This window comes from Coenobita brevimanus, chromosome 100 (genome assembly GCF_032717465.1).
Source record: "Coenobita brevimanus isolate Jiangsu-jjx chromosome 100, ASM3271746v2, whole genome shotgun sequence".
Lineage (NCBI taxonomy): Eukaryota > Metazoa > Arthropoda > Malacostraca > Decapoda > Coenobitidae > Coenobita > Coenobita brevimanus.
In genome coordinates, this window is record NC_137053.1 from 5125847 (window position 1) to 5270025 (window position 144179).

General features: G+C 42.4%; 1 protein-coding gene across 3 annotated transcripts; it reads left to right on the forward strand.

Annotated features, from left to right (window-relative positions):
• The first annotated feature begins 6037 nt into the window (after window positions 1-6037).
• Window positions 6038-113186, forward strand: LOC145414705 (CKLF-like MARVEL transmembrane domain-containing protein 4). Of its 3 annotated transcripts, XM_080284231.1 has the most exons (5): window positions 6038-6276; window positions 89116-89283; window positions 100054-100176; window positions 101195-101296; window positions 108139-113186. In XM_080284231.1, the coding sequence occupies exons 1-5, from the start codon at window positions 6127-6129 to the stop codon at window positions 108256-108258; spliced, it is 663 nt and encodes a 220-aa protein (XP_080140357.1). In that variant the 5' UTR covers window positions 6038-6126; the 3' UTR covers window positions 108259-113186. The 3 variants fall into 3 exon arrangements, with proteins under 3 accessions (XP_080140357.1, XP_080140355.1, XP_080140356.1); XM_080284229.1 differs by lacking the exon at window positions 101195-101296; XM_080284230.1 differs by lacking the exon at window positions 100054-100176.
• Window positions 113187-144179: the final 30993 nt, after the last annotated feature.

Genomic DNA, 144179 nt, shown 5'->3' on the forward strand with positions numbered 1-144179 from the left:
AGAGAGAGAGAGAGAGAGAGAGAGAGAGAGAGAGCGCTGTGCAGAGGTTTACATGGCCATTATGATCGTATGAAAAAAAAAAAAAATGGGAGCAGCATGGAGAAGCCCAGTATTTACTGCCGTTTAATGCACTACATGTGTGTGAAGGATTGGTGGCTGGTGATGACTCTCAACGCTGGCCATGTCCTCTTCACCAAGTAAGCTTCCATCCATGACTGGACTGTCACACGAACTTTGGAGTGGAGTGACAAACGGTAGTACACATTAACTTTGGCTACAGTGGAATCAAGGTTGGTATTACTGTGCTTTTTCATTAATTCATTACAGGTACCAAACACGTACAGCCTTTTCACATTTGCTATTGAAATGAGTCTTTCACATGTTACTTGTTATTTTTCCTGGTTTACCACAGCTACTGGGCCTTTTTATAAACTTACCTCTGAAGGCTGTAAATTAGAATTTAAATGAATATATATATATATATATATATATATATATATATATATATATATATATATATATATATATATATATATATATATATATATATATATATATATATATATATTTTGTGGTTCGGTGGGTGGTCGCGACCGTCATTCACTCACTTGATGTAGTGCTGTCGACCACATTCATCTTTATCACTGTTTTTCTGTGTCTGCCCTCCTCTCTTCCTGTTTCTCCCATGTTCCCTGTCACTTTTTATTACTTCCCTTTCCTTTTCAGGTGGCTTTACACTGACAAGCCTACTTGTTTCTTGTAAGCCAGGAAACCATTTACAGTGCTGGGTGGTAATCATATAACCAACCCACACGGGTTCCCTACATGTCAACAAGTGGGTTGGAGGAGGGTTAATGCCCCTCTCTATAAAACCACTGACTCAAAAGGCCACCCCTTACGAGATTATGGCGTCTGGGTATAGATACATAGATTTAAATAGCTTTGGAGATTTCCTTAACGATTTATTCTGAACAGTGTACCCAAAATACCCTCTTGCATGTTGCAGATGCAACATGTCAGTGTTACAAAATGGGAGAAATGGAGTTCCCCCGAGCTAAGCCCTATATTGGACTATATAGCCCCGCTAGGGTTACAGGAGCGAGCTACCACTCCCGGCACGGCAGCCCGGGCGAGGCTCGAACTCGCAATCCCCCCATTACGAGTCCAGCGCGCTACCACTGTGCTACCGCGCCCCCCACATGTCAGTGTTAAGCGAAATAAATAACACAGGAAAAAATGTAAAGACAGCACAGCGTATTCAAAATTAATTAGTATGACATTCTATGATGCCTCTTCTGCCAGTCAGAATTTGCCCAACTGCGGTAGGGATAGCGAAATTAATATGTACAGGTGTCCAACAACACGCAAAATAATCCACTTAAGATGAGATTTTACGATGCCTATAATGCCAACAAGATTATTGGTTTTATGACTGCAGTATGGAAAGTGAAATAATGATAATAATAAAAATAATAATAAAAAAAAAAAAGCGGAGGAGGCTGTAAGAAAAGAGTACTCAGAGTTCAAGACTGAACAAGGAATCACCGAAAAACAAAACAATGGCTGCTGAATATGAACTAGAGTGACGTAAATGGAGAAAAATGGAGTGGGATCTACTGGAGCAAATGGGGAGCGATAATTTGTGTAACAGGGACGAAGAGTGTTTGGTTGGAAATGCCGAAACTGTTTGTGGTGACGGGACGGAATCTGACGGACTGGTGGGATGTGGATGTTATGGATGCTGAAAGAGGAGGAGGAGGAGGAGAAATGGCTGGGATGAATAGAAAAAAATTCTGATGAATGAGAAAAAGAAAAATAAACAAGAGGGGAGACAATATGCAATATTCACTAAGAATGTTAAATTGTGCGTGGAGCTGCAAAGGTGTCGATTAAAAGTTTGCATGACGAGAAATTTGGTGGTATATACCGGCTGAAAGAGCAGCGGAAGAAATAAAGCTGCGACCTGGTGGATACAAAAAGGAATTCTGAAAAATACAAGTGATAAATTGTTTGAATGTCAGAGAAGAAATATTGATATGGCTGAGTAAAAAAAATACAAAGAATTGATAAAAGCGATTTGTTTTGAATAAGTCAGAATATAGAAATAAGAAAAAGAGGTAAAAGGGTGAAGCTAGATGAAAATGTAAGTTACTCTCAAAACAGGAAAATATTTTGGAAAGAGGCATAATAATGTAAGAAGTGCGGAAAAAAGTTTGAAAATATTAAAGATGTGGGTGGGAGATGCTGTCAAACGGAAGAACGAGTAAATGCTACTACTACTATTACTACTACTACTACTACTACTATTGCTAGGAAAGACGAGAGTAGAACAGTGGTATTCATAATTGTTTACAAGAAGAAATGTGATTACTGAGAATGCGACACTTGCTGAAGGGAAGAATATTGTGAAGAGACTGAAGAAATGAAGACAGGAAATACTAATGAGGTATATACTGTACTGAGCTGACAACATGTAGCGGGGAGACTAATTTTAATATTTATGGGAAATGTACCAGGAGGCCTAAATGAGTGCTGTAACAGTAGTGAGAAAGAAGACTGTGACTCTGCCCTTGTACAATCAACCCAAGAAGTATCGGCCCTCTTACCGCACGTATTCTGAAACATGGACGAAGCATGGTTATATATGGGTCACCCTGTGATTATAAGTGCACTTACTATCCTTGGCAATCACTGTGATTCAAACTGCATAAAACTTCACATACTGAGTGATAATTTTTTGAGGCACCGGGTTAACAGATTCATGAGTGTCTGCAGAACTCGTTCATTTTCACATCGATGGAATCCCAGGGACATGATGTTTTTTTTTTTTTTTTTTTTTTTTTTTCAGACTGCAAAAGTAAAGGCAATCCAAGTCGGTACAGCAATTACACGAGAAATTTACTGAGTGTTGTAGGAAAGCTGTATGGGAGAATAAAAATACAGAAGGTGAGGAAGAGATGATAATGTCTGGTGAATGACAAGATGGACAGTTTTTAAAGCAGTAGCGCACGTGTGAGTCAGATTTTGGAGAATGCATACGGGAACTCTAAAGCATATACTGTATAACATTCAGGGATCCGGAATAACGCGTGTAACTGGGTGAATGCAGTGGTTTTCGGTGTCACAAATGTAACTGTGGTCGGTAAACTGTTGAATGTTAGAGTTTTTATCATGGTAGTGAAGCCTGTGTAGGAGAGGATGGAAGTTTGAGTGCTTTAGTATCAGTATTGGAACGAGACGAGGGTGTGTGATGTTCCCGTGATTGAACATGGATGGGTGGGTCTAAGAGAGAGGCCCTGAGAAGAGTTACAGAACAGCCAGTGAAGCTGGCGATGAAGAGTGATGGAAGGAGAGTCTCATTTGTGCTGACTGCTGAAAGATAATGCACTGAATTCTCTCATTGGACGGAAAACAGGATATACTCTATGTAAACCAGCTCAGAGATTTGTGAACGGCCTGTGACTGGTGAAATTAATTAAAGTTGCCACATTCTTAAAGGAGTCTGGCCGCACTATGGGGTGGTACTGTACTACTATCTGCAACCAGGTTGTATTAGGAAGAATTCTGCCACCGTATTCCTTGCGTGTCGTAAAAGGCGACTAAACGGGGCGGGGTGAGGGGACTAGGGACCCCCTCCTCTGTTTTTTAGTTCCTACAATGAGACAGGGATTATTATTATTATCATCATCATTATCACTGACGAGTTACTCCCAAGTTCAAATGGTGGTAAAGTCACCTCGCATTACTTGAAACTGAGAGACATCTTTTATACTAATTCTTTAATGGTGCTTTGTTAGCAATGTGATTATGCTACACAAATAAATCAATATACTCGCAAATGATCCTTCTGAAAGATGAGTGGCCCTGTACAGTCGCACAGATCACACAGATGGACCCGACTCCGGACACAGGTACTTGTTTAGTTAATTTACACGTAGCGCGACGGTTCGGTGCTGGAAGGACACCTTCACGTGGTAGCACCGACATAAGTGGGGATATCTGTTGCCCAGTTATATAAAAGTCCTTCATCTCCCCCCCCCCCAACTCCCGCCACCTATCTCCCGAGAGAAGATGGTGAACTACCGGAGGACAGCATCAGCCTGGAGTCCATCGGGTTCACGTTTTAGATGAACCTGGGGCTACAGCTACGACTACAACATGTTCTTTCAGCATTCACAGTTAGTTCAGGCCAATGTAATCACAGAATACATGGTAGAAGAAGCACTCAACAGGTACGTGACAGACGTTAACCTTCTCAACTGGAGGGGTCAGAAGCAGCATTCATTAACCCCCTTCAGATTTCGAGGTCCTCCTTAAGTTCAATAACATCGTCCGGTAGGGCTCTGAGTTGAATGAAAAATACATCACGGTAAAACGGTTACGGAGGCCAAAGCAGACCTGGGCTTCTGTGCAGGGGGTTATCTACGCCACTTCATCATTCACACCATGCCGTAAGCTATCCCACAGTTATACTTTCCAACTCAGTTATATGTTTCACCGGTAGCGAGTATAACCTCTGTATATAAACTGTTGCTATTGATGGACACAAGGTGATGAGGGTGCATTCCTGAACAAGAAGGCAATCATGTCAGCTTTATCTGTAATTCGGAAACGGAAAGAGACTGAGGCATTAATTTCTGGGTTGTCTATAGGGGCGCTTATCCTTCATATTTACTTACCCTTCGATGCTTGTAATATATGGTCTTATACCAAAATCATCACCAAACAATGCCTTGGTATACGTCATGATATCAAAAGCATCTGCAGATTTTTTCCTTTGTCTCTATCTCTTATTTATCTATTTATTTATTTATCCATTTATTTACTTTTAAGCACTGACATTGTATTCACTGAAGTCAATAGGTCCATATCAGTCTCCTGAAATTTAGTAGAAAGAGGTAGGGTAAGGCCAAATCATAGAATACACAATTTAAATAAAAAAAAGTAATAGGTAGAAAATAGTGAGGGTAATAGATAGCCATGTCGCTTTGCCAACTGAAGGTGAGTCTGTGAGTGCCACGCAACTCTTTTATTCTGCATACACGACACACTGGCGGCCAGCATATTATTATCATGGAACAACATGTCACGACGATTTGTCCACCTATGGAAAAAAGGTCACAAACGCATGCGATTTCTGACCGTAGGCTGGACGCACATGCTTTTCAAACAATAAGGCAACGCCCACCTGATGAAAACAATAGGGCTCGCCCATCTGAGCCATTTAAGAAATGCATACATCCTCAGTGGTTCTTATCGAAGGAAATGAGTACCGGTAGGCTTTATGTACACACACACACACACACACACACATTATATATATATATATATATATATATATATATATATATATATATATCCATCTATCTATCTATCAATATATATATATATATATATATATATATATATATATATATATATATATATATATATATATATATATATATATATATATATATATACAGCTAGTCGGCATCGCGTTTAAAATGCATTTGGTTAGTCATTACCGGCTAATATGCAGTTTGCGGACTCGCGGCGTTACATGGGACATGAACACTTCTCTGATGATCTGTACCAAAACAAATTTACCTGATGTCCTCTAAGAAACTGACAGAGTAACACTGCTGAGAAGGTAGGATGTTTGAAAAGTTATACAGCACAACTCGGCGAGCTGTTTCCCTTATCCCCTAAATCCCGTCACTCGGGGGGTTTTGTTATCTAATCCTACCACCAGCTTTATCACTAGTTTTCCCTTCAACCACGTTGCAGATTTGTGTAGAACATCAAATGCAAGCAAGAAACGTGATTCTTTTTAGCACCGGAGGTGGGCAGGGTGTATGACGATGGCGAGGGACGAAGGTGAGCGGAGGGGATTGGTCACGCTCGGAGGGAGGAGGGGAGGTAGAAGGAGGGGAAGAAGTGTCAGAGTAAGCAGAGGAGGGAAGGAGGTATAAGGAGGGGAGGGAGTGTCAGAGTAAGCAGGGGCCGCTGGGCTGGTCCGAATCCAACCTCGCTATCAGTGCGTTACGAGCTAGTGCGGGAGGTGGATGTGCGCGTGTCTGTGCGTGACGCCCATTGAGTTTTACCGACTCTAGGAGGAGACAAGCGCAAACCCTAAACCGAGACATGATGGCCGAGACTCACACCAAGTCAGAAGTGTCCACGACGACCGTCACCACCACCCCGACCTATGCCGCCCCTCAGAAGTCCTCAGGAATAAGTCTTTGCCTGCAGTACTTCAAGACAGGTCCTGGCATCGTAAAGCTGGTGGAACTGGTGAGTGTGCGACGCCTTTGTTCATTATTGTAGTGCACTCCAGTTATCGATAAAGACGCCATGATGTAAATTCAACTGCTTTATCCCCCACAGTGGCGACTTCAACGCTTGTGACATTCCCGTGGGAGATTTTCTGAAATTCCGAGAGACGCGAATGTGGGAGAACGAAGGTGTGAGATCGTATTCAATGTCGCACAGTAGGCTTCGTAGCACCTTTTACTTAGCGATTTGTTCTGCATCTTACATCACGTGTCCTCTTGTGTGCACTTGCAAAGTATGTCGATATATATATATATATATATATATATATATATATATATATATATATATATATATAACGATATTAAAAGCACAGAGGTGACTGTTCAGGTATAATATTCAATATAAATCGCTGAGGAAGGGGTGCTAAGAAAACTCCTGTGTGACTTTCGTTCGTTTAAAGATTTCCTGCACATACAGTGTAGGCCGGGCCATACATTAGCCCGGTCATTGGGGTATGGTCTGGTTAATAAATAGTAAGGGGGGAGGACAGGACACATGTCCTGTCTCCTGGCTGGCTTTGTGATGTGTGTGTCCTGTGTGACGACATATCAGGGTTGTATTCCAAGTGACTGAAGAGTTCGTAACACTTTATTTTTAACGATTTATTTTCCGCATTACACTTCAGTATTCTCTTGTAGGCTTAAAGTATGATTTTAATGGTGTGAAGGTGTGAGGGAGATACGGGGCCGCATTGGAAGTGGCTTTGGATATTTCACTTTTTCCACAGCGATTTATTTTGCTCATTACACCTCAAATATCCTCTTGTACAGTATGTCATGGATGCAAGCTGTGTCGATATTAAAACGATGTAAACAACACACTAGAGAATATGGTGTAATGCACAGACTCAAGTGCTAAGAAAAAAGTATTTGACGCCTGTGCCCCTTGCAATACGGCTCACATTACGGCACTAGAAATGGTGAGATTCAGGGGAGTCTTGTGAAAAAAAAATAATAATGGCAGTACTCGTCTTGAATCTGATGACGTACTTTTTTTTTTTTTTTGGACAGTTCCAAATGACGCTAAACGCCACTCTTAATTAATAGGTTAAGATGCGTCTATCAAAGATCTCCAGCCAGAACAATTTCCTCCTAAGCTGAATAAAAGAGTCCAATAGTAAATAAAATGCACTGTACGTCGGCATAATATTTTTTCTTATTTATGCAGGGAAGAAAGAACCAAAGGATTGAAGCCCGCAAGATTGTTCCCTCCAAGAAAAAATATAAAAACATGATAATGGGGAGCCAAGTCAAGATCCATTCATTCCGAGATGCCTGGACACACTGCGTTTAAAAACACTGGAGGTCATAGGCGGTAGGAAATACAGACAGAGGAAGCCAGTTCCAGAGTTGACCTGTTACACACATGAAGGAGTGAGAGTATCGGGGGGAATGGTTAAAAGAAACTGATGAAAATCTAAATTGCCTGCTGAGTGGCGTGATTTTTCTTTTTTTTTAATTCTTTTTTTTTTTCCTTTTTTTTTTTTTTTTTTTTTTTTGCTATATACTGCAGAACCCCATGGCATGTGAAATAAACAGTCAGTGGTAAAGTGTAGTACGACTTGTTTGAGACTGGTAGATATGCTTTCTCTCTCTCTCTCTCTCTCCTTTGGGTGAGGAACTTAACTCCTAGACTACGATGATGCTTTATTTGTTTATCTATTTATTTTTTTAATTTAGCACGTTCTCGCTAATGCCATATTATTTCATTCTGGTTAGGAGACCCGCCTCGTAGTGAAGGTGCTGATGGCGGCTATAATCTAATCCCTCCAGTTTGAATATCGTCTCCTGAGCTGAATAAAATCGTCTGAAGTTAAAGCTAATTAACTATGTACAAAAGTGAGATGCGGGACCATGAGAGCGACAACATAGAGCGACGCTAAAGTCTATGACAGTGAAGCACCCTGCCTCCGAAAAATCTAAGTGTGTGACTGACCTACTGGGCAACTCCAAGAGATTACTGAAGCCGCTGACTGAGGTGGATGATTGGGTGAAGATGGGTAGGATAATTTCTGCCCTCCCAGATGATCGTTTTTACATTATACACAGCAAAAAATCTCTTAATCTAACCGATCCTACGTTAACCAAATTTATTCTAACAGACTAATGTAACCCAGCCTATCTCTCCCTATCCTGTCCTACCTTACCCTACCCTAGCCTAGCCTTGTCTAACCTCCCCTAACCCTATCCATACTTGACAAACCTAATCTAACTTAACATGCTAACCTAACCTAGTCCTAGACCTTCCTAGGAAAGTAAAAAGTGTTCAGATCGAATGTAGTAATGTTAAGGGACGGGGTGGAGCGGTAACCTATAGGAGAGTGGTGGAGGAAGGGCTGCTTGTTGGCGGGGGACAGGACGAAGTGGAGACAATTTGTTTGTGGCCACCCCATCCGGGATTAAGAAGTCTGGATACAGATATATAGACACATAGATTGACAGATACATAGATAGACAGAAAGGTAAGTTAGATGCAGATAGCCTATTGAGACAGACACATGGATAGATAGAGGTGTAAACAGACAGACATGCAGACAGCCAGACAGACAGACAAACAGACAGCCAGATCGACAGAGACAGGTAGACAGACAGACAAACAGAAATATATACGGAATGATTGACAGCCTGACACAGACAGGAAAAATAAATAGATAAAGCTAAACAGACAGACGGATAGACACACAGACAGACAGACAAACAAGCAGACAATCCACCCCTGGTCCTAAGTAGGTAGGAAAGGTCAGGTAGGGTAGTGGTGGCGGGGCAGGTGCGGTAAAGTGAGTTGGCTCCACTGAGGGCTCGCAAACCGGCTTGGGGTTATTTTCGGCTGGTGTCTATGCTCCTTGCGTGCCCCCCCACCCCTCCCTCCTTCTCTTTCTCGCTACTGTTTCCACTATTTTGAAAGTTGTGATGATGGTGTAGTGGTGGTGAAGGTGATGATGATGATGATGGTGAATGTGATGATGATGATGATGATGATGATGATGATGGTGGTGGTGGTGGTGGTGGTGGTGGTGGTGGTGGTGGTGGTGGTGGTGGTGATGATGATGATGATGATGATGATGATGATGATGGTGGTGGTGGTGGTGCTGGTGGTGGTGGTGGTGATGATGATGATGATTATGATGATGATGATGTTCTCCTACTCGCTACTATTTCCCCCATTATGTACACTTGTGATAATGATGATGATGAAGTGTTAACTCAAGAATAAATGAGCCGTATTCTAACTGGCTTTTAAGATACCGTAACATCTTTTCCTTAGCGATTTATTCTGCTCAGTACACCAACAGGGCCGTATTCTAAGTGGGTTGGTCGAAATGTAGCAGGATAACCATTGGCAACGCTGACTGAGCCGTACCCGCAACACACGAGAAATCGGCCGGCGGAGTGGACAAGATTATACTGTAAAATATGAATCACCCTGTTAATTTATTTATTTTTACGCCTACAGGGACCGAATTCGCAAACTCTGGTCCAGCTGCCCCCCCCCCTTCCCTCTCTCTTTCTTTCTTTCTCTCTCTCTCTCTCTCTCTCTCTCTCTCTCTCTCTCAGGAAGAACAAGGAATAAATAGATAATGAGATTTCGCTTGTCCTGATGCACTTCCTGTAAAAATAAATCCGAAAGCTTGCAGAAGAACAATAAACAGAAAAACATGCAGAAACTTGCCACGTGAACTGGCAAATAATGACAATAATACCAATGAATGTGACAAGTATGACGATATTACTAGTGAAAGTGACGAGGACGACGATAAAACTAGTGAAAAGCGATGAGAATGACAATAGTGAAAAGGATGAGAATGACAATATTAGTGAAAAGGGATGAGAATGACGATAAGTGAAAAGGGATGAAAATGGCGATAATACTAGTGAAAAGCGATGAGAATAATGATAATATTAGTGAAAAGCGATGAGAACGAGGAAGCTATTGGTGAAAAGCGATAAGAATAACGATAAACTAGTGGAAAGCGATGAGGACGACGATATTACTAATGAAAGGCGACGACAATGACGATAGTACCGGTAAAAACATCGATAATACTGTGAATGAGAACGATAAAACGAGTGAAAACGACATTACTCCTGAAAGGGACGATGATACTTGTGAAGACGACGATAGCCGTGATATGGACAATAATACCAGTGAAAACAAGGCCAAAACTCGTGAAAAGGACAATAATACAAGTGCATTTGACGACAATACGAATGGAATGGACGATAATACCAAAGAAGACGACGATATTGCAAGAGAAAACGAAGATAGTACCAGTGAAAACGACAATAATACCAACGAAAACGACCATAATACCAGCGAAAACGACGATAATACCAGTGAAATCGATAATACCAGTGAAAAACGACGATAATACCTGTGAAAACGATGGTGGTGACAATGACCGTGAATAAAACAATACTATTAATTACGACAGTAATGAAGATAATGCTAGTGAAAACGACGATAATAACAGGACCAGTGAAGATAACAATAACGACAGAAACTGATTAATGATAATACCACTGAAAACGACCATAATCCCAGTGAACAGGAAGACACTACTTGATAAAAAAAACGCTGATGACGATAGTATCAACAGAAACGAACGACCATAGCGATGACACCAGCGAAGGCGACAACAACGGCGATGATACCAACAACAACGACCATAATACCAACGAAAATGACGCATGCAAAAAAGAAAAAAAAACGTAAAAAAAAAAATTAGAAGAGACAAACTCATCATACGTAAAAATACTAAAAATAAATGATTAATAAATGTAAAAATAAAGAACAAATTCCGTTTCTAAAAATAAATAAAATAACCCCGCGCGTCGGAAACCGAGTTCAGGAGCGCTCCCACTTCCCGCCATCAACCTAATCTAACCCAAAGTGGCTTAAAGTGTCGTCCATCTGGTGCGTTGTCGTCGTCTTCAAGGTCTCAGAAGAGAGAGAGAGAGAGAGAGAGAGAGAGAGAGAGAGAGAGAGAGAGAGAGACTTCCTAACGAAGAAAATCATCCTGTATGGTCCCATTAAAAAGAAATAATTGTCATTCTAGTGAAGGAGTTAAACTAGTAATTCAGTATGATTAATCAAGAATATATTTATGACCATCGACGGCAACGGTCATTAATCCCTTTACTGTTGGAATATGTTGTCAAAAAAGTAGTTTGGTGTTAGCCTTAATATACCACCAGTAAAGTGCGCTCTGCGAGCGCGTGACGTGCAAGCGAGCGCCATGTCATCAGAGTTTCCCTCTGATATTTCTTCATGATGGTAGCTGAACAATGAAAAAAATACTGGAACGAAAGACATTCTTACACACACACACACACACTTGAAAAACTCGAGATTCCAGGGGGTTCCTATACCTTTATGGGTGAATTTCTAGTTGATAACAAAATTTACTGGATGATTGTATCGCATGCAGAAATAATTTCAGCTCTACATCACATTGGAGTAAAGTTATTAGCTTTTAATTAGCGTGACGGTCAGGTCGGGCAGGACCGGGTCGCGCAGCTCATTGCCAAACTTAACTGAGAAAAAATATAGCTTGCTCGCTTCGCTCGCTCACTCGTAACAATTCGTACGTGTAGCTTAAGGAGAAAATGAGCAGAGTATTTAAAGCTTTTGACTGCTATACTCTTTTCACTTTAACTTGGCCTAAAAACTGCCATCTCTCCATCTTGAATGCCGAGCCACAACAAGAGGTTCAAACTAAACTATGATGCTAGTCACAAAGATGTGTTACTGAAAAAATGTAGGGCCGTAATGCTGTCTTTTCCTGCCACTGAGCTATGTGTAATACGCTGCAAAAGTACGAAAGTCTGGGCGAAGTTAAGATGAAAGAACTATGGCAAGTCTCTCAGCTGAAGAAAGTCTCGTATTATCTTGAACGCTCCAGTACACCAACCACGGCGAAAGGGTTAGGGCAGATGACAAAGGGTTGGGATTTGAAGAGGGGAGGTTTTGTGGCCCCCACCTCCCTGCCCGTATGGTTAAGGTGTGTTGGTCTGAATTGTGCTATAGTCGGTTGGTTTTCATCTGAAGGAACTGGGTCACTGTCACACCTTTGACTACTATGTCGAAGTTGCATGAAATTACTTGCACTTTTGATATGAGGTGGAAATTAAACTCTTTGGCTACTCTACTCTTTTTATTTTAACTCTGCCGAATACTGACACTTTACCATGTTAAATACTGAGCTATGATAACAGATTAACCTTAGAATATAATGCGAGTCAAGAACAAGTGCTATGAAAAGGATGTAGAACCAAAGGACTGTTTTATTCTGCCAATGAGCTTCGTAAAATATGCGGTAGGAGGACGAAACTCTGTGCCAAATTAATGTGGAAGAACTATAGTCAAATCGGCCCTACAGTCTAACTACACTTTGCCATTAATAGAATGAAACGGGTCAGGGATGTCTGTCAGAATAAAGGAAACGCGCTATATGAGCAAATAACTAAATGAATGAATAAATAAAAATAAACAGAATAAATAAATACATAAAATAAATCCAGTCCTGTTTCATGTTTCTCATTCCAAGGACTAGTAAAATCAGTTTCGAAAATCTGCAGTAATTGACACTACCGATGTTTATTTCTCCTCAGGTTAGTGTCATTCGTGTTGTCTGCTCTAGATTCACCCAGCCAGACCGATTTTCAAAGCCCATGGAGAGACAAGCAGAAGAAAGGACATGAATTTTGTTGGCGACTGTACAACGTGGCACTTTGTAGGGTTGAAGGTCGTGGAGTCTTAGTATTATTATTATTTGTTTTTTCTTTGTTATTTTTGTGCATTATTAATTTTTTTGTTGGCCAAGTGGTGGTCTGTAGCGTTTAGCCCATTGTAGCAATTGAGGTGCTTGTTGCTGCTTACATGTGACCGTCCTTCCTTCCTTCCTTCCTCCTCCTCCTCTTGCTCCTCCTCCTCCTCGTCATCATCATCATCATCATCCCATTTCCACTGTGATACAACGGAGTCCACTTTTTTGCCAGTTTTCAATTTATTTATTAGATTGTGGCAGTCATCATCACCATACCATAATCATCATCGTCACTACCACCACCACGACCATCATCATCATCATCATCATCACTACCACCACGAACGTCATCGTCAACATCACTACCACCACCACTAACATCATCATCACTACCACCACCACTAACAGCATCATCATCACTACCACCACCACTAACAGCATCATCACCATCATCATCACTACTACCACAACTAACACCATCATCATCATCATCATCATCACTGACACTTAAATAGGGTGGAATGGACTAACACGCACAAGAAACTACAAAATTGGAGTGTTATCAGCGAAAAAGGCCCACACATCCATTCACTCCAATTAACCCCTTCATTCTGGGTGCGTGTTTTACTGGCTTATTCGTTGATATCTCCCAGCGTGTGTGTGTGTCTGTGTGTAAGATTTTGGGAGAGTTCTTGTGATGATGGAGAAAACAGGCAAAAACTAATCCTTCCAATGTGAAAACAAAAAAAAATCTCATGCGAGTAACATCGCCTGGTCGTAGGGAAAAAAACATGTTCTGGGACTGATGGGATGAAACCTTGGAAAGTGTTTGTACGGCCAATATTTTTAGATGTTAATGTTTAAGATGAGAGGCTAAATTTTGGATATTGAAGCGACATTATCTTTGGTGGCTACGTTTAAATAGTTCTCAGGCTTTATGCTTAATTTTCAGCTGGAGGAGAATACTAGAGTTGTCCCTACAATGAAATGGCTCCTGGACTATTTTTACTCTAGCTTGGCCCAGATTTTCGTCCTTTTGCAGCTCATTTCGCGTAGCTCAGGGGCAGAAAAAGACAATGCTACGACTCTGCTTTCCATAGCACTTCTTCGTGACTAGCATTATAATCTAGTGTCATTCTATTCTTACAAATCAGCATTCAAGATGGAGAGATGGGAATTTTTGGCCAAGTCTGAGTAAAAGGAATATAGCGAGAGTATTTATGTTTTTAGGTTCGGCTGAATCAAATCGGAAAAAGAGTTGTGCAGATCATTAAAGGGGTTAATGATGACAGTTTTATTTTGCAAAGCTCCTATGACTCAGAGGTGTAAAAAAAGAAAAAAAAAAACTCTGGCTTAGGTTGGAATATAATACTAGTCGTCCCATCCATGAAAGGGTTAATCTGAATCTTATTATTAAACATGTACTTTATATTCTTTCTTGCCATTAAAAGAAAGGCCCCCAATATTCTCTCTCTCTCTCTCTCTCTCTCTCTCAATGAAACAACATCGAACTGTAGATCCAAAGCAACGAACCAGTGTACTTTGAATATATTATTGTGTCTACTTGTTATCCCTTTATCTATCAGGCGTATTTATCTGCTCAGTGAGAACTTCCACCGATTGACTGAATAAACCTGTACAGTCGGCATCAAAATTTCTGACACTTTCGCTGCTTCTCTCGCTACTAACCTAGAAAATCAGCGCAGTGGATGAAATTAATCTGAGTGCAAATGAATTCCTCAGTGTCGACTGCTGCAGATTCACGACACAGATTAAAGTGCATGGATAGAAAAGCGGGACACGCAACAGGGCTTTTGACAGCGACTGTGTGTTTATTCTCTGGAAGTACAGGTATTTATTATTATTATTATTATTATTTACGATGATAATGATGATGATGATGATGCTGACAATGATGACGACGATGGTGATGACGACGATGATGAGGTTACCGACATTATTATTATCATTATTATTATTATTATTATTATTATTATTATCATCATCATCATCATCATTATTATCATCATCATCATTATTATTATTATTATTATTATTATTATTACGCAGCCATTTCCCTCGGCTATTTGGTGGTCTTCCTTATAACAACCAATCCAATTTCACTCGTTCAAGGTGGAGCGGTCCAAGGTTAGGCTACAGTAGTTCAGTATACTGAAGTGTGACACACTTTCTTCGCACAACACAGGCGAAACACTTCCACTCAACTCTGGGATGGGACGCGTGCTGGGCGGTGACTGCAACTGCGACATTCTAACCACAGTTCTTATTTATATTTCCGGTTATACCTCCCTGTTACCGGTATATCTGTAGACCAGACTGCTGGCCGAGGAGTCAGCTGGGATCCCGACCGCACCCGGGGCGCCGCTGACACTGCACTCACATGAGAGGCGCGCATCTGATTCTAAAATTGATAAGTAATGTTTGTAACATAAACTCATTTGATGAAGCAGCTCTAAATGTGAAAAGTTTAACTTCCATTCGGTACAACGCCACTGGCCATAACATGCCTCATATTTATAAACTAAATAAGTAAATAAATAATAGAATACATAAATAAATATATATATATATATATATATATATATATATATATATATATATATATATATTCCAAATAATGTACCTTTCTTTATATATTGCGCTGTATTAATTTTATTTATGAAAACAAAAATAAATATAAAAATAAATATACTGTATAAAATATACGGTACCGATATAAATATATTACCGTATATACTGTATATACATATATATAATGTATTTATATCGATACATATTTTATTTATATATTTTTCATATTCATATAAATGGTCGTCTCCTGAAATAAAATTAAATGTCACTGAAAGAATCCTGTAGCCAAACATTCGTCTGTCTGTCTGACACACACACACACACACACACACACACACACACACACACACACACTTCCTTGCTGTGTTTAGTCCTCTTCCCTCCCCTCCATGAAAAAAAGTAAAATGAGGGTAAGTGAAGTAAGTATGTGGTGGGGTGTGGTGAGGTGTGGGGTGGTAGGCGAGTGTTGGCAACTCTACTGGCTGCTTCTACACACACACACACACACACACCCTGCCTTAACCAGCAGCACCGGGCCCTCCCTCCTCACGTTACATACCTACTCGCTTCCCACACCATGTTCACTCTTTCACACCGTAGCCTATACTTTCCTGTACATATAATTTTCACTCTTTCACACAGTATGCTCTCCTGTACCTATCATTTTCACTATTTTACACCGTATGTTTTTATCTACGTGTAATTTACACACATTTCAGGCACCTGTATGCTATCCTATACAATTTTCATTATTACTCGCATTCTGTCTTCCTGTATTTTGCTGTTTTTTTAATATTGCAAAATTTAATATTTTTGAACGAAAATTTTCTCTTTGCGATCGATTTAACCCGCTCAGTCCTCTTCAGACGATTTTATTCAGCACAGGAGAGATATTTCGAACTGGAGGGGTTAACCATAGCCCTCCTTCAGTACGACAGGCCTCTCTCAGGTCAAATAAAATCGTCTGAAAATAGGAAGAATCAAAAGGAAAAATATTTCCCCGGGGTCAGCGGGTTAAGGTCCATCTCTCTTCCCTGTGGTCGCCCGTTTTGCTGAATACGACACTGAAAATGCGCGGGAAGGGAGTGTGCGGACGTGATGAAGTGTAGCGTCATTGGTGATGCTGATCCAATGTTTATAGCGGGCTTTAATGTTTCTTTGTTTTAATTTCCCCCCATTTCAAGGATAGTTTATTTTTTTCCCCATCTGGGTTGCTGATCCCGTGTTTATGGCACCTTTTATTTTTTTTTCTTTAATTTTGCCGTATTTCAAGGCTATTTTTTCCTCACCTGTGTTGCTGACCCATTGCTTATGGCGCGCATTAACATGTTTTTTATAAAATGTTTAAATTTTGTCCCATTTCGAGGCTATTTTTTATTTTTATTTTTTTATTTTGCCCCATTTCAAGGCTAGTATATTTTGTACACGTCAGTTCTGTTACAGGAGCCCCGGATTTAGGGGAGAGACGACTTGTGTTTTCTGTTATTCTTTTTCATCTCCAGATGATTTAATTTTTCAGCTAAGGATAGATTTTTATGAACTGCAGATTTTAGATAATGTCATAGAAATCCCTGCACTATTACGGATCCTTCTTAAGTTGAACATAATCGTCCGAAAATTAAAATATGCAAGAAGAAAATCGACGTAAGTGACTGAAGTTAACAGTGATGACTTGGGATTCTGACGGTGAAGGCGAAGGCAGATTTTCAATAACAAGGATATTTGTGTTCTCTCTCTCTCTCTCTCTCTCTGTATTGTGAGTCAGGGATATATAGGGTACCAAGTGTAACCTCCACCCCCCCTCCTCCTGGATACGTCACAGGTGTTGCCAAACGAAATGTCACCAGCTTGGGATTGTTTGCTTTAGATTTTTTCACCTGAGGGAACTGAGCCAATCCAACAACTCGAACACCAAGTCCAATATTCTCGTCGAGTAAGGAGGCTCCCTGACACCTCTTCCTTAGCGATTTATTTTTGGATATGGTTGGCTAATATCGTTTTGTAAATTATTTTATGCTGAGTATGGTAACGTTTGAAGGATATATGTTACACAGGACAGTAAGATGTAATAAGAAAAGCAAATCACTTAGGAAAAGGTGTTAGGGAGCTTCCTTCACTGACAGGAACAAGGGCGCAAGTCTTGATTGCATGTAATTTGAGATGCACCTTGGTTATGAGGCAGCAATGAATCGTTGGTTACCAGTTAAATTGACCCATCTGTTTGACTACACTTGGCCGTCAACCAAAGGGAGTTAGAGATCTTTTTGTTAGGTTAAAACAAACGTGCTGTCAAATACTGCAATATTATTTTAACGTCTATTCCTGTACCTTCGCGTCCTCATACTTTAAAGATAGGGGGAGTAGGTTGGCTGGGTCTGCGTGGTGGCGGTGTGGGATGCGGGCAGAGAATTGTCAGTCACTTGTTATTTCGTCTTCTGGCGACCTTCCTTGCTGACTTTCCTTCGTGTGGCTTGAATCAGCAACTCAGGCGGTTCTCCGGCCAGAAAATCATGGTTGTTTTACTGATGCTGGCTTGGAAGGTTATCTCCCAGTGGTCTTCAAGAATTTAAATACATAATCAGTTTGTAATTTTCAGATCTTGTTACCGATTTGGCGGTGGGGAAAAGATAAACAAGAGAATCAGGTTGGAGTCAGCATAAATCGATTTCTTTGTGTCCTAAACTTATCCATTATAGAAAACAGCCATTGCGATGTTTCTCTCTCCTTCATGAGATAATATTTTGGCAACATATAATGATAGTAGATAGTTCTCCCCTCACTTTATCCTCATCTGTATGTATATCTATATCTATCTATCAGTCTGTATGTGTGTGTGTGTGTGTGTGTGTGTGTGTGTGTGTGTGTGTGTGTGTGTGTGTGAAACAAATAAACTCGTCAGCTGTCACAAAATGAGTGTAGGTCGTACAGAAATAGCTTAAAACTCCTATTACATGCAGAAATCGGAGTAACTTGCAATTCTTTTTTTTTTCTGGCTAGTCGTATTTCATTCCCAATACTGCCAATCACTGCAATCGTGGCACCAATGAAGGCTATGTGGGAGCATGGGGGAGCATTGACAAGAGGCTGAGAGAGAGAGAGAGAGAGAGAGAGAGAGAGAGAGAGAGAGAGAGAGATGCTATACTCAATGCCATCCTTGCACCTGTCATACCTGCCTTGTATCAGTATAATATGCACAATAAATCGTCAAGTAAAAGGTGGTACGAAGCCTCCAATGTCAGCCAGAACACGACGCGGAACCAAAGGATGTTTCATACTTTCTCTCGGTGAAATTCTGAGTACATTATTTTTTTACTCCGCCGTTTTCTTTGACCCTCTGACTGCTAGGATTTCACTTGACGATACACGATAATTTATATTAATTCTAAATTCAGGGTCGTTTGTAAATAGCACTCCACTAGAAACTTAGCTGGAGGTATCTTAATGTGTTGCGGGGACGACTTAGTTTATTGGTTATGTGTGGCAATGGGAGTAGGAAAGGAATAAATGATTCACGGTAGACACTAATAATACTGGCTGAGCCGTTCCCGCAACACAAACAAATAGCCTGACGCAGTGGAAGAGGCGCGTTATATATGGACTACCCTGCATAGTTCCAAGGTGCATCAGAAGTAGAAGAAGACTGACGCGAGGTAGTTTTGAAGCCACTGACCAATGGGATTTTTCTCTGTTAACAAAGGAGTACAAAGGAAAGCAAACAACAGCACAACTGACCCTTCCTAGACTCTCTGCTGTAAGGTCGATTATAACTGGCGTAACTATTCTGTGAGTTAAAGACAATGACATAAAAGCAGGAAGGCTCCTCCCACCCTCCCTCCACCAAACTGCCCAGAATCACCAGGGAGAGGCTAGGACAGAGAAGTAGGAAGGCTATCTCCCACCCACCCCCGCCCACCAAACCCTTCGGAATCACGACGAGTTAGCCTTAAAAAAAAAAGAAAAAAAAAAGAAGGGGGAGGGGGAGCGCGAATCACAGAGAAAGGGTTGGGTTTACCTACTTCTTCGGGGGCCGCCTCACTCATTCTCTATCCTGAGGGCGCGAGAAAAACTTGCACCGCATGCAAAGACAGATAAGAGTGTGTGTGTCTTTATCAAGGATCTTATTCAAACTGCAGGATTAATAGATCTTCATAAGAGCTGACTGTTATCAAAAATCGCTTTGTTTTTCGCATATTTTCGCTTTATTATCCATTATATTCTGGTGGTGTTGTGTATGGCGGCTGCATGAACGAAACATCAGTGCAAACACGTTATTTTTTATGCAGCCTAAGCTCAAAAAGGTTCGCAAATGTGGATTCATGGCCAGATTCAGAGAGTTACGGCCTATTTCCTCTCATAGGTCAGATTTTTCGACTGGATGAAGAATAAGAGACGTGGAAAGTTTCTGTTTTCTCATTTCCTTGTCTTTTCAGAAATTACACTGATATTTTTCTCTCTCGTAAGTGAAATTCGTTTTTGCAGAAAGAGATTCAAAGATGCTACCGTACAGTCTCCTTGTCCTTTCGGTGGCATTGATTAAACCAGGTGGCTCAACTATCTGGTTATACAAGTCCCTCAACTACTTCCCTCCTACTAAAAGGAGGATGGTGGACTGCAGAAGCGGAATTTTAATCCTGTAGTCCACTGGGCTCACATTTCCAATGATCCTAGGGCTACAGCAGCAGCAGCAACAACAACTATAAAACAATAACAACAATACAAACAACTACTACTACTCCTAATGCCGCTACTCTACTACAACTACTACTTGTCTCCACTTTTCTGTCGAAATGTATTAATACAAGTGTTATCCGGTATTACCGTATATCTTTCATGCATGGAACTGGTCAACTCTGGAACCCCTACTCGGTCTGCCTTTCCCACTGCTTATGACTTCCAATCTTATAAATGTAATGTGGCCAAGCATCTCGAAATGAACGGAGCTTCAGTTTGGTTTCATGATCATTTTGTCTTGTCTCGCGTTGATTACCGCAATGAGTTATCGACTGGACTTCCAAATACTCGTAGTCTATTAACGAAGGGCAGTATGGCCTATCTTTGCCCCCTCCCCCCCTCCCAAGAACCCCCACTACCTCATTTATAACTGAGCTGCAATGACTGTCAGAAAAACCTAGAATTTAAACTAGTCTATGTCTTGTGACTTTCAAGGTTCTTTTACCTATGTTTGGTGAATCGAAGTATCTTGCTGAATTGTTAAAACTTCCGTCTGCATCCTTTGCACCTCAATGAACCGGGACTCGTTCATCAGCCATCTTTCTCTGATCGGTTGTTTTCCTGGGTGGCTCCAAGGTTATATAACACACTGCCGGTATCCATGAAGCAGTTGACTTATGCTGAATATCAAAACTTCCCTCTTTTCATGAAGCTACGATCTTGACCGGTGCTGTGATGGATGATTAAACGGTTTAGATTGCTGTCAGTTCTGCATGTGAAACTTGTATAGTAAATGAATAATGTCACAGTTCTTGTAAATATAAAGGTGCAAAAGCGGCGCTTTAGAAAAGCTAAAGACCAGATGATGATGATGATGATGATGATGATAATGATTTTCAGCGGCTGTGGTAGGTGGGGGCGCCCACCATCCACTCATCAGTTGTAGTGCTGCCTTCGGTTGACTCCACACTAAGTGACAAGCCAAATGGTTTCCTGTGAACAAGGAAACCATTTAATACCTGGGTGATAATCTTAAAACCAAATGACTCCTGGTGGTTTAGTCGGTTTAGGGGCTACATTTAGGCTGAGCCTGTAAGGATTTATTATCAGGGGATGGAAGTTTACTGCTCGCATTATGCCACCAAGGGATGGGTGAGGCTGGTCACCTTCGCCTTAAATACCGGAGTTCAGTAACCTTGCCCCGGGCTTCTACATTGTTGATGGGGCAAGCAAGGACTGGATGACGGTAGGATAGATTTTCTCCGCAAGACACATGTATTTGTGGGATATCTCTTTTTGCTCATTTTATTTGGCAGAAACAAGTTTTGCTGGGTCAAAGCATAGGATTTCTTCTTTTCTGCATAAAAAAAGAAGACTCTCAGCCCAGGACGGAAGAAAGTTGTGCCAGTGAAGGAGGGAGAGTGCGAGGAATGTAGGACGACGTGTAGAAAGTCGGTGTTGTGTGTGTGTGTGTGTGTGTGTGTGTGTGTGTGTGTGTGTGTGTGTGTGTGTGTGTGTGTGTGTGTGTGTGTGTGTGTGTGTGTGTGTGTGTGTGAGAGAGAGAGAGAGAGAGAGAAGGGGGGGGGGAGCAGGAGGGGCACGGGCAGGGTTCATAACGAGATGTGACCATTTTGGGGGGTACTTTATCTCGTCTCTAGGTCAGGTGGTTTTCTTACAGCTGGTTGTTCAGTTGCGCCTCTTCTTTTTATGACCGTTCTCTCTAACCCCCGTACTTCTCTTTTCTTCCTGTCTTTATTTGCCTACTCTCCTCACCTCTCTCACTCTTCTCAACCATCGACACTACCTACCTTCTACTCTCCCACTCTCCCTGGGCATCGTCATTACTCCCTCTTGTCCCTCCCACTCTTCTTGGATATCATCACTACCTCTTCTCTGCTCTCCCACTCTTCTTGCATATCGTCATTACTTTCCTAACACCTCTCCTGCCCCCTCTTCTCATGCCTTCATTCGCTTATTTATTGTTTTCACCATTCCACTGCATATCTCTCTCTCTCTCTCTCTCTCTCTCTCTCTCTCTCTCTCTCTCTCCCTTATCTTCTCTGTCCAACTCCTGTTTATCCTCACTTTCTTCCTCCCCTCTCCTTTCTACCACTCTCTTCGTATTCCTCACTACCTCTTCTCTTTCTCCACCCACTCTCCCTAACTCAACTGCTACTTTTTTCTCCCACCTACTGCAACTACTTTATACCGCAACTACTTTTATCTGTCATGCCTCTTCTCTTATTCCTGTCTTCTCTTCTTTTCTCTTCTCTTTTCTCCTCTTCTCTCCTCTCTTCTCTTTTCTTCTCTCTTCTCTTCCACGCCACAATCTTCGTACCGACACATACTTGCTTTACCTCCCACACTCTCTCTCTACCTCTTTCCTCGCTCCCCCCACTCTTCCTTATGCCACGAACCAGTTTAATCCCGCTCCTTACTTCATATTCCACAAACTAATTTATTCTCACTTCTTACTTCACCTTTCACTAATGCTTTGATCTCACTTACTTTATTCCCATCATGCACTGTGTTTCTGTCCCCACAACCCGTATCGTCATTACAGCTACCAGCATGAACCCCCAAGACCAGCTCCTTTGGCCACTGTCTTCACAACTACTCTTAACACGTCCTCAACCAGCATAACCACCACATCACAACTACCACCACCACCACCACCAGTAATTCTTGCAGTCACCACCACCACCACCACCAGTAATTCTTGCAGTCACCACCACCACCACCAGTAATTCTTGCAGTCACCACCATCACCACCACCACCACCACCACCACCACCACCACCATCACTGCCACAGTCATCTCTACAATAACTACTACGATACATCACATCACAACTAGAAAGTACTCAAGAGAACACATATCTCCCCCAACGCCTTTCCTACCAGACCAAATCTTGTACGTCTCACATAGTCTGCGGTCTAAGTTCGCCCTGTTACACAATCTCAGATAGCGCATACCTCCGACAACGTCAATAATATTCATGGTTCATACTTCCATCCGGATCTGGGTGCACCTCAAAATCTAATCAACTCGTTCTTGATCTACTGCCCGCTTATTCACCAGATTTTACTGACGGCCGATAAAAACTTTTTGAGATATCTTGTACGCAAACAGACAAACAGATACGGGTGAATACATAACCTCCGTCCACCTTCGTTGGAGGAGGTAACCAGTATCCAGTAACAGTTACCACTCAATATTGTGTTCTAGTCACCGACGAATTCTGTCCAAACTACTACCATCACCAGTACAACAACACCTTCACATTCCCATAACTGTCACTCCATCACAACCTATACACTAACACTACCGGTACTGTCCTCAACACCCCCCACTACCACCACCACTATAAGGAACCACCACCACTACCACCACCACCACCATCACCATCACTACAACAACAACTACTACTACTACTGTTAGTACTACTACTGCTGCTACTACTACTACTACCACCACCATCACCACCACCTCTGTAACAACTAGGACAACCACTAGCGGATGCGGAGGGAGTAAGGGGCATGCTAGCAAATACAATGGCTAGTTAGAAATTCAAGGGACGTAGCTCTTCACAGGGTCTCGAGATTGGCATTCCAGCTCTGTCCGTCCCCCCACCCTCTCTCCGCTCTCTCGCATGAGCTGGGGACTGATTAGGGATAGATATATAGACAAATGGGTGTGTATGGATATAAAGACTGACAGACAGATAGACAAACACATTTATCTATCTACCTATACATATAGATATATATGATGGAGAGACGAAAATAGACAGATATATCGACAAATAAATGGAGGAAGAACAGATATACAGACAGACAGGTGGAAGAACACAGATAGATAAATAAACAGACAGACAGGTAAACAGACATGGCAGACATATAGCTACACACAGACAGACTGACAGACAGATTAACAGATAGGTACCTAGCTTGATAAACAGATAAACAGAGAGACAAAGTTTGACGAACACAGACATCTAGATATATGTTTTACAAGAACGACGTTAAACTAACAAAAAGAAATTATGGATGGAAAATAAGCAGACAAACAGATAAGCAGACAAGCAGACAGAATATAAACGCAGTAGACAGACTCACACAAGGAGACACTGGAGATAATCTGAATTTTAGGAATAAACGAGACAGAACGCTAAGCAGTATAAGGGTCTTAACTTTCTGAGAGAGAGAGAGAGAGAGAGAGAGAGAGAGAGAGAGAGAGAGAGAGAGAGAGAGAGAAGCGTTATTAAATATTGCTGTATTTACTTACTCTGAGCAGTTATGTGTCTTTTGTATTAATATATTTTGCGTTTGTATTCTTTGTGGATGTGGCAAACGGCACGGCAAATATAAAACAAAAGCCCTCGCGTGTTGCAAATAAAAGGGAATCCTCTGTATCAAGAGTACGTCCATTTTAAACACACGGATATTTTCGTCCTTTTGCATCTCATTTCTCGTGGCTCAGCGGCAGAGTAAGACAATACCATGGCTCAAATATTCTTTCCACTGAACTTAATCATGACTAGCAACAAATTCCAGGATTAGCGTCTTATTAGAGCTCAATATTCAAGGTGGGCAGAGGGATGTTTTCGCCAAGTTAAAGTGATGAGAGTATAGGATGAAATTCCACATTTTCGAAATTTTCCTCCAAAGCAAAAGAATCAGTCTACTTTCATCAATATCCGCGTTCCTAGTAAACTAAAGTATCCGTCCATTTCCTTTCCTAGTAAACAAAAGTATCCGTCCATTTTCTTTCCTAGTAAACAAAAGTATCCGTCCATTTTCTTTCCTAGTAAACAAAAGTATCCTTCCATTTTCTTTGCTACTAAACAAAAGTATCCGTCCATTTTCTTTCCTAGTAAACAAAAGTATCCGTCCATTTTCTTTGCTACTAAACAAAAGTATCCGTCCATTTTCTTTCCTAGGAAACAAAAGTATCCGTCCATTTTCTTTCCTAGTAAACAAAAGTATCCTTCCATTTTCTTTGCTACTAAACAAAAGTATCCGTCCATTTTCTTTGCTAGTTAACAAAAGTATCCGTCCATTTTCTTTGCTAGTAAACAAAAGTATCCGTCCATTTTCTTTCCTAGTACACAAATGTATCCATTTTCTTTTCTAGTAAATAAAAGTATCCGTCCATTTTCTTTTCTGGTAAATAAAAGTATCCGTCCATTTTCACCAATGTTACTGGTCACTGGTCTTTTGAAATGTCTGCCTGCATTCCTTCCCCATTAGGACCGTCCCTCAATACCCGCCTAGCAACGCACTTTCACTCCTTCTCTATCCACCTCTCTAAAGTAAGAGTTTATCGGTATTCTCAGTCCTTCATGGATGCAATTGGACAACTCTGGACCTGTCTTCCTTAGTATGCATTTCCCTCTACCTACGACCTCCAGCCTCTTACACGTAATGTGTCCACGAAGCTTGAAATGAATAGTTGATCTTGCTCTCCTTTGTTCAGTTTTCTCTGGAATGGATATCTTTTTGCCTGGGTCCAGCCTTTGCATCTTTCTTTTTACACAGAAAAAATGGTTCGAGATACATATGAGTCACTGTTCTTCGTGCTGAATATACGACTCTTGTGACTCTTGACTCCTGGCAGAACCGCATTATTATGGAAGGACGCTGCCACTGACTCAAAGGTTTAAATAAGCACTCTATACCCAGCACTGACCGAATGAGGCTAGCCAAACCTGATTTCGTGTTCGTACAAAATGGCAGATATTTGAGTCCAAAGCATCGTCGACTTAGGAAACTATGGATCTCAAACGGAAGAAAGTTTGGCCTTTTTTTTTTTTTTTTTTTTTTTGGCACATGCATCCGAGGGCGTATATGTCGCTAGTAGCCTATTTGTATTTTTTTTTCAGTTTACTATGCACACACACACACACACACACACACACACACACACACACACACACACACAGACTAAATGGAAAAATAACATACATCACTTGAATACACAAAAGTGGAGAATTGCCTTAATCCTTACCAGTAGCAAAAGACTGGCGTACACAGAGGGTCATTTAAGGGTCGCCGCTTTCCAGTCCCTTCCGGTGATTGTCGATTGTGTGTGCATCCCCACCCGGAACTGCAGCTGCCAGGACGCATGCTACGATCTGATTCTGAAATAGTAAGAAAATTAACTCACTGATTCTGAAATTGTGAGAAAATTAACTCACTGATTCTGAAATAGTAAGAAAATTAACTCACCGATTCTGAAATAGTAACAATATTAACTCACAGATTCTGAAATAGTAACAATATTAACTCACAGATTCTGAAATAGTAACAATATTAACTCACTGATTCTGAAATAGTGAGAAAATTAACTCACTGATTCTGAAATAGTGAGAAAATTAACTCACTGATGCTGAAATATGAAAATTAACTTACTGATTCTGAAATATTGAGAAAATTAACTCACTGAATTACTGTGCGTTTATATTGTCGGTATTATTGTATAGCCAGACGCCTTAATCTCGTAAGGGGTGGCCACAAATAAATCGTCTCCATGCCGCCCTGTCCTCTACCATTTGGTTGCCCTCCCTCCAACTCACACACCCTTCTCTCACGTATCTCTCCACTGCAATCCCCCGTTTCATGCTTGGTCGGTATCCCTCTCCCTCTCCCCTCTCCACCTTACTCCTATATACTCTTCTAGTCAGTCTCTCATTCCTAGTATTTATCAATCAGGCAATGACTCCTGGGCCATCGTGTGACAGATATAAGGTTCCTCCCAGTGCCCCGGTCTGTCTTCTTAGAGACATTTTTAGAACCTAGAGCCATGAACTCTCAACATCTCGAGTCAACCTTTGCTGAAATATATTACCTCGTACAGCTTTATTCTTACATTTAAACCCGCACAACTAATAAACACTCCACAGCTAAACTATACTGAATATGTACAGTAGGTGGAACTAACGACAAAACGAATCCTGATAGGCAACCAAACTAACGTGAATATATCAGTGAAAATTACAACATAAACGTAAAAATGATTCCTGATAATAATTAACTGCTCTGGAGACTTGTAAATAACAGAAACTGAGTGAGATCCTTTATAAACACGGCCCCTGTCAACTCCTGTAGCATTGTGAGGCCGCCATGACTGATACGCAGATTTGCCCTCGGTCATTCACCAGGGATCAGGAAAGAGTATGTTTTGCATCCCAGTGACAGGCCCGTGTTAATTTCTGAGAAGTCATCGTCGTATGGTAAAGGGTAATTCCTGCAATTCGAGGGGTATCTAACAAGCTGAAGAAATTGTACAGCATATACAGTTAATGATCATACTGAAGACGTTTGATAGTAAGTGCCAAAAAACCTCTTTGCCCTTCCATAGCGTACTCTGTTATTGTTTTCAGAAATTGTTTTTGCTGTGGTAATCGCGAGTGGTTTACTTTTCACCCGGTCCGGAATCATGTACCAGTAGTACGTTTTGAAAATAATGTTTTGAAGGAATTCCAGCGTTTTTATTGTTTATTTATTTATTAAGTCTACAGTCTATCCTTCCCTCAGGTCTATACTTCATTGCTTTTCCTTGCTTTTTTTTAAATTTCATATTTAGCTATTACTCCGTTCACTTCTCTTCGTTAATTCTTCCTCCTGCTTAGTCTTATTTTTTTTTATTTATATGACAACTATTGGTAAGTGCTTTTTCTTTATTCTTTTTTATTCTTTCTCCTCCTCAGTAGCTTTAGAAGTTATCTGCCTCGTCTTCCTTTTCTCCTCGTTTCTCTTCACCATCCTCCTTCTCTTACTGTTTTTTTTCCCCTCTTCTTCGTTTCCTTCCTCTCTCTTCTTTCTTTTTCTCCTATTCCTCTCCCCCCCTCCTCCTCCTTCTCCTCCTCCTCCTCCTCATCATCATCATCTTATTCTTCCTATGCCTCCTCCGTCTTGTTTCTTTCAGTTCAAATGAATTCAGTCCTCTTCTTCCTCCTCTTCAATATTCCAACTTTCATCTCTGCCTTTCCCACTTCCTCCTCTTCCTCCTTCCCAACTTCCCTCTTCTCTCAGCTCCTTCTCTACTTCCCTCTCCTCCTCTCCTCCTTCCCCACTTCCCTCTCGTCATCCTCTCAGCTCCTCCTCCCACTCATCTTCGTCTCTCCCACTCAAGGATAGCAACAGGGTGAGGCGTATATTTTATCCACCTAATGCTTTTATTTCTCTCTCTTTTTTCGCTTTATCTTTTTTTTTTTTTTTTTTCCGTGGGATGAGCGAGGGAATGAATAAAACTTGGGGTGTTTGACTATACCATTTTCTTTCGGGTTGTTTTTATTGTTAGCATGTTTTATTATTATTTTTATTACTATTATTATTATTATTACAGGTATTATTAACATTGTTGTTGTTGCTGTTGTTGTCATTGTTGTTGTCATCGTTGTTGTTGTTCATCTTCATCATCATCATCAACTTCCTAATCATACTCAGGCAAGAAGAACCATGAAATCTGACTTTGTAACGGAGTAGCTTAGTCACTGTTAGAAAGCAATTAGAACTAACAACCCCCACTACAAGATGGTGAGCTGGGGGGGGGGGATGATAGGTGGCGGGCAGCAGCAACCTTGAACTCCTGGATGTCCCTTGGCAATATTAAGTTCATTTCTCTCTCTCTCTCTCTCTCTCTCTCTCTCTCTCTCTCTCTCAACAAAGTACTGCATTTACTTTCAACAACACTACAGTATGCATATCTTGACTACAAATCCCTCCTATTTTTATCATAAGCAGCACCGTAACATCAAATTTCATGTCCTAAATTATTGCTTTCCCCTTTCCCGCCCTCTACGGTGATTCACAGTAACGGAAACTATTGTAACAGTAATTATGTGTTTTTCTAAAGGCCTGATGAAGTTCCATTTTGAAGGAAATACTCGAGCAATATTTCGGTAACATATATATTCGTTCCATCTATAATTTTAGTCAGGAGAGTTGTCGGGGAAAAAAGAAAGAAAGAAAGGAAATAATATCGTTCTGTAATTTTAAGGAAAGTAGCACATTTCTACACACACACACACACACACACACACACACACACACAAAGACGGGAGATTGCGACCCAAACTCAATCCCGTAAAAAGACAATTAGGCTCCGAAATAATTGCCAGACTACTAGTATGTAGGACAGTATTTCAGATGTCTTGGGTACAGTGTGTTTATTTTCACTTGGCAAAAATCTGGAACCCCTAACCGATATCCAGGAGTCAGTCTAATTGGAGGGTAAATTTAACTATATTCATTTTACTCTAACTTTGTCTAAAACTGCCATCTCTCCATCTTGACTGCTGAGTGGTAACTGTAAATTAGCACTGGAATATGGTACTAGTCACGAAAAAGTGCTGTGGAAAGATGTAGAGCCGCAGCATTGTCTTATTTTCTGAGCTACATGATAGAAGCCCGGTTGGTGATAAAGAACTATGGTAACCAAGGAGACTCATTCCTACCCTGTAACTGAGACTTAACCGAATTTCACGCAACTACAACTCAGCATTCGAGTTGTGAGAATGGTCCAGTTCCATCAAATGAAAACAAACCAGTTATAACTTTTTTTTTTTCCCGATGATAAACAGCCCTCCCACTGCCGACCTTCCTGGCCCATCTCACTGGCTGGACATCCTCATCCCAGGAGTGAGCAAAAACCGCTACCTGATCGTAAGGTGTGTTCTAGCTGACACCTCTTCCATACCATTTAATTTATTTTTCATTTTACACGTTTTGCCATGCTGTTTAACTGGGAAAACAGTCCATGTCAGAAATATGCAAAGAACATAAAATGGGAATATCAGAATGTAACACGCATACCAAATCGCAAAGGAAAAGGCGCTACGGAAACTACTGTGCCACCTGGAATTTGGATCCCTCTCCAAAGAAGACTCCCGCGATGCAATGACAAGGATACGCCGAACTAACATGATATAAGAATTAACGGCATATATAATAATACTGAATGATTCCCCGTACAGAATAGCTCCTTGTACGCCAGTCATTTGGATTTCGTGTTCCATTTTTTCTGCTATCTCCGACTGACTTTAATCTCTCTCTCTCTCTCTCTCTCTCTCTCTCTCTCTCTCTCTCTCCCCATATAACAGCGTCGTATATTGTTCAGATGGTAGAATCATATCCACATGCGGGAAAAGTGTTTATTGGAAAGATCAGCTGTTTCGGCCCGACTTTCACTCTTTTCAAGCACACAATATTGCCTCTACTCATACTGCCCAAGGTGTAAAGAGGCTACAGCTTTTGAATTAGTATGATTTTATTACGGAGGGATGCTGGCAAAAAGGCAGAGAAAATACGCCGCAAGACACAGACGCATACTAAACCCAGCTCTCACACTGAGGAGAGCTCTTTTATTTATTTTTGCTTATACCTGATGCTTTTATGTACCCAAGAAACGTTTCCCAATGGTAAAGGGGTTAATAAAGGCTATCTCAAACACCGCCAGTTCGAAATATCTAGCTTGGGATGAATAAAGTCGTCCTGAGGTATCGAGAAAAATGAAAATAACGCAAAATTAACAACAGAAACAACACAACTAACATGTTAATACTGTACTGATTTTTACTATTACTAGGATATTAATAATACGAGGACAGCGACGTACTTCATAAAAACATGTCATTTGCGTGAAGGGGTTAAAATGTGGGCTGGTGTGGAGGCGTGGGGTGCCGGCAGTGTCTAAGACTGGCCCGGCTTGGCACTGTTTGGGTGGACAGTGCCGGGGGGGAGGGGGTTACAGTACCGTCTAAAAGTGGCCCTCCCAACCCACCACGCTGTAGCATCACCGCCATAGTGGACGGGCTTGTGTTGTCCCCTCTGTGTTGCTCTGTATCATGGCAGGAGATGGTGATTAGCAGTCATATTAAAAAAAATCTAAACCCAAGTTATGTAAAGGCCCGTCCACGCTCACACTGGGCACCTGTAGCGTTAAAATATGGTAATGGAAAATCTACTGAAAATGAAATGGCAGACGTGAGGTAGTGAAGCCCCATCCCTGCTGCTGATCCACTGTTTATCTCGAGTTTGGTCTGCTTGGTCACCATGTTTCGAGGCTAATGAGTTATGTGCTGACACTACGGACGCCCACTCAGGACACGCTCCTTCAGTCAGGCTTGCTGTTCAATACCCATTTCAACATTTCCGTTCCTCGTATATGAAAAATCTTCTTACTTTCCTGTCTATAAATACTTTGGGCTCTTACAAATAGCGAATGGTAATATTAAAAAAATGTCTCGTCGGTCATGATACAGAAAAAAAATAAAAATAAACATAATAAAAGAAATGGCTTCCAATGAATGCTCACTCGATGCAAATAAACTTACGGACAAACTGAAGCAAGCGTTAAAAAATAGCGCATAATGAATGGCAAGTTATTTGTGTGTGTGTGTGTGTGTGTGTGTGTGTGTGTGTGTGTGTGTGTGTGTGTGTGTTAAAATATCTTTGCACGTGTTAACGTATTTTGGTGTTTGTCTCGCTCCTTCCCTCTCTCTCTCTCTCTCTCTCTCTCTCCCACTCTACAAGCCAGCGAAACAGAAACACACACACTTCGGTACCGGTGCATTTTCTTTACTTCATTCTTGCTTTCCCCGGACGATTTTATTAGGATATACTTTTCGCACTGGGGGATTTACACGCAGACTCCATTAATCCTTCCATCACGACAAATCTTCCCTAAGTTCAAGAGAATCGTCCGGAGATAGAAAAAATAAGTTACAAAATGACGCCATCCTATTTAGCATTTTCGATGACATGATTTTTTTACCTTTTTTGTATTTAGTTATTATCGCTAGAGGTGTTAGAGAGGGACGCCTTCATGTGGTGGCACAGATATAACCCAGTATCTCCTCTGCCCTGTTATGCAAACGTCCTTCAGCTCCCTCCCTATCCCCTGAAATGTGGATGGTGGACTGCAGAATGAGGGCAGCTTCACTCTGCACTCTAGCGGGCAGACGTTTAAGCTAAGCCCGGGGTTGCAGCTACTACTACTACCGCCAGACGATTTTACTCAATTTAGGAGAGATTTTTTGAACTGGGGGATGAAGATAAAGATTTCATTGACCATTTCAGTACTAGGTGACTTTCTTAACACGAATGATTCAGTACTAGGTGACTTTCTTAACACGAATGATTCAGTACTAGGTGACTTTCTTAACACGAATGATGTAGTCCTATAATAGTCCCGGCAGGAAAAACATACACAAAGATTTTATAATAGTTTGGTGTTGCTACATCTTCACCGAAATACAGTCTAGTTCAGTTGTCGTGAAGGTGGGAGGGAGGAACTATGGAGAGAGAGAGAGAGAGAGAGAGAGAGAGAGAGAGAGAGAGAGAGAGAGAGAGAGAGAGAGAGAATGAAGTGGGGTAACGGCGGAGAGAAAGGTAGGCGAGAAGTAAGAAAAGGACGGAAGGAGGGAGATGGAAATAGAGTGGAAGGATGAAAGAATAAAGGGTGGAAGAGAGGGGAAGGGGGAAAGAGGAAGAAGGGTAGAGGAGACAAGGGATAGGGGAGAGAAGTGGATGATGTGAGAATATGGGGGAAGGAAATGGGGATTAGGTGAGGAGAGGGAAAAGGAGAAAATGGGACACTGGAAGGAGAGAGGAGGGGTGACAGAATGAGGCAGGAGGAAAGAGGGATGGAGGAAGGAGGAGGGAAGAAGAGGGATGGGAAGAGAGGAAGAAAAAGAACAGAGGATGACCTGCGATAAGGGGAGGAGAGAGAGGGAGGAAGGATAGTAGTGGGAGGGGGAGGGGAGGAGTGGGGAGAGGGAGGGGGGGGGAGTGGAAAGGGAGGCGAGGAGGGCGTCACCTTGCGAATAGCGTCCCTCCCCCCCTCCCTCTCCTCCTCCTTCCCCTTTATCTCCCCCCTCCTCCCCCTTCCATCCGTTACCCAAGCCTCCCTCCCCAACTCCCCACACCCCCTCTCCACACGAACCGACGCCCCTGCACCTGTCCTACATCACGGTCACTCAGTACACACACACACACACACACACACACACACACACACACACACACACACACACACACATCTCTCTGTAAAGGCAAATAAAGAAAGATTTAAATGGCACTCACACTGTCCATTTAAAATCCCTCTCAAGAAATCAGTTTAGGAGGCTCCCAGCACTTCTTTGTGACTAGTATACTTCTACATATGGGTACGTAATTTTTCCTTGTATATTTATCTTTGTAATCTGTATTCGTATTAACCCTGTAATGGTCGCCTCTTTATCATCTTATCCCAGCTAACGCCAGACGATTTTATTCAGCTGGGAGTCGGTCAAAGGGGCCTGAGAATGAGAGGGACGATGGATCATTAATTTCTATTGTACTATAAGTAGCGTAGGAGCCCATGGTTAGGTTCTTCAGTCTGGACATTTCCTGTAAGAGTGATCAGTCCCCATCCCCTGAGTAGCATTCAGTGAGCAATAAACCCCTCCAAATCTAAATACTAATGGACTACATCCGACTGCAGTGCCTGAGCCTACTAGACCACCAGGCGTACTTGTCCTGACTACATAGGAATACGCAAATCCGGAAATGTGTCTCAGGCAGATGTGTTTTGAGAAGCTGAAATGTCTTGGAGGACGGAAATTCTCTCTCTCTCTCTCTCTCTCTCTCTCTCTCTCTCTCTCTCTCTCTCTCTCTCTCTCTCTCTCTCTCTCTCTCTCTCTCTCTCTCTGTTTCTGTAAATCTCGTGTGACTTCATGCAGGTCAGACCATGGCGAGGCAAGGGGCAGGAGCTAAGTCATGCGCGGGAGGGAAGAGGTGAGAAGGGGTAAGGACAAGCGTGGGGAGGAAGGAGGGGGGGGAATCAAGAGTGAAGGAAGAGAGAAGGAGTGAGAGTTAACCCAGACCACACACCTAACACTTTCCCTCCCCACTTGTTCTCCCCCCTCCAACCCATTCTCCCTTACTACTGAACTCAAGATTAACCCTTTCAGTTCTGTGACGTATCTCCAAATTTATTCTTGCTATCTCCAGACAATTTTATTCATCCTGGGAGAGCCTTGTCGAATCGGAGGGGTTAGATACAACCTTCATTCGTACCTTCAATATGAGAAATTTCCCCGAAGCAAAAAAAAAAAAATAAATAAATAAAAGGAAAAAGTCTGGAGGTGCGTAGAAGACAACCAAATACAAAACATTACGCCATCGGAATGAAATGATTAGGACGGGGGGAGAGGGACGAGAGAAATGAAGGTTGGGGGGGGGTGAAAGGGTTAGGGAGGGAGGGAGGAGTTGAGAGAGGAAGGACGTGAAGTAGAGGAATAGGGGGAAAATGGGGGAGTGAGGATGGGATGGATGGATGGGGTATTGGGAGTGGGGGAGAGGATGAACTGGATATATCGGGATAGGACGGAGAGATGTGGAGCAATGGAAGGGATGGAGAGGTGAGGGATGGGAAGAGGAGTTAGAAGAGGAAGGAGAAATAAGAGAGGAATTGAGAAAGAGGTGGAGAGGAAATAGTTTGTGTGTGTGTGTGTGTGTGTGTGTGTGTGTGTGTGTGTGTGTGTGTGTGTGTGTGTGTGTGTGTGTGTGTGTGTGGAGGTGAAAGTGAGATGGGAAGGGGAGGGCAGGACAGAATCAGAGAAGGGAAAGGTGAAGGTTGCATTAAATTAGCGTTGGATGGGGGACAGGGAAGAGTGAAGGAGTTGGGGAGGGAGAGAAGGAGGAGGGAGGGAAAGGTGAAGGAGGAGGGAGGGAAATGTGGAGGAGGGGGGGGAGGATGGGTGAGGGAGATGGAAAGCTGAGGAAAGGGTGGAGATGGGAGGCAGAAAAGAAGGAAAGAATACGCCACACAGATGTATTCCGTGTGTGTGTGTGTGTGTGTGTGTGTGTGTGTGTGTGTGTGTGTGTGTGTGTGTGTGTGTGTGTGTGTGTGTGTGTGTGTGTGTGTCTGTGTGTGTCTGTGTGTAGATCCTTAACCAAATCTTTTCTCCTAACACACACACACACACACACACACACACACACACACACACACACACACACACACACACACGCACACACACACACAAAGAATGAATACAAGGGTGGGTGAGTGACAGAGAGAACTGGAGGGAGGAAAAAGAAAGAAGGGATGGTGCATGGGTGTTTCTCCCCTGCGCGTTACGTGATCCTCCGGGCCGCGTAGGATGGGCAGGTGGCGTTGATAGCGTGGCGGGTCAGGGGGTGGGTTAGGTGTGGGTGTGGCGTGGGTAAGGTGTGGGTAGGTGGTGTGGGGTGGGGCAGCCTTCAGCATAACACACATTGCCACACACTACGCTACACCACAATACAGTACACTACACTACACAATACTACACTGCACTACAATACACACCTGCTCTCAACACTACACAAGGCAGCACCACACAACATCACACACCTGCCAACACACCTGGGCAAACGAGTAATGTATTTTGTCACACCCATGCTTTATATTCAGGAATCAAAACATGGCGTAGAACCAAGGACACATATTGATCAACCACACACACACACACACACACACACACACACACACGAACGTTACTCAAATGCTTACATCTGTCCGCACACAATATACATACAATATACCCGTACGCACATCAACATCCACACGAACGCAACGCGAACACCATTTGCACACATAACTCTCTCTCTTTCTCTCTCTCTCTCTCTCTCTCTCTCTCTCTCTCTCTCTCCAACACTAATATTGATACGCTTGAATTGGCAACAGAGAGCAATGTTTACCTCTCACAAAGCCAAGAATAGCTCCCAGTATCCACATTCCTCCACCGATTACGCAGACACACGGCACATACACGATACATTATGAAACACGTTGAGTGGTTGCCGCAACTTTAAGTACGAAAGAAGGAAACACGCCAGGTAAACAATAACAAAATTCGATGCTAATCCTGTCACTTCGCAATACATCATCATCATTATCATCATCATCACCCCCATCCACTACCACCACTAACTATTTTTGACTAAGATGGGGGAAGTGCTTCATAATAAACTTGAGCTGCAGTCAACGAGTTAATTTCCATACAAGATTAAGTTTGAACTCATTCGGGTGTTCTTAAATTCGTGGTTGAGGAAGTTACTTATGCTTTTAATCAATGGGCGATATTAATGGCGAGTATAATAGAAAATACATCTTAATATCCCCAAACCAAACCATATAAAATACATACTATTGTTTATTCACTTTAGCTTGGCGGGAAATTTTGGTTTTTGTAGTTCATTACCCGTACCTCACTGCCAGATTTAAGACAATACTACGGCACTACATAATTTCTCTAGCTCTTCTTCGTGACTAGCACCATATTCAAGTGTTCATCTCTCGTTATACTTCACCATTCAGGAAGGAGTATAGAAAACAGACAGCATTTTATCACACATTTTCATCTCTCCGTCGTTTCCTTAAAAATTTAAAAGGGCCTGCAATTGGATTTCTCCCCTTATTCTCGTCCTCCAACTCATCTCTACTTTTTTTTTTTTTTTTAATCTAGTTCTGTCCCCTCCTCATCATCTCTAATTCATTTTTTAACACTTACATCTACGTCTGTACCCACCCATTCTCATTATGATGCAGTTTTCCACATCGGGACCGAATTTGTTTAGCTCCGATCAAGTTTGAGACGGGACTACTAACATGTTAAATAGGATGGCGTCTGTTTTTGTACTGTTGCTGCTGGATGATATTTGATTTTGGAGAGCCCCCTTGTCGAAAAGAGGTTAATGAAGGTTATATCAATCCCCTCCAGTTCAAGAAATATATCCTGAGGTGAATATAATCGCGCAGAGATAAAGTGAAAAAGAAATTGTTATACCATCAGTTTGAAGGAGTATTCCCGTTTTCTTTTCCATCTTATAAGGGTTATATTTCGTAGCATATTTTCATTTATTTTCGATGTCCTAATTAGCCTTGGTAGTTTTCGCTGTAACACACACACACACACACACACACACACACACACACAGGCAGTACAATGAAGACACAAAATCGCAGCATTTCACACCTGCTCGTTACAATAATTATTCTCTCTCTCTCTCTCTCTCTCTCTCTCTCTCTCTCTCTCTCTCTCTCTCTCTCTCTCTCACTCACACACACACACACACACACAATTCACCTGCCCACATCGCACCTTCACAAATATAAAACACACCTGTTCACACACACACACACACACACACACTAAAGTACCTACGCCCAGATTCTCGCCCACATTACTGTACTCAATTTTGTACTCCTGTCCTTGCGTACTTTCCTTCCTGAGCACGCCCGCACCCATAGTACAGTAATTTTTGTACTCCTAACGTACTCTCTCTCTCTCTCTCTCTCTCTCTCTCTCCCTTTGTGTGTGTGTGTGTGTGTGTGTGTGTGTGTGTGTGTGTGTGTGTGTGTGTGAGTACTTTCTCCCACTTGCACACCCACGCTCCGCCACTTTCTCTCCTCTGTACATCCTTATTAAGAGTAGCTACCTTGGCTGCAAACCTGCCTAGCCCACCCTACCCTACTTTCTCAAACATGTACAACAACACGCAAACGACAACTCTCTCCAATTTGCACACACACACACACACACACACACACACACACACACACACACACACACACACACACACACACACACACACACACCTTTTTTTGGTACTCTCCTTTCTACACCCACACACACCTACAGACCTAACATATACCCACATCATGACTCCTACACCCACTCCCACACCAGCAGGCTTTCTCCTACACCCACACTTACAGCCACACCTCCAGTCCTATCCCAGCACAATTACTCATACACACACACCCACATCAGCAGACTCTTACACCCACACATACTCTCACCTACAACCCTATCCCAGTACACTTACACCTACACCTAAACCCACACTACTAGGCTTTCTCTTACACCCACACCCACACTTGGCATATCTGGGATCGTATTAATTGGGCATATTAACCAATTTCCAAAATTAAACAACATAGTAGTTAACGGTTCCAGAAAGTTTTGTTTTTCGTATCTTTTCATTATTAACTGTAGTCAGGTTGTAAAGTGCATGGTGGCTATATAAAGAAATCAATATACAAACAAGCAATCTTACACATCACTTAAGTACAAGGAATATGAGTTTACAAGGACGGTATAGGAAGCTATGTAAGTGAAGCAAACGGATGAATATGGACTTATAGAGAAACACACTTATAAAGACTAAAAACTCTAGGAAATTTGAAAAGTGTCTGGCAGCTATATAAGTGAAGCTATAAGTGTAAACAGGGAATCTTGTAAACAAATGAAGCTTCAGAAGGTTTATGAATACGGAACTTGAGCGCGGGGCGTGAATCAACACTCGCTCGCCCACATTCTGCCTATATCCCACGCCCTCTGACACATAGTACAACGCCCACGAGGACATTGCCTAGCAGTAGTGGGTTATCTCTCTCTCTCTCTCTCTCTCTCTCTCTCTCTCTCTCTCAGTTATAGATAGATAGAGATATATTATACAGACAGATATACAGATATATATACAGTAGGTGGATAAATACAGATAGAAAGATAGGCAGAGAGAGAGAGAGAGAGAGAGAGAGAGAGAGACACACACACACACACACACACACAGCGCACCTAACTTCATTCACCTTGTACGGTACCTTAACCTTTCTCTCTCTCTCTCTCTCTCTCTCTCTCTCTCTATCGCCTTATCTTTTTAATGACACTGATTTGCCAACATGAAGCTGATGGAAGTCTTAAGTATACGAGTATATGCTGTGTATGTAAATATGTATCAGTATATATGTGGTATTTGTACATTATGTGTACTGATATGTATGCATTTATGTTTGTGTATGTATGTATGCATGTACGTATTTTTGTATGTACTGTATGTATGTATGTATGTATGTATGGGTCAGCTGGCAGTTTAATGTCTCGAATGAAAAAATAAAGGCATATAACGTGTGTGTGTGTGAGAGAGAGAGAGAGAGAGAGAGAGAGAGAGAGAGAGAGAGAGAGAGAGAGAGAGAGGTGCAAGGCAGATATAAATGGGAAACAGCCAAATGCAGACACTGAAACAAGAAGCGAGTTGAGCGGCACAGATAGGGTCAGAGATTAAACACAGGATATGAGAGAGAGAGAGAGAGAGAGAGAGAGAGAGAGAGAGAGAGAGAGAGAGAGAGAGAGAGAGAGAGAGAGAGATTGCATAAGTGGTTGTGGTGGTGGTGTCGCGGGGTGGAGTGGCCAAGGGTTCTCATCTTTTGCTCCCTTAAGTGGTGCTATGCCTCTCTTTCACCCCCCCTCCCCTCCCCCCCCGTCCATCTTCCTCCTCTCTTCACCTCGTTTCTTCCACCTCCCCTTCACTCTCTCTCTCTCCTCGCCTTCTCTCTTTCTCCCTCTCTCTCGTCAACACCCCGCTTCTTCCTACTCACCCTTCTTTCTTTCCCCCATCTCTCTTCCCCCCATCTCTCTTCCTGTTTCCCCCCCTCTCCCTTCCTCTCTCCCCTCTTCCCCCACACTTCCTCTCCCTTCTTAACTCTATCCCTGTCCCCTCTTTCTCCCCTCCCTTTTCCTTTCTCCCCCTTTTCCCCTGCCCCTGTCTTTCCCCTTCCCCCACTCTTCCTCTCCTTCTTTTCTCTCTCTCCCCTCTGCTCCTTCACCCTCCCTCTAGCTCCCCACCCCCCTCTCCATCTCTCCCCTCTTCCCTCAAGTTCCCCACTCTCCCCGCTCTCCATCCCTCCCCTCTCCCCTCCTCCTCTTTCCCCATACCTCCTCCCTGTGCCTCTCTCCGCCTCCTTCTCCCTCTCCCTTCCCCCTTATGTTTATACTCGTGATCTGTCATACTGCAACACCTTCGTCTGTTTTAACCTCTTCTGGCTGAGGACGTGTTTGTAAAGCTCTCCAGACGATTTTATTCAGCCTTAGGAAAGAGCTTTTGTAGTGATAGGGTATTTAATGAAGGTTTTATATATTTCTTATGGTTTTTAAAGTCTCTAGATGGATTTAATCGAGTGAGTTTTCCACCTCGTCGTGTGTTGCAAAGCTTACTGGTCAGGTGCAAAGCTTATTAGTCTGGTGCAAAGCTTATTAGTCGGGTGCAAAGCTTATTAGTCAGTTGCGAAGCTTATTAGCCACGTACTGGGTTGAATTAGGTGAGTCCTCTACCTCGCCTAGCGCTGCAGAGCTTGTAAGTCAGGTGCGTGGTTAGGTTGCAAAACTTTTTAGTCACGTATTGCTTGGTTAACTGAAATCTCTGAATCGTAAGCTGGAAAAGCTTGATTGATTCTCTACCTCGTCGTGCGTTGCTAAGCTTAATAGTCAGGTACTGGATAAGGTTAAGTGAGTTCTCTACCTAGTTATGTGTTGCAAAGCTTATTTTAGGGGTACTTTTTTTTTTTTTAACTTGGCCTAAAATCAGCATTTTCCAATGTAGTATACTGAGTAATGGCAAGAGACTAACAATAAATATGGTGCTTGTCACGATGAAGTGCTATAGAAAGGGTGTAGAACCACAGCATTATTTATTTTTTCACTAAGCTACGTACAAAATGCAACAGAAGGACGAAAATCTAAGCCAGGTCATCGTGAACGAACTGTAGTCAGGTAGTGGGGTAGGTTTAGGTAAGTTTCTACCTCGTCGTGTGTGGCAAAGCTTATTATTCAGATCCTTGATAAGCTTAAGTGAACAGAGAGATGATGCCAAGCTTAGGCACATCCATAAGCTACATTTTACGCTTTCTCTCGGATTATGCTTTATTTTAGTGCATTTTTTTTTTTTTTTGCTACTTCCAGACGGTTATATTAAGATTACGAAAATCCTCTCTTGCTGGAGGAGTTCATGAAGGCTGCACGTAACCCACCCATCCGAAAAGTTTCTCCTGAGTAAAATCGTCCGTCAGTGGCAAGTAGAAAACACGTCATCGCAGTGAAGGGATGTTACAAGCTCCATACGAAGTCGACTATTAAGGAAGATCATGTGCTTTCTGTACTCTTCCCAGATAAAACCACTTCAACACGAGGACGTCTTTTATAGGAGTTCGTCCGCTATTTCACGGCGTCTGCTTCACACTTAGGGCATGTCTTGCATTATCCTCCTCGTGTTTTGTCTCTGCTGATGCCAAAACAAAGTGGACTAGTAGCAGAGAAGAGATTTTATACGGAAAATGAACATAGGATGAAAAAACAAATTAAATAATGAAAGTTTTGTCTACATCTCAGCTTTTTCGATCGACAAGCCTTTCTTTAAATAAATAAAATGGTCTCGAGGTGGCAGGAATGTCTAGAAGAAAAACAAAACAAGAAAGGTAATGTGAAGGGGTTAAGTTCAAAGATCACCTGAGGGTCAAAGGTGAAGAACAACGAGACTGCTTGATAGTCCACATTATGAAGTGCTGTGAAATCTTGTGTACTGTAGTGTAGTGTGTAGTGTAGTGTAGTGTAGTGTACGGTAGTGCAGTGTAGTGTGGTGTCGAGCAATGTAGTGTTGTGTAGTGTAGTGTAGAGACGTGTCCTGCAGTGTAGTGTAGTGAAGTGAAGTGTTGTGAAGTGTAATGCAACAGACTGTCGTTTGGTGCAGTGTGATGTAATGTAGTGTAGTGTAGTGAGTTTCCTGAGAGTGCTAAGTGTCGTAGTGTAGTGTTGTGTAGTGCAGTGCAGTGAAATGCAATAGTGTAGTGTAGTGTAGTGTAGTGTAGTGTAGTGTAGTGTACTGTAACCAAGCTTATATTAAATCTGAAAATGTGTATTAAACAGCTACCATGTCAAAAACGCGACAAAACTGTTAATCAGACATGGTGAATCCTTTGATGCTGACAGGAACAGGCTTCCCCCTCGAAAGCTTATGAGGGTGTGAGTAAGTGGAGACGTGGGTGGGTGGATGAGTATGTTCTGGTGGATAGGTGGGTGGATGAAGGTGAGGTGAGTGTGTGTGGAGGTGATGGGTAAGTGAGTGGGTGAAGCTAGAGGACGAGCGAAAACAGACAGTAGGTGGGTTGGTGGATAGGTGGGTGTGTGGATGGCTAGGTGGATGAGTCACTGGGAGGACGCGGGTTGGTGAAAATGGTGGATAGAAGGATGAGTCAGCGGAGGAGGTGGATAGGTGGGTGGGTGGATAGAGGGATGTGGGTAGGTGGGTGAAGGGGTGTGGGTGTGTGGGTGTCGGTTTTATTGTGGTAGAAAGACGCGTGAGTCACCCTCCTTCACGTGCCAGCTCCCCTTGTGTGGGGGCCTCTGCATTATTTAGCCAAGGAAAAAAAAATAAGAAAAGGAAAAAAGAGTTACCCCTGTCATGAATGGGTAGAAGATGAATGCGAGGCGTACAGTTTGGGGCAAAAGTTTGTATCTTTCACTACATCTGCTTCACATTTAGGGCATGTCTGTCACTTTCCTCCCTGACGCATCGTATAATAATAATAATAATAATAATAATAATAATAATAATAATATTAATAATAATAATAATAGTAGTAGTAGTAGTACTAGTAGTAGTAATAATAATAATAATAATAATAATAATAATAATAGTAGTAGTAGTAGTAGTAGCAGTAGTAGTGATCATAATAATAATAAAAATAATAATAATAATAATAATAATAATCCAAGGAGAGAAACTTTCCAAGCCTCTCTCAACTTAGAAATGATGGCCGGAAGAAGAAAGTGAGACGCAGAAGCGGTGAAATATTAGGTAGTCTTTTTTTCCTCGACTGTACCTGAATATCGAGTGAGTCAGGAGGGTGAGTCAGCGTGAGAAAAGTCGGGGTAGAGTTGAAGAGGGTGTGTGTGTGTGTGTGTGTGTGTGTGGAGAATGGGAGGTTGCTTAATTTGTCATATACTCTCTCCTCTTTAACTTGGCCTAAAATTGAATGTTGAGTTGTACCGAGATGAACAACTGAATGTGTTTTAATGAATAAGGAATGCTAGGGAAAATAATGTAGAGATGTAGTAGTCTTATTCTGCCACTGAACTACGTGAAACAAGCTGCGAAAAGACGAAAATCTCCGCCAAGTTGAAGTGAGCGGAGTATAGAATGATGCTGGTGGGTAGCGTGAATTTGAACAGCGCGCCTGGTGGTCAAGTGGTTAGCATGTCCCACTCGGAGTGACGGATTTCCACAAGTTCGATTCCCATGTGACTGTAGGCTAAATCGATCGCGTTATGCCATCAAGGGAAGTAGGTTGGTCATCCACCCTTAACTGTACTAAAAGGCCTTGTCTCGGGCCTCTTATACCTCGAAGAGGGTAATATGGGCGTTCTTTCTTTCTTTATTTATTTTTACTTTCTACACGAGAGTAGGAAGGACAGGAGAGTGGAAGAGTTAAAGGAGAGTGGATGGTGTCAAGTGGAGGAGTTGAAGGAGAGTGGATGTTGTCAAGTGGAGGAGTTAAAGGAGAGTGGATGGTGTCAAGTGGTGGAGTTAAAGGAGCGTGGATGGTGTCAAGTGGAGGAGTTAAAGGAGCGTGGATGGTGTCAAGTGGAGGAGTTAAAGGAGCGTGGATGTTGTCACTGGTATTTGTCTGTGTTTAGTCATCGCTTGGTTGCTTAATCTGGCCAAGAAATATACACCACCTTCATGAGTGGGACGGAGTTGTCGTCACTCATATTTACGAGTATTTGTAGTGTTCTTGTTTTTTCGCATAACATACCTAATGAATATGACTTCTTCCTTTTGATATGAATTAGAAGAGAAAATATATGTCTTAAGATTAATCCCTATCGACTGTGTGTGTCATTAGGGCAAACTGCATTTCTGCTGTCTCTTCGTCTTACCACACCCTATCCTTAAATGGGATAAAAGGTCATGATGATGATGATGATTATGATGATGATAATGATGATGATAAATGCGGCCCGCAGGACTCGTTTTACAACCACGGTATAGCCTAATCAGCCTGCAGTCCACTAGGTTCACATTCATATGAGCCTAGGGTTGCAACTGTAACCTCAGTACTAACTAAAGGGGCACTCAGTGGAGCGCATCTCTCCAACAAGGGCAAAGTAATTTCCAAACCACTCTTCATAATGGGTTAGGTTTTCTCATCACTGACTAGGGTTTCGCAAAAAGCGTTTTCCGGATCCAGAATCTGTAATACCATCCGGATCAGTCTCAAAAGTTAACTGACTGTTCCCTGGGATATGGGCTATCTACCCACCAAATTTGGTCCAAATCTTTCTGTTACTTTTTGAGTAATCCTGCTAACAGACAAACAAACTAACAAACATCGGTCCCAAAAATTAAGGGATTGTTCCCTGGGACATGGGTTATCTACCCACCAAATTTGGTCCAAATCAACAAACAAACAGCAATGAAAACATACTCGCCTTGTCGGAGAGAATAGCATTCTTCCGAAAGCTGAATAAAACTGTCTCAGGTGGTAGAATGAACAGAAAGAAAAACACTTCGTGTGACTGACAGGGAAAAGGTACACTCCACATAAAGTCAAAAACCACATTCTAGTTGTTGATTACAGTTTGATTACGTGGTGTACACAACGTAATGGTGCTGGAGAGGGTCTCCTAAACATGGTGGCACCGATGCAACTGGGCGGCTCCACTGCTAGGTCGTACACACGTTCCCCAACTCCCTCCCTGTCCCCCAAAGAAGGGTGGTGAACTGCAAGATGAGGGCGACTTCAGCCAGTGGTCCACCGGGTCCACGTTTCAAATGAACTATGGGCTACAACAACAAACAACAACGAGAATAACAAAACAACAACAACAGCTGCCACTGGCGTTACTGCTGCTGCTCCAATACGCCACGATGTTAGGTCTTACATTAATGAGTGCATATTTGTGGGTGTAAACAGGACATACCACGCATAGGACACAAAGGGCACTGTTGTTTCCAGTGTGTGTGTGTGTGTGTGTGTGTGTGTGTGTGTGTGTGTGTGTGTGTGTGTGTGTGTGTGTGTGTGTGTGTGTGTGACGTGCACAGGGTACTGGCATGTTTCTCTTCCATGTGTATGTGAAACAGGACATGCATGAACGCACCACTGTGGACGTGATTCTGCATGAGCGTGAGGCTTATGTGCGTCTGTGTGCGTAAGGGCTGCAGTGCGTACATGTGCTGCGTGTACATATAAGGCAGGCAGTGTGTGAGTCAGCCAGCATCCCAAGCCACACTTCCTGCCTTATCAAGTTCATATTCTCGTCGCATTAGGCATCCAGCACATCTTCCTTGAGATATATTTTTCTGTAGCTGGTTCGTGTTCACCTGAGGGAACTGGTCCACTCCACAGTTTTTATACTATATCATGGATGCGTAAAAACTGATGAGAGTTAGAAAATGAGTCTCGTTTGTTGTTAGTTAAGTCGACCTTTCAGTCTGACTACACCTGGCCATCAACTGAGCTGAAAGGGGTTAGGGATCTTTGTCAAATTAAACAGACTCTGTACACATCTATACCCACCTATTCTACTGTGTTTTATATACGTTTATTTCTAATTTCGAAACAGATTGGAAAACGAGCTTACAGGGGAATACAACTGTGTGGTGAAATATACTGATAAGGAAGAGGTGCGTGGGGACTCCTGAAGGCGTGAAAATATGGGACGCAGGACTTGTGAGTGAGGTGGTGGTTACGCCCTCGTCCACTTGCCTCACCTCACACACGTCATCACAAACACGTCATCACAAGCATTTCATCACTCCCACGTCATTACACACACGTCATCGTCACATACATGTCATCATCACTCACATGTCATCATTACCCACGTCATCGTCATATACACGTCATCACACACACACACACACACACACACACACACACACACACACACACACACACACACACACACACACACGTCACCCTCACGCTGTTCCATGGATTTATGAATGCATGCTGTTCTGGTGCAGATAATGCTGAGATATTAGGAGAGAAGGTGACGCAGGGAAACATAATATAATGACTTTTTTTTTCCCCTTATTCCTGACCAGTTTTGCTGATGGGCTTTTTCAGAGGAATGAATGCTCGTTGAATAATCTGTCTTTATATACAGTACTGAGATGTAATATACTAGGATAGATTATATACTGAGATTATACTCACTGAGATCTGCGAGTTATACAGAAGGTGAAGAAAATCGTGTGGAGATAACTATAGCAAAGTTGGGATATACAGATTTACAGTGATGATCCAGAGTATCCAGCACGTTAGAATTAGACGTTCACTGTAAATCTATATATGAAGGTCACTGTAAATATATAAAGTAAGGTTAGCATGACAGTTCAAACCCACCCTTTGTACTAGCTCATGTGCAGTGTATTCGGCATCAGTCGCCCCGTCGGCCTCTCCTGATTTTCTCTCCATGGAATCAGAAGCGAAAGACTTTATTCAGCCACGGATCAGCGTTACAAGTGCCGAGTATTGCAGATTCACCAGACTGATTTTTAAAAGTCCATGGCGAGGTATACAGGAATGGTGACGAGTTTGATGGGGACTATTTATTCCCGCATTATCGTCGGCTAAGAAGGCTCCCTACAACCTCTCCTTTGATTTAAGCCGCGTTTTTGTCGTCCAAGCTGACGGACTGGATTCGAAGCCATCTTCGGTGAAACCAAGCTGCTCCGTTTTTGTCGGCCAAAGTCATACGAAGCCGGCCCAAGCATTTGTCATCGAAACCATGACCGTCTTCGTATCTCACCCAAGCGTGGTCGGGAACAGTCTTGGTGTAGCTTGGGGGGAGTGAGATTGGCCAGCAAGGACACGTAAATGATAAATATAATGAAATTAGCACTATGTACATAAAATTAGGGTGCAGGCGGCTAATATTAAAGACATATAGAGCCAGTTCAGCACAAATAACGGCTACATGTAAGTTGCATATTCGTCAGAAGATCTTCTTCGGCGAACCCCTCTGTTTACTTTGCGATTGGCACAAGTAATTTTTCGGTTCTATGTATCCTGGACTGTTTCTGCGGACAGAAACCAAGCGCCCCAAGACGCGCTTCGAATCCCAAGCTCCAGCTTGGACGACAAAAACACGGCTTTGTTTTCCAAACTGCCCATTAATATCCTCATTTCTGCTTCTTATGCCTTTTTATTATCGACATAAATTGCACGAAAAAAACACACAAGAAAAAATCGGTAAAAAAATGTTAATGAGCTTTCTAATCGCCCGAGAATAGAGTCCTTAGTCCCGTATTCCTCCTCAACACCTTTTCCTAGCAATTTATTTTGTTTATTACACATTCCTGTCCTCTTCTGTATTACATAAATCCTTCCCATATCGCCATACTCTGCACAAATAACGTACAAAAGGATACTAACCACCCATATCCAAAAAAATAAATCGGTAAGGAAGAGGTGTTAGGGTGTTTCCTTCACTGACGAGAATAGGAGTCCAGTTTCTGATCCTGCATACCCCTTCATTCACGGTACCCACACCCGGATTTCTGCTATTACAGTTTAACTCCTTGATTTCGGTAACTTACTTTTAAAATTCATTCTTGCTCACACCAGACGATTTTATTCAGCTTAAGATGGGGGGGATAAAGCGCTGGACGATGGATGGATAGATAGATTGACGAACACTTATGAACACAGTATGCAAAATGATAGTTGTGAAAAGACTCGAATGCCACTGAAAATGAGGCGTTAAGTTATGCCTGAGGATGATGATGTAAGTAATTCAGAAGTTTGTGTGTGTGTGTGTGTGTGTGTGTGTGTGTGTGTGTGTGTGTGTGTGTGTGTGTGTGTGTGTGTGTGTGTGTGTGTGTGTGTGTGTGTGTGTGTGTGTGTGTGTGTGTGTGTGCGTGTGAACAAATGGAACAAGATTCAACAGTCAGCTTTCATTCCAAACGTTCATCATTAAGGAAATCTTCGGACGAATAAAAACAGCGATAAACACAGAGACGCATCCGAACTGCATCTTCAATAAATTTTGGGAGATAGGCTGTTCTTTCTCATGACATCCCCCTTCCTCAATTAAGTCCCTGCATATTATCCTTATTTACATTATCAAATAGTGTATACGCCTCAGGTAATTACAATCCTGTCTAAGAAGTGCACTAGAATTATTAAGGAACAAACCAGGAATATAGGAGAGTATTTTTGCAGGGTTTGAGTTATGATAGACGTGTTTGGCAATTGATAGATAGATAGATGGATAGATAGATAAATAAATAGACTTCTGCGCGTTAGTGTTATGATAAAAGGAAAATCAAGGTAGCACGTAACAGCATCAGGCTGAGCGGAAGTTGTGTTATCGAGGTAGGGAAGGAGGAAGGAAGTGAGGGGAGGCGGAAACACACACACACACACACACACACACACATCACATTTCACACTTTTTGGCACTTGGCACGAAATCGAGAAATCCAGAGTTCGAACCTTGCTCCGGTCGTGTTTACCTTGGCCATTTCGTACCAAGAACAGAAAAAAGGGGACTTGGAGTGTACATTAGACGGTTGAGTGTCATAGTGTAGGGGATGATTTGGAGTAAGAAGAGATTTGGACTCAGAAAAGGCTTTAATCTCTCCCTTAATGGGTCTCGTGCAGTCGATAGGTGCTAGTTACGCCACCTTCTTAATTGGCTTATAATTACGTGTGACCAGGTGTGTCTCCACCCACGTTTTCTATGTCACAGTCGTTTTTCTTTATTTAGGTTTCACTGTTTTATTTTGTGGTCTCTGAAGTTTCCAGCTAATAGTTTGATGACCAGTTTCCTCTTCTACAAATATTTACTCACTATATTTATTCTTTCTCTCTCTCTCTCTCTCTCTCTCTCTCTCTCTCTCTCTCTCTCTCTCTCCATCATTTTACGCTTTCCGAATTTTGGATCTTCAATTTATTTTTTTATTCACATTCGTTCACTATTTTTTCTGTTTAAGTTCTCTCTCTCTCTCTCTCTCTCTCTCTCTCTCTCTGCGGTGGGAGGAAGTGGAGAAGAGGGGGAGCCAGTCACTTCGGGGAATTGCTGATACGCACGCTCTTCATATTTCACACTTCTTCACTCTTATTCACTCTTAATTTCCTCTTTTATGCTTTGTAAATTTTTCGATGTTCAGGTCTGTCTTTTAACTTTTATTCTCTCTCTCTCTCTCTCTCTCTCTCTCTCTCTCTCTCTCTCTCTTTATGTTATATCTTTTACTTACAAGGCTACTTTTCTCTGCTTCTCTAGTTCTTTTCTCTATTCTCTGTATCTCTATCTTCTGCTTCTCTCTTATTTTACTTATTTTCCCCTACGTCTTCCACTGCATGTTTTTTTTATTTTTTATTTTTTTCTGGGTCCTGTTTTATCGTCAGCTTCCACACACTTCCTCCCCAAGTTTTTCATTCACGGATATTTTTACACCTGGGCTTGCGATAGAGTGGGGTAATGTTTCGTGTGTGTGTGTGTGTGTGTGTGTGTGTGTGTGTGTGTGTGTGTGTGTGTGTGTGTGTGAACAAAATAATTCGATTCTGATCCGAGTTTAAAGGAACAATAAATTATGGTTAGCGTCATATGCCAAGGTCAAATGAAACAGCTTTGATCCGGTTTATGCCAAACTTGGTGGAGGGGTTGAAGGCAAGGCAAGGCTAAAATGATCAGACTGAATACAAACGGTTGAGTGTTAGGGTCACAGGGTAAAGTAAAATATTCGGCACGTAGACCAACTGTAGGGCGCGGGTACGGCACTCTCTGAATCATATTGCGTTGAATATTGCTTCTTATCATTTATTTTATCTTTCCCTTCTAAAGATACTGATCCTCCATAAGCTACATTTACTACTCTACTTCCTGCATCCAACTTTATATCCCCTAACTTCTTCACTGAGGCGCCTGGTGGTCTAGTGGTTAAGACGCCCCAGTCAGGCCTCGCGCAGGTTTGATCCCTAAGAGGTGACTGCAGGTTTTTCGAATACGTGATGCCGTCCTGGGAGTAGTCTGATCATCTACCCTTAAATGTACTGGACTACTGCAGCCTAGCCTCGGGCCCCTACACCTGGATGGGGGTAAAACTGAGGTGGCTGTTACTATTTTAATTATTAAATGACTCAAAACACACGGGCACAAATAACGTGTTTGTGGTGACATTCGTGGACACTGTTTGTTCTCCCTAAACGACCAAGTAAGATCTAGCCTTCAGTATCTTTATTTATCTTGTAATCAGCGAAATATTGAACGCGAATTCTGAAGATGTTATATACTGTACAACATGTAGTAAGATATCAAAGTCGTTATCTGCCCTCCTTTCACTGTTTCTGAGATTTTATAAAATTTGGTGATGGGGTCTGATCCTCCAAAAAATCATGGTTGGAAAACCGTATATATTGGAAAACCTTATCGGTAACGAATGGAACTCACACTGGAAGTTTCATTCAAATTTATCAAACAGTCAAGGAAGAATTAAAACACACACACACACACACACACACACACACACACACACACACACACACACACACACACACACACACACACACACACGGACAAGCTGAATCTCGCGCAACGGCATAGGGCGAGAAAAATTACATCATCCTATTCTGCAGGATTTATAACATACAGAGGGTGGAGGAAATATACAAAATAAATAGCCAAGGAAGAGGTGCTGCGGAGCTTCCCATATCATATAAAATTCAGCCCTTAATCTCTTCCTTCCCACTTCCCTCCAGTCCTCCTCCTCCTCCCTGCTTTGCCTCCTATAGCTCCTTCCTACTCGCTCCTCCTCCTCCTCCTCCCTGTTTTGCCTCCTATAGCTCCTCCCTACCCGCTCCTCGCCGCGCCCTGCCTCCCTCCCACGTCCTCGCGGGGCTGTGGCTTTATAAGGGCCTCTGCGTCAAGGTCACCAGCTGTAGTCAGGCCCTGCTTCGATGCTCATTCATACTGTTTCCTTAGCTTTTTATATGTTTGAGTTTCTTTTACATCTCTCTCTCTCTCTCTCTAACTTTTACATCTGCTCCTCTCTCATTTCGTCCTCTTCTCTCTACCCATCTTTCCTCTTTGCAACTTCTTTCGCTTTCTTTACATCTTCTCTTCCCTCCTTCTCTTCTCGCATCTTCTCTCCCTCTCTTCCTAGCTTATTTTCCCCTTTCTCCTTTCTCCATTTTTATTCCCCCTCATCTCTCACCTATCTCTCTTCACATTTTCTCCTCTCTCATCGCATCCTCCCCACACCTCTTCACATCTCTCTCTCTCTCCACATCCTCTACCCCCTCTCTTCATTTCCTTTGCTTTACTTCTTTCACACTTTATTTTCCTCACCTGATCAACCTAGTAACCGAAAGCGAAGGGGTTATGTGTTCTCCTTTGTCTGTCTGTCTGTCTGTCTATCTATCTATCTATCTATCTGTCTGTCTGTCTATCTGTCTGTCTGTCTGCCCACTGCCTTAAAAAAATAAATGAGATTACTTTAAGAAAAATGTGTTGGGATTTTCCAGCTGGCCCAAGAATGAAATTATCTACAGTAGTATTATTGAATGTACCGGTAAGCCAGAGAGAGAGAGAGAGAGAGAGAGAGAGAGAGAGAGAGAGAGAGAGCCGTAGTTACAATAAATATGGAAGTATGATGTGCTCAGGATGTATACACTCTATTGAATGCCCTTACAAATGTCCTTAATACACCTTATATGTACCTTATTAACTATACTACCGGCAGCAAAAGTCATGGCACTTCTGCTCTCTCTCTCTCTCTCTCTCTCTCTCTCTCTCTCTCTCTCTCTCTCTCTCTCTCTCTCTCTCGTTTCTGACTGCATAAGCCTTCCCATGACAAGCCTTACACAGGAAAACTTACAAATCAGGGAATATCTTGCAGACGCACTGACTCTAAAAGCTGGTTCTTCTATTACGCAGCACTAATCTTATGCACTGCCAATTTCCTTTAACGTAGCCTAAAAGTGCCATCTCCCTCTTTACTCTAACTTGGCGTAAAATTGCCATGTATCACTTTAATTTGATCTAAAGTTGCCATATCTTATTTCACTTTACCTTGGCCTAAAATTACCATTTATCTTTTTACTCTAACTTAGCCTAAAATTGCCATCCATCTTTTTATTTCACCGAAGTCTAAAGTTGTCATCTCTTCAGCTTCTGCGCTGTAACAATACAGTAGACTGACACCAGAATATGATACGTGTCACGAAGAAGTGCTATGGAAGGGATGTAGAGCCATAAAGTTGTCTTATTCTGCCAAAGCGCCACGTGAAATAAGCCGCAAAAATACGAGATCATAGACTGTGACCTCAGGGATAAGGGACTGAATAGGGAGGCTGCCAGAGATCGAGCTGCGTGGAGAACTGCCATTAAGTGACCAAGGCTGACGCACGCAGTTATGTTGCAGGCTTTATAAATAATGTGATACGATATGATATGATACGATATGATACAATACGATACAAAACGATACGATACGATACAAAAGGACAAAAATCTGGGTCAAGTTAAAAAGACTACAGAACTTAACCTGCTTTCCTGCCTCAGTATCAATTATGAAAGTGCTGGGGGAAAAAATGAGCAGCAGCATTAATTCATAACTTAAAATATTAGAGCAACTGTGTCTGTCAAAATCAACGAAACCATAATCATCATCATGTCCTCCAATTCTCCCTATTCCTCCTCCTAGTCTTCATCATCATCATCACTATTTCCTCCTCCTCCTTCTCCCCCTCTTTATCATCTAAGTTATCATCATTTACTTCTCCTCCTCCTCCTCCTCCTCTTCATCATCATCATCATCATTATCACCATCCTTCTCCTCCTCCTCTTCCTCCTCCAGAGTTTCCATTATTATTGGATGAGATGGAGGGATGGGGTGGAGAGGAATATGAGAGTAGGGGGAATGAGCTGGAGAGATGACAACCTGAAGGCGGAGGACAAGGTGACAAGGAGATGATTTATATGTGGGCACCCCTTCCGGGATTAAGGCGTCTGACTACAGAGAGACAGATAAATAAACAAACAGACAGACAGAAATATGATGCAATGTCAAAAAGCGTCTCCAAAAACTGCTTAGAATGTAGGGCGGTGGGCTGACGTCAGAGGAGTGTGTTTTTATTTGCACTGTTTTCTTACCAAACAAGTTCAGGCCCACACTCCTGTCTTGAATACTTTGCATAGGTGTGTGTGTGTGTGTGTGTGTGTGTGTGTGTGTGTGTGTGTGTGTGTGTGTGTGTGTGTGTGTGTGTATTTTATGTCTGCGCGTTAACCTCATACTTCAAATGTCTGCCTCAACGCTGCTTTTATATTCACTCCCATGAATAAAAAGTGTAAATGTATAATCCACCCAGCATGAGTGTAGGGGCCCGGGGCTAGGCTGTGCAGTTAGGATAGTTTTAGGAAGGAGACGAGGAACTTTCGCCTGATCCAACTCGCCTTAGGACTATTGGAGCGGCTAAACCCACTAAGCCACTGGGAATTCCCCCCCTGATCCAACTCTACCTAGGATTTAAACTCAGGTACCCATTTGTTAGTTATATGGCTACCACCCAGCGTAGTAAATGGTTTCTGGAAGAGGAGGAAATCATTTAACTTGCCATTCAGTGTAGAGTTACTTGAAGGTGGCACTACATCGATGCAATTCTAGTTAAAAGAACGAAAACCTGGTCACTTATATTAACTTTATATCGATTAAGGTAAAGTACTGGCATTTGTGTGTACGGATATGTTGTGTCAGATACGAAGGTACACACACACACACACACACACACACACACACACACACACACACACACGCAACAGTGACACCCACGCACCCACACTCAACATGGCGACCCACACTGGGAGACTTTCCTCGCCAGGGGCCAATATATTAGAGAGAGAGAGAGAGAGAGAGAGAGAGAGAGAGAGAGAGAGAGAGAGAGAGAGAGAGTGGGTGGGTGGGGGGAGGAGGAGAGAAGAGTAATAGCTAAAAGACGAGGAAGGGAAAGCAAAGAGTTGGAGAGGAAGCAAAGAGGGGAAGGAGGAATAAGGAGGGGAGAGAGGTAAGGGGATAGGTGTGGGGGAAGAGAAGGGGGTAAGGGGAAGACAGGGGAAGGGGAAGCAAAGATGGGGAGAGAGAGGGGAAGAAGGGGAGAGTGGAGGTAGAAGTGTGGGGAGAGCGGATGTGGAAGCAGAGGTAGTAAGGGACAGGGAGAGAGGGAAGGGGGAAAGTGTGGTGAGAGGGAAGAGACGGGAGGGGGAAGTGAGGGGAGGGGGAAGAGAAGGGAGGGGGAAGAGAGGGGAGGGGGAAGAGAGGGGAGAGGAGAGGGGAAGGGAGCAAAGAGAGGCAGTATAATTTTATCAGCTCTCCTTTTCACCTTGGTAAATTTTTTCGTCTCTAATGTCTTTCCTTATTTGAGAGAGAGAGAGAGAGAGAGAGAGAGACACACACACACACACACACACACACACACACACACACACACACACACACACACACACAGATTCACAGCACACACTACACAAACCAAACTGTCGCAATAAACACACAAGGACATGTACATTCAAAACATAACCAAATCCGTCGACGTTATAGGTAAATAGGTAAAACGTTATAGTCTCAAGATATAGAATGACATGATAGAAGTAGAGACAGAGAATGATGGAGCAGGCAAGTGTGAGATAGAACTGCAGATAGATAGAACGACAGACATACTGTAGAATGATGAGGCAGGCAAGTGTGAGAAACAGGAAATGAGCATGGGGAAGGAAGAGCAACACCTCACTGCAGAAGGTAAAGTAGGTCGTGGTGATGGGTGGGTGGGGAAGACAGGAGGGGAATGGGAAGGGTGGGGAAGGAAAGAAGGAAGGAAGGAAGGAAGGAAGGCAGGAAAGAAGGAGAGGAAACGGAGGGAAGATGAACGGAGAGAAAGGAAGGAGAGACGAGGATGGAAGATGAGTGGGGGAGTATTGGAAGGGAGGAGAGGAGAGAGGAGGAAGGAAGAAGGGTGGAGAAGAGGGGGAGGGAAGGAAGAAAGACAAACAGTGCTGAAATGTAAAGGAGAAGGTGAGGAATGGGAGAGGAAAGAAGGAATGAAGGATAGAAAGAGAGGAGGAATGAAACGGGGGTGGTAAAGAGAAAAGAAGAGGAGGGGTGTGGGGAAGAGGAGAGAGAAGATGAAGGAAGAATGAGAGAGAGAGAGAGAGAGAGAGAGAGAGAGAGAGAGAGAGAGAGAGAGAGAGAGAGAGAGAGAGAGAGAGAGAGAGGAAATGAGTAGGAGGGGTGGGGAAAGCTGTGAGCACGAGATAACTAGGAAGGGGGGGGGGGCTGATGACCTGGCTTGCTATACGGAACAGTTATACACATTAAGGTGGCAAATCCAGGAAATGAGGCGAGGGGGGAGGGAGCTGATGCGTTGAACCTCTCTCTCTCTCCCTCCCTCCCTCTCTCTCTCTCTCTCTCTCTCTCCAACAAGATGGTTTTCCTGAGCTGAATAAAACCGACTGGAGATACCATGAAGACACACACACACACACACACACACACACACACACACACACACACACACACACGAGAGAGAGAGAGAGAGAGAGAGAGAGAGAGAGAGAGAGAGAGAGAGATGTTACTGTTTTTTTTTTTCAAGTGACACCTCCCCCCAAAAAAACAAGTAATCCACACTAACCCTCCCACCCCCGAAAATAAAAGCCTGGATACGCCCCAACTACAGATTTTTCGAAACTGACTCGCCTTTTCGATAACTGTTCTCCATGTCGCTTTCTCTCGCGGACGATTAAAAAAAACAAAAAAATCGAAAAAAGAAAAAGAGGTCACGCCCAAAACTGACAAGTGATGGGGTGGAAAATGAGCATTGAAAAAAAAAAAAAATTGGTATATATTTCCCTGATGAGAGTAATATTGACTGATTTTTAAGGTATGACTGATAATTTATTTGTGGGTTATTTTGAGATTTAGAGAGAGAGAGAGAGAGAGAGAGAGAGAGAGAGAGAGAGAGAGGTTATGGAGGTGGTTTTCCCATGAGTATAAGTTTGCTGGATTTAAAGGTATGTTATGACTGATGATATATTTTTGGTGGTGATTTGGAGAGAGAGGTGAAGATGGGGATGGTAATTGTTTCTGAAGTCTGGAGTGTCTTAATATGATGCACTGTATATAGATGATGCTCTGCTGCTTGCTAATAGTGAATAGGAAACTCTGCAAACTGATTCGGAGTTTTGTGAATATCTGTGAGTGACATGATGTGAAAATGAAGATAAGAGTAAAGAGACGATTACTAAGGGGAAATGAATTACTCTCATTGCAATTTAATGGCAAATCGAGACGTGAATTGGTGAGGGATTTAAGTAACTTGGTGTAGTTATAGAAAAAGAGAGGTAAATGTACAGAGGAAGCAGAGAGTGGAGTGGCACAAGGAAGGGAAGTGGCTGGTGCTATGAATGTCTTGATACTAAACAGGGGTGTGAGTGTGAAGTCTGCAGGAGGATTGCCATGAAGGAGTGTTAGCGCTCACATTAACGTATGCGTGTGAGACTGGTGTTGCCTTGGAGAGAAAAGCCAAGAATAACTGCAGTGGATATGTGATTATTGGGGAAATGTGTGTCGTGTGCGTAGAGTGAACAGAATAAGAAATACGAGTAACGTGATTTATGAGGGATGTGGAATAAGAAAATCTGGTGATAATAAGGTACATGAGAGGGTGCATAGATGGTATGATTAACTGTCAAGAATAAGCGCAGCAGAAATATTATTAGTGAGGATATGTGTGCTGAGAGTGAAGATTAGAAAGGATATGAAATAACGTGATCTGCAAAGGATGTGAACTCGGAAATGGGGTAGAAAAGTGTGTGCTGAAATATTTGAAGATTAAATATCAAATGTTTATTTATTAAATATGGCTGTGTGGAGAGGATGGACGAAGACGGTGGTGAAAAGGGTAGATGTGAGTGAGCCTGAAAGTAGAGGGAGACGTGGTAGGCCAAGTACGCCAAAAAGATGGATGAAAATGGTGAAGTAAATTTAGGGAATTAACAGGGACTGAGTTGGCTGGACGATTTTTGTACAGAGCAGCATATAACAAAGGTTTGGCACCCCGTTTTTAACTCGATAACTGACAGACTGACTTTATATGCCAGGTGTAAATAAAGAGTATGTAAAAGCAAAATGACCGCCACCCTAAAAAATGTGCAGATGATTAGGCTTGCTATTCGAGTCCGTGTGTGTGTGTGAGTATTTTGCAATTTGTGCAAGTTGTGGTGTGTGACGGAGAGACCGGAAGCAGGCAGGGCGGGGCTGGATCACGCTCTCTCACCCATACCCCCTTCCTAACTCCTGATATGCACCTCACCACTATTTGCTGCTCTCTCTTCCTGTGCTTCTTGCTTACTCTCTCTCTCTCTCTCTCTCCATAACCTCAGTTGGATCTTGAATTTGATCATATTTTACCATCCAGATTTTAGTTGTTACATTTCTTTTAATTCTGGCAGATGTGAATGCAATAATATTAACTGATGATTTATGTCCTGTGATACTACCTGATATTTTGTCTTCATTAATATTAACAGATATTTTTTGTTATTTGCAGGTGAGTGAGGGTCTTGTGGTTCTCCCATCGGTTTGGAGTAAGCTTTGTAATACGGGTGAGTGGATAAACGATAACAGATCTTGGTGTGTGTGTGTGTGTGTGTGTGTGTGTGTGTGTGTGTGTGTGTGTGTGTCTTACCAACCAAAACTCATGCACAGCTTATGTTCATGAGGGAGTGAAATGCGGCGCGTGTATTTGTTTATCATATTTCTCCTTCTTCCATACGCCTGTACGTCAAACACTTTACACTTTAATTATGTTCTACCTGACAAGCAGAAGAGAGTTTTAAATTTCCCAAACAGGAATATCAATTAAGTGTATGGATCTGGCTGTTTATGGTCTGCACACTGATGGAGACCGTACTACTCGTAAATCTGCCCAGTTTGTCTCCCTTCTTTCAAACTCTTCAATTCGGTGCGGTTCCTTCACTCCTTCATTAAGTCACTTCAAACTTAGTGGAATCATTTCTTGGGCAATTTTTCCGGGACACCTTGCTCATATTACAGATTTAGGCCTCAGTTAAGCCAAACACACGTTAACTTAAATTGAGGGAACACAATTTGAGTTTACCAATTTTTTGAAAGAGTATCCCTCATATCCATGGCAATTGCGGGAACCTTTTAATTTTATTCTATTACAACAACACGGCGTCACAGCAAACATACTCAAGCTTCGACCACGAGAGGTAAACTGATATTTCTGTTTTCGAGTGGCGGATCAAACTCAGGAGCGCGCGAAAACGAACTTGCTTATAAGTGAGGTTTTCGAAAGACGGGGACTCATACCGACAAAAAAATATAGTCAGCGGAAAACAGAAGGAAATAAACAAAAGAACATCGTACTTCAGTGTGCAGCATTAATCGTATCAAGAACGTTATTTGTAGCCTACCTGGTCTTTCAATATTGTAAACGTTATATACCGTTAGTTTTAGAGAGAAATTTCACAGTCACTTGAGCCACATTATACACCGTTACTCTGACGGAGAAAGTAGAGTTTTTTTTTTTTCTTATATATTGTGGTGGACGTGATGCGGTGTATGAGAACGCTTAACAGTTAGATCAAAAGTTTGGCAAATATTCCACTGCAACTACTGCGCACTTAAGGAAGGTCCGTCACTTTTCTCCCTCTCGTTATATCAGAGAATCATCTATGCGCAGAGAAACATACCAGGCCTCTCTCAGCTTGCGAATGTTGGTCAGTAGAGGACAATGAGAAGAGGCGTAGGGATTGTACTTAACTTTCCTCCCTAAAACATCGTAGAAGAGAGCATTAACTGCGGGCTGAGCAACATACCAGGTGTCTCTCAGCTTCCGAATATTAGCCACCAGAGGAAAGTGCAAAGAAGAGGAGGTGAAATATTAATTGAACTTTTGTCCCCGATTGAACGCGCCAGAGAAACTCACACCACCATGAGAACTGGAGCACGATTTATGTAGGACCAAAATGTGATGACGGAAAAGATTAGAAACGAGAAGAAAAGGAAGAGTAGAGGGTTAAAGAGGAAAAACGAAAAATATACTGAAAAATAAAAATAATAATGAAAGGAAAGGGGAAAATAAAATGAAGAGCAAATGGGTAATAAAAAACATGATGGAAGAATTTTGAAGATGGAAAGCAAATTGAAGAGTAGAAAGATAAAAATAAAAAAAATGTAAATACGAAAGATAAGAAATATAACAATAAAACGAAGATCAAAAGGATGAAAAGGGAAAAAGGAAAATAAATTGACGAATAGAGGAACCAAGAAAACAAAATGAAAAGTAGAAGGATAAAGAATGAAAAAGAAAAACCAAATGAACAGAAGGATAACGAAGGAAAAATAAAAACAACGAAGAGGAAAAAGATGAAAAGAGACGAGTAGAAGGAAAAAGAAAAAAAATAAATAGTAGAAAGGAAAATGGCACAACAGGAGAACAGAATGGAGAAGAGTGAAACGGAGGCTAGAATGAATAAATAAAAAAATTATGAATGAATGAAATAAAGTGAAAATAGACAATTACAAGGAGTGTAGAATAAAGAATATAAAACGAAAAACAGATCATGGGACTGAAAAGGTTGTAAAAGTTCGTTTACATTAACTTGGCAATTTTCGTCCTTTTGCAGCTTATTTCCCTTAGCTCAGTGGCAGAATAAGACAGTGCTACAAGGCTCTACATACTCTCCATTGCACTTCTTCGTGACTAGCATCTTTTTCTAGAGTTAAGCTCTTGTTATAGGTCAGTATTCGAGATGAGATATGCATTTCTGTTCCTCCTTTTGTGATTCTTCTTTTCTTGCCCCTTCACCTAATTCCCACCATTCTCTCTCTCTCTCTCTCTCTCTCTCTCGTTCAGGTCCACTTGTTTCTTTTCTGCTATAGCTTTTTAGACCAAGCTGAAGTGAACGGAGTATAGACTAACTCTCTCACCACAGTCCCTCACTCAGCTCAATGAAAGTCACATTTGTCGAGCTATGGGCAGTAGGGAGCCAGGTGTGTGTGTGTGTGTGTGTGTGTGTGTGTGTGTGTGTGTGTGTGTGTGTGTGTGTGTGTGTGTGTGTGTGTGTGTGTGGCGAAGTTAGTAGTGGTTGTGGTAATTGCGGTGTTGCTGGTACTGGTAGTGGGTATGGTGGTAGCTACGGTGGTGGTGGCGGAAGTGGTTGGTAGTGTTCGTGGTAATGACTAGTTTTGCTGATTACGGTTGTAGTTGTGGTAGTGGCTATTGTAATGGTAATGACTGTGGTAACGTCTGTGATAAAGGCTGAAGTGTTGATTGTGGCCATGGGTGTAGCAGTAGGTGGGGTATTGGTTGTGGTAGTGGTGGTAGAGGTTGTGGTAGTATGTTGTGATGACTGTGGCAGTGGTTAGGCTCCCTCAACACCTTTAACGGAGAGAATATAACCTTTACTGTTAAATATACAAGTGTCCTTAAAGCTTACGTCCTTGATATATACGTGACATTCTTCTCCACAGCATATAAATCAAATCGGATGGAAATGGGTCGTCAAATTATTAAAATCAAATTGGATGGAAATGGGTCGTCAAATTATAAAAGAAAATCAAATTGGGTGGAAATGGGTCGTCAAATTATAAAAGAAAATCACATTCGGTGGAAATGGGTCGTCAGATTATAAAAGAAAATCAAACTGGGTGGAAATGGGTCGTCAGATTATAAAAGAAAATCAAACTGGGTGGAAATGGGTCGTCAGATTATAAAAGAAAATCAAACTGGGTGGAAATGGGTCGACAGATTATTAAGAAAAATCAAACTGGGTGGAAATGGGTCGTCAAATTGAAAGACTCAATTAAAATGAAGTTAGCACATATCAGGAGTTAGATCAAGGCAAGTGTTGATGATTCGAGCAATATAAATTAACTCAAATGTACAGATTAGTTTTCATTTTGTTACGTTCGGTGAAGCCAGATCGTAGTTAAGGTATCGGGTAAGGTCTAATAAAAAACTGCGAAGGTTAAAAGTCAAAATTAACCAGATATTTCCCGTTTATGTTAGGACAGAAATGTTAAAAGTCAGGATCGAGGGAATTTGAATTTGAATCTGCGTTGAACCAAGGACACGAAACAAAAATAAATATAATGTAATGGCTTGGTAGATTATTTATATGTAGGTCAGGTTTATTACAGGAATTTGGGGGTTCGCTCAGGTAAGAGAACACCTGCGTTACTACCGGGCTGACTGACGTGTGTGGGCGATGTTGCCACGTCTATCAAAACAATTCCTGATGTGCCAAATATACTGGCATGTCGACCTGGTGACGTTCATGACACTGGACTGTTTTACACACACACACACACACACACACACACACACACACACACACACACACACACTAACTCTGAAACACATACGCAAATATCTGAAATTTTGACGCACACACACTCATGCACCAGTTGCCAAGTAACATATAAATTTACGCACAAACTTAAACACCCAGACCCAGAACGCAACTCCCTGTATGTGCGCACCTGAACATCTCACATAGACACACGCACACCGACACATATACGTACATACAAACGCACATACAAGCTATACAGGCCAGTGTTGTAACCTTAGTACAGAGGTGTTAGGTTACAGGATCAATGTTATGTATCCTTTCACGCCCATACCATTAGTCAGTTCTTTTTCACAGGACGGAACTGGTCAACATTGTCATGTCTGCTTGTAATTCGACGAGCCTTGGTTGTGAGGCAGGAGTGAGTCGTCTCGGTTACTCTACCCTGTTCACTTTAACTTGGCCTAAAACTGACATCTCTCCACCTAGATTGCTGAGTGGTAACAATATTTTAGCACTAGAATATGGTGCTAGTCATGAAGTAGTGCTGTGGATAGGATGTGCAGCCGTAGCGTTGTCTTTTTCTGCCACTGAGCTACGTGAAATATGCTGCAAGAAGACGGAAATCTGGGCCAAGTTAATATGAATAAACTTTGGTCAAAACGATCCTCAGGTCAGACTGCAGAGTATACATAGTCACCAGTTGGGCTAATGAGAGTAAAAAATCGTCGTCTATCCCTTCACGACACATACCCTTAGCTTTACCCTTCACCACCACCTTTCATTATCATCTAAAACATCCACACCAACACCCTCCACTACCATCTACACACCCACACTATCATCCTCCCTTGCTGCGCACATCTTCCTCCACCCCTCACTATCAATTCACAACCTTCACCACCACCACCACCTAGTTCCACATACCCTCTACCGTCACATACATACATTCTTTCACCTCTCACCACCACCACCCACATCGACGCATTCATCTTTCACCACCATCTACACCCTAGTACTATTACCCTTGTGTAATTTATAAATCTCCATCACCACCCTCGTCTATTCTTCCACTTTCCTTCACCACCCAGACCCTCCACCACCATCCACCACCAACCACACGTATCAAATCGTTCTCCATCACCACCCACGTCAACCCTTCCATCTTCCACCACCACTCACTCCCCCTCTCATCATTCTCCACCTCCACCACTCACATCAACTCTCCGACATCCACACCCCCGTCTATCATGCTCAGAATTCTCACACTTTCCTGTATGCTCATTTCACTCACTTTTAGACAGCTAAGCATTGCTAGATGAGAGATGGAAGCAGGTGAGGGAGAATAGTAAATATATAAAGTAAGTGAAAGTACGTTAGGATGGTTAGGAGACTTATGAAGGCAGGTGAGGGTAGCTAGGTGAGGTGTGGTGGCAGGTGTGGGGACTCAAGTGAGGCATGAGGAAGGTGTGGGTTGCCAGGTGAGGGATGAGACAGGTGTGGGTGGCCAGGTGAGGGATGAGGCAGGTGTGGGTGGCCAGGTGAGGGATGAGACAGGTGCAGGTGGCCAGGTGAGGGGTGAGGCAGGTGTGTGTGGCTAGGTGAGGAGTGAGGCAGGTGTGTGTGGCCAGGTGAGGGGTGAGGCAGGTGAGGGGTGAGGCAGGTGAGGAGTTAGGCAGGTGTGTGTGGCCAGGTGAGGGGTTAGGCAGGTGTGTGTGGCCAGGTGAGGGGTGAGGCAGGTATGGGTGGCCAGGTGAGGGGTGGAAGCAGGTGTGTGTGCGGACTCGGTGTAAATTAGGGGACCGAATATGTGAATCGATGAATGAGAACAGAACAGAGACGGGAGTGCGGGACAAAGAGGAACACAGCAGGGCAGGACAGGACACGGCAGGACAGGGCAGAGGACAGGAGAGGGAGGATAAAGCAGAGTAGGAAAGGGCAGGGCAGGGCAGGACAGGCCAGGGTAAAGTAGGAAAGAAGGGGACAGGACAGGGCAGGGCAGGGCAGGACAATGTTGGAACGAAGAGGGCAAGGCAGGGCAGGGCAGGACAATGTTGGAACGAAGAGGGCAAGGCAGGGCAGGGCAGAAATGGACAGGACAGGACAGGCAAGGAACATAGTAAAGGATTCTACCTGAGAGAGAGAGAGAGAGAGAGAGAGAGAGAGAGAGAGAGAGAGAGAGAGAGAGAGAGAGAGAGAGAGAGAGAGAGAGAGCATTCAATACTAATTCAGCTAGCTATGAGACGTCACTTCTTCTTTATTAGTTCAACCACCTCTGTTTAGGCTTGTCCCCATTTACTCTTTCTCACAGCCCTGGTGGTTTCCTGTCTCACTCTTGTGCCAACACCGTATCTCTCTCTCTCTCTCTCTCTCCTTCACCTTTTTAATATTTCTTCTCTTATCCCCTTCCTCCACATTCTATCTCTCCCATTCTTGAATTTCCTCCTCTCTTATCTTTTCTCTCTTTCTTTCCTCTGTCATCTCATATTTCTTTCCTCATCTCTTCCCTCGTCTACACATCTTCTCACTCCTTTCTTCAGTTTCTCCAACCCTTTCTTCGCACTTCTTTCCTTCCTTCCTTTCTTCTTCTTCCTCTTTTGTCGCCTCGTATTTCCTTTTCCCTTTCTTTTCATTTACATTCCTCTTTTTACTTTTCTTCCTTCTTTCCTCTCCCAAGTTCTGCGTTCTTTCGTTTCTCTCCTCCTCCTCCTCCTTGCTTTCTCTCTCCCCTCTCCCTCTTTCTATCCCCTTTCTCTCTTCCCTCTCCCTCTGTCTCTCCACACTCTCCCCCCTTCTCTCGCCTCCTCTTCGCTTTCCCTCTCCCATCCTCTCACTCTAATTTCCTGTCCCGTTCCCCCACCCACCTCTTCCGCCCCGCCCTCTGTCTGTGGACGCACACTAGCGGATATCCGTGTGTGTGTGTGTGTGTGTGTGTGTGTGTGTGTGTGTGTGTGTGTGTGTGTGTAAAAATGAGAAGGAAAATAAGGAAATAAACACTACTATAACTGAGATACAATATTAACCCCATCAATATCATAAACTTTGAAAAACATAAAATTCTGGCTGTTATTAGATTATTTTATTTAGCCCAAGAAAGGCCTCTAACTGAAACGGGTGAGAAATAAATTATAGAAACCAATACCGGCAGTACAATAAAGGAAATAAATATAAATAAAACCATAACACCCACGAAAGATCAGTAAGGTAATCTACAAGAATATAAATAAAGAGTTCCGGGGAGACAGCAAGAATACAAAAGATATCATCAGACTGAAGAGGTTAATATCGGTAATTAAGTCGTGCGATTGGTGTGTAGTGTAGAGCTGGCATCAAAAGTCCTGTCGCCTTTCCTGCTGTTCTCCCCATGAACTTTGAAAATCAGTGTGGTCTGCAGCAACTGGCCTCGATGACTTCATTTAACTATAGATCAATGTCATCGGTGTTGGTTGCTGAAGATTTATCACAGTGATTTCCAAAGTCCATGGAGAGAAAAAAAGGAAACGTGACAGGACTTCTGATGCCAACTGTACATCTCCAACACTTAAACGCCTACAATTCACTCTCAGCTGAATAAAATTGTCTGGCGTCACCTGGGATGGATTATGCGCGTTGTCCAACCATGAGACACGACAGCTATTTAGTATGTTAAGCCGATTAACCAGCTCAACAAATATCGGTATCTCAGTTACTGAAATATAACTGAAAGCTTAGCACATTATGTTATTCCATTAACTTCACATCAGATTTCGTTCTTACATATATTCAGGTATCCATCTATCTATTATCATCAGTCTATCTACCCATCTATCTATCCATTTATCTACTGTATCTATCTAAATTTGGCGCAGCGCTCTATCAGTAGGGAGAATATGGGTGTGGGTTCAAATGCTGGTTGTTATGCAAGAGACATCGGGCTGGGACGAGGCCTTGATACTAACTCACTCGCGTCTTAACTCCTGTTGCCTCATGACGTATTTATATTTTAGTCTTGCTTCCCCATACGATTATGTTCAACTTAGCAGATATTTTGTCAATTGTAAGATTTAGATGCAGCCTTCATTGACCCATTACTTCAAGAATCCTTTCCCAAACGATTGAAAAATAAATCACTCGTGTTGAAATGGGGCAAAAGAAGCAGCAAGATTGGAAAATAAATCACCTACAAGAGAATCCTTGGGCAGTGGATGTATAGGGACGGATGGTAACCTAGACAAACTGCAAAGAGGACAACATTTTCAATCCACTCACGGTCGCGTCTTCTCTCTAATCATATTCCAGTTCCCGTCAGTTTCATTTCAGTGGGAGTGAGTCATGGGAGCCTGAGGGGGTTAACATTATTTTTTTTTTCGTATTTTACATCTCTCACATTTCAAAATACCAAAAACCTTTTTCTGTTTTCTTTCATTTTTTTTTTTTAATTGCGGTCCACAGTTTTAAGGGATACTAATTATTTTCTTCCATTTTCTTCTTCATATGTAATTTTAAGAGCATCATATGGGCTCTGATTTTCTTTTTCTGTACCTTGTCCCCCCCCCAAAGAAAAAAAATCACCCTCTCATGGTTCGGTGTCATGAGAGAGAGAGAGAGAGAGAGAGAGAGAGAGAGAGAGAGAGAGAGAGAGAGAGAGAATGTGGAGGGAAGCAAGGAAGGAATGGAGGGAAGGAAGGAGGGAGAGAGAGGTAATGGAGAAAGTGGAGGTACAGGCAAGGGTGGAGGGAGGGGTGGAATGATAGAGAAAGGGAGGTATGTGGAATGAGAGGAGGAGGAAGAAATGGGATGAGAGGTGGAGGTGAAGACAGCAGGAAGAGGAGGGAGGTGGAGGTAAATGATGGAGGAAGCGAAGAGAAGTGGAGGTAAAGGGTGGAGGACATGGAGGGAGATGGAAGTAAAGGTGGAAGAAAAGAGGTGGAGATAGACGGAGGTGAGGTGGAGGAGTTACAGAGGCAAGCGTCAGCAGAGATGATTCTTCCCCCCTTTACCTGCCTACTGACCTTGGTTCCTGCTTCCTTATTTACAAACATTCTCCTGCTTAACTTCCTAACAAACTTCTAAACCTCAATCACCCCTCACGCAGCTACCAAACAATCCACAGCCCAGCCAGAGTGAATAGAAGAGTGAAAGATGAAAAAAAAAATAATTGATTTCTGGTAAAGTGCTGTGGAGATCTTTATGTCTTGTGATTCTGGTTAAGAACTTTGATGAACACTAATCATTGCCCCCGGCTCTATTCCGCCCACCCCCTCCCCCCTCTCCCTACCCCTTCCCCTTCCACTACCCCCTGCCCATCCACCAAAACCCCTCCCCTCTTCTCCCTGTCCCTCCCCCTTGCACTCCTCTCCCCACTGTCCCAACACTCCCCGTCCCTTCAACTCCCTCGCACCTCCTCCCTGCATTCCCCTCCCTTCCCTTTACCCCTTCTCCCACCCCCGTCCCCTTTCCCCTCTCCCTACCCTTCTCTCTTCTCTCCCCTACTCCCCTTCCCCCTCCAATCAAACCCTCACCCTCCCTCCACGCACCTATCCTATCCCTCTACGCGTGCACTCAGTCCTGTTACCTGGGAAGTCTCTCTCTCTCTCTCTCTCTCTCTCTCTCTCTCTCTCTCACACACACACACACACACACACACACACACACACTGGGTTGTTCTTACGATAAACAAGTGTCTACAGCCGTGATAATTGCAATAAATGATTTTGCTTTGTCTCATTTTTCACGTTATTATTCACTCTAGTCTGCCATTGAAATATCTGCTTTTTATTTGTGTGAAGGTAAAAAAAACGCATATAACAAAAGCATATAACAAGTGCATATAAAGAAACCATATAACAAGAGCATATAACAAAAAGCATATAACAAAAACATGTAAGAAAAGTATATGACAAAACAATATACCAAACGCAGCTTAGTTTTAAGAAAATTTAAGAATATAGCCTTAATTACGAAGCGTTTACTATGAGGGCGAAAAATACGTAACTCTCTCCTGCTCAGTTGATGGCCAAGTGTAGTCAGACTGGAGGGTTGATTTGACTAGAAACCAAGGAGACTCGTTCCTCTAAGACTTATCAGATTTTATTCAACTACATGACCCGGTTCCCTCTGATAAACACAAACTGACCGAGATACACCTGTTGATTAATACAGGTATGCGTCTCATCATGTCTTCCTTCATAACTTATTACTCTTTTTCCAGACTTTTTATTCCGTCCACCATCCACTCACTTGATATAGTTTTTTTTTTTTGTAGTTCTTGTGCCCACAATCCATTCACCTATTGTGGTATTCTTTTTCTCTTGTATTTCTTATGCCCACCATCCACCCACTTGATATTTTTTTTCTCTTGTTGTTCTTGTCCCCACCATCCACTCACTTCATGTAACTCTACACTGAGTGAAAAGCCAAATTTTTGTTCTTCTGATCAAGGAAATATTTACCCCACTGAAGAACTCAGTATAGCTGTATGGACGCTTATGTGGTCTAGTGTGTGTGTGTGTGTGTGTGTGTGTGTGTGTGTGTGTGTGTGTGTGTGTGTGTGTGTGTGTGTGTGTGAGAGAGAGAGAGAGAGAGAGAGAGAGAGAGAGAGAGAGAGAGAGAGAGAGAGGTAATTACACTGAGATTCTACAAATGCGTGTAGTACAAACAATACTGGTCACATAATGCCACTCAGGGAAGAGCCACGGGCCACCCTCTCCTTAAATGAGTGGATTAAACTGCCTAGAATCAAGTCATGATGGGGCAAAATATAATCTGACGATAAACAGACAGATAGAAAAAGACAGACAGATGTATAGAGAGATAGACAGAGACAGACAGACAGATAGGCTGAAAGATACAGATAGACATACAGACTGATGGTTGGACAGACAAACAGACAGATAAATAGATAGAAAAATAGACAGACAGACAGACAGATAATCAGACAAACACGAAATGACACAAAGATAAACAAAGGTAGACAGACGTTTCTCTCAGACTTCTACAGTGCACACGCTATTTTCATAAGATTTTGGAAACTGACCATGTAAACACACAAGTGAATATTTTTACAGAAACTTTTATTAATTATTTAAATTACTGTGCTCTTTTTGTACCTAGAGTAAAAGACCGTTTGCACCATGGATGAATGATTATATATTGCAAGCTATGAACGTTAGAAATGATTCTTGTAAATAACTTAAATCTGATCGACATAATATAGCTCTCCATGAACAATATAAACAAGAAATGTGTTAAAAGTCTCACTACAGAGTGAAAAGCAGAATACTATCACAAAAAAATATGTTATAGTAGATGAAACACTTCAATGACGTGGAAAATAATGAGAGAAATTATCCCAAATTGCAAAAGTAACTCGAACTGTGATAATAATAACAGAGCTGACGAATTCAGTTTTCATTTTGCAAATGTCGGTAAGAACACGTATGAACGAACACAATAAATCCTCCATGGTGAACACGTGTCAGGTTCTAATAATTCTCCAAATGTAATTTCAAGGTAATCTTTTTAGACCTCATCCTGTAGATACCGACACTATCATTCTCACGATAAAAGGCCTAAATGAAACTCGTTCTGTAGGATCGGATGGCATTTCACAGAATTGTTAAAGACGCACTCTACATTAAAGCTTTTTATTTAACCTGTATCATCAATACTTCTGTCTAACGGGCATTTTTTCCTACAGCCTGGAAACATGTATTAGTAATTCCTCTCTTGAAAGTGGTGATGTAAATGATCTGGGTATTTACAGACCAATCTCACTATTACTCACTGTCTCTAAAATATCTGAAAAGGTTGTTACTAATCAGACTCATACACTTCTTAGAAATTAGCAAACTTCTGTGTAATACCCAACATGGATTTTGTCTTAGATTACCCACCAAGACCGCTGTTACTGTCATAATCGATGACATATATGAAAACATGGACTCTAAGAAAGTTGCACTGTTAACCTTGTGTGACCTCTCCAAAGCTTTCGATAGTGTTAGTCACAACATTCTTCTAAGTAAATGTGCCCGGCTTAATACTGAGTGCTTCTGGCTCAAAAGTTACATGGAAAATAGGGCTCATTCTGTCCGCCTGAGCAACACAACATCTGATAAACTGAATATAGCTTACGGGGTCCCTCAAGGCTCAATCCTTGGTCCCATCTTGTTTATGATCTATGTTAATGACCTTGCTGAGAGTATAAATGTAAATGGATGTTCTTTGGTGCAATATGCTGATACCTAATTTCTCCAAGCTGATACTATATCTCGAGGATCTTATCGTCAAAACTAAAGGAACTCTACGGAATGCAAAACGCTACTTTCTTAGAAATGGTCTTAAAAAGCACAATGTATTTTATAGGTAACAGACAACTTCCATCACATATTCCTCCTAACACTGTCATAGATTGTTATGGCGACCGCATTTACCCGAGCACTAATGTAAAAAATCTAGGTGTCCACATCGATTGATATATGCTTTTTCATGAGCATATTAATGAATTAAATAAGAAAGTTATGAGAACACTAATGTTCATAAATCATATAAGTGAAAACTCTGATAAGTCAACTCGAAAAATTGTTGTGCAATCTCTAGTTCTCAGCATAATACATTACTGTATAGGTATATGAGGTACGACAAATGATACCTCACTTCACCATGGTCAGAAGTAAAAAAAAAAATTGCAGATAAAGCAGCTATGGAAGAAGCGAGAAAGTACGACCATGTTGCACCCATCATAAATAAATTAAATTGGTTAAAGATTAAACACAGTTTTGATAAATGTACCACTGTTAATATGGCTGTCAATGGTTTTTATCCTGAGTGGTATCTAAAGTTGTCCACTGTCAATGAACACACAACTAGTACAACAAGACAGCGAAATAACCTTCATGTGCCTAGAGCCAGAACAAACTATGGCGCCAGAACCACCACCATACTTGCACCCAAATTGTGGAATAATTGACCTACTTATATCACTAATTACGGAAGCTTCCATGTTTTTAAAGTTAAACTCTGGGATTTATTTTTAAGAGATTTGTACTTGATATAATATTTCCATTATGACACGACTATTTTTCTCTATGATTTTGTATATCGATTTGTAAGAATAACCGTATTATATGGGAACAATTAATATGAAGTCTCTCTCTCTCTCTCTCTCTCTCTCTCTCCCTCTCTCACACACACACACACACACACACACACACAGGTGATGATGGTTATAGCTATGGATATCATTCTGAAAAAATGTTGACGGTTGGGCAGGTAGGGATAATGGGATCTGTGTGTGTGTGTGTGTGTGTGTGTGTGTGTGTGTGTGTGTGTGTGTGTGTGTGTGTGTGTGTGTGTGTGTGTGTGTGTGCGCGTGTTTACGTCCCTTTGTGTATTTGTTTGTTGATATGTGCGTCTGCGCATTTGTCTGTCAGTCTGTCCCTCTGTCTGTCCCTTGCTCTCTCCAGTATATCTACCTACCTACCTATCTATCTTTTTATCTATCTATCTCTAAGGCCAGTCTCTACATACACAATACTACACACACCTGCTTACTCACTCTTCCTTAAATAGAAACTTTACAACTAACTGTGTCCTCTCTCTCTCTCTCTCTCACACACACACACACACACACACACACACACACACACACACACACACACACACACACCGCTAAAGCTGTCTTGTGACCCCGAGGGGAGGAGTCTCATCCGGTGTGACACTAACACTCAATAGGGCGATGATCTCTCTCTCACGCTTTCTTTGTTTCTCTACTCTCTCTCTCTCTCTCTCTCTCTCTCACACACACACACACACACACACACACACACACACACACACACACACACACACATACACTCCCTCTCTCTCTCTCTCTCTCTCTCTCTCTCTCTCAGACACACACATACACACACACACTCTTTATTATCACTCTCTCTCTCTCTCTCTCTCTCTCTCTCTCTCTCTCTCTCTCTCTCTCTCTCTCAGCTGTCAGCGATTTCCCCACTCCTCTCTTACATCACATCTCTTAGTAATCTCAAACTCCCAGTACTCAAAGGAATGTGAAATAATCTGCCCTACCTAGAACAGAATCCTAGAGTTGTCTTGACATTGAGAGGGTTAATTATATCAGTATTTAGACAGGTTCCTATGACTCACTAGGTTAAAAAATAAAGAAAATTAAAAAAAAATCGTGTGTCTTTAGCTGGGACAAAACACTAGAGTTCTCCCAAGCATGAGAGGGGGAAGTTTAATCTCACTCCTGTTTATTCCTACCTTGCCAATTTTCACTGTTACTACATAATTATATATATCGCTGATTCTTGCATCCTTGCTACCCCACTTGCTTCTCACTCACTTTCCAATTTTACTTCTCTCTCATACTCACTCTAACTCTCACTCTAACTTCATTTCTCTCTCACACACTCTCTCAGATTCACCCTAACTTTACCTCTCTCTCACATCCACTCTCATTCTCACTCCTCTTACGCTCACCCTCACTTTCTTGGCTGTTACTCCTGCCACCTTTCACACACACACACACACACACACACACACACGCTCTAATTACGTCACCTAATCTCGAAAATATTTCCTTGTTGTTCAATCACCTCAACATCTCACCTGCCCATAACTTTCTTGTGTTTTTCATCAGTATAACTTGGATTTTTTTTTTTGGTAGCATTAGACTAGGAACCCTACCAATTCGGCGACTCTCTCTCTCTCTCTCTCTCTCTCTCTCCCATGTTGCTCAAGAAACTCACTCGCGTATCTTAAAAAAAAAAGAAAATATTACTTCTCGCCTTAAGACGGTAAACATATTTTTTCCCCAAAGGATTTGTTATGTGAGAAGACCATTTTTCTTTTTTTCTTTTTTTTTTCTCCCTCACCTCTCTCTCTCTCGCTCTCTCTCTCTCTCTCTCTCATTTTTTTTTTTTTTTTGCGTTAAATGAAAGACACTTGGCAAAGCAGCTGAAAGGGGTGGTTAGGGTGCTGGTGGTAGGGTGGCGTGTGTGTGTGTGTGTGTGTGTGTGTGTGTGTGTGTGTGTGTGTGTGTGTGTGTGTGTGTGTGCTATAGACGGTTGATGACCTCACTGACATTGGAAGTTGGCACTCTCTCTCTCTCTCTCTCTCTCACACACACACACACACACACACACACACACACACACACACACACACACACACATTCTCTCTCTCTCTCTCTCTCTCTAAATTCAGACATATCTTCACTGAAATATGAAGATGAGATGAGTATAGTGAAATGAACAGTGTGATGAGTGTGGTGATGAGTATAGAAAGACGAGATGTACTGAAGATAATGGAGAGGAAAGGTGGTGAGTGTGGTGATGAATTATAGGGATGATTTGTGATGAGCATAGTGGAAATGAGCAAAGTGGTGAGTGTGGTGATGAATTATAGGGATAATTTGTGATGAGCATAGTGGAAATGAGCAAAGTGGTGAGTGTGGTGATGAAGAGATGAGTTATGATGAGCAGAGTGGTAATGACAGTGTGGTGATGACTTAGGAGAGCTGTGATGAGTCAAGGGGTGTGATGTTGGATAGAGTTGTGAGTGTGTGGTGATGAGTGCTACGAGGGAGGAAGAGGAGTGAGGATAAGAAGGAGGGAGAGGAAGGGGGAGGAGAGGAACAAGGAAAAGAGCGAATGAGAAGTGAGGCAGGGAGGGAGGAAAGGAGGAAGGAGAAAAAGAGGGAGGAGGGAGGAAAAGAGGAAAAAGAGAAGGAGGGAGGAAAAGATGGTGAGAGAAGGAAGGAAGGAAGGAAGGAAGGAAGGAAGAAAGAAAGGAAGGAAGGAAGGAAGGAGGGAGGAAGGAAATGGGGAGTCACAGTGCCAGACTACACATCGGCTACAGCAGGAAATGGTTGGCTAGTGTGTGTGTGTGTGTGTGTGTGTGTGTGTGTGTGTGTGTGTGTGTGTGTGTGTGTGTGTGTGTGTGTGTGTGTGTGTGCTCACCTCCTATATTTACTCCCGCGTGGTGAGCTGGCCCCCCGCACACACCAGGATTAGACACAGCCACCACACACACATACACACACACACACACACACACACACACACACACACACACACACACACACACACCAACTCACTTTCCCACTTTTACTCACACACACAAACGCACACCCACACTGCCCTCACACACACACAAAAGAGCATAACACACGTACTCTCACTTTCCCATTTTTACACACACACACACACACACACACACACACACACACACACACACACACACACACACACACACCTCAGGACTATCCACCTTTCCACACAATCAACAGGCAACTCTCTCTCTCTCTCTCTCTCTCTCTCTGACACCATACCTTGCAAAAACCACTGTCACCATCATCAACCTCATCCAACCATCACATCACGACCCAACCTTGAGCAGAGGACGACTATGCATCTTGTCGTTCTTTACAAACACACCGAGCAAAACTGTAGCTATGAAATGAGGTCGTACTGAATAAACACAGCGTCAAAAGCACGACTATTTATTGTAGTCGTACTTAACACAGAATCATATTGGTGACTATAAAGTTTGGTCGTACTTAATAAACGGAACGACCAGACCATAGTTATAAAACGTGGTCGTCCTCAGTGCATATGATGACCAAATTATCACTACAAAAGGTCGTACTCAATAATCAGAACGAGAAAATCACGACTGCACATGTGGTCGTATTGGCCGACGACGACAAAAATACGACTACAAAACGTGGTCGTACTTACAGACTGAGTGAGAAAACCGCGACTATAAATATGGTCGTAGTGGCTAAGTACGACTAAAACACTGCTTAAGAACGTGGTCGTACTTCATAAACACTACGAATAACGACTAAAAATGTGGTTGTACCTAAAATATAAAAAAATCAATGAGCAGTGAGATGGTCGTCCTTGGTCGTACCTAATTAAACACATAACGACCTACCCATGAGTACAGACGTGGTCGTAGGGAACAAATACAACGACGTATGCATGATTAGTAAACGTGGTCGTAATTGCTCAACAGGACGACCTATCAACGACTACAAACATGGTCGTACCCAATAAGCAGAACGACCCACGGATGCAGGAAACAGGTGAGGAGGTGAAAAAGCAACGCGATAAAAAGAGGGGCGTGATGTGGTGTACCTTGTGGGAATTTGAGAGAGAGAGAGAGAGAGAGAGAGAGAGAGAGAGAGAGAGAGAGAGAGAGAGAGAGAGATGTGGGAATTTGAGAGAGAGAGAGAGAGAGAGAGAGAGAGAGAGAGAGAGAGAGAGAGAGAGAGAGAGAGAGAGAGAGAGAGAGAGAGAGAGAGACAGAGACAGAGAGAGAGACAGAGAGAGACAGAGAGAGTAAATTGTATACTGTAGGTTATCTTGGAGTAGTTTTTTTTTTTATATACTTTCACGTCTTCTTGTATTTTTTTTTCCTCCGCGCGCTCTCTCTCTCCCTTCTATCTCCCCCTCTCTCTCTCTCTCTCTCTCTCTCTCCCCTTCCTTTATATTCCCGCCTTTCTCCTTCCTTTCTCTCTTCTCCTTTCTCTTTCGCCTTTCTATCTCCCTTTCTCTCTTTCTTTCTATCTCCCCTCTTTCTCTCTACCATCGTTCTCTCTCTCCTTTCTATCGCCCCCTCTTTTTCCTTCCTTTCAATCACCATCTCTCCCGTTCTCCTCTCTCTCTCTCTCTCTCCACTCTCTTTCTATCTCCCCCTCTCTCCTTATCTTTAATCCCCCTTCATTTTCCTGGAGCACTATCTCTGCCTGTCTGTCTGTGTCTGTCTGTCTCTGTCTCTGTCTGTCTGTATCTCTCCCTCCCTCTCTCTCTCTCTCTCTCTCTCTCTCTCTCTCTCTCTCTCTCTCTCCTAGTATTTTATTCCAGCTAACGCCAGACGATTTTATTCAGCTGAGAGTGAGTCATAGGAGCCTGAGTGTTAATCTGTCTTGAGGGGATGGCCAGAGAGAGAGAGAGAGAGAGAGAGAGAGAGAGAGAGAGAGAGAGAGAGAATGAATAGGGAGAGGAAGGGAAAGACGGAGAGGGGTTGGGGGAGAGAGGAAGATGGGGACGGAGAGGGAGGGGAAGGGGTGAGAGAGGAAAAACGGGGGTGGGGGAGGGGAGGGGAGGGGAGGGGAGGAGAGGAGAGAGGGGAGGGGGAAGGGGGGTGGGGGAGGGGAGGAGAGGAGAGAGGGGAGGGGGAAGGGGGAGGGGGTAGGCAGTAGGGGGCCAATGTGTTAAATCCGTCGCGTCCTTGTCTGTCACCAGGGTCAGGCACTGCTGGCCCTCCGCCCTCATGTACTGCCCTAAAGTACTTCCCTGCCCTCATGTACTGCCCTAAAGTACTTCCCTACCTCCATGTACTGCCCTAAAGTACTTCCCTGCCCCCACGTACTTCCCTGCCCTCATATACTGCCCTAAAGTACTTTCCTGCCCCCATGTACTGCCCTCAAGTACTTCCCTGCCCACATGTACTGCCCTAAAGTACTTCCCTGCCCTCATGTACTGCCCTAAAGTACCTCCCTACCTCCATGTACTGCCCTAAAGTACTTCCCTGCCCTCATGTACTGCCCTAAAGTACTTTCCTGCCCCCATGTACTGCCCTAAAGTACTTCCCTGCCCTCATGTACTGCCCTAAAGTACTTCCCTACCCTCATGTACTGCCCTAAAGTACTTTCCTGCCCTCATGTACTGCCCTCAGGTTCTTCCCTGCCCTCATGTACTGCCCTAAAGTATTTCCCTGCCCTCATGTACTGCCCTAAAGTACTTCCTTGCCCTCATGTACTGCCCTAAAGTACTTCCCTACCCTCATGTACTGACCTAAAGTACTTCCCTGCCCTAATGCACTGCCCCAAAGTACTTCCCTGCCCTCGTGTACTGTCCCAAAGTACTTCCCTGCCCTTATGTACTGCCTTAAAGTACTTCCCTACCTGCATGTACTGCCCTAAAGTACTTCCCCACCCTCATGTACTGCCCTAAAGTACTTCCCTGCCCTCATGTACTGGCCTAAAGTATTTCCCTGCCTTCATGTACTGCCCTAAAGTACTTCCCTGCCCTCATGTACTGCCCTAAAGTATTTCCCTGCCCTCATGTACTGCCCTAAAGTAATTCCCTGCCACCAAGTACTCTCCTAACCTTATTTACGGCCCTAAGGTATTGATTTTCTACGTCTAGCACAGGTGTGATAGCCAACGCCCTTTCACCACAATCTACAGGTGTTATGAGTCTCCCAGGTACGTAGAGCCCGAGGAAAGGTAGGCAGCCACTTCCTTGCCGCTTGTGGGTGTTACAGGAAATATTTTTTGTGTGACGGCAGAAACAAGCAAACAGGAGAAGGGAATGAAAGGGAAGGACGCTCTCTCTCATTTGGGGAGGAATGAGAAATGTTAAAAGGAGGGCAAAGAACTGGCTGAGGAATGCTGACGTTTTTATATTTTTTGCTTATGATTACACAACTGGCGATCTCTAGAACTGCCCTATCCATTCCGCGCTTCCCTGTACCTGTGACCCCCAGTCTTTAATATGCTGTGTGTCCTGATATCTGAAAATGAAGGGATATTGTTTTTGATTCTATTCTGTAACTTTCTCTGGGTGTGATAAGTTCTTCGCAGTCTCAACTCCTCATACTTCCTTCTCCCACTTGGATAAAATATGGAATGCCTTTCAATTTCCCTACTAAACAGAATTAAACTAGTCTGAAAGTGTAGTCATGCGTTATTGTAGTATCGAGTCTGTTTACATTTAAGACTCTATGAATATCTTCTGTATTTAATCTTTTCATCCATAGGTTAGCCCATACTGTACGCCATTCTTGTGAGTATAGATTTAACAATTCCAGTCTCTATATGAAAGGGCCAGGATGTTATTTTTTCCCATGTGTGAGGTGTGTGGTGCTGGTGTGTGGCGCAGGTGTGTGGTGCAGGTATGTGGTTGAGTTGTGTGGTCGAGGTGTGTGATGCAGGTGTGTGGTGCAGGTGTGTGGTGCAGGTGTGTGGTACAGGTGTGTGGGTGTGGACTGGCCTAACAAGGTTCTCATCTTTCACTTGTTTCAGAGTTGTTTCTGGACCCAAACCCCTCATAAGCGCTCGCATGCACGCGCGCGAGCGCAGGAACACACACAGGCATGCATGTAAGCGTTTGTGCGCTAACGTACACGTATAGTGTGTGTGTGTGTGTGTGTGTGTGTGTGTGTAAATGGAGTGTTATATATGGCCCATCCTTTACATGACCATGATACAAAAGTCCCCGTTAGTTATAAAACCAAAAAGTTCAACAACTGACCTTTATGGAGGGGTAATTGCGACATGACAAAGTTAATAGAAATGACTGTAAAGAAACGCAACGGTAAGCTATATAAACTATGATCGTGGCTACACTTTATCAGTTCGTATGGTGATTTGTTGAAGAGTTAACGATAAAAAAAAAAAAAATCGACAACATTTATTTTCGAGACGTACTTTAATTTCACAACCACCAGACAATTGAAGATGGATAAATATACTCTTTTCACTCTCACCTGGCCCAGATTATCGTCCTTTGGCAGCTTATTTCACGTAGCTCAGTAACAGGGACAGAATACTATGGCTCTACATCCTTTCCATAGCACATCTTCGTGACAAGCATCATATTCTGGTGCTGGTGTATTCTTGCAACTCATGATGGAGAGGTGGCAATTTTCGGCCAAGGTAGAGTAAAAGGAGTATAGAGGTGAAAGGGTTAATGAAGGCAGTATCTATCTGAATTATATCGTCAGGGAAAAGCTAGAAAAAAAAGCTAGAATTATGTACTCGATCTGCAGGGGTTAATGATACACTATTCTGTCTAAACGCAGATGCAAAGTTTGTAGTGTCATTATTTTTTTCTTTCATAATAGCCTCCTTCCACCTCCTTTTGTGTGTGTGTGTGTGTGTGTGTGTGTGTGTGTGTGTGTGTGAGAGAGAGAGAGAGAGAGAGAGATCTGTGGTCCCCTTAAATCCCTTTTGGCTGTTTACCTCTCCATAAGACATTAATGTTCCCTTTTACTTATCTTTAGTTTAAGTCTAAATCAAAAAGAAATTGGTAGTCTATAAGGGAAGAGTAAGGCCTAATAAAAATAGACTGCTTAGAAAGGGGGTATAGAAACCGTCCTAAACCAGGGGAATTTGACAGCCGGATCTTGTGTGGTGTGGGTGTGGATGTCAGCATGGTGATGGCTGGTGTTGGCTGTCTCTCACCCACTGTCACTGCCTTATAACCTGCGTTCTTTCATCGACCTCCAAACATGTCCAACTCTTTCAGCAGTCTTCCTTCCTCATCTCTCTCTCTCTCTCTCTCTCCATACACATTCTTATTCATATCTAATTATCAATGAACGTCTACCTATCTCTGTCTATATATCTATAAATTTTCCCTTCGTTTTTTTGCTTCAATATTTTATCTTCCTCATCTAGTACCACTTTTCAACTCCTGACCTCTCTTGGTTCGGAGAAAGAGCCTTTTAAGGAGCTAACAGAACTGACCAAAACATGTGACTGACAGGAGGAAATGAGGCTCAGGGTTCCTTCCAAGCTTCAGACAATTAATGCAGCAGGACAAACTCTGTGTTTCGTTTCCTCTCATCTTCTCACTTGTTTCATTAGGCGTGTCATCGTCCTCTGACCGCTCTAAGTAAAAGAAACACCACTATACTACTTTTATTCTAACTTGGCCCAAATTTACCATATCTCTGTCTTGAATGCTGAGCTGAAACGAGAGATTAACACTAAAACACGCTGCCAGTCACGAAGAAGTGCTATGGAAAAGGAGAGAGCCGTAATATTATTCCGCTTTTCTACACTGAGCTATAGGAAATAATCTGCATAAAGACTAAAATCTGGGCCAGGTTAAGGTGAAAGGGATATAGCAGGTGATGATTTACCGCCTTAACATTTGTAGTGGTGTAAGCAGCCTCGTAACTCGCACATGGGCGGGGGTAGTCTAGAACCGACATTTCCTTGCTCCCTGATTCACGGCTTGGGTAAGATCAAAGCGGCGTCAATGAGGAAGCGGGTGATAATGATAATAATGGAGATTCACACCTGGGCGGTATTCGCGAACCTCCTTTCTGTGTGTGTGTGTGTGTGTGTGTGTGTGTGTGTGTGTGTGTGAACTATTTTAGGAAGAATTGTGAGGCACGGCTACATTAATGATAATCTGTTGCATGAATAATACACACACACACACACACACACACACACACACACACACACACACACACACAGAATATGCATCAGTGTACAACTCACATTTACTCCACTGTATAAATAAGTAGCAGGAAGGAATTAACGCAGAAAAGGGCTACATTCTCTCTCTCTCTCTCTCTCTAACATTTCTTAGTCTCCTGAGGCCCAGCAGTCCTCCTACGTACCACACACCTTCACATGTCACCACTTCGGCGCTAATACTGGCGGTCCAAATGGAATAGGCGATACGGTGGTCTCATAATGTGTGTGTGTGTGTGTGTGTGTGTGTGTGTGTGTGTGTGTGTGTGTGTGTGTGTGAGAGAGAGAGAGAGAGAGAGAGAGAGAGAGAGAGAGAGAGAGATTATGTATTTGGATATGAATTAATTTTTTATGTATTTGGTTATGTATTTGTTTATGTATTAGAGAGGCATTTAGGGGGACTCGAACCCACCACAGAGCATCCTCCGATCGTGTGCCCAATACCATACCTACCGAGCCACTAAAGCCGCCATCCTCCCTAGTAATCCTTCTTAGTTCCCCTTCCCTCCTCCTCCCCTTTTCCCTCCCCCCTCCCCCTCCCCCCAGTAACAAGGGGGTGACTCAGGTGGCCTCTGCATAACCTGGAATTACCGGTCCGCCCCTCACTTATAACCGGGTTGCGTTGCAGTGTGTGTGTGTGTGTGTGTGTGTGTGTGTGTGTGTGTGTGTGTGTGTGTGTGTGTGTGTGTGTGTGTGTGTGTGTGTGTGTGTGTGTGTGTGTGTGTGTGTGTGTGAGAGAGAGAGAATTTTCTTTGTATGAGACAAGAGAAAGACAAAGAGGTATTGGGGAATGCATAATGGTTGCATTCATTCACTGAGAGAGAGAGAGAGAGAGAGAGAGAGAGAGAGAGAGAGAGAGATTTTTCTTGTTTGTCTGAGCGTTTACGTCTGTCTGTCTGTCCGTCTGCCTGTATGTATGTGAATGCATGTATGTACAAAGATGATGTATGATTGTGTGCTTGCTCAGTGTTAGGCAGGCCACTGACTGTCCACAACAAGCACCGTCACACACACACACACACACACACACACACACACACACACACACACACACACACACACACATTGTTGAAAGGTGAGAAGGTGGAGCTCTGGTCAGACGTGTGTGTGTGTGTGTGTGTGTGTGTGTGTGTGTGTGTGTGTGTGTGTGTGTGTGTGTGTGTGTGTGTGTGTGTGCTTCCACATGAATTTGTGTATGTATGGGTGCTTGTGTGTAAGTATGTGTGTGTGTGTGTATATATGCATGTACTTGTTTATGAGTGAACGTGTGTGCGTGTATGTGTTCGTATAATGCGCTTGTGTGTGTGTGTGTGTGTGTGTGTGGCTGCCCTGTGTGTGTATAATGTACTCTTGTGGCCAGCGTGCGTGTCTGTGCATACACTAAAGTAGGAAGGGGTGAAGAGGCTGAGTTGGTAATACTGATCTCTTTCTCTCTCTCTCTCTCTCTCTCTCTCTCTCAAGGGCCAGACATACTAAGTGGCTTGGCATCACTTTCCTCGTCTGCTCGGTACTGGCAACCTTCCTATCATCATCCACAGTGCCACCACCTCATGTCATCACACCCTATCCTCATACTCACGCCACCACACCCTATCATCACACACACGTCACCACACCCTATCCTCACATACACGCTCACTTCACCACACCCTATCCTCACATACACCCTCACTTCACCACACCCTATCCTCACGTACACCCTCACTCCACCACACCCTATCCTCACATACACCCTCACTTCACCACACCATATCCTCACATACACCCTCACTTCACCACATCATATCCTCACATACTTCACCACACCCTATCACCACATACACACGTCACCACACCCTATCCTCACATACATCGTCACTTCACTACACCATATCCTCACATACACCCTTTTCATGTTGCTGGTAATCCTGAGTTTTTAATACTGACTCCATTAGCCCTTTCTTGGTCGTGACAACTCTTTTTATTCTATTTAGCTAATGTCAGACGATTTTATTCAGCTGAGAGTGAGTCATAAGAGACAAAGTGTTAGGTGGTGGTAAATCTCCAAGGGTGGGAAAAGAGGTACTGATGATGATGATGATGATGATGATGCCCTTGTTGTTTCTGTTATTATTGTTATTGTTGTTGTTGATGATGATGACAAAGATAATGAAAATGATGATGATGATGATGATGATGATGATGATGATGATGGTGATGATGATGACAGGTATGTATCGTATCGGTCGGCTTGCACTCGCCTGATACGCAGACCTGCTCTACTTACAAACCTTCAAGCTGTTTTTTAAGGGGGTACTGAAAGGTAATTGACTGAACGAGTAGAGGAACTCCATTTTCCACTTCGTATATAGCAGGTGTGGAAGGATTTTGGAGTGGAAGGTAAGAAATGGATGTGGATTTTTTTTTTTTTTTTTTTTGAGCGAATGTTTTAGTGAGGATCATAATTAAGGACAAGAACATTAAAATCACCCTCCATCTTTAATCAGGGTGGCTTACTAAATGACTCTTTCCTCTGTTCAATAATCTGTCTTTACCATTAATTAAATAATCGTCTTTACATTATAATAGTTGTGATTTTACTGGCTGTCGCTGCATATTGTGAGTGGAATTTTTGACATTAAGACCTCCCATGTATTTCTGTTTTACCCCCTCCCGCTCAGCACACACACACACACACACACACACACACACACACACACACACACACACACACTCAGGTTGGCGGTGGTGGTAGTAGTAATAGTAGTAGCAGTAGTAGTAGTAGTAGTAGTCGTCCCAGGTTCATCTGAAATATGAACCCAGTGAACTGCAGGTTGAAGCTGTCCTCCTCCTGTTGGCGGTACTGATATCTTGTTAGTTCATGGTTATATATACAGACAAATTTTTCTATGAACCAAACAGAAGTAGTTCAAAAAGATATTCATTCATAAATTTCTACATTCTGCAACGTCAGGCTAGCCAATACAACCAAGCAAACAGGAAAGAATGTACAGTAGCAGTTTCATTTGTTCGTTACAGTACCTTCACCTTTTCTTGGGCTTCCTCTTCCCCTTGTCACACACACAAAAAAGACGGTGGTAAGAAAATAGTGTCACTGTCTGGTCTACTTTTCGATGTTAATGCAAGCTGGCAAAGCGGAATTAATACCTTGAAACACAGGACGTGTTTTTTCTATTAACTTTGTCATCGAAGTCAGAGGAGGTTATGAATTCATCTCTGTCTGTCCGTCAGTTTGTGTGCAGGATATCTCAAAAAAGCTTCATCGGCCTTCAGTGGAATCTGGTGGAGAGGCGGGCCGTGGGTCATGGAAGAATTAACTAGATTCAGAGGTGGACCCGAATCCGAATGCAGGATTAAGTTATGATTTTCGATGGCGTCCGTGGAGGTATGCGATATCTGAGATTCAGCAACAGGGCTGACTAAGACCGTGAAATCTGCTAATTGAATATATGAGACTGAAAAAGTATTCGTCTGGTAATAAAGAGGAATTACAGCAGTACATCTTACATTTTATGGGAGATGACGGAGGTATGCACTTTGAGATGTTTCTAGTTCTTTTATTACAACCATCAGACGTCGTGTTCAACTCGAGAAAGACCTGCGACAGTGACGGGGTTAATGAAGGCCATATCTAACCCCTCAGGCTCAGTACGTCTCGTCAAGGCTGAAGAAAATCGTCTGGAGGTAGCAAAATTAACACAAAAATAGGTACCCGAGTTGAAAGAGCTAAATTAGTAGTCGAAATTCGTTTTGGTACACTTGCTTCTACTTTGTTTTTCGTGGTCTTAATAGCGATTTTACATAAAAAGTAGAGTATCTTAGAAATTAAGTAACTGGTATGTATTTCGTTTTTATTTTTACGGGATTCTACTAGTAAAGGTTTATGAAAGCTTGTGATGACACTGGTTGTGTTTATAAATAGCCTATGATGATGATGATGATGGGGTTGATAAAAATGGTGTTCATGATAGTGAAGACTAAAGCAGCCATGCTGTTCCTATCGGACCCTCAGGAAGAACACACACACACACACACACACACACACACACACACACACACGTGTGTGTGTGTGTGTGTGTGTGTGTGTGTGTGTGTGTGTGTGTGTGTGTGTGTGTGTGTGTGTGTGTGTGTGTGTGTGTGTGTGTACAGGCTGTGGGGGCTGCATTTTTTTTTTTAACTACGAGGTTCAGACGAGAGAGACCGAGTAAGACGGTAGTCTAGTCAGGCGCCGGCCTGGCAGTAGTGCGGCCATGCACTCAGTAACTCAGTAACTCGGTGATAAACGAGTTTCTAGGTCTAGTCCCTGGGAGGGTTCGGCGATGTTGGTGATAACGCTGATAACTAAAATGATCATCATGACAAATGTGGCAGCTACGTGGGTGATAGAGGTGAATGGTGGGGTTAGTGACACTGATGGCGGCGAAGTGAGATTCAATGGTGGAGATAGTGCACTGCCAACTCTCTCTCTCTCTCTCTCTCTCCTTCACTACAGCAGCTACCGGATACTTTTATTTTATTCATGCCTTCTTAAGTAGATTTTTTTCAGCTCAGGATATGATCTCAGAACTGGAGAGGTTAGATATAGCCTTCCTTAACCCCTCCAGTCCGGTGACTTATTATTCATTTTATATTTGCTACCACCAGACGATTTTATTAAACTTCAGGAGGGATTTCTAGCATCGATGGGTTTAATGATGGCAGTATCTAATCCCTTCCAGCTAGAAAAATAAATCAGAACGTAAAGAAAATCCTCTGGTGATAGCCAGATATATTAAGAAATCGTCTGGAAATACCCAAAATAAAAATATCCCTGGAAATAGCAAGAATAAAAAAATCGTCTGGATAGAGAATAAAATCATCGTCTGGAAATATCAAGAAATATAAAAGTGTGGAGAAAAAACAATAAAATCGTCTGAAAACTGAAAAAATCGCGGGGGATAAAAAATCGTCTGAAGATAAAGAAATATCCTGTATAAAAAAAAAAAATGTCTGAAGGGATTAAACCTGTATATATGAAAATCCCACTTTACCCATTCTGTCCCTTGAGTCTACATTCACAGAGCCAAATCTAAGAACCATCGTAATTTGTGATCAGCTTTATACATATGGCTCTTATCTAACACTTCTATATCCTTCTAACTCATTCTGATTCAATATTAATCTGTCTAACTGTAACTCCATTTCGGTGCTTTATTTGGCGTTAATCAGGTCCCTCTGTCGGATGTAGGGTGGTTCATATATAACGCTCCTCTTCTCACTCCACCAAGCGACTTCTTTTGTGTTGCGGGGACGGCTCATTTAGCTCTATCAAGGTCTACCCTGCATTAGGTATTCATTTCCTACCCCCACTGCCAGACCCACACCAGCAGACTGAGCCGTACCTACAAGACACGAGAGTACGAGTATATATAGATTAGCAGAGTCCTCGGGCAGTAGTAGCATTAGTAGTTGCAACCCCAGGCCCATCTGAATGTAAACCCCGTGGACTGCAGGCTTAAGTTCGTCTCCTGAAGGCCACCATCCTCGTTTCGGGGGACAGGGAAATAAATGTGAGACGTATAAGCAGGTAGTTGAGCCCCCCCGGTTATAACAGTGCCACCACGTGAAGGCGTCCCTCTACCGCACTTGAAATGGGTATAATGAAGGCTGTATCTAACCCCACTGCAGTCTCTCCTAAGCTGCAAATTTCTTGGAGTTAAGAACAGCAAAGATAAAAGGTGTCATCGAGCTGAGGGGGTTGATTTTGTTCATTTGATCTAACTATGCGTCCTATAAAACCCTCATATATTAATGGTTCGTCTAACTGCGCCTTGATTCTAAATTTACTGATCTTCCTAATTCTGCGTCACTTTCGTGTTTCGTTTTCCTGTTAATCTTCCTAGTTTTATATCCCCTCTCCCTACATCCTTGTCTCTTATTAAACTTACTAGCTTTCTAACTTAGTGTCCCTTTCTCTTCTGCGTACGCCCTTCCTTCTCTTATTAATCCATTTAGTTTTCTCTCCAATTTATTCTCTTTATCTTCTACGTACATCTTTTCTTTCTCTTATTAATCTTACTAGCTCTCTATCTAACCAAGTGTCTCTTTCTCTTCAATGTCTAACAGCAATATTATTCAGAGTTCTTTCCTCTTAAAGTAGTGTCATGTAACTCTCTTAATTTTCTCTCCTCATTCTGTCTATGTCTCTCTATCATGTATATCTATCAAGCAAGCCTCTCTATCTACATATATCTATCTATCATGCAAATCTCTATGTCACACTTTTCTATCCCATTCTGCCTATACTCGTACATGTCTATCTGTATTTGTCACTCTATCGTAGTTTTAAATAATGTAAAGATCTCCAAACACTGCATCCATAATAACTTGTCTTAGAGCCTGGAAATGTTTACGTCGACCACCCAGCTCTCTCTCTCTCTCTCTCTCTCACACACACACACACACACACACACACACACACACACACACACTCCACCACATGCACGTGCAAATATTACTCACCTCACATAAACGCTGACTCTCCCTCACACCTCCTCTCCTAATTCGACGTGCGTAGCTGGAAGAAAATTATTATTGTTATTATTGTTGTTGTTATTATTATTATTATTATTATTATTCTACTACTACTACTACTACTGCTACTACTACTATTTTTAACATCGGACAATTCTGAAAGCAATAGCGAATGCGTGTTGTGATATCATTAACCCTTTTGGATTCGGCGAACTTGTGTAAGCCGAAGAAAATCGTTCGTCGAAGGCTGGAATAACACACGAACATCATTAATCTCAACCAAAAATGCAGATTATTACAGTTTTTAATATATCAAGTGCCTGAGGTTCCAAAAAAAAAAAAATAATAATTATAACTTGTTTCTGACCATTAGAAAAAAAAAAAAACAGGAAAATACAAGAGATAAAAGTGTGATATTACTACAGGAGAGTGAATAGTCGAAAGCGTGATGGTCAGAAGTGTGATATTACAAGTGTGAGTAGTCAAAAGCGTGATAGCTCAGAAGTGTGATATTACAAGTGTGAGTAGTCAAAAGCGTGATAGCTCAGAAGTGTGATATTACTATAGAAGCGTGATTAGCGTGGCGGAGGCAGCGACGGGCTAAATTCATTGTCGCCAAGTTTCAGGAATGCCCATCCGGACGCCAAGTTTCTCCTGAAGGTGGGGATGCCGTGACCAGGAGACGAGACATGCGAAATGGAGATACACACACACACACACACACACACACACACACACACACACACACACACACACACACACACACACACACAAAACTGACAACTAATGTAATTTTTTCTTAGGTGTTGCCCATAGTTAAAAGAAAAAATGATAATTACTTCATATTTGAGTGTTTGTATGTGGAAGGGGATGCAATGGGGATTTGGTGGATGGAAGCAAGGATTATCGAAGTTACGCCAGAAGCTATTACACGACTCTCTCTTTCTCTCTCTCTCTCTCATCCTAGTCAGTTTCATTTTGTCGCGTGATCTCATTCCCGTCCCTGTGCAAAAATCAACCAAGTAAAAACCACTCGTACTGAAAGGGTTGAATTGCTTGTCTGCATCTCTCTCTCTCTCTCTCTCTCTCTCTCACACACACACACACACACACACACACACACACACACACACACACACACACAATTTGGTTTAATTCTGCTCCAGACACGATTTTCTTCCGCCTGGGGGAGCGCAGCGAAAAAAAAAAAAAAATAAAAACATGATTTATTTTTGAGTGAGTGAGATTCTGTGAGGTACTGCATAAGAGAGAGAGAGAGAGAGAGAGAGAGAGAGAGAGAGAGAGAGGAGCAGAGAAAACAAATACTGGTGGAGACAGTGAGGTGACAGGAAAATAAACATAGCAGAGAAATTGGTATGAAAAATTAATGACATAAGAAGAAGAAGAAGAATATGAAGACGAAGACGAAGAAGAAGAAGAAAAGAGAAAGAAGAAGAAGATGATGATGATGATGAAGAAGAAGAAAAAGGAATAACAGTAAGAAGAAAAAAGACAAAGTAGTAATAATAATAATAATAATAATAATAATAATAATAATAATGACAACACAAGAAGAAGAGGAAGAAGAAGGAGAAGAAGAGGGAGAAGAAGAAATGTGTCCACGAGAGAGGGGCATGAGAGGACCCTGGCATTTGGTCTTCCTGGTTGGAGGTTAGCCAGGGCCGGTGTGTGTGTGTGTGTGTGTGTGTGTGTGTGTGTGTGTGTGTGTGTGTGTGTGTGTGTGTGTGTGTGTGTGTGTGTGAGAGAGAGAGAGAGAGAGAGAGAGAGAGAGAGAGAGAGAGAGTCCCCCTCCCCCCCTGCAGATTAAGTAACCAAAGGCGTGAACACAGGGAGACTGCTCAAACAATTATAGTTCTTTTACCTTAACTTGGCCCAGATTTTCGTCCATTTGCGGCTTATTCCACGTAGCGCAATGGGAGAGAGTGACTACTACGGCTCTAAATCCCTTCATCACGTCCTCGGGGGATGGTGATGATGATGATGATGATGAAAAGGAGGAGGAGGAGGATAATGATGATGATGATGATGAGTGTGATGATGATGATGATGATGATGATACGTTACGACAATTTTTCCACTACCACATTCCCAAGTCTTTCCTCCCGCCAAGCTGAGTCGCGGAGAGTCAGGGAGAGTCAGGGCACGAGGGAAGGCAGCCTGACTGACCTTGTGACTCACTTCTAAGACTTATGAAGAGTGAATGGAAGGGACGAGGAGGAAGAGAGGTGAACATTGGTGAAAGGAGAGGCCATTTTCTCTCTCTATCTTCGTGTGTGTGTGTGTGTGTGTGTGTGTGTGTGTGTGTGTGTGTGTGTGTGTGTGTGTGTGTGTGTGTGTGTGTGTGTGCCCTTGGTTTATTTCTATATTAACTCCTTCATTCCAATGACGCATTCTATTTTACTTTTCATACATCCAGACGATTTTCTTAAGCTTAGTAATTTTTTTTTTTAGTAACAGGGACGGTAGGTATGACTTTCCCAGACCTCAGTACAAAATAATAAAAAAATAATGATAAATCACAAATAAAATCGTAAGGAGATAATAATAATAAAAATCAATACGTTACTAGATCCAAAGGCTTTTAATCATCTTTGCCTTCCTGTTATGAAGGATTCGATCTTAAGCCACCACGAGTCTATTTTTTTCTTTCTTTATACTTCTTCTTTTTATTATTATTACAATTATTACTATTCTTTTATTATTGCTATCATCATCATCATCATCATCATCATCAATCATCATCATCCTTCTTCTCCATATCCTCATCATTGTCATTACTGTCATTCTTACCACTACACTGAACAGCCGCCTAACCCACGCCCCTTTCCATAGTTCTTGGGCATCCTGTGCATGGCCTGTGCTGCCCCGGCGTGGACCAGAGGCACACACTGGTTCCTCTTCGTCGTCGTCACCGCCTTCGTCTCCACCTCCATCTGGTGTTTCATCTACCTCCTCAACCTCAAGAGCGCCATCAACCTCCCCATCGACTGGCTTCTTACTGTGAGTCTTAACCTTCCACCTCTCAACCCTCAACCTCGTACCTTTTCAATCCGGTGACGTATTTTCTTTAATCTCTCTCTCTCTCACACAAACACACACACACATATACACACACACACCACACATACACAAACCCACACACATACATTCCCCCCGCCTCTCTCTCTCTCTCTCTCTCTCACACACACACACACACACACACACACACACACACACACACACACACACACACACACACACACACACCACACATACACAAACCCACACACATACATTCCCCATTTCCCCCTGCCTCTCTCTCTCTCTCTCTCTCTCTCACACACACACACACACACACACACACACACATACACACACACACTCACACACACACACACACACACACATAAACACACACACACACATCACAAACATATATACAAACACCCACACACATAAATTCCTCTCTCTCTCTTTCTCTCTGTCTCATATTCTTGCAACCTCCATGCGATTTTATTCAGCTTCGGGAGAGACATATGACGATTAGGAGATGAATGGGAGACGACTTTTATCCCTTCACTACAAAATGTCTCTCAAGGCAAAATATAGTTGTTTGGAGGCAGCAAAAATAAACTAGAAATATACGTCATCGGATGGAAGAGGCTAAAAAAAAAAAATAAGGAAGTCTAGAGGTTCCATTATGTAAAAAACAGCTCAATTTTTGCGAAGAAAAATAGAAGAGTTCAAATATACTAAAATTTCTCCCCTTAAAGTTCTTAGTGTTTATGTACGTGGGGTTTTAACTCTAACTGCATCCCTAGCTCAGTCATATTTCAATTGGCATATAAAAATTTGTGTTTTGGGGGGAAATTATATAAAAAATAAAATCTTAAGAAAAGGCAGTCAAGTATCGTGCATAAAATATAACAGTAATTTTAAAAGTTATATTTGACAGTTTACTCATTCCCTTATCCAAAAACTGAAAGGAAAATATATTGTGGTAGAATTTTTAATGTTTGTCACACGGTCAACATTTCCTAATCATCCATTTGAAAATCCCAGGACCTGCACAACAGGGGTAACTATTCCTTTTATTTCAGCTCGCGATTCCAGTTTCCAGGCTGCCACTAACCATCCCTTAACCCTTTCACTTCGATTACGCCAGTTTTCTTCGACCACGGCTACCGAAGGGACGATTTTTCTAGTTCTGTGGAGACCTTTTTGTGGTGGAGGGGTTGGATAATGCTCTATCTAACCCTTCCAGTGTGAAAAACCTCCCCTAAGCTGGATAAAATCGTCTGTCAGCAGGAAGAAAAAGATATACAGGGTGGTCCATACATAACGCCCCTCTTCCACTTCGCCCGGTCATTTCTTGTGTGTTGAGGGGATGGGTGAGCGTTATCATTGCCTACCCTCCACCATTTAGTAATTTCCTACTCCCACTGCCACAACCACGCCCACACCAACAGATTGAGCCATCCCTGCAATACGTAAAATATCACAAAATGAGTCAAGTGGGGTGTTATTTATGGTGCTCCCTGTATATGACGTCATCGTAGTGAAAGGGTTAAGTTTGAATTAATATCCCCCTCTCCCCTCCTACTAAATCTTGCCGAGTAAAGCCGACTAATTAATACCTCTAATGATGCTAGTTAATATGTCCTTCACCACGACAGAGGAGCAACAGGACTAGCATGTGATGTAAATAGCCGAGAAACGACCCACGAGCTAGCCACCATAGTGCGGTCTTAGCTAGATGACAGAGATGCCCCGCCCCACTTGCAGCTAAGGTGGTTGATATTACAGATGGGGAGGAAATAATACTGTTTTTCACCATTTCATTTAACTATATATATATATTTTAGCATGAAGGGTCGTATTGTAGGAGGCTTCAGAGATTTTGTAACCCCTCTCTCGTAGCGATTTATTCTGCATGTTAAACCATTTTCACTTCTGTATTATTGATGCTAACATGTCAATGCTAAAATGATATAAATAAAACAAGAGAATGTTCAGGGGTAATAAGCAAAATAAATCGCTAAGTAAGAGGTGTTACGTCTTTAGCTCACTGTCAACGGCACATTACCCAATCTCGGCTCAGCATTCACGTTGGGGGCGTGGCTCGGGTTTGCCAAGTTAAAGTGATTGGAGTATAGTGAGGGGTTTGGAGGTGAAGAGAGGGTTGAAGTAGTGTTGATAGTGTACCTTAGCTGAGCCAATGGATGTGTCTGGGAAAGGATATAACACACACACACACACACAAACACACACACACACACACACACACACACACACACACACACACACACACACATTATCTTTCTCGCAATTCCGTGTACCACTCTAGGTAACATGATTCTTGAGATATAACATACTGCCAGGGAATGCTGTCATCTCATACCACAACGCAAAGTAAGAGTGATCCGCCACACGAGTTGGGAAAGTTTAGAAAGCGTGATTCTGATGAAGCCACATTTTTTTTTTTTTTTTAATACGCTGTGGAAACACGCACACACAGTCACCCTGGTAAGTCACGATATAACGACAAAATCCATGCACAGAATATCAAAACTGTACAAGAAAATCATAAAAAAAAAACACCAAAAAACTTTACAATATGCCAAAAAAGTAAAAGTATCAAAGCTACACAAAATCGCAGAGATCATGATAAAAAATAGTACATAATCAAACAAACCAGGCACACTGTCAAAACACGGTACAGAGATCACGAACACCAAGTACACAATATCAAAACGCTACCAAAACACGAAAAACATGTACAAAATATGAACACTGTATGAAAAACTTACACTGGCTCAAATTTGTACTGTAAGGGCGTCCTCGCTGTAAGTTACGGTTGTTTTCTTAAGAACCATTTTTTCTTCCTGTAAGTAGTACTGTTAAATGAGACCATGGAATTTAAATGAGCAATTTATCCGTAATAAGCACAGCAAAAAATAACACCAATATATGTAAAGGAAAAATATTGTAAAGTAAAAAGAGGACATCGAACAAGAACATCCCAAAGTAGAGTAAAAATATGTCCGAAAAAACTACTTATAACAAGGATATACTTGCTAGTATAAAAAAAAAAAGGTAAAAAACTATACTTATAACGAGGACGTACTTTACACACACACACACACACACACACACACACACACACACACACACACACACACACACACACACATACATACATATATATGAGGACACTGAAAGTATTTATAACACGTAACGACATTGTAAGTGCTCTTCAGAGGAAGTATACATACAGATGTGGACAGACATACTGACTCACAACATTATGATACTGTATATAGGGAGATAGTTAATAATAAGTGCTGAAACGCAGCTGTTCCTTGGAGCTCCACAGAAGTTTTCAGAATACTACGGAAGAGTTTCATAATCATTCAACCCCCAAACGCCTCGGTATTATTGTTCGTAAAAAAATGTCCCAGCACACTAGTGAATGAAACACTGGGAAATAGTAGACGGGCACTAGACCATTCTATGTATCACAAGTTGTAGTTGGGGTGTAGTTGTAAGTGTCATGATGGTATTCGTAGTAAATGATAATAATGAATCTCTGTAGTAAGTGATTATAGGTAAAAATAGTAGTAGTAATAGTTGCAGTTGTAGTAAAGAAGAAATAGTAGTAGCAGTAGTAATAGTATCTGACTTAACCCCTTGATTCTGATTTTTTTAGTTAATATTTGCTACTTCCAAACCATTTTATTACCTTTGGAGAGACTTTGAGATGGGGTTAGTCATCACCAACTCCTACACAACCTTACTTCTCTCCCAAAGCTGAATAAAACCGTCTGAAGGTAGGGAAAATAAAAAAAATCAGACTGAAGGGGTTAAGTTGTGTGTGGGTTAGTAGCATCAATTTAAACCTCTTCAATCCTGTGACGTATTTTTTGTTTTTGCTCTTTATTTTCCTTTATTTATTTATATTTTTATTCTTGCTACTTCCAGACGATTTTAGTAAACTTAGAAAATCCTACATAGCGAAAAGGTCAATGGAAAATCCCTCCTATGCTAAAAGCGTCTATAGGTAGCAAGAAATGAATGAAAAATACGTCATCGAACTGAAGAGGCTAAAACGGTGTTTGCAAGGAGGCTATGAATTTATGGACATTAAACTGATTTACAAATTTTTATCGTTTTTCCATTTTCTTATTCGTTTTTGATCTGGTGGATGGAATTAATAGTAGAATCTTAAGTTTACGTCTATTTCTCTTATTTTCTGCTCTTTTGATCCAGTTTTTATCTTATGTTCTGTTCTTACTTTTTTTTTTTTTAATAACCTATGTTGAGCTTTATCTCTTACTATAGTCTACATCATCTCCATAATGATCTCCTTTCTCTTCCTTCTACCTTATTGATTTTAGGTGTCCTTCATGACTGTCAGTGGGGCAGAATTGTATGAGGAACCGAAAAAGTCATCATGAGGAATGCACTAGGGACTGATTGTGTTGGAAAATGATGATATATATATATATATATATATATATATATATATATATATATATATATATATATATATATATATATATATATATATATGAGAGAGAGAGAGAGAGAGAGAGAGAGAGAGAGTGTGAAAGGTAATGTAGTACACAGTGAAGTTAGGTGTTCGAGAGTACTGAAGTAACGACATGCTCTCTGAGAAAGCATGGTCAAGAAATGGAGAACGTAGATAAGGGAATTTAGAAGATCAAGTGTGAGAAAGGTACAGGAAGGAAGGAGGGTTGCAGGTACACTGAAGGCTTGACGAAGAATATGTGACGAAGTCGGTGCATGATGAAGCTTGGACTTTGTTGGAAGGGCACAAGATAAGAGTATGAGGGAGTGGTGATCTGAGAAGAACGTGTAGAGTTACATGGAGAGACAGACAAGGGGAAATTTAGGAACGTTGTGGTGATGATGTGGTTGTCTTGAAAATTGTCAGAAGTACCCTGAGATAATTTGGCCCTATGGAGAGAATGCGGAGTGTCTGTGAGTGAGGTGAAGGGAGTTGGAGAGGGAAATGCGTGGACAAAGGGATGGGGTGGAATGGTATATGGATGAGTGGTGTGAGATGGAGATAAGGTTGCCTGATGACAGAGGACAGGGGGATGTGGAGGTAATTATATGTGGCCACACCTGAGATAAAGGTGTCAGGCTATAAACAGATAGAAAGATGGATAGACAGACAGAGATAGATAACCAAATAAATATGGACATATGGATATAGACAGACAGACAACCATACAGATACAGAGAGATGGTTGGATTGATAAAAATGGAATTCCTCTTACCTGATCGTCTGTTTACCTGATCTACCTCCGTTTACCTAATTTTTGTGTCCCTCATCTTCTGTTTACAAGAGCAATTTCCTGTTTACTCAATCTTTTGCTCACCTAATCCTATTTATCTTATCTCAAGCTAACCCGATATTAACGTAAACTTAAGAATATTGGCATTAGTAATTCTACTGTTTACGGCTGCAATATTAACTCATGTATATATTGCAAACAAAAAAGTAACCTCATGCGATAATGCAAAATATTCAGTTTTTCCCGCTTCCTAATGACAATCCTTATTTTTACAGTGTGTATGTGTGAAGGTGGTGGGAAGGGTGACTTATAAAGTTAACTTTAGTGATAAATTAGAATAAGGGGTTAGAGTAGGTTCTCTCACACCATCTGATGCCAAGTAGTGTTGATGTTTACATGAGTTCTCCCGAAAACTAGACTTGTAAACACATGAAACAACAACTTATCTATTTATTTATTTTTAATGCAGTGAGCGTACATATACGTGCTTATTGTTATAACTATTTCAGACTTTAGACCTTTTTCTTTTTATAAGTGTTACTGGTACTAAGAAATACAACAGACAAATATGCTGACATTAAAATCACATTTACACTAATGTTCATCGCTTCTCGAACTTGGAATTAAGAGAAGGTACGTGGTGTAAAAAAAAAAAAAAAAAAGGAAGATATTCAAAGTTTAAGACTGAAAAAGACAGACCTTCATATCTTAAGAGTGGGAGATTAAACTTAACCTTTTTATCATTGTTGTAGAAAACATTTTCACGCTCAGGTTTTTGTAGTTTCGCGGAAGTATGGGGATGTAAACCCAGAACATGTTTCCTGTGATTCTCGTTACGCAGGAGCTTTCAGTGGCGGGGTGTGGATACCTTCAAGACCTCACTACACCTGCCGCTCCCTCACTCGTCATCACGCCTTTCGCTCATCACCACAACCATCTCTCCTGCCTCTCCTCACACCGCACGTCTTCTAAAGTTAACCATCTCACCTCCTCCGTTTTCTGTTGTCAGTCAAGTAATCATTTATTTTCTTTCTTAGCAGCTTGCATCATCTTCTGGTGACTATTTTCGTAACGTTTCCTCTCCTGGAATACCGTTTACTGTTACACTCTTAATGTCTATCTTTAAGCTCTTAGTTTTTATTTACCTTGCAGTGTTCTTATTGGACTCAACCAAGTTTTCGATGCTGTTTTTAAAAAATCAATTATTTTACTTTTCATTTCAGAATACTTTGATGGGGTCCTCACTTCATACTCATTTCCGAATATCATTCTTACTTTACCACCGATAAACAACATGATCACACACACACACACACACACACACACACACACACACACACACACACACACACACACACACACACACCTGTCCATCTGTTCACCTTTTTCGAAAACGCTTGAGTTCGAGATGTGTCGAATTCTGATGAACCATTTAATCCACAACAACATACATATGGAATATAATTCTAATTATCGTCTTGAAACTACAACAGCCAAACTTTTCGCAGCCTCACTCTAGGGGAAAGGATAATAATATTCAAACTTATATTAATAAAAGACAATACACACGTCAAATATAAATTGATATAACTCTGCGGGAATGTCTGCCTGCGTTTCATGCGGCTCTTGGACCAAAAAGACACGAAAGGACCCGAAAATGATCCTGAACAAGGGTGCCTCTGGGGACCATTGAGGCGGGTCATAGGAGGGGTCCCTGTTACTGTTCTGGTCTTTACGGGGCAGCAAAGGGATCAGTACAAATCGGTCCCTCAGTAAGTACCTCAGTGACATTGGTGTTTGTAGGCTGCCCCGTGGGAAGGTCTGGCAAGAATTGTACGGTAAACTTTACTTTCTCTTACTCAGCAGACTTCAGAGATCTGCTTAATCGGAGAGTTATTCAGCTTACTTCTACTGTAAGGAAAAGCCATACTGTAACTAATAATGTACCTCTGTATTTAAGCCAACAATCCTAAACCCTAAGAAAAACACTGCCTATTCAGTTAACAAGTAGAATCTATACACTGACTGCTACTTCGTCTACACTGGGAGCATCAGATGGTGTGAGAGAGGATGTGAGATTAAGTGTACGGGGATTCTTGTACTGTAGACTAAGTAAACTCACTGGAAACCTATAATCGTCGCAGACCCATTAGTTTTCCCTGTTGTGCTCTGAGGACGAAAATCTGACTTTACGGACGATTAACCCCTTCAGTCCAGTGACGAAGTTTATTCTTGCTACCAAACAGACGATTAGATTCAGTTTAAGGGAGGCGTCTTATAGTGAAGGGGTTGATGAAGGCTGTGTCTAACCCCCTTCAGTTTTAAGTCTCTGATAAGCTGAAAGAAATCGTCTGGAGCCAGCACGAATAAGAAATGCCATCAGCTTCAAGGGGTTAAAAATGATCGCTAGAATTAATATAAACTGCAATAACTTTTAAATGCTGTGCTTTGTCTTAAACTCGTTCAAAAATGCGACGTATTTTGTTTTTCTTGGTACCTCCAGACGATTTTCTTCAACTTGAGTATTTTCGAGGAGTTAGTTACAGCCTTCATTAACCACTTCTGCTCGACAGACCTTTCCAGAGTTGAATAAGATCGTCTGGAGGTAGCAATATACAGGGTGGTTCATAAATAACGCTCCACTTCCACTACACTGGCTAATTTCTCGTGTGTTGTGGGGCTGGCTTTATGTTAGCAGTATTCACCCAGCATCATTTACTCATTCCGTACTTCAAACATCACAAACAAGCCTACAGCAGCCGACCGAGCCGTCCCCGCAAGACAATAATACTGCCACATGAGTTTCCAGTGGAGCGCTATTTACAGGCCATACTGAATATCGAAAACGTCCTCTGTCTGAACGGGTTATAGAAATCTTGGTTAAAAAAAAAAAACTGATCGTGACGAATTTCGGTCTCCAGTGGCGTAGTCTAATTTTTGAGCTTAGAAAATAGAGGTTAGATAATAGAGTCTAGAACTGATTATCCCACTAGATGAAAACAGGAAATCAGATCAGGATGAGGATTTTTTTTTTTTTTTATGCTCGATTAAATGCCGTATGGGCCGTGTACTGATTGGCACTTGTTCGTGGCTCCTCTTCCTAAGCGATTAATTCTCCATTTTATGCCCTCTTTCCTCTCGTATGTTACCTGTTTAATATCCATACAATTTGCATTGGTAACATACAGGAGGATTATTAAGGTGTAACTGTAGAGAATAAATCGGCGAGGAAGAGTTGTTACGACATTCCAGACACCAACTAGAAAAACGACCTTGTAAGTTCATGTAATGTTAAATGTTAATGTTAAATGTTAAGGTTATGTTGTAAAGTTTGTGGAATGTAAAAAGTATACATAAGACATAACAGCATCTTTGAAGACAAGAAAAAAAAGAAAAGAAAATGCATGGAAGTTCACAATATGCATTTTGTGATGTGTGATTTTCCCCTGCAGTTATAGTCCCAGGGCCCGGATTCACGAACAGACTTACGACCAATTCCCTGTCGTAACTTAAGACTTCTTTTAGCAGGATGGTTATGGAAGGGAGGGTGTAAAATATTCCCATATATCTTGTTCTCCCTGCAAAGAGAAATTTACGTGCTGAGAAGTGCTTTTACAGGAAGGACTAGGAGAGGAGACTAAACAATGCTCCCATATCTCTTGTTTTTCCTGAATGAAGTGATGAATATTTGTTTTTTACAAGAAAGACTATACCCGTTGTCAAGCCATTTGTCTATTAAGCCCCGCCCCTTCCTGAAGTCGTGGCCGCAAGTGATGGCCTCCCACTCTTTGGGTGGTGGGTGAGGGGGCGGGGCTTAAGGGACAAGTTGTCTGGTGCGGGGTATTGGAAGTGAAACAAAAGACTCTTCTCATAATACTTGGTCTTCCTGCAAAACTCTTAAGTTAGATTTGGTTTTGCAGGAAGAACTAGAGACATGGGAAAACTCTTCACACTCCGTTCCTTGTGCATCCTGCAGAAAACAGATATAATTTATGATAAAGTTCATCTCGTAACTAAGATTTATTTTTACAGAAGCCAATGGATACATAGAAATAATCTTGCACCCCACTTTCCTTGTCCTTCGTGCGAAAAAACGAAAAAATCCCGAGAATTTATTTTATACCCTTTAATAAAATGATGTTATACTTCGTTTTATGTCTGCTATTTTTAGACGATCTTTATTCACCTTGAGACAGACTTTTTGAACTGTAGGGGTTAGATAACAGCCTTCACCAACTCTTTCACTCCAATGGGGACCCTCCTAGAATGTATAGAATCGTCTGGTAGCAGCAAGAAGAAAATGAAAATAACGCCCTCTGAGTGAAGAGAGTGCGCAGAGTTCGTTTTTTTTTCTTGCTTCCTCCTGGCGATTTTATTTAAGCTTAGTAAAGACTTTTAAACTCGTATTCTCGCCGGTTATGAAAGCTCCCTAACGCCTCTTTCTTAGCGACCTTTTCTTTCAATGGGTGGTAAATATCCTGCTGTACGTTATTTACGCAGAGTATGACAATATTGGAAAGATTTATTTAACACAAGAGGACTGTAAGATGTAATAAACAATTACAATCGCTTAGGAAAAGGTGTCAGAGAGTTTCCTTAACCAAAGAGAATACGGGCCCAAGTAGTGAATGGGTCAAGGAAGGCTGTATCTAACCCCTCCAGTTCGGAAATTCTTCCTGAGGGATATAAATCATCAGGAGATGGCATGAATAAAAGTACAAAACACGTCAACGTACTGAACGGGTCAAGCCTGTTATACAGAATCCGTGGCCAGGGTAGTTTGCCTGCATGAGATCAGTAAAGCCCAGTTTTGTGATGTAAAATGTTGTGCAGTAATTGTTATGCAGTATGACCAATGTAACAGTTGAGACCACATGCCATAAGTACTGTGCTCATGTTGATGTGAAAATCCTCAGCCCTGTGTCCTGTACAGTAAGTCCGAGTTATATGGCGCATATATATATATATATATATATATATATATATATATATATATATATATATATATATATATATATATATATATATATATATCGTAATTAAGTCCAGAGGATATGACAAGAAAAAGTGACAGCCTTTCAAATCCGGCGACTGTTTTACTTCATTCTTGCTACCTACAGACTATTTTACTCAACTACAGGAAAGATCTCTGGTAATGAAGGGGTTAGTGAAAACTGTCACTCCGCCAGTTTAGAGAGTCTCTCCTGAGATGAATAAAATCCTTGAAAAGTGCCAAGAATAAAATAAGAACTATGTCATCGGACTGCTGGGGTTGATTTCATTACTAAACATAGAGGTGATTTACCTGTATCATCGAATTTATGGTACTGGTTGTATAAAAGTTATTAATATTTTGGAGTGCGTCCCTGACACATAACTGAGGACTTACTGTATTACCCAAGAGCCTGTTATTTGATTCCCTGTTGCAGTGTCGTGTGCTAATTGTTCCTTCCCTTCTTGCTTGCAGGAACACATTCTAACAGCTCTCTTTGCGGTGCTTTACATAATAGCTAGCATTGTCCAGTTAATCAGCACTGTCACAAAACCGCGGCCACCAACACGGCTAAAACCATTCTACGTGTTGTCAGGGGTGAGTATACCTGGCCCTAGCACCACCCCCTGTACAATCACCAACAAAAGTTCGGCCACAGTCCCCAGCGGCTTTGTGTCCTGTCTTCCATACTTCTCATTCGTCCCTGATTGTCTGAGGGTATCTTACTTTCCACGTCCTCTTTTGTTGTCTGATTGAAATTGCTCTCACGTGAAAATAATTAATGCAACCCCTTCTATTACCACAGCTGGAAGGGATGTGTTACCGAACTTTCGATCGTGATTGTACCCCTCGCCCTCAAACCGCTCCCCTCGCTGCCCGCCGTGACCTAGGCTGCTGCGCTACTGACTGACTGACCTCTGGTTCCGCTGCTGTGGCTCTTTCAACCGTATTCCGATTGGCAATGGAGGCTTCGTAGTATCTCTTTCTTAGTGGTTTATTTTCCATTTCTCTTGTGTGTTATCTATATCTGTTCAGTATTACATAGTTTGCATCAACAGCATATGAGAGAATTATTAACCATTTTACTCTGATGTATTTTTCCTTTTAGTTTTACTACGTTCAAACGATTTTATTCAGCTGAGAAACCTGAAATGGAGGGGTTACAAACAGGCTCTCCCCTTCATCTTTAATAGCTGAGCACTCTTCTCGTCTCAATCTAATCGTCTGGAAATACCAAGAATAAATTAAAAATACATCATGAGTGAAAGGGTTAAGGTGTCATACGGAAAATAAATTGGTAAGGACGAGGCATCATGAAAACTCCTATGCCTACTGGAAATACGACCCTTGCACTCACTCGAAACCCCTTTTGCTTATGGCCGCTCTCTGGGTTTGGAGACACTAGCTAACTGTCCGACCCAGAGGTGAAAATTTAACTTCTAATACAAGCAAATTGGTATGTATGAAGCTGCCTCGAGATGATTAGCACCCGATAATTTCTTTCTACCCCTCGAGTGTGTTGTCATGAGGGGACCAAAGTTTTGTGGGACCAGATGACTTGGACTAAACCCTTATCCTTTCTGTTGCCGCTACGAAGGACACATTTTTCTTTCAGGAGCTGCTCAATACTGCCATTACCACTCTGCTCTATCTCATTGCCGTCATTGTCCAGTTCTGCAGTATCGTCTTGGAACCGCAGAGAAACATCGCAGCAGGGGTAAGAAGGTTCCCTCCCCACCCCTCTCGAGTAACCCTCCTCTTCCCTTCCCATATATTCCCTCTACTGACACTTCACCTTCCCATGACCCCCAAACTGACACCAGATAACTAATTAACACCCCCAGTTTGATGAAATCCTTTAAACTATATTCATGCTGCAGCCAAAGGATTTCGCAAAATTAAGAGAGTCTTTTCAAACTGAACCTGTAGATATAGCCGTCCTTAATTCCATCATGACTGTGTGTCTCTCTTAACTCGTCACTGGTCGAGAGGTAAATTTATTTTTTTCCCGATCCATCCTCCGCTGGTTGACAATATACATCGTTCAGTACTACACACTTTATTTCTTTTCGAATGTGAGCGAAATTGCCATGCCTGATTCCTCAAGGCAGTAGGACATAAATTCTGAGTGACTCATGACACTCAGATGTGAACACTCCTCGTCTATCCTCCCTCCCTCCCTTCCCTTGGTTCTCTGTCTGTCTGTCTGTCTGTCTCTCTCACACACACACACACGCATACACACAAGACTACCTCTTTACCTTCCAATCCCAATCATTGTCTCTTAATTCTTTCACCATCCCCCTACCTCTTAATGTTTGAACTTCTCAGGCAATAGGTGAATAGTTCTCAATGACCCATGCCCCTCTCTCTCTCTCTCTCTCTCTCTCTCTCTCTCTCTCTCTCTCTCTCTCGCTCTCTCTCTCTCTCTCTCTCCCCTCCAAAAGGAGATGCTTAGAGTAAAAAGCAGAATAGGTGAACAGGAATTAAAATTAAAGTGACAAAAAAGTACTGCCTTCTTTTTTCTTTCATGGAGCTGTTGTAGATATGACAGAAAAGTAAGCCGAAAATGGGAATCTGCAGCAACTTAACCACGACTCCCTGGCTATTTTACATAAAACCATAACTGTACTGTACCTGCAATGTGAAGCCATTTCTATGCACGATAAACGTAGAGGAAACTGTCTCACTGGAGGCTTTGGAGGCTTTTGTATTGTGTAAGACAATTTTTCTTATACAACCATCTCATTCTGAAAATCTCTGTCCCACCAAATTACGATGAGCAGCTGACAAAGCACTACTCGTCTAGTTTCTCACTAAGCAGAGATAAGAACTTTGTACCATAATCAAACAAAACAGAAATATTTCTACTGCATACTAAAGTTCATATGGGCTAACTGCCTTGAAGTGCCTGTAAACAGGTTGTGGCAGGTATGGCCCCAGGCATGTGGAGCAACTACTTGGGAGAGTGGGCACTCCGAGAGGGAATACCTCTGCCAACGCCAATAAAATTTATTATCTATTTCTACACCTTGATCCTGATCCACCTCAAATTATAATCAACTTCTCCCTAACCCACTGCCCTCCTATCCATCAGTTTTCACTGAAATCTGCTAACAACATTTTGAGGTGTCTTGTACACAGACACAGGTGAAGACATAACTTTCAACCAGCTTTGCTGGTGGAGGTAACAACAACAACTATTACAACTACTGTTATAATTTCTCTTTCCTACCTGACAAATGGTTTCACACAATTGATTCTACATCTTAGCGTGCCCTGTCATGCTGTCTTAGAGAGTTCATACGTCAACCAACGCCAATAAAATCTATGATTTACTTCTGTGGTTGGATCTGGGCCTCCTCAAAATATAACCGACTCTTCCTAGACCCACTGCCCACCTATCCACCAAATTTTCTTGAAATCCGATAACAACATCTTAAGATTTCTTGTACACAAGCAGACTAATGTAGAAACATAACCTCCGTCCAACTTTATTAGCACAGGTAACAAAGCCTGCCACAATGATAACTTGAGGAGTAATTGGCAGGGTGGACTGTGAAGATTTAAATGTTATATAGCCTACTTCCAGTGTTATGCAGTGCTCTTATGGTTTGTCCTACTGCTCTTAGGGTTTTCGGAGTTGTCTAGCTAAGGAAAAAAAGATGTCTCACCAACTCAGGTAATCCTACAATTAAGGCTATGACCAGTGATGAGTTAAGCTGAGTAAAATCGTCTGGCATGAATAAAGTAGAAAAGATGTCACCAGGTTCAAGGGATTATGTAGTGCGACTGAAATGGCTGTATTCTCGTTACCATAGGAGACTTTGATGCATCTTCATTAGCAGCTTATATTTTCATCTTAAAACTTAACCTTATCTTGTATGTTATGCATATATGTATAATACTGATACAGTTTCCATCAGTAGTATACAAGAGATAGTTTAATGTATAAGATAAATTGCTACAGAAGAGGCATTACGAAATTTCCAAAACCAACTGGAAATACACGCCATACGATGCCGAAATTAGCAGAGACAGAACCACACTCACATTTGACATACAACCGCCTCCACTTCCAAGTACCACAGTGGAGGGGAGGCGCTGGGGACCTTTTGCGACTCTTGTGTATCTGTTTATGTCTCAAGGTTACTGTACACAACCTCTTTATAATAATCAGACCTGAGTAGACATAAGACGTAAGCATGTACACTGGTGCTACATAAAACCCCAACCCACCATCCCCTGTGCTACTTAGAAGTGGAGCCGACTGTAGCATCCACCTCCTAACATCACCTCCCACCTTCCTGAGAGTGCTTATGGTGGACTCAAATGACCGTGTGTACAATCAGGGACAAATCTGAGCTTATGTTTCATCTCTTTTCACCTGGTAGAGGGACGCTTTCATGGCACTGATATAACCAAGCGGCTCAAGTGCCTGGTTATGAAAACGTCCTTCATCTACTTCCCTATCCCCCCAAAGGAGGATGATGGACTGTAGACGGGGGCATTTTCAGCTTCAGTTCACTAGGTTCACATTTCAGATGAAACTGGGGCTAAAGCTACTATTACCACTTCTGTTTTCCTTTGCTGGCTAATATTCCTTTGGTGAGAGATGCTTGGTATGTTTCAAGGCCCACAGCTGATTTTCTTTGATATATCAGGGAGGAAAGGAACTTTTATGTCCTAATTCTGAAATTAGCACTACAGTAGGCAAACGTTTGTCCCTGACTGTACCTAGACTTGACTGGTTGTTACGCTGTTTCATCAGACTCTCCCGACGCAGGCTAGAGGATATAAGCCTACTGACTTTATATGTTTAATGTTGTGTTTGTTTCCTTCACACAGTTCCGTTTGTATTGGTTTTACCACAGGTAAGTAAACAACATCATTGTATGTAATTTCTTTGAATACAGTTATGAAATCTATTCACTATCACTTGTATCAGTGGACTTCCCAGATGATGTTCAGCTTAATTCAGATTATAGTTAACAATGAAGACGAGCAGATCTGAAATTTTCACGAATGATATCATCAGAAGTGCAGGCATTAGAAAAAATTATGTTGATAAGTGGAAAATTACTTTCAGTGCAGCATTTACACCCGAGAATTCAGCTCAGAGAATATACAAATCCTTTTCATTTCATCTGCTAAATATCACTTTTCGAATTAAGCGATGTGGCTGAACGATGTGAAGACTGCATTGACAGTATTTGTATCTCAGTATTTTCAAAAATTACAAAATTGTGATGGCCCACTGGATTGTGCAAACTCTGGCTGTCTGGACGATGCTACTCCGCACCCTGCATTAGGGTGGGAAAGGAGGTCCGGATGATGATGATGATGATGATGACAAAATTATTATTTTAATTACACAGTGATAACTGTACAGATAGTACAAGTGTTGAAAGTATTTGTTGTTGTTGTTGTTGCACTTCCACTGATATCAGATTATATTTTAGATTTACTTCAAGTTAAGTACTTATTTCATCCTAGGCGTTGTTAGAATAAATAAGTTGGCCTCTCTGCACATACCAGGTAAAATTACAGACTCAGGGCTATTTTATTAAAACTGTAAACTCGAAGGTTTTTGATAATTTCTGAAGCACGTCATGAGATACAACATGCCTGACCTTTCTTTATCGTGGCTGACCTCATTTTAATGTGGGATACCGGTGGATCACATCTAACAACAAGTATTCCACATGTGACCAAAATTTAGGAGCTTCTCAAGCCTTTCCTTGTAATTTTTAATTTGGTTGAGAGATTCCTTTACAATTAACTCACTTGGCCTTCAGCACCAGTGGTTCAACCTTCCTCAGCCATGTGACGTCATTCATGAAGCAGTGATTGTTGCTGTTCCCTTCTTTAAATTTTACAATATGAATTTCACTGTCTAAAAATCACTCAATATACGGTTCTCCAGCAATCCTGTATCTAAAACACATGGGACATCATGAACGTGCCGATCATGGAGTAACAGTATCATCAGTTTTTAAAGTAACATTTATTTTTTAGCTGTCATGGTAATGGTTACAGACGACAGACGACAACAGAAAATAAATTTTTACTTTCGTTATTAAATCTGCATTTCATTAACTCTGCCTTGTTCAAAACTGTACTCATAGGTACTGCTGTCATTCTGTCATTCTCTGAAGATTCAGATAAGGAAAATTTCTAGCAGTCAGTGGGTTACAAACTACTGTAGATCATGCTACTGCTCCTTTTTACAATAACAGTATTTGGACAGACATAAATGTATACCAAACTGGTGAAGTGGGCTGCCTAAAACACCCAAGTAATTGTACGAACGACTAAGAGTGAGAGAACCTAGTGACCTGAATACATTACATTAAAAATGGATCCCATGACCAGCATCAGGACTGTTTTTCTACTGTCAAGGTTTTTCATGGTGTACATGGTTTAGTAAATATTAATAAAAAATAAAAAAACTGAACCGACACTGGATGACTGATTTTTATAGATATGGCATTTTCAAAACGGAAGAACAAGATTTTACGATTAAATGGTTAAAGTCAATCTATAAGTGCTTTATACATTAACAACGTTTGTAAACGAAGTGTTATACATGAATATTTTAAAAGTGAATTTTAATCGGTAATAGACCAGATAAGATTTTCTGTGTTAACGAAGCTGACAGGCATGATACTGATGTCATTTGATGAAAAACAGATACACGAATAAAATTAAATAACTTTCCTCTTATTAATATTTTTCAAAATAAGTAAACTGAAACTTTAGTGAATATCAATATTGCAAGTTTGTTACAACTGTGAGCCATAGCTTCATACCCTCTGAACTTTTCCATGGATGAAAGAACGTACAGACCAAGATTAAACACCAAACAAAGACTTAGTGTTGACTGTTCGAAGCACTTCCAGACTACAGTAGTAACAACGTCCTTACAAACTGTTCCTGGTGCAACGAAACGAAATATCGAACTGCCCATCAATTGCAGGCTAATGTACTTTAAAAAATAGTTTCCTCTTATAGGTCGCCCAGAAAGAAACAATGGCTTGATAGGATTCTGTTGAAACTACTACATTAATCAGTGTAAAAAATGCATTAAAAATCAATTGTTCTGGTTAGATTTAAATGCTCATGTGCAGTTCTAAACAATGTAGCTATCATGCCTATTGTAATTTAAATAAAGTAATGATTTTCGCGTTAAAAAAGCCAGAATAATTAAATTTCTGATGAACAAATAATTACCAGCATGACTACACCTGCCACTCAGTCTTCTCACTCCCTACTGCAGACTATCTTGCCAGACCCGCAGGTTAAGAGAAGACACCATAAGTCCCATTACACAAGCCTGCCCTGGTAATATCCCTTGTCAAAGAATGGAGCCAATTGCCTTTAGCACATCATAATGACTTAAATACAACTAACATATCCAATATAAGTCTGAAATACTGTTTGGTTTGGCATTGTTATCGTAAATTGAAGAACTGAATGAAGAATATGAGCCCTATATCGAAACTAAATATTTTTACATTAAAAATTCTTTCACATGAAAAGTTAGGAGCTGTTATCACGGTTTCGGCTTCAACAGATAAAGTAAAAGGCGAAAAATGTGATGCCAAGTTACTGTTCATGTGCCCAGCGTTGATGACAGCAGGTAGAAAATGAGAAAAATATAGAGCAAACGGTATGATGAGAAATAATTCTTTTGGAATTTGCTTATTACAATGCTGACAAAACTGGACATTAAAATATCCTGAGTTATTAATTTTAAATCCTGTTTAAGGGAAAGTGATTGTATCATAACATATTGCTGTGCAGGCATTTCAAATATAATGCTTAAAGAGATGAGATCATTACACACACACCACAAAGCCAGCCAGGAGACAGGACGTGTGTGCTGGGCAATCCCCAGGTCCTGTCCTCCCCACTTACTGTTATTTAACCAGCCCATACCCCACTGACCGGGTTAATGTATGGCCCGGCCTGCACTACAGGTGCAGGGAATCTATAAACGAACGAACGAACGAGATCATTACGTAACTTCTCCAAGGAGGTCATACTGTTCCTTCATTAAGCCTAACAAAATATCAGACTGATTGGTTGATAACATAAAAATTGCACTTCACGAACACCTTACTACTGAACAACAGGTCTTCGTTTGGTGTGAATCGCTAGCGACTATTTCCCCTCTGCCAGGCATAAGATGGGAGAGGGTGAGCTGAAACTGTGGCTCAGGACTGTACGCATTACCCACATCCCCTGCCACCCACTACGTGTTTGTTCCCCTCCCCTTTGACTTAACAGACGGTCACCTGGGAGGCTGTACCACAAAAGCTGGAAATCGCTGCTCTCCACGCTAGTAATTGAACATCATATAGCATCTTTTACCCTTCAACGGATGAGAATTGCCCATAATTGAATAAAAACCACCTTGTAGCAGTCATATTAGTACCGATGTGAGGCCACGTCCTAAAATTAAGATGGTTTATAAAGGATTATTTGTGGTGGGGATAATAGTAAAACAATCAATCCTTATCACATCAAATTTTCTGACATGTGTGCATCTTCCAGGTATTCGGCGTCTTCAACATGATTGCCTATGCTATCGGTTCCTTCTACCTGTACCGCGACTGGAAGGACTCTCACCCTCACTCCTCCTTCTCTGGCTCTGTCCTCAAGCGTAATCCCTAAACGAGCATCCATCGGCCTCACCCAGCCTCACCAGCCAGCCCGTCCACCTCACCCACCATCCTCACCCGAACCACAAGAAGGACACATGAGGACCTTCAGGATAATAATGGAAGTTTTGGATGACATGAGTATGATTTCATGCGAGGAACTGGATGGTATATGGAAGTTCTAGATATGAGAGCAAATTTACACTGGGAAAACCTGGATGATGCGGAAGATTTTGCATGAGGTGACAGCAAATGACATGGAAAACACTTGGACGATGCTGAAGTTCTGGATGTACAGCAAATTACACGGGAGAAAAATAGATATGATACGGAGAAATTATGGAGTGACTTTGTGTGTTCTCAGAAGGATAGCAGGGGATACGTTGACGTTGCTGGGTATGGATTAGAATTATTTAGGTTGCTAATTTGGAAGATACGGGATGATTATAGTACAGTATACTTTTAACTGATGCAGAATGGAGGATCTTAAGGATACATGGGGGAAACCTGTTGCTCCTAAGGCGCACAAGAACTTAGGAAAAGGAATTCTACGTTTTTCCCGCAACTTATTCAGTCCATTGCATTATTTACCAAGAATCCCTTCCATCTCGAGAGAGTGTCATCTACATACATCCCCTGAACATTAGATTATTTATATGGGTTAGAGACTGAAATTAATATTATATCTGTGCCTATTATTGCCGCTAATTTCTAGGCTAGTGTTAGTAGCGCTTCAGTGTGATAAAGGAACTAGTGTGATTTTGCAATTATTATTATTATTATTATACTGGTACTCCCCAAGAGATGGACGTAATTTTTCCGTATCATACAAGGTTAAAAACCTCAAAGGGCGACCGTGGAGCATTAATATTGATCTCTAAGTGTATATTATAGCATGGTGTAGTTACGTTCATGCTCCTTCTCATCTAAAGTCACATGGTTCCACGTCTAACTCCGTAAATGCTCCCGGGTAATTGGCGGAAACGAACGGAACAGTCGAGTAGTTACCAGAAGTGCCTCATCCCGTAAAAAGTGAATATTTTCTTGCTTGTCTCACCCCAAGCACAGTACAACTCTACGAGGAAGCCAAATCCTCTTGTTTTTATGTATTGCCCGAAACTTCTGAAAAAAAAAAAAAAAGCTTCCATTTTTTTTTTTAATATTTTGCTTACGTACGCGATGTTCATTAACAATCACTAGTCGAAACAAAGATTTTTTTTTTTTCTGTATAATATTTAGCCTGAATGTATGCAATGCTATGATACCTACCATTTTTGTTTTTATAATACTTAGCCTCAAAGTTTATATTGCTAAAAGATCTATAAAATTTGTACTAATATAGAGCCATTGTATTGGAAGCCGAGAGTTATTATATATGAATCACAAAGAGTATGAGAATAGAGCCCGTGATGTGACCTGTATATTATAGGTATCAGGGGCGTGAAAAAGGAATACTAGAAATAACTTTAGCATGTAGTCAAGTTGTTATGAATTCTTTTAGGCTTTAATGTATAGTTAACATAATATTATCAAGAAACAATAACTTAATTCTATCTGTTAGTGTTAATTTTTTTTCAGGCACTCAGTCACAATTACTCTTGAAGTTCACAAATCAAGCTTTTTATCATCTCACTCATCACTCACCACCAGGATCCGGATTCACGAACGCACTTACGATCATTTTTCCTCTCGTAACTCGGATTTTGATTTCTAGGAAGAACAGGAGGCGTGGAAAATTAATCCTCTCTTATTTCCTTCTTCCTGCAAAAAAGCATACTCCACAAGATTATTTTCCTCTGTGTTTGTAGGAGGAACATTACACACAGGACGCTACTCTCACCTTTCCTTGTCCTTCTTACACACACACACACACACACACACACACACACACACACACACACAAGAGGAACGATCGTAATTTGTTGGTGAATTGGGTTGCTCACAAATCCAGCCAGGTCAGAGAGTTAGTACTTTCAGAAGCAGGGGCGGATCCAGTGTTAATCAAAAGCGGAAGGGGGGGAAAGGACTTATGTCTTTAGATTTCCTACTGACGAATCATGCATTTAAAATCTGTCTTAATAACACACACACACACACACACACACACACACACACACACACACACCACACACACACACACACACACACACACAGTGGAATACATAACTGAAAACTACAAACTTCATTGGTAGGGCCAAAGTAGTACAGTAAGGAAGTTTACAGTTATCATTTTTTCTTTCAGTTATTATATATATTTGCTGCAGGAGACAGAAAATTGCCAAAGACGATAAAAGGGAGGGGCCACACTCCTTACAACCTCACCCCTGTCGGATCCGCCAGAGATACAGGTTATGCCATAGCTCGTAGGACAAACCATCACCAGAGAACGATACAAAGTAGATGCTATACATTATTAGAAAGGACATTTACGAAACTTATCTCTATACACTTTTATAACACGAAATTCGCCATGTATCTTGTCACCGGTAGAAAAATGATGCTACAAATAAAACACGAACGTACATTACACAAGTTTCATTAAGCGAAATTCACAAAGCATCGACTGACCCGCACAAAAGAGATATTTACATTGTTAGAAACATTTACAAACCTAGGCTACAAAATTTTATGACACGACATTCAAAGCGGATAGAGAGGGCTGTATCCATTAAAGAAATAAGCCAAAAAATTTATTACCCGAAAGTCACAACATACATTAAAGAGTTCCTACAGGATTATTTTTATTATGTGGATATTACTACTTATAAGGATACGATGACAATAGAAAGTTTTGTTTCTCACATGCACACTAGACCCCTGATTTCCAACCCTTAGCTAACAGGAATAACAGATTTTTAGAATACGTAATTAGTGTTCAATGTCCTTTTCTATGTACCACAGCCTAGGATGTCCACAGAAGCTTGGAGATAGGTAGGACCATGAGAGACCACTGCCATATTATCAACACCCGCTGGGACATCCCTTAATTGTGTATGGAAGGTAGCCTGACGGGGACCATGACTGTATATACTGAGAGCTTAATATTGAAATTTTAAGTAACAATTCGGTACGACTGCTTTTTGTACTCTCTGGAATGATTTTTATATTTATCATTACTGGCTATCTTTATAATCGTTCACAGTGTCAAAATTTAGTACGAGTTTTTGTACTTTTTGGATTTTTTTTCTTTGTGTCAGAATTCAGTACACAGTTTTTCTTGTCTGAGAAAATAATACTGATTTTTAGCTTCAGAAAATACTTATCCCCTTCACTATAAAGTCCTGTTTTTTTACTTACATTATCACGACGATTTTACTTAAGAACTGAGACATCAAATCATGGAGGGCTTTATCTAACCTCCCTCATTCTGAACTTCTAAACTGCATAAAAATCGTCTGGAGATGGCTAGAATAAACCACAAGACGCCATCGTAGTGAAAGGATTAACTATTAAAAGTGTTGGAGGGAAGTTTTCATCTGTAACTGGGTCACCGGAAGTAATTTGTGGTGGAAGAATTTATGTGATCCTGATTTAACAAGGATGATGGGCCTACAGGTAACACCACGATAATTCATTCTCTCTCTCTCTCTCTCTCTCTCTAACAGAAGATGAACAGAAGAAGGATAACAAATACAGAAAAAAGATCCATATATCTGACTACAAATGTCCTCCTTTCATAACAAAAGAAGTATATGAAACAACTGAGCTGATGTGGGTTTAAGTAGGTTTATCGTTATCTTTTATCGGTGGGTGTATCCTGTAGCCTCAAATGACGATGCAGGCCACGTTGCAATACACGTGTGAGGGATGTTCCGTGCAACGTGTCATCTTAACATGCAACTGAAATGTGACCTTATGTGAGTGAATGCATCCTCAGCCACCTCACCCCTTCATACCCCCTTCTTGAGTGCAGCCACCCATTCAGTCCAATGACGTACTTTGCTGAGACGGTTTTCCTCAGCTTCCTTGAGCCCTACGGATTAACATGGACTGTATCTCAACCCCTCAGCTAGAAAAATCCATCCCAATGCGAGGAAAATCGTCTGAAAATGCCAATGAAGTGGAAAATGCGTCATTGGACTGGAGGGGTTGAAAGACAAGCGCAGTTGACAGGCCACGAAACACACCCAAACCTGTTGATGCATTTTTGTTGTCATGTCGAGTGAAAGATACGACTCAAAACAAGGAAATGCACTGAGGTCAAGCCATACACTTAATTATTCATCTTCCCAGTCCCATGAATAAAGAAAATGAAGAAGAAAAAAAAAAAACTTAAGAGCATATAGAGACAACCATTCGTGCTTGCTAAATTTTCTGCTGCGTTTCATTTTCAAAAAAGTTTTAAAAATATACAGGAATCCCAAAGTGTTTACTTGGCTCAGTAATTTCCTTTAACCATGTGTTTCATTTCCTTTGTAAATAATGTCTTATACTTTTCATGTAGCTGAGTCAGATGAAAGAATAATCTGCATTTCTCAAGCACACGACAAAAAACACAAAAAAATTTATACAGAGCTTATAAATTATCGACTAAAGTTATAATAAAAATATGAGTCACATAGAGATAACATCTTTCGCTTTCCATGGACGCATCTACGTTATTTTTTGTTCCGGCTGTAAGATTCGAAAAAGAAAAAAAATCAAAACAGTCTCAAGTAACCTACAGAATGACTTAAATTTCTCTCTCTCTCAAGAAAAAAAAAAAATCTATTAACCCTGAATAATAAAATTTCCCTGATGCGTCTACGGCAGAGAGAAAGATTATATTAATTTTTTGAGACGTAGCCAAATGACTTTATTTCTACGTCTTGATTTTTATTTTGAGCTTCATGTTTTCTTCGTGAGGCAAGGAGAGTTTGAAAGACGTGCTTGTAAAATAAATAAAATTGATGACCTGTGTTCATTGCTTGGATCTGTTCAATAAAGAGAGTTTTGTATTATTGTTGTTGAGTTATTGCTGCCTACATGAGAGAGAGAGAGAGAGAGAGAGAGAGAGAGGAAACCATGAGCCGTATCCTAGGTGGGATGGGAAGATTCGTAGCACCTCTTCCATAGCGATTTATTCTGCATATTACACCCAAACGTTCTCTTGTATGATATTTATTGTTCCAGGAGCGAAACGAGCGAGAGCATTATAAAGCACTATACTGTATATACATGTCCTACCTTTCTGAAACTATCACAAGAGTTGCCTTCCAGTGGCCTATTTCTTGACATCTTTTGAATATCGACTTATTCTGCCTCCGTTACATACTAGAATATTCTGAGATGCAATGTGGTAAACGAATCACTACGGAAAAGGAGCTACGAAATTTCCCGTGCCACTTGGAATCCGATCCTATGGTTCACGAGTGTTTTGTATACAAGTTTATACGGGAAGGTGGTGTGTGGTGAGGGATGGGATCGTCACTGAGTAGGGACGAGCCTGGAGATGTTTTTTATTTATTTATTTATTTTTTTTTAATAGAATCTAGCCGTACAGAATAAAACCTCGGGCAACACAAAATTTCTGATTAAACCCTTCAGTCCGGTGACGTATTTTCTACTATATGATTGCTATTTCCTGACAATTTCCTTAAGCTTGGAGGAGACGTTTGAAACTGAAGGGGTTAGATATAGTCACCCCTAACCCTTCCATTAACAGAGGTCCTTCCCAAGTTCAGTAAAATCGTCTGCATGCAACAAGAATAATTAAAAACATCCTCGGGTTGAAGGAGTTAAGGGGTGAATCTCAACATTGCAAAAAAAATAAATAAATAAATATCGGCAAGGCCCTACAATTGCCCTACGTCAAACTGTGGCTTGGTTGGTATATACTCCACGCTCTGTCCACATCAATCTGGCCTAAAACTGCCACCTCGAACTAAATTCTGAGTTGTGACAAGAGATCAACACTAAAAAATGGAATTAGATTACGAAAATGTTAAGGAAAAAGATGCAGAATTGTAGTACTGTCTTACCTACCTACGGGAATTAAGCTGCGCAATGACGGAAAACAAAAAAATAATCGAAAAGATGGACGAAATATAGTACTGACTAGTTATGTGTGTCCTGCAACAGATGAATGTCTAATACAGTATCTTCAGCATCTATCATGAAAATATCCAGTGGTGGGGAAGAACAGCAACCTAATGCCTGAGAAATAACTGTAACTGGAGCAGACCATAATGAGGTTCACTACAGGACTGGACCTTCTCTTGGAGGGGGAAGGGTGGCTGACATTAACCCTTTCCCACGCAGGTGAAGTATGAGTGGGGTAGGGGTATCTGTGGTGAGACTGATGCATGTGAATGTCAGTGTTCTAATTCCTGTGTGTTTGTCATAGTTTGCATATGTCATGGGCATAAACAACATATCCTGTTAACATGATGAACATGGGTGTACAGTCTACAGGGTGGGCCAGAAGTCACAATCGAATCGTTCTCTCATACATGCTCGTGAAGGAAAACCTACAGTGTCTGCGAATTTCCTCGGCTGAACAGTTAAAAGCAGATTCGTCGTGTCTTCACCACAATCACACCTTAGGTGCTCAAGCGGGCCAGCAGACGCACTTGCCGGCGAACTGAACTGTGCAAGGAAAATGATGGCCAACACACAGAAAAATGCAGCACTGCTACGAGTGTTTTAGATAATTATTGTCTTAGTAATTTCATCACATGTAGTTTTTCAGTTCAGTACAGATTTTTTCATATATTTCCACTTTTTACAACTATTACATAAGTAAATCCTACATAAAGTAGATCCGATCGTGACTTTTGGCCCACCCTTTACAGTGGCGTAGCCTGAGGGGTGGCCAAAGTGGTACTGGCCACCCCTATGCCTGGCCACCCCAAATTTCAGAGGAAATATCTCTGGACCCCCAAGAAGATTCCTTTTCGGCTCATCCTAAAATGAGGCCTGGTCACCACTTGGTATTTTAAAAGTCCTAGGTTGGGTAGTCTACATACCCACAGTTGGATATACAGTATACCCAACTTAAATGTCTCGCACGGCTTGGTTTTCAAAGCTTGGACTAGGGGCACATGACCCACAAATTGGACAAAATAATAAGCTAAAGTTTCTTTAAGTTACCACTAAACCTGGAGAACTGAAGTTAGGAATCCTATTGGGCATGATACAGCAACCCAAATCTTCGACCTCAAATTAAGCTAAGTTGTCCTTCTACTTTCCTTCATTTTCTCTCGATACAAAATACGAGTTTTCTCTGTACGACCAGCGGATTTTTAGGGCACACTACCTCCAATCCAACGCTAACCCTCGAGGATGTCATTTCATTTTAATTTGTTTGTAAGTCATTGTGCCCCGATTTTTTTTGTATCCTTGATTGTGCAAAGTTTACCCTCCCTTTAATAATTTCATCGGTGTCATGAACAACCATTTCGTTAGCTCGCTCCGATTCTTGTTTGAATGTTGTTCAGATAACCATCTGATTTAGGTCGATTTCATGAATGTTCTACGCTAAGTTACGGGCACGAAAACTGGGAGATAGATGGGCGAACAAGGCCCCTTCACTACCTGTGCGGGAGGGGAGGGGCACAGAAAGCCTACATGCCCACTGACGTCCCCATTCATTTCAACACTAAATTACATGGTAAAAGTGAAGTCAATTTCCAGAAACGGGATTACATACACATATAGTAATATGCTTATGTTTGCCTTCCAATAACATCATGTTAAAGAAGGGCCCTAATGAGTGACACCTACGGTTTTCCTTTAAAATACGCTTGAACTCAAAATATCGGTAAAAGAAGCATGGCCTCTCTTCATGTGTTTACAATGACATGGTCGTAAGCACAGTTCAAAATTTTCTGGGGATGATAATACTCACAGCATTTTCCCTCAACATATGCCTCTAAAAGGGATCGAAAGTTACAAGTCTTGCTGTAGGAGTTTACTGGTACCTTTTTCAGAATATTCCCCTTCCTCCCACGTTCCCCAGCTGTATGGTGTCTCGCCGTATCCTACCTTCTTTTTTTTCTTTTTCAATTTTCGTTATTTTACAGCAACCGACGCCCAGGGGATGAGTTCTGCTTACGTTTGGATTTTTTCCCCCCCGAGACTCAACTTCCAGGTACTGGCGAGGGACACCTTCACATGGTGGCACCGATATGACAAGGCGATGGAGCTGCCAAATTATACAAACGTCCCTCAGTCCCCATCCTATCCCTCCAAAAGAGACAGGTGGACAGACTACCACTACTACTGCTACTACTACTACTACACACAGCTCTCCTAATTTTGGTTATTCTTCTAGTTCTTCAAGTCACGACACTGATAGGAAGACAAATGTTCTGTGTTCTCCAAGTTCTCTAAGCCTGACGTGGAAAGTGGAGGGGGAGAAGGAGGGATGAGAATGGAGGGGGAAAGAGTGAGTAGGGGGGAGACTGAAAGGGCGCGAGGAAGACGGAGGAAGGGAGTGGGAGGAAGTAACGAAGAGGGGGAGGGGGAGGAAGCAATGGAGAGGAGGAGGGAGTGGGAGTAGGGGCGGGTGTAAGGGAAGATGGGCGAGTGGGAGGAGGAGGAGGAGGAGGAGGAGGAGGAGGAGGCTCAGATTCCAGCTTATCGACTAAACGAGGATGATTAAGGCAGACTACCTATGTCTTTAAAGTCCCAATATTTCCCCACAATACTCGATGTACCTGCAGCAGTGAGGAAGGAGGAGGAGGAGGAGGAGGAGGAGGAGAGTGTGAAGAAGAGGTGACGAGGGGGAGGGTGGAGGGCAGGGGAGGGGGGAGGTGGAGGAGAGGGGCGGGGGAGAGGGGGGAGGAGAAGAGTGGAAGGGAGAGGGTGAAGAAGAGGGGAGAGAGTGGGAGGGGAGGGCAGAGAGACAAGAAGTGGGGATGAGAAGGTAGAAGGGATAAGGAGGAAAAGGGGGGGGAAGGGAGAAACAGTGAGAAGAGAAGGCTGGGGGAGGGGAGGGATGAAGAGTGAAGTGGAGGAGGGGGGAAGGGGAAAAGCGAGGTGTGTGTGTGGGGGGGGGGGGAAGGTCGATGGATGAAAAGTCAGAGTGTGGGAGTGAGGAAGGTGTGGGTGTAGGTGTGGGGGGTAAAGTGTGTGTAGTATTAGCATAATGTTCTCCGGGGCGGCGGTAAGAAACACCTGGCTCACTTGAATCGCTTTTTGAACTACTTTTAATCCTCTATCAAACAGCGATTCCGGTTCCGATCCCTCCCAGGCAGACCCTCAAGACGATCTGCGTGCTCCCTTGCTCCCTCGCCTCAACCCCTTCACCCTGAGCACGTATTTAATATTTCATTCTCCCTCTCACTCGAAGGTCGCCAGGGAGCCATTAAGTCTGCTTCTTCACACACACGGGTATTATTTTTTCTGTTTCTACTTTTTTTCTTTTATTTCGTCTTTTCGGCATTAGTTATAATTTGCATTTTTTTTTAATGTCTTTTCTGCTTTGTTTTATTAGCTTACACAGAAAGGATGTCAAGGTCAGGTATTGAAGGATGTCAAGGTTAGGAATGAAGGATGTCAGGGTCAGAAGTGAAGGATGTCAAGGTTAGGACTGAAGGAATGCCAAAGTTAGAAATGAAGAATGCTAAGGTTGGGACCAAAGGAGACCGGGAAGGAAGGAAGGAAGGAAGGTAGGACGGAAGGACGGAAGGAAGGAAGGAAGGAAGGGAGGTAGAGGAAAAAACTTGGGCTAATGCTTCCCAACTATGCAAGCGTGACTGAGCCAGGCATTCAGTTTTCCGCTAAATCTTAATCTTGCCCCAGACTGAGACAGGCAACCGTCCGATTTACAAACCAGGTCCCTCTTTCGGCTCCAGGTAATAAGAACTTGCTCAAAGACTTCATAGCCTGGGAATCGAACCCGGGACTCCTCGGTTGCAAGTCATGTGTGTCCGGGCTGGTGAAAGAGGCAGACGTCGATGGTGGGGGTGGAGGGGGTCAGGGTAAGAAGGGAGTGGTGGGGGGTGATCGGGTAATGGGGAGCAGGGGGGGGGAGGAGGAAACTGCTGCATTATACCAAGAAGTTGTGAGTCATGATGCTGCTTAGTGTGTGTGTGTGTGTGTGTGTGTGTGTGTGTGTGTGTGTGTGTGTGTGTGTGTGTGTGTGTGTGTGTGTGTGTGTGTGTGTGTGTGTGTGTGTGTTCTTGCATATTTGATACAATAACTTCTGTATACAAACATTTTTTTTCTTAGAGTGTTGGCCGCAGTTCATTAATCAAAACTGGGAAGATCTGGTGGTTCTCATAGTCATAATCAGATTGCTGTGCTTGTATACAATTATTACATCTGTGCTTACTTTGATTTTAAAAAAGCACTTATTCTGTTTAAGCTGAAATAAGAGCCTGACATTTGTGCCTCTAGTTACTTCCAGCTTCCGTATTAGTTTGATTTTGGAAGAACAATTTTAAAACTGAAAGAAAAGCTGGACTACTGTGCTTTTATTTCGCACTTGTTTCTGTGTTTATAATTATTCTGAGGGGACAAAGACTTTATTATATCTCTGACGGCATCAAGTTTATTCAATAGCACATACTGTCTTCGGCTAAGGAGGCTTCTGTACTCTGTTCACTTTACCTTGGCCTAAAGCTGCCATCCCTCCATGTTGAATGCTGTCTTATAATATTAGATTAACACTAGAATATGGCGATAGTTAAGAAGTGCTACAGAAAGGATGTAGAGCCACTAGTTTTTTTTTTTTTTTTTTTTTTTTTTTTTGCCACTCTCCTTCGTGAAATAAGCTGGAAAAGTATGATAATTTGAGTAAAGTTAAAATGAATAAACCATGCACAGCATCTCTTCCTCAGCGATCTGTTTTGCATACTACGCCTTATTTGTCTCTTGTGTGATATTTATTTTTTCAACATGACACAGACTGCATAAATAACGTACAGGAAAACATGAACGTGCAATAGTTTGGTTTTCCTTCAGGTCTTTTTTTCTTTCTTCCAAACGCCTTTTCAACTTGGCTCCATTCCTTTATTTCTTCAACAATTCGCTTGAAACTTGGCACAACTGTTTCTTGGACCAACAGCCCCAGAAAGCTTTGTCAGTTTTAAGATTTCGTTATGTTATTGGGATTTAAGGGATCAAATGTCAGACCATATAAACACACAAATTTTGAGAGCCTATATTTTAGTACGCTCATTATCATGACAATTTGTACAAAAACATGTCAGTGTATTGTAGCTGTGTGGAGACCATCTTTGCTCTTCCTTAGGAACGTTGGCACTCTTGTTTTAGTATCAACACAGATTGCATAATTAACGTATACAAGAACATCAACGTAATACATTCTGAAATGAACTGGTAAAGAAGAGACAGGGAGCCTCCTTGCTCCACGAAAACACGAATCAACATAATGGTGAAGGAAGGATGTAGCCCTGCAATTATGGGGGAATGAAAGCTGCCCCAGAGCGATGGGAACAGGGATAGGAAGTTGTATTTTACGATTTAAAATAATACAGAAAGGACGAGGAAAATGTGAACCGAAATTGCGTTACACTGTTCAAAATCAAAAATTGTTTCGAGGACGTAATTTTCTTTTTAATTCTTCAATTTATTTTTATCTTTAAGCTGCCTATCTCCAAACGATTTTATTTAGTGAGGGGAGACTTTTCGATTTGGAAGACTTATATTTAGCCTTAGTTAACTTCTTTCATATAAAAAGGATAAATGCAACGAATATCATCCGGAAAGAGGATACGAAACTGAAAAAGAAAAGTAACTGAAAGAGGATACGAAACTGAAAAAGAAAAGTAACTGAACGGAATGGGCTAAACAACGTTAGAAAAAGATGTATCTCATACCACTGATGCATTGTGTGGATGGCCTGCAACACACACACACACACAAACACACACACACACACACACACACACACACACACACACACACACTGTCGAATAACTGGCAGAAACCTGTTGTGTAATCACTTGTTTTTCAGGTGTCATGTTTTCTAATACACTGCACTGACTAACCTATTTTTTTAGACACTATAAACCTGAAAGGTTTGTTGTGAAGAAAAAAGGTTCCAGAATTAGGTCGTTATCTATCTGTCTATCTATCTATCTATCTATTGGCACTGATACTCCCTTGATTGTGTTACCACTATTTAACTAGCTCTGTACTGACCTCAAGCCTGGTCAACGCACTAGCAAAACCTTCATTGCTAGTTATACGGGAACGTGGTGGTGGTGGTGGTAGTGGGGTAGAGGTAGTGGTGGTGGTAGTGGTGGTGGTGTTGGTGGTAGTGGTGGTGAAAGTAGTTGTGGTGTTGTTGTTGGTGTTGGTTATGGTGGTGGTAGTAGTTGTGGTGGTGGTGGGGGTAAGTAGTTGTGATGGTGGTGGTGGTGATGGGGTAGTAGTTGTGGTGGTTGTGGTGATGGGGTAGTAGTTGTGGTGGTGGGGTTGTAGTTGTAGTGGTGATGGTAGCAATGGTAGCAGTATTTGGTGGTAGTAGTAGTGGTGGAGGTGGAAACTGGCAAATTACAAAAATATATTAAATGCAAACCTGTGTCGCTAACTCATTAGGTGGTGTAGGGAGGTACGCAGGGAGGCAGGTAGGGAGGTAGGCAGGGAGGCGGGTAGGGAGGTAGGTAGGTAGAAGTAGGTGAGCAGGAAGGCAGGAAAGTTGGCAGGGAGGTAGGTAGGGAGGTCAACAAGAAGACAGGTAGCGAGAGGTGGGTAGATAGACCAGGTAGGCAGAGAAGCAGGTAGGAAATCTGGCAGGTAGGTAGGCAGGTAGGTAGATAAGTAGATGGGGAGGTAGGCAGCGAGGTTTGGCGTGTAGGTGAGGTATGGTATGTAGGAAGGTAAGTGGTGGGACAGGTAGGGAGGGAAAAGAGACAAGAAGCGCTTATTATTCCTTCAAATGCTAAAAGGAATAATTTACAGCTAATTGTCTCCCAGTTCAAGGATCACACAGTCTAACAGAGTGGCTGCAAATTCTTCCATCATCGCATAACAAAGAATTCGCTGTACACGGCAAGGATTATAAGATTTCGTATTTGGGACCCAAGTGTGGCAAAGATTAATTCAATGATAGTGGTGGTGGTGGTGATGTGGGTGGGGGTGTCATAAAAACTTTGTGTCATAAAATACTTTGTGGTTGAGTTTTATATATATATATATATATATATATATATATATATATATATATATATATATATATATATATATATATATGACTTGTGGACGAGCGGTTTTTATATCTTGGAGTAGCTTCCCATTTGTCATGTAGTGACAGGAGAGGTAAAGAATAGCATGGGACTATTTTTATTTGTCTTGGAAATATTAACAAGTCTCTCACACAGAGCAGAGTATAGAGTGAGTCCCGCTAGCTATATCTCTGTCTCTCTCTCTCTCAAGTTGCCAAGCCCTTCCCCTGCGACCAGCCTCTTGTATCGCTTGTCTCCTTCTGAGCTCTCTTTCCTAAATTCTGGTGAAACAGGAGACGTATCACGTGTGTTCCTCGTGGATGGAAAGTTTAAGAAGCCTGTGTGTGAGTATGTGTGTATGTGGTCACCAGGGCTTTGTTCCCGGGTGGTTTGCTGACAACTAACTGCATCATCTCCTTACTGGCCGCTGTCGTCAGCTTTCCTCAGTGTAACTTGCAAGCTCATTTCCTTTTCCCAGGCTCGCATAGGGCTGTCTATCTATCTATTTATCTATCTATCTATTATGATTTGTAACTACAATAGGGGTAGGGCAGGAGGAGGGGTGTAAGGGAGGGGTGATCGAAAAGTTACGGCAGGTGACTGATATTCGTATTCTGTGTCGTAAAAAATAAAATAAATAAATAAATCCTGTACATCCGTTTGTGTGTTTCTGAGATATTCTGGGGGCAAAATTTAACCAAGCTAAATCCAAAACGCCCAACTGATACAAATGCACCACATAAGGGGAGGCAGAGGTGCAGGAACAGACGCCACCATGCACTTAGCCGCGGCGCTCACCTCCGTAGCTTAGGCCTTTGAGGACGTGGGCGGGGGGGGGGGTAAAAATAAGGGTGGGGTGGGACTGGGAATTGACATCACAGGTACCACAGTCTTTACGTGTCCCTGATTCCTGACAACATGTAGAATTTTCGAGTATTATAATCCAAGGGGGACGGAAATACTCCAAGCCCTTCAATATAATTACCATAACCCTGAAAATAACACCCTTTTATAATAAGCTTGTTTTCGTCTAACTCCACCAAAACAATGACGTTTTTTCCTATATTACTCTTGCTACTTACAACCTCATTTACAGAGTATAAACTCATAGATCTGGAAAGCTTATGTATACTCTCTATTAACTCCTTCACTACATGATGTGGTGGTGATGAGCAGCCTACACGTGGTGGCGCCCTGTATCCTGCGAGGAGCGACACAGCTGCGGCGTCCACCTAGGAGCCAAACCTCATATTTCCCTGCAACTGACCGTGGGAGACTCTCGTTCGGCCCTGGCGAGGCGCTGTCTACCACAAGGGCGCGCCGGTTCCCTACATAGTGTCTTTATGTACTGTATCACACATGTAGGACGGCCGCTGAAGAAGCAGTTGCTTATCTGTGGTCGACGGGTCTGCTCGACTAGACAGATAGACAAGACATTTTCCTTAAGCTGAACAAAATCGTCATGCACCAGGAAGAACTAGACAAAAGGCGACCTCGAGTTGAATAGCTTAGCAACTTTGAAAACTTTTACCCTCCCGGACACACAAGCAAGCGTCCGAGGGGAGGGAAACTGTAAGCATTTCTTCCCTGTACGTAAGAGATATCGGGGTAGGCGGGTGGCTCGGCGTACATCTGCATTTATTAGGTGACAAATTGAATTCCACGGAGCAAATTGAATAACAGAGCAGTAAAACTTCGACTTAACTTGTGTTCCGACACCTCCCCGGGGGACGAGTTGCCAGGTGTCGCCGAACTCGTAATCCTGATGCAGTGTGTGTGTGTGTGTGTGTGTGTGTGTGTGTGTTTCCTTTTCCGTGCATTTTAGGAGTGTTTTTTTCTTTCTTTTCCATTTTCCTTTTTGCCGTGCATTTTACGTGTGTTTTCTTCTTTTTTCCCTTTCCCGTGCATTTTAAAACCGCTACTCATTCTTTTATTACCTCTTTCTTTTCCGTACACTTAAGGAGCGTGTGTGTTTTTTTTCCTCTTCTATTTTCCTATTTCTGTACCCTTTAAAGTGCCACCATTTTTACTTTTATTTATTTATTTATTTATTTTTTTAGACCCGCCGTACAGTGCTGGTTGAAAGGTTCTCGTAAATTGTGTGGCCAGATTCAAATTGCACTATATATTACAGAACATGCGAAAAATTTGGTATATTTTTTGGCCCTGCTGATGTTAAAAGCTACAATATTTACGGGTTACCTCCGTAATCTCTCTGAAATAAACATTTTTGTATTTTTACTAATCAAAGCTGAATTATTATATCTAAAGGAAATTTAATCTGAGAAAGGCACAAAACAAGATATTCAGTTTTACTATAAGCTGTACTTCGGTAGGTAAACAAGCACAGCATAACTGTAGCCCCACACCACAGCAAGAATCCCCGAGGGTCGACCCACCGTGAAGCGTGATCTTCGGCGGTAACACTCTGCCTAAATCTGCTCTGAGTGGAGGTTTCCTAAGCAAATATTCTTGTTCTTAGGTTTAAATGAATAAATAATCAAGTAACCTGTGGCTGTGCAAACCGGCGTTGGGCGGAACCCCCAGGCGCCGCCCTCCTCGTGGGGAGTGGCCCTCAGAAACTCCACCCAGCTTAATTTTACTCCTGGTTGAGGATTATCGCCGTACAATAATATCGCCATCTTAAGCGCTCCCGGTTGCCAGACTCAATTCCTCCCCAATCCTGGAAAAATACCATGCCTCACCCATTCCGTGGAATAATAAAAAACAAATGGGTATATTACATTCAGCTGAGTTTAGAAATTCCCGGGACAAGATTCAAACTATCTAACTTCTCAAGGACAGAGGGAATTCCTTAGTATCACCACAGACTGACCATTATTAAAAGGATACGTAGCGTTCGGCAAGGTATACAAAGACTAATTATTGTAACCCATACCTGGACACACGGCACTGAAGGCAAATCAATCACCTGTTGACACGTGATTTGCAGGTAGACTGATATCCATAGAGAGAAAGGAAGTACAATTATCTCGAGCGCTTCTGTGTTTCATATCTCGCCGTGTATATCAGAGAGAGAGAGAGAGAGAGAGAGAGAGAGAGAGAGAGAGAGAGAGAGAGAGAGAGAGAGAGAGAGAGAGAGAGAGAGAGTTACATGCACTTAACCTTGTATGCACAGCTGTGGCCAGTCGTTCCTTTACACCAACTCGCAATCTTAAAACCATAACAAAATCTTGCAAACACACACACACACACACACACACACACACACACACAGATAAAACATTAACTCTTCACCATGATAAAACGTCTCGAAAATTTTGTATACTTCTCTGTATGATTATATTCCTCTCAAGAGACTTTTTCGAACTGGAGAGGTTAGATATAGACTTAACCCTTCCATTACGCGGCTGCCCTCTTATCTGAACACAATAATCTATGCTCCTTTTACCGCAACTTGGCCTAGAATTGCCATCCCCCCATCTTGCTGATTTGGAACACTAGATTAACACTGGAATATGATGCTAGTCACGAAGAAGTTGCTTGAAAAGAAAAGGAGCAGCAACATTGTCGTTTTCTGAGCTACGTGAAATAGGCTACAAAAGGACGAAAATCTGGGCCAAGTTGGTGTGAAATAAATATAGTATTAATAAAATAATAATGTAGGTAAATAAATAAATAAATAAATATGATGTCCTCGCGCTGAAGGGGTTAAACGTAACTACCAGAACCGTTAGACATGAACAGTAAACAGATATGGGCAACAAAAAATCGAGGACGTTCCTAGAAGAAGAAGAAGAAGAAGAAGAAATGGAAAGAAGAGAAGAAGAAGAAGAAATGGAAGAAGAAGAAGAAGAAAAGGAAGAAGAAGAAGAAGAAGAAGAAAAAGAAAAGGAAGAAGAAGAAGAAAAGGAAGAAGAAGAAGAAAAAGAAAAGGAAGAAGAAGAAGAAGAAGAAGAAAAGGAAGAAGAAGAAGAAAAGGAAGAAGAAGAAGAAGAAGAAAAGGAAGAAGAAGAAGAAAAGGAAGAAGAAGAAGAAAAGGAAGAAGAGGAAGAAGAAGAAGAAATGGAAAGAAGAAGAAGAAGAAAAGGAAGAAGAAAAGGAAGAAGAAGAAGAAGAAGAAGAAGAAGAAAAGGAAGACGAAAAAGACGATACTGCTGCTGCTGATGATGATGATGATGATAAACAGAAGCAAAGGATTAAATTTTGGCCTATCAACTGCACGGGAACCCTTCAGAAGAGGGGGAAAAAATGGCATAAGATTTTTCCAAGTCCAAATTCTGCCCTAGAATATGACTGGCAGTGATCAGTTTACGTCCACGTCCCTAAATCAACTGCACGGGAGAAGGGGGACAATGTGGCAAACCTAAACAAGAGTAGGACTACAATTATAACACCATCCCCGCAGAGAGTTGAGTGATTCGTGATATATATGCTACAAAAGAAAGGTGTGCGTGTGAAAAAGGGGGATCTCTCTCTCTCCCTCCCTCTCTCTCTCTCTCTCTCTCTCTCTCTCTCTCTCCATTCTTAAACAATTTACCTTCCTCTCTCTCCTTTGTACTTCACCCTCTTTATTTTCACATTCTTCTCTCCCTCTTCACTCCTCTTTTTCCTCCGTCGCTCTCCTTTTCCCTCTCTTTCTCCTTCCCAGTCTCATTTATTTAACTTTCCTCCTTTCCTCGACTCTTGTTTTCGTCTCACTAATTTCTCCTTGTCCTTCTCCTCTCCCTCTTTCTTCTTCTTCTTTTCTTCTTCTTCTTCTTCCTCCTCCTCCTCCTCCTCCTCTTCCTCCTCCTCCTCCTCCTTCCGACACGAGCCGACAGTCACAGAGCAAGAGAAGGAATACAGAAGAGAGGAAGACATTAAAACTCTGAATATAAATAAAAATACAAGAAAAAAAAGGGTTTATATTTTTGCCTATGGACTGCAAGGGGGTTACCAAGGCAACCTATTTTTTTTTCTAAGTCCAAACCTTCCTCTAGAATACCACTCGGAGAAGTAATGTTATATCTAGGTCCCTAATTTTACCGTAGGGTGGACAAGGGTAAGATGGAAACAAAGTGAGCCCAACAGTCTAAAATCAGTCCGAAAATCGATCTCGGGTTCTCTTAGTTGCGAGGCGGACGAGCTAACCAATGCGTCACCGGCTCCCCCCTCGAGAATAAAGATGAAGAAAGCAAAGAAATGAAAAAAGACGAATTAAAACACACACACACACACACACACACACACACACACACACACACACACACACACACACACACACACACTCGCGCATCAAAAACCAAGGAAACAAAAAATACAGATATAAAAACGCAAAACACGAGCATTACCTCAAAAAAAAAAAAAAAAAAAAAAAAAAAAAAAAATTGAATAACATGAGTGGCGATGGAGGATGAGGGTGAGGGATACTTTGTGAGTCAAAATACGCTTGTCCCAAAATCTGTTCCATATATGATTTATGTCTACCATTTCTGTCTGTTTTTACATTTTTGGAGAGGTGGGAGGCAAGAGGGATGGGAAAAATGACTGAAAATGAGAATGATGTGGAAAAATGAAAGAGTGGGTGAAAGATTGAACACTAGCAGGAGAAATGATGATGATGATGATGATGATGATGATGATGATGATGATGATGATAAGAAGAAGAAGAAGAAGATTATGATGATGCTGATGAATACGAAAAGAAAAAAAATAATAATAATCTATCTATCTATTGCCAGACGCCATAATTCCGCAAGGTGTGGCCATTTGACTTTGAGTTATTTGTTTTACGGGGAGGGACACTAATCCTCCATCAACCCACTTGTTGACACGTAGGGAGCACGTATGGTTTGGTTATATGGTTACCACCCAGCGCTGTAAATGGTTTCTTGGCTTGCAGGAAACCATTTGACTTGTCAATCAATGTAAAGCCACCTGTAAAGGAAAAAAAAGCAATAAGAAGTGACAGGAAAGATGGGAGAAATAGGAAGAGAGGAGGGCGGGCACAGAAAAAGAATGATAAAGGCTAAGGAAGAAGTAGGCAGCACTACATCAAGTGAGTGGATGATGGTCGCCATCACTTACCACTAAATAATAATAATAATAATAATAATAATAATAGTATGATGATGATGATGATGATGATGACAAACGTAAGATATGGATAGACTAGAGAGGACGGAGTAGATAATACAATGATGTAGTGGACGGACGGAAGGAAGAATGGAAGATGGACAGCAAGAGCAGAGTGGTAAAGGTGGAACATCATAGTATGCTAGAGGACAAATTGGAGGTGATGGTAGGTGGTGGCGACCATCATCCACTCATTTGATGTAGTGCTGCCTACTTCTTCCTTCACCTACTGTATATCATTCGTTTTCTGTGTCTGCCCTCCTCTTTTCCTATTTCTCCCACTTTTCCTGTCACTTTATATTCTTCTTTCCTTTTCAGGTGGCTTTACATTGAGTGATAAGCCAAATGGTTTCCTCTAAGCCAGGAAACCATTTACAACGCTGTGTGGTAACCATATAACCAACCCATACGTGTTCCCTAAGTGTCAACAAGTGGGTTGGTGTTGAGTTAGTGCCCCTCCCCGTAAAACAAACAACTCAGACAAACGGCGACCCCAAACGGGATTATGGGGTCTGGCTATAGGGAGAGACAAATTGGAGGAATTATAAGCTGTCTGCTATATTTATGTTAATAATAAGCCAGGGCAGTGAGGGGGTTAAGGATGTGTGTGTGTGTGTGTGTGTGTGTGTGTGTGTGTGTGTGTGTGTGTGTGTGTGTGTGTGTGTGTGTGTGTGTGTGTGTGTGTGTGTGTGTGTGTGTGTGTGTGTGTGTGTGTGTGTGCAGAAACCAACAAGATGGCCGTTTCATGGACTATGACATCAGAAAGACAGGCCAACATATAAATAATACGACTGAAAAACTAATAAGCCAGGCTGAAAGATTACAGGAAAAAAAAAAGAGAGAGAGAAAGATAAGTAGACAGGCTTGCTGATAAGGCCTCTTTGTCATAATCTCGTTAACATACCAAACTCTATGGTATTTCTTTCTTCGCGACAAACTTCGTGTGTTACGCCTTAATATTCGTCTGTATGGTATTTTTATCGTTAATGTCGACTCTCTGCATCAGTAACTACCAAAAAAATTCCAAACACTACTATGAATGAAAAGCTATATAAAAAAAAAACACGCTAAACAGGTATTCAAAGCAGTTAAAAGTGACCGTGAATCATGTGTTCTCGGATATTCACGTTATGATTCACTCTGGTTTGGCTGGGAAGTATTCGAAGGCTGTATGAGTGAAAAAAGAGTATAAACATGCACACAAAACCGAAATTAATATCAAGAGACATCTATAAATACTGTCTGAGGTTTTACGAAATTTCCCAGACCAACGAGAAGGCCGTCCATATCACCACCACGACCAGGAGAAGACGACACCTGACGACAAGACGACACCTGATGACAACACGACAACTGAGATCTGCATGCATAATGATCGCACCCATATCCCCTCTCTACTGTATATCATCTGCATACCATATCTTTACACATCTTCCTACCTCTCCTCACCTAACCTAACCTAACACACCTTTCTCCTTTTTCACCTTACCTAACAAACCACGTCTCCCAAGGTCTTCCTAACCTAATCTACACTAACGACAAACATAGGCCAAACAGACCACACTACTATGACCAAAGTAACAATAAACATATTCTTGTATAATGTCCTCCCCATATCGTCGTCTACTGTATTTCATCTGCATACCACATTTCCTCCCCCCCCCCCACTTCCAAACCGCCGCCCTTCCTGCCCTACACCACGCTTCCTGTAGGTACTTACGCCACTTCCTAGGCCTACTTACAAGGGAGGCATGGAAGGAAGGTGGGGTGGATGTTTGTGAGATGAGGGGGTTGTGTGTGTGTGTGTGTGTGTGTGTGTGTGTGTGTGTGTGTGTGTGTGTGTGTGTGTGTGTGTGTGTGTGTGTGTGTGTGTGTGTGTGTGTGTACCAGTGGGGAATGAATACGAGGCTGTGATGGAATGCGAAGTGAGAGGAATGTTAGGTAACCAAGCTTGTCTAATTCTTCCCTCCCAGCTTCTCTTCCTCTCTCCTCCTCCTCCTCTCACCCCAATTATCTTCCTTTCCACATTCTCCTCTTCATTTCTCTCTCATCCACTCATTCCAATCTTCTCCTTCCTCTTTTCCTTCTCTCTCCTACTTCCTCTCTGCTCCACGCTCTCTCCCCCTCCCTCTTTATTTCTCTCCGCCCTCTCTCTCCTCCTTCTCCACTCTTCCCCGCCCCCTCTCCATTCCGCCCTTCCTCCCTCTCTTTCGCTCCTCCCTTCGCTGCTCCTGCTCCTCCCTCCCTCCCTCTCTCTTCCTCGATACTCCCCGCCCACCCCAAACCTTGCCCCGCCCCTCTCTTCCTCCCCCCTCCCCCTCTCCTCCCCAACCCTCTCCCCTCCTCCACTGCCACTCCCTCTCCTTCTCCTCTCCTCCTCCCTTCCCCGTGCCTCCCCTTCCTACCATTTTTCTCTCTCCCCCTCCCCCTTTCCCTCCCTAAAACTAACCTCCCTTCTCCCTGCCCCGCCCCTCTCCTTCCCAATCACTCTTTCCTTTCTCAACCTTCTTTTCATCCCTCCTTTCCTTCTCGCCACCACGCCCAAACCCCTCCCCTACTTCCCTACCCATCATCTCTCCCTTCCCCTCTCCCATTCCTGCTTCTCTTACTCATTTCTTCGTCTCATGCCTCTCGTCTTCCTCCTCCTCCTCCTCCTCTTCCTCCTATCAAACCAACACCACCCTCTCCCCTCCCCTCCTCTCCTCTCTTTCCCTTCACTTTTCTCTCTCTTTACACCCCTTCTGAAGCCTCTCCCCTCCTCTCCTCTCCTATCCCTTCCTTGTCTCTCCTGTTTGCTCATATTCCTCCCTATTCTCCCTGCCTATACTCTTCCTCTTTCCCTTCCCCAACCCTCCACATTTCCTCTTTCCCCCACATTTCCTCTTCCTTTCCCTCAGGTCTTCTTCCCCTCCCTCTTCACCTCTCTTCTCCATATCAAGTCTCTACCCAGCCTTCCCCTTCCCTCTCCTGTCCTTTCCCTCTCCAATCCTCCACTTTTCAACCTTTCTCTCTCTCTCTCTCTCTCTCTCTCCACATTATCAACCTCCTCCCCAGCCTTACCATTTCAACCCAACGCTTTTTGTCTTCCCTACCCCTCCCCTTCCCTCCCCTCTCCTCTCTCTCCTACCCAACCCACTTCACTCCCCTTTCTTTCCTTCCCCAACCCTCCATTCTCCCTCCCTCCCTTCCTCATTCCTCCTCTCCCCTCCCCACCCATCCCTCATCTTACTCGCTCCTCTTCTTCCCTTCTTTTTCTTCCCCTCCCAACCCTCCATTTTCCTGCCTTTACCTCCCCAATCCTCTCCTCCCCTCCCTTTCACCTCCCCATCCCACCCCACATCCGTCTTTCTTCCCCACCCATTCCCTCTTTTCCTCTCCCTCAACCTTCCACTTCCTTTCCTTTCCCTCCAATCCCCTCCCCTCCCCTTCTCTTTCCTTCCCTTCCCTTCTCTTTCCTCCCCTCCCCTCCCCTCCCCTCCCCACCACTCTGCCTCCCACCCCAAGGGACCTTACCGGCATTATCCTAGTTCCCTGGGATAAGAGAGCAAGAGTCAGTGAGAGAGAGAGAGAGAGAGAGAGAGAGAGAAATGTGTGTGTGTGTGTGTGTGTGTGTGTGTGTGTGTGTGTGTGTGTGTGTGTGGAAATAGGCCAGACAGAACGGAAGAGTGTGACTTATTGTGAGTGTTAGAATGAGTGTGTGCGTGGCAGTCGGGGGAGGGTTGATCTGAGAGAGAGAGAGAGAGAGAGAGAGAGAGAGAGAGAGAGAGAGAGAGAGAGAGAGAGAGAGAGAAACTAACTCTTTAAGTGGCGGACTGAAGTGTGTCGCAACTTTAACCAGTGTCCATCCTCACACACACACTCGCAACACACACACACACACACACACACACACACACACACACACACACACACACACACACACACACACACCACCCCCTCACCTCCCCCCATCTTCACTACCTCAACATTTTATCCAATTCTCAAACTTCCCTCACTCAAGGTTGCACGAGACTCGCTATTTTACACTCCTCAAGATCCGTCTAAGAATGCGGGAGAAGTGATGGAGAGAGAGGGGAGAAGTGATGGAGAAAGAGGGGAGAAGTGATGGAGAAAGAGGGGAGAAGTGATGGAGAAAGAGGGGAGAAGTGATGGAGAAAGAGGGGAGAAGTGATGGAGAAAGAGGGGAGAGGTGATGGAGAAAGAGGGGAGAAGTGATGGAGAGAGAGGGAACAAGTGATGGAGAAAGAGGGAACAAGTGATGGAGAAAGAGGGGAAATATGATGGAGGGAGAGGGGAGAAGTGATGGAGGGAGAGGGGAAAAGTGATGAAGAAAGAGGGGAAAGGCGATGGAGGAAAAGTGAAGTGATGGAGAGAGAGGGGAGAAGTGCTGGAGAAAGAGTGGTAAAGTGATGGAGGGAGAGAAGTGATGGAGGGAGAAGGGAGAAGTGATGGAGAAAGAGGGGAGAAATGATGGAGAAAGAGGGGAGAACTGATGGAGGGAGAGAGGGGAGAAGTGATGGAGAAAAAGGGAAGTGATGGAGAAAGGGGGAGACGTGATGAAGAAAGAGCGGAGAAGTGATGGAGAAAGGGGGGAGAAGTGATGGAGAAAGAGGGGAGAAGTGATGGAGAAAGAGGGGAGAAGTGATGGAGAAAGAGGGGAAAAGTGATGGAGAAAGAGGGGAAAAGTGATGGAGGGAGAGGGGAGAAGTGATGGGGAGAGAGGGGAGAAGTGATGGAGAAAGAGGGGAGAAGTGATGGGGAGAGAGGGGAGAAGTGATGGAGAAAGAGGGGAAAAGTGATGATGGGGTAGGGGAGAAGTGATGGAGGGAGAAGGAAGAAGTGATGAAGAAAGAGGGGAGATGTGGAGAAAAAGAGAAGTGACGGAGAAAGGGGGGAGAAGTAATGGAGAAAGAGGGGAGAAGTGATGGGGAGAGAGGGGAGAAGTGATGGAGGGATATGGGGAAAGTGATGGAGAAAGAGGGGAGAATTGATGGAGGGAGAGGGAAGAAGTGATGGAGAAAGAGGGGAGAAATTATGGAGGGAGAGGGGAGAAGTGATGGGGAAAGAGAAGGGGAAAGTGATGGAGAAAGGGGAGAAGTGATGGAGAAAGAGGGGAAAAGTGATAGTGAAAGAGGGGAGAAGTGATGGAGGGAGAGAGAAGATTTGATGGAGAAAGAAGGGAGAAGTGATGGAGAAAAAGGGGAGAAGTGATAGAGAGAGAGGGGGGAAGTGATGGAGAAAAAGGGGAGAAGTGATAGAGAGAGAAAGTGATTGAGAAAGAGAGAGAGAGAGAGAGAGAGAGAGAGAGAGAGAGAGAGAGAGAGAGAGAGAGAGAGAGAAAGAGAGAGAGAGAGAGAGAGAGAGAGAGAGAGAGAGAGAGAGAGAGAAGGAGGCTGTGTCTGCAGGCCATCACTGTACGCTTGGTGGAAAAAAATATACTTGAATAAGGGAAGTGGGTGAGAGAGTGAGAGGGATGGAGGAGAGAGAGAAAAAGAGAGAGAAAAAAGAGGGAAGAGAGAGAGGGATGAAGGAGAGAGAGAAAAAAGAGAGGCGAGAGAGAGGGCGAAGCTTAACGTAAATAAAAAAAGAGGAACAGTAAAATGCAGAACCAAACCCTCAATCCATGCACCGCGGATCAGAGGAAAGGCGGGGAAAAAATGCCATCAGTGGTGAGAGAGAGAGAGAGAGAGAGAGAGAGAGAGAGAGAGAGAGAGAGAGAGAGGGCAACAGCAAAAGATCTATTAATTCTATCGAAGCCGTTTCTTGAAGGGAAGGGTAAATCTATGGTATATACAGTACTTTGAGATCATGATAGACATAGAAACAGGCGATTCTCTCCCTCCCTCCCTCTCTCTCTCTCTCTCTACACACACACACACACACACACACACACACACACACACACAATCCCACACTCAAGGCCGGCAGGAAAAAGCAAGAGGGGCCATCAAACAGTATAGAAAAATGAAATTCGTCGCGGAAATTTTATTGGAAAGGACGAACAGAAAACAAACTGTAGAGGGTAGACGAAAAGAAAAAATAAATCTGAGGGTGACTATATATTTTTTCTATATTTCCTTATTCTATATTTATCAATTCTCACCCCAGACGATTTCCCTAAGCTTGGGAGGGATTTATAGGACTGGAGAGAGAGAGAGAGAGAGAGAGAGAAGCTAAAGCGGTAGGAAGAGGGACAGGTGGATGAGGAGAGGGGGAAATGAGGCGAATTAAGAAAACAAACAATTAAACAAACGATAAGTAAACGAAGAAACAATCACTCGACACGTAAACAGCAGAAAAAAAACAGACTTAAAGACAAGATAAGTAATTTGTAAGCGATAAGCAAAAAAAATAAACAAACATATGCACTAAGAAACCATTAACCCCTTCACTACGACCAAATACTGTAGTCCTTTCACCTTAAGCTGGCCCAGATCTTGTCCTTTTGTAGCCTGTTTACCACTGACAAAGAAAAAAAAAGTACTACGGCACTTTATCCCTTCCATACCACTTCTTCGTGATTAGTATCATACTCTAGTGCTAATCTGTTGTTATACCTCAGCATTCCAGGTGGGGAGTCGGTAATTTTAGGTCACGTGAGTAAAAAGAGTTTCAAGGTAATCTATTTGCCTATGAATGTATCTATCAGTGTTTTGTATCAACCTATGTGTTATGAATCTATCTATATACAAATTATCTCATAAATACCACATACAAATTGGCATGTAAATTATGTGTGGGTCTAAAAAGAAATTACTGAGTACTGGTGAAGCTTATTCGACAGTCAACACCACGGGACGAGGTCAAAGTTCAGGGCGCGTATCTCAAGAATGCTCGGTCCCATTTGCATCCAACTTGCCACACACACTACGCGTGGGGATGGGAAGAAGGGAATCAATTTTGGTGCAAATCCATCAAAGGTCACGGTCACGATCAAAGGCCAAAGATCGCGGGCTACGTATTTGTGCTTTCTGCCTTGCTGATCTCATGTATACTCTGTTCGCTTAAACCTGGCGTAAAACCGACCTCACCATCTTGAGTGATGAGTTGTGACAGGATATTATCGCTGGAAAATGGTGCTAGTCACGAAAAAGGGCGATGGAAAGGATGTAGGGTCACAGTATTGTCTTATTCTGTCTTTAAGCTCCGGGAAATAAGCTGCAAAAGGACGAAAATCTCCGCCAAGTTAAGATGAATGTACTATAATTCTTTCTTCCCGCTACCAAGCTTCAGTATAAAAGGGAAATCCACACTAGAATGTTATATGTATCCTCTACTGACCACTTCATAACAGGCAACTTACCCAAAAGTTAATAAAATCGGCTGGAGAAAGAAAAAATGACCAAAATATTATTACATCACAGAACTGAAAGGGTAAAGTAAATGTACAACTAAGGTAGTAGTAGTGGTAATAGTAGTAGTAGTAGTAGTTATAACCCCAGGCTCATCTGCATGTGAACCCAGTGGACTGCAGGCTGAAGTTACGTCCTCCTGCAGTCCACCATCCTACTTTTGGGGGAAGAGGGAAGGAACTGGGTGGACGTTTGTATAACTGGGCAGCTCCACCGCCCAGTCATAGCAGTGCCACCACATGAAGGCGTCCACTTAACTATAGCACATTTATGTCTACTTAAGTACTCCACATTTCCGTTCCACTTAAGTACTCGCGAAGAGGAATGAGGAAGTGAGGAAAGAAGGTGGAGGAAAAGTGGAGGAAAATTGGAGGGAGGAGAAAGAAGCGAGGAAATCGAATAAAGGTAGAAGACTAAGGCAGGAGGCGGGAGAAAGAGGCACGTGATCCCAGAGGAGTGTGTGTGTGTGTGTGTGTGTGTGTGTGTGTGTGTGTGTGTGTGTGTGTGTGTGTGTGTGTGTGTGTGAGAGAGAGAGAGAGAGAGAGAGAGAGAGAGAGAGAGAGAGAGAGAGAGAGAGAGAGAAGAAGAAAGCCTAGCGCATGAAAGGAAGCAAAAATCAGATGCAATCATAAAGAAAGGAAAGAAGCGATGCATAAAACGTAAACAAGAAATGAGAGAATGGAGAGATGAAAGAGTACGATAGGGTAAAAAAAGAGAGAGAAGAAAGAGAGGGAGAGAGAGGGGGGGAGAGAGAGAGGGAGAGAAAAGAGGAACAAGGTAGGATAAAGCTGAAAGGAGAGGACGGGGACAGAGGAAGCAGGGAAGGGAGAGAGATGCCGATAACGAGGTATATCCAGCCACGGAGTTTGATTGGAATAAAAGACAGGACGAGAGAGAGAGAGAGAGAGAGAGAGAGAGAGAGAGAGAGAGAGAGAGGAAAAATGAGGCAACAAGTAAGGACAAAGAGGAAGAGTAAAAAGAAAATGGCGTACAGGAAAATAAAGAAGGGGAAAACAGAGAGGAATATTCAGAAACGAGAATAAAGCTAAAGAAAGGAAGGAAAAGGGGGTAACATATGAATTAGTTTTAAAAAGAAAGGTAGAGGAAGGGGACTGCGGTGAGAGCATATACGAAAATAAAGAAAAAAATAAAGTGAGGATGTAAGACAGGAAGGGATAGAAATAGTGGAGAATAAAGGAAAATGAGAATAAAAAGCGCGCAGTGTTCAAAAGGGAGTGTAACAGGAAAAAAGCGGCATAAATATCACAAAGGGAGACATGATTTACAAAGGGCGATTTCTCCTATGTTGTGGGCACCGCTCAGTGTTACCATCTGCCCTGCATCATTTATTCCTCTTTCAAACGCCACAACCACGCCCACACCAGCAGACCGAGCCGTTCCCGCAACACGTAAGATACTGCCACTTGTGTTCCCAGTAGAGAGCTATTTACCGGCCACTCCGTACTTGTTTTTCTTGATCTTGGCCCAGATTTTCGTCCTTTAGCAGTTTACTTCACAAAGCTCAATGGCAGAAGGGAGAATACTAGAGTTCTACATGCTTTCCACAACTTCTTCGTGACTAGCATCATATTCCAGCTCTAACCTCTTTCTACAACGCTGCGTTCACGATGAAGAGAAGGCAATTTTAGGCCAAATATGAGTAATATGAGTACAGTATCGTGTTGCCTATCAAGAACACGCAGGTCTTAGGACTCAAAGGCATTTTTTTTTTTTAAGCAAGAGAATTTAGAAACCCTGAAAAGCTGTCACCTATGGGTAATTAAACACAGCCCTATCAGTACGACATTTATTTATTTATTTATTTATTTATTTTGCACTTCTGGGACGATTTTACACAGCACAGACTGGACACTCAGGCTGAAGGTGTTGATCTCTTGGCATTGTATCTTTTGCTGTTTATTTTAACGTTACTGGCTGGATGCGGGTGCGGAGGGCGAGAGGTGTGAACGCTGAGGATAGAGTTTGGAGAGGCAGACCGAAAAAGACTTGGGAGGGATATAGGACTGAAGAGAGTGGCTGCTAGGGATCGAGCAGCGTGGAAAGACGCCATCAGATATCCAAGGCCGACGTATGGAAGCGTGTTGGATCCTTAATAAACAAAACAGAAGGAAATGACGAAGGGAGCTGGGTCATCACAAGTCGTGCAAAATTATACACGCAAAAGGCTTATGGTAAAGGCCTTGATTATTATTTATTTTCCAGGGACGTATCTTCCAATTCTCACTTCTAATATATCACTAGCTCATATTATTCATTTTACATAACAGCGTGAAATATTAAGGATTTTCTTCAATGGTATGGCGTGATGAAGGTACAGAATTTTTACATCATATTCACTGGGATTCCACTAAGCGTCTGGCAGTACAGGGCGTCCGAGGCAATCTACAACTCTGCCATCACTTCCTGGGGCGACTGTACAGTGTGGGACGCTAACCAGTGAAACAGCCGCTGAAAAAGGGTGCACAGGGAGAATTATTTGAATCCATACCCTTTTCACTCTAACTTGGCCTAAATTGTCACCTCCCCATCCTGAATGCTAAAGTGTAATGAAAGAGTAAAACACGATGCTAGTCACGAAGAAGTGCCATGGAAAGGACACAGAGTAGTAGTATTAACTATCTGTCACTGAGTTACATGATATAAGCTTCAAAGGGACGAAAATTTGGGCCAAGTTATGGTGAAAGTAGTATATTCTCAACAATAACATCAATATACAGAAGGAGGGACAGCTAAAGAGCGACAGAAACAGAAAAAAACAAAAAAACAAACAGACTTAAATAAAAATGAGAACTGCACAAAGAGGGAGATGAAATGAAAATACTGAAACACAAAGAAAAGCGAAATGCAAAGGAGGACGAGAAACAAAGAAACAGGGTGAAAGAAAGATACAAGAGAAACAGTAAAGTAACGAAATAGGAAACCAAGGCGGAAAAACAACATATTAAAAAAACTTGGAAGGAGAAAATGAAAAGGTGGAGAGGTAAAAGGAAGACGAGGAGAGGAAAAGGAAGAAAGATGGAAAGAGGAAAAAAGGAAGGAATGAGAATGAAAAGAGAAAGAGGAAGAAAATTGGGAAACAGGAAAAAAGAGGGAATGAGGAAGAAAAAAGAGAAAGGAAGAAAAGAGAGAAAGAGGAAAACAAGGCGAAATGGTAAGAACAGGGAAAGGGGAAGAGACAACAGGGAAGAAAATGGGGAAATGGGAAGGAGGGGGAAAGAGGATGAAAAGAGGGAAAGAGAAAGACAAGGGGGAAAGAGGGAGAAAAGAGGGAAGAGGGAAGAAAAGAGAGAAAAGGGAAGAAAAGAAGGAAAGGGAAAGAAAAGAGGGAAAGAGGAAGGTAAGCGGGAAAGTAGAAGAAAAGGGGGAAGGGGGAGGAAAAGAGGGAAAAAGGAAGACAAGAAGGAAATGGGAAGAAAAGAGGGAAAAAGGGAGGAAAAGAGAGAAACAGGAGGGAAAGAGGAAGAAAAGAGGGAACGGGAAAGAAAATGAGGGAAAAAGGAAGAAAAGAGGGAAAGAGGAAGGAAAAGGAAATGAGGAAGATGCAAGGGAAAGAGAGAAAAGAGAGAGGAAAGATAAAGAAAGAGGAAGAAGAGTGGGTAAGAGAGAGAGGACAGGAAGACAGGACGATACTGGCCAAGGAGGAGGGTAGATGGAAAAAAAGGAAGAGAAATGGATTAAGTAAGACCAGGAAGAAGAAGTGGAAAGAGAGGAAAGGGGTGACAAAGAGGAAACAGAAAAATAAAAAGATCAAGAGGAGGAAAAAGAAGAGTGGAACAGAGAGGATAAAAATGAAGAGGAAGAGGCAACGGGAAGAGTGAGAGTGACGAGAGAGAAAAAGAAAGAAAAACAATCTAACCAGAAAGAGGAAGAGGAAGCAACGATAAATGAAGAGTAGAAAGAAAAGGAAGAGGACCGGAAGGAGGAAAGATGACTAAGAAAAAGTAGGGATGGAAAAGAGGAAAAAAAAACAAAAAAAACAAAAGGAACGCGAACAGGAAGAGTCAAAAGGAGGAGGAGGAGCTTTAGAAAACGTGAACCGGTGGACTGCAGGCGATGAGGTATTATTCCTGAAAAAATGCACCATAATAATCAGGAAGAGGAAGAACTTAAGAGGAAAGAAGAGTAAAATTTAAGAGGACAAAGAGGAGGAGCACCAAGAGGAAAAATGGTGAGTAAGAGGGCTTGGAGGCTTATTGGAAGAAGAGGAAAAAGAGGGTGAAAGAAAAGGGAAGTGGGGAAAACATACCAAGAGGAAGAGTCAAGAGGAAGAACTGGGAGGAGGAATCAAGAGAAAAACATACGAGGAAGAGTCAAGAGGAAGAGTGGACAGTGAGAGCAAGATGTTTACTGGGATTGAAGGGTCTTGTCTGAGTCAAGAGGAATCAAGAGGAAGCGTCAAGAGGAAGAAATAAGAGGTAGAATCAGGAGCAAGTCGGGAGGAAGAGCTAAGTGGAAACCAGAAGTCAAGAGGAAACCAGGAGGCATCAAGAGGAAGTCAGGAGTACATAAGAGGAAGAGTTAAGAGGAAGTAGAGGAAGAGTTGAGGTGGAGTCAAAAGGAAGAATCAAAAGGAAGAGTCGAGAAAGAAATGAGAGGAAAGTCAAGAAGAGTCAAATGGACGTCACGAGGGAGAGTCAAGAGGAAGAGTTGAGGTGGAGTCAAGAGGAAAAGTCAAGAGGAAGAGTCAAGAGGAAAAGTCAAGAGGAAGAGTCACGAGGAAAAGTCAAGAGGATGAATCAAGAGGAAAAGTCACGACGGAGAGTCAAGAGGAAGAAGAGTCAAGAGGAAGAGTCAAGAGGAAGAGTCCAGGTGGAGTCAAGAGGAAGAGCCAAAAGGAAGATTCGAGAAAGAACTTAGGAAAAATCAAGAGGAAAAGTCAAGGAAGTCAAGAGGAAGAGTCACGCGTAAGAGGAAGAGTGAGAGTTTTATTGGGTGGGATGGGTGTGGTCTGAGTCTCCCGCCCACAGACGCACCCTCATGATATATTTACACCTACACCCATGCCAGCCTCATTCCACACCCACTCCACCACCCACTCGCCTCAGAGGGGTGAGTGGGAGGGGTGAGGAGAGGACAGGGGTGAGTGGGAGGGATTGGGTGAGGAATGAGAGGGGTGGTGAGATGAATGGGGAGAGTGGGAGGGGTAGGCAGACCGGAAGGGGTGGGGAGAGAAGTGAGGTGGGTGGGAGGGGTGGAGAGAGGAGTGAGGTGAGAGGGTGGGGTGGGGTGATGAGTGGGGTGGGTGGGAGAGGTGGGATGATGAGTGGGGTGAGTGGTAAGGGTATGGAGACGACTGGAGAGAAGTAGGAAGTGTGGGGATAGTAGTGAGGAAAGAAGTGGGAGATGCAGGGAGAGAATTAGGAAGTGTGGGGAGAGTAGTGAGGACAGAAGAAGTGTGGGGAGAGTAGTGAGGACAGAAGAAGTGTGGGAGAGTAGTGAGGACAGAAGAAGTGTGGGAGAGTAGTGAGGACAGAAGTGTGGGAGAGTAGTGAGGACAGAAGTAAGAAGTGTGGAGAGAGTAGTGAGAAGAGAAGCAGAAGCGAGGGGAGAAAGATGAGGCAAAGGAAGTCTGGGTAGAGTAGTGAGGAGACGAACAGGAAGCGTGGGGAGAGGAGGATGAGGAATTAGGGGAGTAGGGGAGGAGACGAGCAAAAAAAACTGAAAAGAGATGAGAAAAATGGTCCTGTGAGCCAAATTTCACAGCCACTTCAACCCACACTCGCCTCTGAGGAGTGGGGAGACGAGTGGGGTGAGTGGGAGGCGTGAGGAGAGGAGACAGGAGTGGGGAGAGGGGAGGAGAGGAAGGAGTGAGGGAGGGAAAAGAGGTGGGTGAAGGAGAAAAGAAAAGTGAAGGAAAGTGGGGAAGGGAGTGGTAAAGAGAAGAGGGAGGAGTGGGAGGAGAGGGGTGAAGAGGGGAGTGGAGAGAGGATGGGAGATGAGTGGAGGAGTGAGGGAGGAAAGAGGAGTAAAGAAAGGGAGAGTCAAGGTTGCGAAGGGTGAAGGAAGGACTGGAAATAATGAGAGAGAGAGAGAGAGAGAGAGAGAGAGAGAGAGAGAGATCTGACCTACCATTACACCCATTCCTTTTTCCACTCATCCCTGTGGAGTGGGAGGGGAGTGGTAAAGTGGGAGGGGTGAGGAGAGGGATGGAAGGGGTCAGGAGAGGGATGAAAGGGGTGAGGAGAGGGATGGAAGGGGTGAGGAGAGGGATGAAAGGGGTGAAGAGAGGGGTGGAAAAGGTGAGGAGAGGGGTGGAAGGGATAAGAAGAAAAACAGGAGGGGTAAGAGGGGAGTGGGAGGGGTGAGGAGATGAGTGGGAGGGGTGAGGAGAAAAGTGGGAGGGGTGAGAAGAGTGGGAGGGGTGAGGAGAAGAGTGAGAGGGGTGGGAGGGGAGTGGGAGGAGTGGGAGGGGTGAGTGAGGAGTGGGAAGGGCGGGAGGGGGGGAGTGGGAGGGGGGGAAAGGAGTCAGGAGAGTGACCATATGAACCTAATTTACAAGACACTCTTTCAGGTCTTCCTCAAAGCCAAGAGGAGAAGGAGGAGGAGGAGGAGGAGGAGGAGGAGGAGGAGGAGGAGGAGGAGGAATTTGGGAGAGATCGGACAAGAAAGAAAGTGAGAGAGAAAAGAAAAAAGTGTGCATGAAGGAGTGAGGAAAGATGAGGAAGAGGGAAGGAAGAGAGGAAAGGAGAGGAAGAGAAGAGGAGAGAAGAGCATGACGAGAGAAGAGGAAGGAGGGAGGAAAAAAGAGGAAGAGGGGAAAGGAGAAAAGGAAGAGAGGGTGGAGAGAAAACGAGAGAGAGGAAGGAAAAAGAGTAAGAGGGAGTGAGGAAAATGTTTATGGGTGAGAGAGAGAGAGAGAGAGAGAGAGAGAGAGAGAGAGAGAGAGAGAGAGAGAGAGAGAGAGAGAGAGAGAGAGAGAGAGAGAGAGAGAGAGAGAGAGAGAAATTAAAGTGGAGGGTATATAGTAAGAGAAAATAAAGAGGAACGGAGAAGGCAACAGTGGAGAGAGTAAAGAGGACGAGTAAAGAGGAAAAGAGTGAAGGGGAAGAGTAAAGAGGAAGAGAGTAAAGAGGAAGAGAGAGAAGAGGAAGAGTAAGGAGGAAGAGTGAGAAGAGGAAGAGAGTAAAGAGGAAGAGAGTAAAGTAGTGGGCAGAAACAGGATGAAATATTTAAGAAGACGGTGGAGCCTTAATGGAGGAGAGGGTGATCTCTCTCTCTCTCTCTCTCACACACACACACACACACACACACACACACACACACACACACACACACACACTGTCCCTCTCCCGCCCTCCACCCTCTTCCTCCCCCACTGTCTATCTCCTTCCCTCCCTCCCTCACTCACTTTTTTCTCCCTTCCTCCTTCCCTCCATCCCTCCCCTTTTTTTACTGTTTCTCCCTCTCTCCCTCCCTCCTTTTTTTTTTTTTTATTAACTGTCTCTACCTCCCTCCCTCCCTCCCTATCTCCCTCCCTCTCCCTCTCTTATTCTTTTCTTCCCTCACTGTCTGTCTCCCTCCCTCCCTACCTCTCTTTCTCTTTCTTCCTCCCTCCCACCCCTTTATTCTCCCTCCCTACATCAATGGAGGAAGTGATCTGTGTTAAACTCCCTCTCTCTCCTCCCTGCCCTTTCTTCCTCCCTTTCCTCACTGTCTCCCTTCCTCCCTACCCATTTCCCCTCCCTCACTGTCTGTCTCCCTCCCTCCCTCCCTCCTTTTCTACCCTCTCTCCCTACCCTTACCCCCTCTCTCCCCACACAGTCTCTCTCTCTCTCTCTCTCTCTCTCTCTCTCTCTCTCTCTCTCTCTCTCTCAAAAACATATATATTCTGTGTAACTGTACAGGGGGCAGCAAAAATATCAACAAGGCGATCGAGAGCACTTCTGAATCTGAAACCCAAAAAGTGAAAAAAAAAAGAAAGAAAAATAGAGAAAACCACAACTAAAAACCGCCCCCCTGTTATCTCCGTTTTCTTTTCTATCTCAAGTTGTTCGAAGTGTTTTTTCTGTCACTTTTTTTCCACTTCTGTCTGTTTCTGTCCCTCTCCACGCCTCAACAACTAATCCCACTCCACCAATTTTAACAGGAAATGCAAGGTTAATGATGGAAATGCAAGGTTAATGATGGAAATGCAAGGTTAATGATGGAAATGCAAGGTTAATCGGGAAATTCAAGGTTAATCAGAAAGTGCACATTAAATGTGGAAATGGAAGATTAATTAGGAAGTGCAAGGTCAATTAGGAAATGAAAGGTTAATGCGGAAGTGCAAGGCTAATTAAGCCCCTGTCACATACGCCACAGGACAGGGTTACGACGGGTCCACGACAGAAAATAGGGCAAAATCCTGCGATGGTCGTGAGACTGTCCTACGATATTTGGGTGTCATGCCACGAAAAATAGCGTCGTAGTGGCCTGTCGCTGGGTTTTGGTCCGAACCAAAATCAAAATTTTGTCGTGGGATTTTTTTTTTACTCGTGGCCATGTCGTAGCATAGTCGTACGACTGATTTACATGCGTACGATTATCCTACGATTTTAGGGTCTTCCAAGGCCCTCAAAATCGTACAATAATCGTACGCATGTCGTAGGACAGCCTTGCGATTATCGCAGGATTATCGTAAGATATGCACTATCGCAGGATTATCCTGTGATAACCCCGCAAACATCGCAAGAAAAAATTATACTCGTGCAACAGTCACAAAACAGTTGTGAGACTGCAGGACGTCTACCTCCCCGACTATAAATACAAGGATCGTCTGGATCTGGTAACTTCTGCTTCTTCGTTGCTTGAACTTGCCCTTGCCAGCTCCGCAATCGTCATCCTCATCATCTTCGTCATCGTCATCGTCATCGTCATCACCGTCATCATCTGGGTCGTCTGGCTCTTCTTCATCTGGGGCTGGGGCTTCCTGGGCCTCCTGCACAACCAACTCCGGGGCTACCTCCTGCTCCTCCTCCTCAGCCGTCCTCTTCCTGCCCTTGCCCCTCCCTTTGCCGTTGCCTTTTAGTACCATTTTATCACAATTACACAAATTTTTTATAAAACCTGCAGAAACTCTTGGAAAATCTTGGAGAGAAAGGAGAGAGCCGGAGCCCGCGCGCGCCTTTTATACCCCTCGACCATCTTACGAATGACGTACGACTGTTGTACGATGGTCCTGCGATGCTCTTACGATGGTTATTTTGTCTTGCGACAATCGCACGACGAAAAAAAACATCGTACCACAAACGTAGGAGAGTCGCAGGGCAATCGTGCATTAACCTACGATAAAGTGTCAATTTTTTCCCACGACGGACGCACGACACGATTTTCCTTTGTGACTGCAGCTAAGAGTGTAACCTACAACGCTTCTATTATTGTAAGAC

Bases quoted from the DNA above. Each gene is read 5' to 3' on its own strand.
- LOC145414705 (XM_080284231.1), top strand. From the start codon at position 6,127: ATGATGGCCGAGACTCACACCAAGTCAGAAGTGTCCACGACGACCGTC. The intron at 6,277-89,115 runs GTGAGTGTGCGA...CCCTTTCCATAG, and splicing joins TCGTAAAGCTGGTGGAACTG to TTCTTGGGCATCCTGTGCAT. The intron at 100,177-101,194 runs GTGAGTATACCT...TTTTTCTTTCAG, and splicing joins CATTCTACGTGTTGTCAGGG to GAGCTGCTCAATACTGCCAT.